The following is a 144,179-nucleotide window of genomic DNA, read 5'->3' as shown; positions in this document are numbered from 1 at the left end:
CCAGGATGGTTCTGATTGCGTCCACGATATCTTGAAGTAGGAAGGAGAACAGCCAGAGGTCATGGTTCATATTGGTACCAACAATATAGGTAGGAAAACGGAGGGATTACTGCTGGTGACATGTGACAGTGAGAGTAGGAATAGAATGAGGTGGAGGATAAATGTGTGGCTGAGGGATTGGAGCAGGGGACAGGGATTCAGATTTCTGGATCATTGGGACCTCTTCTGAGGCAGGTGTGACCTGTACAAGAAGTACGGGTTGCACTTGAATCCAAGGTGGACCAATATCCTGGTGGGGAGGCTTGCAAAGGCTGTTGGGGAGAGTTTAAACTAGAATGGCTGGGGGGTTGGAATCGAATTGAAGTGATGGAGGAAAGGGAGGTTAGCTCATAAATAGAGAAAGCTTGGAGACAGTGTGAAAGGGAGGATAGGCAGGTGATAGAGAAGGGACGCGCTTAGACTGAAGGTTTGCGATGTGTCTATTTTAATGTGAGGAGGGTTATGAACAAAGCAGATGAACTTAGAGCGTGGATCAGCACTTGGAGTTATGATGTTGTGGCCATTACAGAGACTTGGATGGTGCTGGGGTGGGAATGGCTACTTCACGTGTCAGGCTTTAGATATTTCAGAAAGGATACGGAGGGAGGCAAAAGAGGTGGGGGCATGGGTATTGATCAGAGATAGTGTCACAGCTGCAGAAAAGGAGGCAGTCATGGAGAGATTGTCTACAGAGTCTCTGTGGATAAAAGTTAGGAATAGGAAGGGTCAATAACTCTACTGGGTGTTATTTATAGACACCCAATAGTAACAGGGACATAGAGGAGTGGACAGAGAGACAGATCCTGGAAAGGAGTAATAATAACAGGGTTGTTGTGGTGGGAGATTTTAATTTCCTAAATAATGATTGGAATCTCTCTAGAGTGAGGGGTTTAAATGGGGTAAAGTTTGTTAGGTGTGTTCAGGAAGGTTTCTTGACACAATATGTAGATAAGCCTACAAGGGAAAAGGCTGTACTTGATCTGGTATTGGGAAATGAACCTGGTCAGGTGTCAGATCCCTCAGTGGGAGAGCATTTTGGAGATCGTGATCACAATTCTATCTCCTTTACCATGGCATTGGAGAGGGATAGGAACATACAAGTTAGGGAAACATTTAATTGGAGTAAGGTGAATTATGAGGCTATCAGGCAGGAACTTGGAAGCATAAATTGGAAACAGATGTTCTCAGAGAAACATATGGAAGAAATGTGGCAAATATTCAGGAGATATTTGTGTGGGGTTCTGAGTAGGTATGTTCCAATGGGTCAGTGAGTCTTAATTCAGTGGTTTGTAAGTTGATGGGGAAGTTCCTGAGAGGCAGGATTTATCAACATTTGGAGAGGCATAATATGATTAGGAATACTCAGCATGGCTTTGTTAAAGGCAGGTCATGCCTTACGAGCCTGATTGAAGTTTTTGAGGATATGACTAAACACATTGATGAAGGTGAGCCATGGATGTAGTGTATATGAATTTTAGCAAGGTACCCCATGCAAGGCTTATTGAGAACGTAAGGAGGCATGGGATCCAAGGGGACATTGCTTTGTGGATCCAGGACTAGATTGCCCACAGAAGGCAAAGAGCGGTTGTAGATGGGTCATATTCTGCATGGCAGTCGGTCACCAGTGGGGTGCCTCAGGAATCTGTTCTGAAACCCCTACTCTTTGTGATTTTTATAAATGACCTGGATGAGGAAGTGGAGGGATGGGTAAGTAAATTTGCTGCTGACACAAAGGCTGGGGGTGTTGTGGATCGTGTGGAGGCCTGTCAGAGATTACAACGGGAAGTTGATAGGATGTAAAACTGGGCTGAGAAGTGGCAATGGAGTTAACCCAGATAAGTGTAAGGTGGTTCATTTTGGTAGGTCAAATATGATGGCAGAATATAGCATTGATCGTAAGACTCTCGACAGTGTGGAGGATCAGAGGGATCTTGGGGTCTGAGTCCATAGGACACTCAAAGCTGCTGCGCAGGTTGACTCTGTGGTTAAGAAAGTATACCATGCATTGGCCTTCATCAATTGTGGGATTGAGTTTAAGAGCTGAGAGGTAATGTTGCAACTATACAGGACCTGGTCAGACCCCGCTTGAAGTACTGTACTCAGTTCTTAGCCGGAAGGATGTGGAAGCCATAGAAAGGGTGCAGAGGAAATTTACAAGGATGTTGCCTGGATTAGGGAGTATTCCTTATGAGAATAGGTTGAGTGAACTTGGCCTTTTCTCCTTAGAGTAACAGAGGATGAGAGGTGACCTGATAGAGGTGTACACAATAATGAGAGGTATTGATTGTGTGGATAGTCAGAGGCTTTTCCCCAGGGCTGAAATGGCTAGCACAAGAGGTATAGTTTTAAAGTGCTTGGAAGCAGGTACAGAGGAGATGTCAGGGTAATTTTTTTTACGCAGAGAGTAATGAGTGCATGGAATGCGTTGCTGGTGGCGGTGGTGAAGGCGGAAACAATAGGGTCTTTTAAGAGACTCCTGGATTGCTACATGGATCTTAGAAAGTTAGAGGGTGTTGGGTAAAGCCTAGGCAGTTCTAAGGTAGGGATATGTTCGGCACAGCTTTATGGACCAAAGGGCCTGTATTGTGCTGTAGATGTTCTATGTTTCTAACCTACTAACTGCACGTGGAGGAAACGAGCACCCAGAGGAAACCCACATGATCATGGGGAGATCCCTTAAACACAAGCCAAGGAAAATTTATTCTGTGATCAAACAGAACTAATATAAACGAAACACAGAGCATAAAAACAGACCCTGAGAGTGCACCAACCATCAACAACTCATCTGACAAAATATCGTGGAAATCCTATTGATACTTCATCAACAAGGCCACGCTCGGGTTGGAGGAGCAACAACTGATATTCCATCTGGGAAGCTTCCACCATTCCCCAATCCTGTTTCCCTCTCACATCATCTCCTTACCTGCCCATGCTCCTCCTACTTTCCTTTCTTCTATGGTCTTCTTCCCTCTTGTGCAGCCCTTTATCTCTTTCTCCATTCTCTACTTCCCCCCTCCCCATCTAGCTTTTCACCTATCTTCCTCCCCTCCCCCATCTTCTTACTCTCACTTCTCATCTATTTTCCAGTCCTGATGAACGGTCTCGGCTGTAACGTCGACTGTTCACTCTTTTCCATAGACGCTGCCTGGCCTGCTGAGTTCCTCCAGCATTTTGTGTGTGTTGGTGAGATTTCCAGTATCTGCAGATTCTCTCGTGTTTGTGATAACTCCTCCCGTTCTCTCTCTCTATTCACACACACACAATCAGTCTGTTGCCGTTCCCTCCTTATTGCTTCCCATGACTGTCTCTCTTTGGCTCCTTCGCTATATTTTCGAAGTATATTTTCTTCCTGCCTGCTTCTTTCCTCTCAAAATCACTCTACATTTATTTCCAGTTTTTCTCCTCTCTACTCTGTCCCACTGCTCACACCAATTTCTGCTCATTCTTTTCCTATCCTTGTTTTTATTTACCTCTCACGTTTTCTCTATTTTATGGCTCCGTGTTTCATTCTCTCGTCTTAGTTCCTGTCTCTTTTTTCCCCTGTTTGTTTTATGATAATTCTCTTATTGCTTGGCCGGTGTATTTCTTTACCTCACTGTCGCATCCCTTTTCCGCTCCCGCTCACTTTCTGTTTGTTCCTATTCCTCTATTTCTTTCTTCCTTTCTATCCGGCAACCCAATTTTTTGTTCATTCCCGTCTACTCTTCTCCCACCCATACATGCACAGTGGTTTCCGTCCTTTTTTTTTGGTCCCTGCCTATTCCTTTCGCCCAACTCTCCGCAAGCGCCGGGATTACATCCAACTGACGCGCCTTCACGGCCACAAACTCACGCCTTGTGGACGCCAGCACTCGAGTCTCCGCACTCCCAGACTGAGCTCAAACGTGAATCAATTGTCAATACTGAGAGTTAGTTGGAATGTTATGAGGCAGCAGCAACTAAGTATGAATCTTTCTGTTTCGTCAACTGACTTCTTAAGTGTAACATTCAGCAGCTAGATAAAGAATAGTAATTACGTGTAGTGTAGTCGACGTGCTGTTACGGGGGAAGTGATTCCGAAGAAATCGCACACTGTTGGAAGCTGAAAGCAGTTAGTTTTATCATTGGGACCATTCCAGAGAAATTTTGCTTCAATCAGTAACCAGGCGGCAAAAGGTAAGCAACGAAAGAAACGAAGGAATAATTCTCGCCCCTTTTGTAACGATATTGGAGCAACCCCGCTGATATATTTTTTCTTAAATTGAAATAGAACTAGTTCTATGTGTTAAATAGAACTATTTCAAGTTTTGATTTACAGTATTTTCCAATCGTATTTCATTGCTTAAAAAAAGACCGTTGATCCGTGAATCAGTCCAGATTCAGGGGTTTCATTGCAAAGTCATTCTCAAGCCCGACCTCTCGCCTGGATTTTCCCTGTCACACGTTTTCCGCGATGTAACTCTTAATTACAATGAGTGTGTTACTGCGGAACAGCTGTGAACTGTGACAACAAAAAGTGCTGGGAATTGTGTGTGTGTGTGTGTGTGTGTGTGTGTGTGTGTGTGTGTGTGTGTGTGTGTGTGTGTGTGTGTGTGTGTGTGTGTGTGTGTGTGTGTGTGTGTGTGTGTGTGTGTGTGTGTGTGTGTGTGTGTTCTCCAAAGACTGCTGCTTTGCCAAAATCTCTCCACCTGAACTGTTACGGTTTATTTGCTCTCCATCTGTTGGTCTGCATCAATTCCAGGTTTATTTTAACCATTATCCTGTTTTTAAACTCGTATCATATTGGAAAATAGCATTTTCTGGGAATGTGTAAGTTGCACATTCTCTGACCTGAGGGCGCGAGGTGGAGTGGGAGAACTCGGAGCTCTCGCTCGTTGAAAGTGGACCTGCCCCACTATACCAGTTCGCCTACCCTAAGCTGCGCAGGGAGCAAACTGATAAGCAGTAAATGCTGGCATCTTCTGAACTGGTCATGACCCATCACATTCATGCCAAACTTTCCCCATCTACATTCATATTATTTGGACTCATGCCCATTCAAGCGCTTGCCTAAATGCTTCTTAAATGTAATGGTTATAGCTGATTAGTTCCCCTTTTCCAGTAGTTGTGCTCCTGATATCAATCTTTCCTCTCACATCTTTACAACTTCTCCCTCTCACTCCAACTCTATGCCCTCTTGTGTTTCACTCCCCTAGCGGGGGAGAAAACTCTGACAGCTACACCTCCCACAATTTTGAATGTCCGTCGTCTGTCTTTAAATATCAGCCCTTAGCCTCTTTTGCTCCAGGGAAAATAAACACTGTCTATCGCAACAAATATAGTCTCTCCATATCTAGCTTTCTCTATTCCAAGCCACTTCCTGGCGAATCTCTTTGCAGCTCAGTCACATGCTTCCGATACTGTGGTGGGCAGAACTGGACACCCCACTCCAATGCAAAGAACCAGTGCTTTGCACATTTCAACAAGAAATGGCCCAAATATTCACCATGGTGAGTGGTGATATTTCTGAGTTATTTCCTGGCGATTTCTGGTAAGTTATTTCTGCAAAGGTTGGCCAACATTAGAAAATTAATAATTTGTCAGCTGAGAAATGGTGGTGTATGGTAAACTCCTTGTGAAGCTTGTAAAGCTCCTTGTCCATTTTAACCTGATACCATAATACTTAGTGGGTTGAAGAGTCAAAGTTGAAGACCTCAGTGTCTTTCTCTCCTGGGTGTGCTCTTACCCTTGGTATGTCTGTACTGACAGTGGGACAGAGGGTGAAGAAGAAATCCAAAATATTTCAAAAATGAAAGACGGGTGTGTAAAAAGGGTCCAAAGTATCATTGAGGACTCAAGTCACACAATCACAATCTATTCCAGCTGGCACCATCCGGGAAATGGTAGCGCAGCATAAAAGCCAGGACCAATAGGCTCTGGGACAGCTTCTTCCACCCGGGCGTCAGACTGATTAATTCATGCTGATACAACTGTAGTTCTATGTTATATTGACTACCCTGTTCTACATATTATTTATTACAAATTACTATAAATGGCACATTGCACATTTAGACGGAGACATAATGTAAAGAATTATACTCATATATATGAAGGATGCAAGTAAAAGTCAATTCAATTCATTTCAATTTGGCAAAAGGAACTCTTCTAGGTAGCATCAGACCATATGGAAACGGGGTTGGACAGTGACTGTGGTGTGAGTAACATCAGTCCATATGAAAACGGGGTGGGGCAGTGACTGTGGTGTGAGTAACATCAGTCCATATGGAAACGGGGTTGGACACTGACTGTGGTGTGAGTAACATCAGTCCATATGAAAACGGGGTGGGGCAGTGACTGTGGTGTGAGTAACATCAGTCCATATGGAAACGGGGTTGGACACTGACTGTGGTGTGAGTAACATCAGTCCATATGGAAACGGGGTTGGACACTGACTGTGGTGTGAGTAACATCAGTCCATATGAAAACGGGGTTGGACACTGACTGTGGTGTGAGTAACATCAGTCCATATGAAAACGGGGTGGGGCAGTGACTGTGGTGTGAGTAACATCAGTCCATATGGAAACGGGGTGGGACAGTGACTGTTGTGTGAGTAACATCAGTCCATATGGAAACGGGATGGGACACTGACTGTGGTGTGAGTAACATCAGAACATATGAAAACGGGGTGGGACAGTGACTGTGGTGTGAGTAACATCAGTCCATATGGAAACGGGGTTGGACAGTGACAGTGGTGTAAGTAACATCAGTCCATATGGAAACGGGGTGGGACAGTAACTGTGGTGTAAGTAACATCAGTCCATATGGATATGGGGTGGGACAGTGACTGTTGTGCGAGTAACATCAGAACATATGAAAACGGGGTGGGACAGTGACTGTGGTGTGAGTAACATCAGTCCATATGGAAACGGGGTTGGACAATGACAGTGGTGTGAGTAATATCAGTCCATATGGAAACGGGGTTGGACAGTGACTGTGGTGTAAGTAACATCAGTCCATATGGAAACGGGGTTGGACAGTGACTGTGGTGTAAGCAACATCAGTCCATATGGAAACGCGGTTGGACAGTGACTGTTGTGTGAGTAACATCAGTCCATATGGAAACGGGGTTGGACACTGACTGTGGTATGAGTAACATCAGTCCATATGGAAACGGGGTTGGACAGTGACTGTGGTGTAAGTAACATCAGTCCATATGGAAACGGGATGGGACACTGACTGTGGTGTGAGTAACATCAGTCCATATGGAAACGGGATGGGACAGTGACTGTTGTGTGAGTAACATCAGTCCATATGAAAACGGGGTGGGACAGTGACTGTGGTTTGAGTAACATCAGTCCATATGGAAACGGGGTTGGACAATGACAGTGGTGTGAGTAACATCAGTCCATATGGAAACGGGGTGGGACAGTGACTGTGGTGTGAGTAACATCGGTCCATATGGAAACGGGGTTGGACAATGACAGTGGTGTGAGTAACATCAGTCCATATGGAAACGGGGTGGGACAGTGACTGTGGTGTGAGTAACATCGGTCCATATGGAAAAGGGGTTGGACAATGACAGTGGTGTGAGTAACATCAGTCCATATGGAAACGGGGTGGGACAGTGACTGTGGTGTAAGTAACATCAGTCCATATGGAAACGGGGTGGAACAGTGACTGTTGTGCGAGTAACATCAGAACATATGGAAACGGGGTGGGACAGTGACTGTGGTGTAAGTAACATCAGTCCATATGGAAACGGGGTGGGACAGTAACTGTTGTGCGAGTAACATCAGAACATATGGAAACGGGGTGGGTCAGTGACTGTGGTGTAAGTAACATCAGTCCATATGAAAACGGGGTTGGACAATGACAGTGGTGTGAGTAACATCAGTCCATATGGAAACGGGGTGGGACAGTGACTGTTGTGCGAGTAACATCAGAACATATGGAAACGGGGTGGGACAGTGACTGTGGTGTAAGTAACATCAGTCCATATGAAAACGGGGTTGGACAATGACAGTGGTGTGAGTAACATCAGTCCATATGAAAACGGGGTTGGACAATGACAGTGGTGTGAGTAACATCAGTCCATATGGAAACGGGGTGCGACAGTGACAGTGGTGTGAGTAACATCAGTCCATATGGAAACGGGGTGGGACAGTGACTGTGGTGTAAGTAACATCAGTCCATATGGAAACGGGGTGGAACAGTGACTGTGGTGTGAGTAACATCAGTCCATATGGAAACGGGGTGGAACAGTGACTGTGGTGTAAGTAACATCAGTCCATATGGAAACGGGGTGGAACAGTGACTGTGGTGTGAGTAACATCAGTCCATATGGAAACGGGGTGGAACAGTGACTGTGGTGTAAGTAACATCAGTCCATATGGAAACGGGGTTGGACAATGACAGTGGTGTGAGTAACATCAGACCATATGGAAACGGGGTGGGACACTGACTGTGTTGTCGTACTCTAAATACGAGGTGTGGAATATAAGTGTAAAGTGGCAGTGGATTGGAGCTGGAAGGTGTTGAGGGACCGTGGAGAGGAGTGGCTGATGTGGATGTAGTGGTGTCAGGTTTGATTCGTGGATGGAGATGTTGATCAGCCTGTCGACTTAGAGGAAGTAATTGTTTTTAAGTCTAGTGTTCCAAGTGTGGATGCTTCGTAGCTTCTTCCCAGATTGGAGTGGGACAGAGATAGTGGGCAGGGCGGGAGTAGGATTGGGTCTAAGGGCGAGACGGGAGTGGGACGGAGTCTGTGGGTGGGACGAGAGCGGGACGGAGTCTGTGGGCTGGACGGGAGTTTGACGGGGTCTGTGGGCGGGACGGGAATGGGACGAGTACTTTTGGCGGGACGGGTACTATGGGCGGGGCGGGACGGAGTCTGTGGGCCGGATGGGAATAGGACAGGAGTTTGTGGGTGTGATGGGAGCAGGACGGAGTCTATGGGAAGGACAAGAGTGTGACAGGGTCTGTGGGTGGGACGGGAATGGGACAGGGTGTGTGGGTGGGACGGGAATGGGACAGGGTGTGTGGGCGGGACGGAGTCTCTGAGCGGGACGGAGTCTATGGGCAGGACTGGAGCGGGAAAGAGTCTATGGGCGGGATGGGAGTGGGACAGAGTCTGGGGTGGGACGGGAGCGGGACAGAGTCTATGGGCAGGACTGGAGCGGGACAGAGTCTATGGGCGGGATGGGAGCGGGACAGAGTCTGTGGGCAGGACGGGTGGGATCCTTCATTATAGTGCTGGTCTTTTTTGGCAACTTTCTATATTTATGTCCTGGGTGGCGGTTAGGTGGCTGCCAGTGGTATGTGGGCGGTTTTAACTACCCATTGTAGAACTCTTCTGTCCGCTGCAGTGTAGTTTTTGTACCACACCGCAATACAGCGTGTTAGATGCTCTCACCTGTGTATCGGCAGAAGGCTGTGAGTATTGATGTGCACCGTCCAGCTCTCTTCATTCTCCTCACAAAGTAGAGAAGTTGATGAGTTTTCTTGACTGTGTAGGATGTGTCCTGGGGCCGTGAGAGTTTGTCTGATCTGTGCACTCCCAGGAGTTCGAAATTGCTCGCATTTTCCAGTTGATGTGAGTGGTGCATGTTTTGCTGAAATCGATAACAATTTTGTTTGCCCTGCTGATACTGAGGAAGAGGTTATTTGCCTCAACATCATCCATCGTCCACCTCTTCTCTATAGGCCATCTCACCGTTGTTGGTGATGAGCCTCACAGAGCCAACGGCCCACTTGACAATGTGGTCGCTCGGGGCTTTGGACATGCAGTTCGTGTGAGCAGAGTGCACAGCAGTGGAGGGCACCAGTACTGAATATGATGGCGAGGCAGGAGGGGTTGTACGTCCTAACTATCTGACACCCAGTTGCACACTGAGGAGTTAGAATTTGTTAACCAGGATCTGTGGGAGAATCATGCTAAATGTTGAACTGAAATCCAGAAACAGCATTCTGACATACAGTACTTTGCAAAAGTCTTGGGCATATGTATCTATAGACATCAAAAGATATATAGCTAGGGTGCCTAATGTCTTTCTAGTTACCAAATAACTCGTAATACTTCTGAGCTAATACAAAGCTAAGTACTCTTACTTCTGTTGCCCAACCATCTTCCTATTTTAACCAATATACAGCGCTGTTTAGGGTATATATATATATACCCTGGCTACATATATATGTGCCAAGACTTCTGCGTGGTACCAAAAATGGTGTCTGTGTTAACAAAGCATGTGGGGATAGCAGCCTGGTTGAGTGAAGTGTTGAAAATGTCCGTGAAGATGCCAGTAACCTGAAAACCCAGCCTGGCATGTTGTCTCAGCTGGTAGCCCTACCCTCAGCAGAGTCCTTCTCACTCCAGCTATTGTTACAGACAGCATCAGCTCAGCTGAAAGGGGTAGCTTTTGTGGCTGACATGCCTTGAAGCAGGCATAAAAATAGTTTAAGAGCATCAAGGAGGGAAGCTCCACTGGTGCAATCGATGCTGTTTTTCCACAATAGACAATAATTCCTTTGAAGCCCAGCTAGATGTGCTGGGGATCGTTATCAGAGAGGTGTTCTTGAATTTTTTTTTCTCCTTAGGCAGTTTTTGACCTCTTGCTGCCTATGATGAGGTTCTTTCTGGCTGCTCTGAGAGTTATTCCATCTCCGGACTTGAAGGCAGCGCCTCAGGCTTTGAACAGGGAGCACACCTTTGCGTTCAGCCAAGGCTTCTGGACGGGCCGTGCAATTCTGGTCCTCGTGGTACCATTGTGATCGGCACACGCTTATGAATGTAGCTGGTGACAAATGAGGCATAGTCCTCAAAGTTTGTGTCTTCACCATGTGTGGCAGCTTCCTTGAATAACTGACAGTCTGTTCAAAACTTTCCTGAAGTATAGAGATTTCCTTCTTAGTCCGTACAGCAATGGTCCTCGTGATTATGACTGGTTTCTCCATTTACAGCAGCAATCAGTATGCTGGGGTTAACATCATGGAGAAGTGGTCAGAGAGAGTAGGGTAGCTTGGTGTGGGGTAGCTTTGTAAGTACTGCATCTGTTCATTTAAACATGCTCCGGTCACCTAGTGGCAATTTGGTTGAGAAGTCCTGCAGGTTAACATGATTGAAGTCTCCTGCAATTATGAAGTGATCGAATGGATAGTGGTTGTGTAGAGAGCTGATGCTACTGTAAAGCTCTCCCAGTGAGTCCTTGGCAAATGGAACTGGGGGGGAGGGGATGTAGATGGTGATGATGAAGATTACATTTAATTGTAAGATGTTCAATTGCCAAAGGACAGTAACCGCTAACTATCAAAAAGTTTGTGCACCAGCCTTTGTTGATATACACAAAGGATCTGCCTCCTTTGGATTTGCCTGACAGGGAGTTACTATCTGTGTGAAGTAGTCATCTGATTTGGCTTCCACAGTCCTCTGTGTTCAAATTTCAAAATTCAAAGTAAAGTTCTTACTAATCTACGCATGTGTTGCCATAAACTACTCTGAGGTTCATTTTCTTTTGGGCATTAAAGGGAGAAAGGTAATAAAACAGAATTTAGGGAAAAAAAACGGACATAAAACAGAAACTGATAAACAACCAATGTGGAAATGAAGACAAACTGTGCAAATAAAAAAAACTGAGTTGTAAAAAACATGAATCGTAAGGAGTCCTTGAAGGTGCATCTGTAGGTTCTAGAAGCAAAGTGTTGTTCCTTCCTTGTAATGATGTGATGGCAACAAATTCCACAGATTCATCACCCTCTAAATTTCAAAGTAAATTTATTATCAAAGTACATACATGTTATCATATGCAATCCTGAGATTTATTTTCTTGTGGGTATACTCAATAAATCCATAATAGAATAATAACCATAATTGAATCAGTGAAATACCGCACCAACTCGAGAGCTCAACCAGAGTGCAAAAGCCAACAAACTGCAAATACAAAAAGGAGGAAAAATAATAATTAAATAAATAGGCAACAAATATCAAGGACATGAGATGAAGAGTCCTTGAAAATGAATCGGTAAGTTTTGGGAAAATTTCAGTGACAGGGCAAGTGAAGTTGAGTGACAATATCCCCTTTGGTTCAAGAGCCTGTTGGTTGAGGAGTAATAACTGTTCTTGAACCTGATGGTGTGAGTCCTGAGGCTGCTGTACCTCCTCCTGATGACAGCAGTGAAAAGAGACCATGTCGTAAGTAGTGGGGGTCTCTGATGCTGGATGCTGCTTTCCTGCAACGGTGATTCACACAGATATGCTCAATGACATGGAGAACATTACCCCCGAATGACTGGCCACATCCACTGCTTTTTGTAAGATTTTCCATTCAAGGGCATTGGCGATTCCATTCCAGGCTGTGATGCAGCCTTTACTCTCCTTTACACATCTGTAGAAGTTTGTCAAAGTTTTAGATATCATGCTGAATCTTCGCAAACTCCTAAGGAATTAGAGGCACAGTTGTGCTTTCTTCATAATTGCACTTGCATGCTGGGCTCAGGACAGGTCCTCCGAAAAGATATCAACAAGGTATTTACAATTGCTGACCCTCTCCACCTCTGATCGTCTGATGAGGGTTGACTCATAGCACTCTGGTATCTTCCTACTTGTGTCAATAATCAGCTCCTTGGTCTTGTTAACATTGAATATGAGGATATTGTTAAGACAATCTCCATCCTAGATAGCATCCTGTCAGACTGTCAGGAAGGGCAGACAGATGATAGAACATAATTGCAGCCAGTAGGGTGAGTTTTAGTGCATTAGGGATGCAGAATCAAAAAGAGTAGCAAGTATAACACTCAGTGTTATTGTAGTGTTCTCGTACAGGTGTAGGAACTCTGAACTAAACACCAAGGTAAACTGTAGTCAATGAGGCATGATTCCAGTAAGATTAACAGTTTACTGTTCATTCTTCCACATCAACGCATGGTGAAAACTGTTGATAAAACAATACAAAATATATACAGTATTTGTTTCCTTCTTGGCATCACATTTACATCATAAATACTTGTAAATGTAAAACTACAACAAACTATATTATATTAAAGTCTCATTAAAGTACAACATACAGTCAGAATCTACCTACGCCATCAACAGCTTTAAATACACTTCAACACAAGCTTTCCAGTAATGCTTTCAATAACACAAGAAAATTGGCCAGCAGTTGTGGGCGATTTGCTTGTCCCTGAGCAGGACTAAATCTCCAACTTGAAGATTCCTGCGAGGTTCTGTCCACTTCTGTCTGTGTTGCAACAAAGGTAGATATTCATGTCTCCAACGAGACCAGAACTGATTTGCGAAAGCCTGAACCTGTCTCCATTGCTTTGTGTACAAGTCCTTATCTGAGAAGACCCCTGGTGGAGGGGCAGCTCCTGTCTTCTGTGTAAGGAGCATCGATGGCGAGAGTATGAAGGGGTTTTCCGGGTCAGAAGACACAGGTAGGAGTGGTCGTGCATTTATAATGGCTGTGACCTCCGCCATTAGTGTGAACAGTACCTCGTGGGTCAGTCGGGTGCGTTGCTGCAGAAACATTGAATCAAGGATCCCTCTGGCGATACCGATCATCCACTTCCATGAGCCTCCCATGAGAGAGGCGTGTGGTGTGTTGAACTCCCAGTTGCAACCCTGCTCACTGAGGTACCTTTGCACCATCTTGTCCATCCCGAGCTCCTTGGACGCTCCAACAAAGTTTGTGCCGCAATCAGACCTTAACTATTTTGCAGGGCCTCTTAGTGCAAAGAAGCGCCTGAGAGCATTAATGCAGCTGGATGTATCCAAAGATTCGATTACCTCAATGTGTAATTACCTCTTGAACTCATGCAGCTGAACATGATGGCCTACCGTTTGCTCTCTGCTTGTCCTCCTCTGGTGCGTCTAGTGATGATAGTCCAGGGACCAAATACATTGAGCCCCACATACGTAAAAGGAGGGCAGGCATTGAGGGGTTCTGGTGGGAGGTCCGCCATACGTTGAGCTTCCAACTTGCCTCGCAGTTTCCTGCAGGTTACACATCTGTGGAGTACTGAATTGATCAGTGTTTAGCCTCCCAAGATCCACAGTCCCGCTGCCCTGATTGCTTCCTCTGACAGGTGACGGCCCTGATGCCTTACCTGTTCATGGTGATGGTGCGTGAGCAGTAAGGACACATGGCTGTCTTTGGGCAGGATTACTGGGCTCTTTCCTGCAGCTGAAAGGTGAGAGTGTATTAATCGGCCTCCAATGCAAATAAGACCGTTCTTCAGGATCAGGTTGAGTTTCCTCAAAGGGCTGTCCTTTGGTATTGGTTTATTAGCTTGGAGAGCCAAAAACTCCCTTGCAAAAGCTGCTCTTTGAGTTGCTTTAAGGATGACGTCCTTTGCCTGGGCCAATTCGTCCGCAGTGTGAGGTAAGTTACATTTGTGCCATCCCTTACATTTACCATTTCGGTATGAGCGTTTGTGGGATCTGGCCATGTGAATGAGGAACGCAAGTCCTCTCACTAAGGAATTCAAAGTGGAGAACCGCTGAAAGCGTTCAGTGGTACATATTGATTCTTCCAGGTAGGTGACACCGGTTTGTATTTGCAGCCGAATTTCCGAGTCTCTTTCGGGTTCGATCAGCTCAAATGTCTCACTCGTTTGAGTTCTTTCCGCTGGTGGAGCAAGTTTACTACCATGCTCAGTTTGAGCAAAGACTGACTGACCCAGTGTCTTCTCGGTTACTTTACTACCCTTGTTAAAGCCTTGTCATGCTTCCTTGATACACATGAAGCTGTGCAGGGTTGAAAATTTGAATGGCAGCCACTCTCTAGCACATTGATCTTGAGCGTGTTAACTGTCGGTTTGTGTACATTGCCAAGGCACACCTCTCCTATCACCACCCAGCCCAGATCCAGGCGTTGGGCAAAGGGGGCGTCGTGTGGTCCATTGACCTGCTGCCTGACCTTGTGCACCTGGAGAACGTCTCTTCCGAGTAGCAGGAGTATTTCTGCTTTTGGATCCAGTTCTGGGATGTGCTTGGCGATGTGGTGGAGATGCGGCTGGTGCCGCACAGCACTTGGCATTGGGATCTCAGTGCGGTTATTCAAAACTTCATTGCACTCCAAGAGCGGAGGGAGACAGATGACAACTTTACCATCCAGCGACTCGAGCTGGAAACCTTCTGCCTTTCTTCCATATGTTTCTACGCTGCCTGAGCAAGCTCTAAGGTAGTATGGGAACTGCTCACTCTCAATGTTGAACAAGTCAAAGAACTCTGGTCTGACTAGTGAGCGATTGCTCTGATCGTCCAGAATTACGTAGGCTTTGATGGTCTTGTCTTTGGCTCCCTTAGGGTACACCTTAGTGAGGCAGATCTTTGAGCAAGATTGGCTTGACTGACCTTGACCGCAAACTTCTGTGCAGCTTGAGCTGACAACAGTTGTCTTGGAGTGAGCCTCTCCCTCCCCACCGTCCTGTTGTGAGGATGAAGGAGCTTTGTCGGTTCACGGTAACGGGCCGGGATGCATGGCCCCTTCGTGATTAGTGTTGTTGCATTCCGAGCACTTCACAGGGATCGTACACTCTCTAGCGAGGAGAGAGGTAGAGGAACAGCATTTAAAACATATTCTTTTCTCCTTGAGAAGGGTCATTCTCTCGTCAAAGGTTTTTTCTAAACATTCTGCATTTTTGAGGGGGTGGGGTTTGTTGTGCAATGGACAATTCTTGCTTGGTTCATTGTTAGTTGTGGAGACTTCAGTTTTACGCACCGAGACAGGTTTATTGATGTTAAAATTATTCAAAGTGGATTTAACTGGCTTGGTGTGAATTGTACTGCTACCTTGACTCATGAAGTTAGGGTCGTTTCGCTTCTTCGCCTCCTTGCACACAAACCTAGTGAAATACTTAAAAGGAGGAATCCTTGTACTCTGAGCCAACAGACACCCACCTCTCCTGCAGCCCAAATGGAAGTTTATTCATGATTGGTGCAATTCCGTATGAAGTATCTAGATATGACAGGCCAGTAAATAGCCGTCTTCTTTAGCACCTTCAATCTCCATGAGTAGATCTCTGAGCTCTCTTAGCTTAGTGTGGTCCTTGGCTGACACCCAAGGAAAATTTTCCAGCCGTTGAAATAGTGCCGTTTCAATAAATTCAGGGACCGCATAGCACTCCCGAAGTCTCTCCCATGCTTTGCGTAAGGCTAGCTTGGGGTTGTTGATGTACACTGAACGTATGCGTCTCACCTGTTCACATGATTCTTTTCCCAGCCATTTTGTCATAAGATCCAACTCTTGGGTTGCTTCGAGCTGGAATCTGCCGGTTGCGTTGGTGAATGAGGAGTACCATGCACGGTAATTTTCAGGCTTATCGTCAAACTGGTATAGTCCTGAAGTGATGAGATCTCGCCGTGCTAGATACTGTGCCATAGGTTCAACTGCAAGAGGCACACTGGCTGGGGAAATATGTCGGCGGGTATATGACTTAGCGTGTACGTTCGTTATGGGATTTGCTGTTCTGACTTCAACCTCTGCCTCTTCTCTCGCCAAATCTGGTAAGTTTGGTGTCGAGAAGTATTTGTCGTCAGCCCTTTCATTCTTGAATTCGCCGCAAGTTTGCAAGCGTAAATTGTCTTGCTCATGAAATGGGACATTAGCAAATAAGTATGGAGAGAAAGAACGAACATTCAGTTCCATTTGAGATTGGACATATTCGTTAGTGCATTCCAATCTGGTCCTTTCTAAAGTAGATTTTACTTCATCTAGAACGTGCATTTCTTCAGCGCTTTCTAATATTTCTGCTTCCACCCTGGCAGCTTCGGCTTCTCAACGTAGCGCCAGCACTTCTAACTCTGCTTCTATCCTTACCTTTTCCAATTGGTTTTCAGCTTCTCTGACAGCCTCTTTCTTTTCTCTGGCAGCCCTTTCCATTTTCAGTTTTGCTTCCAGTTCAGCGTATAACGCTCACACCTTGGTGGTTTCTGCTTTAGCTCTTGCGTGGGCAGTCTTATTTGCTGATGCCCTACTGCTCCTGGCGCTGGATGGCAATGACTTGATGCTGGATCGTGATGCCATCATACCACTTGTCGAAACACCTGATAATGCCGCCTTTTCACTGTAGTGTTCTTGTACAGGTGTAGGAACTCTGAAATAAACACCGAGGTAAACCGTAGTCAATGAAGGCACAATCGCAGTAGGATTAACCATTTATATACACTCTTCCACATTAACGCATGGTGAAAACTGTTGGTAAAACAATACAAAATACCGTAGATTCCGGATTTTAAGCCGCTACTTTTTTCCCACATTTTGAACAGCTTTGAACTTTGCGGCCTTTAATCCGGAGCGGCTAATACATGATTTTTTTCATGCCGCCTCGTAAACATTTTGCCTCATAACAGTAGACCAATAAAATTGATGAGTAGTTCACAGAGGTCCAATGAAATTGTACGATAAATCAAGCGCACTTTCACAATTAAATTATTGTAAATCAGTCATTTGTACTCACCCTCATCAACATGGAAAACACTCGAAGCATTGTGCTGCCTTATGGCAGTTACTTAGTTTATAATATTTTCGCTTAGTAATTCATTTTCTAGTTAAAGTTAGAAGAGTTTTAACTATATTTGTTTTCTGTACTACATCGCGGGATGCTATGACGTCACACCCGGTTTCGCGGTGTCTTGTGGGAAAACGCTGGTTTGCGATGAAACGGGACGGAGGGAGGGAGCGCATTACGCGAGCGGCTTTGGATCTGAGCGAACGCTGCTTTTAAGTTAAAGGCGATCAATAACTTTTCCTGGTAGGCTGCAGTATATATATTTTTTACCAGTCGTTAGGAGATATTGGAATGTTGTTCAGTAAAGAAGTATACGCAACGTATATTTAAAAGTAGCCGCGTTACGGGCACGGTTCGAAAAAAAGCATTTGCAATATGTATTTGTTTTTGTTACCATATGGATTTAATTAAAAGTTAAAAAATCCTCACGTGTAATATCTTTCTGTGTAAATATCTCATATTACAACGTGGGACACCTGCGGCCGAAAATCCGGTGCGGCCTTTACAATTAAAAAATTGATTTTATTTCTAAAATTAGAGCCAGCGGCTTTTAATCAGGTGCGCTCTGTAGTCCGGAATCTACGGTATATATAGTTTTTGTTTCTTTCCTGGCATCACATTTACATCATAAATACTTGTAAAAGTAAAACTGCAACAAACTATATTACATTAAAGTCTCATTAAAGTACAACATACAGTCAGAATCTACCTACGCCATCAACAGCTTTAAATACACTTCAACACAAACTTCTCAGCAATGCTTTCAATAGCACAAGAAAATAAACTTTATCAACCGTCGTTACTTTTAACAGAATCAGTGTTAACATTTTTACTTCAGCATATCAATTGTCATATGAACTTACGGCGTCGCTTCTATGATGTTTCTAGTGCGTAGAATGAAAACTTTTCTCGCGCTGATCCTGCACACACAAGCCCCCTCCTTCCCATTTCTCCAAACTGGTAGTTTCCCTCAGGACGTGGCAAAACCGGGTGTGACGTCATCACATGCCACGATACAACACAGATAATGAATTTACTTTCAACAACCGTAAATTTAACTAGAAAATAATTACAAACTAATTACTAAAGCAAAAATGTAATAAAGCTGAACAAATGCCTTAAGGGCAACACAGTTATATCTCATTGCACAGAGTATAAGAAATAAGGTGGATGATCTTGTTGCACTATTACAGGTTGTCAGGTATGATGTTATGGCCATAACTGAATCGTGGCTGAAGGATGGTTGTAGATGGGAGATGAATGTTCAAGGTTACACGTTACATCAAAGTGATAGAAAGGTAGGCAGATAGGGTGGCATGGCTCTGCTGGTAAAGAATGGAATCAAATCAGTAGAAAGATGTGACATAGAATCTGAAGATGTTGAAGCTTTGTGGGTTGAGTTAAGAAACTGCAATGGTAAAAGGACCCTAATGGCAGTTATATAAAGGCCTCTCAACAGTAGTTGGGATGTGGATCACAGATTGCAACAGGAAATAGAAAAGGTGTGTCAAAGAGCAATATTATAATTGTCATGGGAGATTTGAACATGCAGGTTGATTGGGAAAATTAGGTTCGTAATGGATCTCAAGAGAGTGAGTTTATTGAATGCCTATGAGATGGCTTTTTAGAGCAGTTTGTCGTTGAGCCCACCCGGGGATCAGCTATGCTGGATTGAGTGTTTTGTAATGAACCAGAGGCAATTAGGGAGCTTAAGGTAAAAGAAACCTTAACAGCCAGTGATCACAATATGATTGAGTTCAACTTGAAATTTGATATGAAGAAAGTAAAGTCTGATGTGGCAGTATTTCAGTGGAGTAAGGGAAATTTCAGTGATATGAGAGAGGATTTGGCCAAAGTAAATTGGAAGGAGCTGCTAGCAGGGATGACAGCAGAGCAGCAGTGGTTTGAGTTTCTGGGGATAATGAGTAAGGTGCAAGATAGATGTATTCCAAAAACAAAGAAATACACAAATGTTAAAATATTACAACCGTGGCTGACAGGGGAAGTCAAGCTATTGTAAAAGCAAAAGAGAGGGAAAAAGCAAAAATTAAAAGGAAGATCAAGGATTGGGAAGCTTTTAAAACCCTATTGAGAGCAACTAAAAGAATCATTAGGAGGGAGAAGATGGAATATGAAAGGAAGCTAGCAAACAATATCAAAGTAAAAGCTTTTTCAAGTGCGTAAAAAATAAAAAAGATGAGAGCGGATATAGACATTAGAAAATGAGGCTGGAGAAATAATAATGGAGACAAGGAAATGGCAGATGAACTAAGTGAGTATTTTGCATCAGTCTTCACTGTGGAAGACACTAGCAGTGTGTCAGATGTTGAAGGGTGTGAGGGAAGAGAAATGCGTGCAGTTACTATTACAAGGGAGAAAGTGCTCAAAAAGCTGAAAGACATACAGTACACAAGTCACTCGGAGCACCCTAGGGTTCTGAAAGAGGTAGCGATAGAGATTGTGGTGGCATTAGTGATAATTTTTCAAAAATCATTGGACTCTGGCATAGTGCCAGAGGACTGGAAAATTGCAAATGTCACCCCACTCTTTAAGAAAGGAGGAAGGTAGCAGAAAGGAAATTATAGACCAGTTAGCCTAACCTCAAGATGATGGAATAAATGGGTTTGTTGCCAAGTTTGCAGATGATACGAAGATTGGTGGAGAGGCAGATAGTGTTGAGGGAACAGGCAGGCTACAGAACGACCTAGACAGACTAGGAGAATGCGCAAAAAAAAATTGATAAATGAAATACAGTGCTGGAAAGTGCATGGTAATGCACTTTGGTAATAGAAATAAATGTGCAGACTATTTTCTAAACAGGGAGAAAATACAAAAATCTGAGATATAAAGACACTTGGGAGTCCTTATGCAGAACAACCTAAAGGTTAACTTGTAGGTTGAGTTAGTGGTGAGGAAGGCAAGTGCAATTCATTCATTTCAAGAGGTCTAGAACACAAGAGCAGGGATGTGATGCTGAGGCTTTATAAAGCACTTGTGAGGCCTCACCTTGAGTATTGTGAACACTTCTGGGCTCTTCATCGAAGATGTACTGGCATTGGAAAGAGTTTAGAGGAGGTTTACAAGGATGATTACAGAGACTTGGATGGTGCAGGGGCAGGAATGGCTACTTCAAGGGCCAAGCTTTAGATGTTTCAGAAAGGACAGGGAGGGAGGCAAAAGAGGTGGGGGCATGGCACTGTAGATCAGAGATAGTGTCACGGCTGCAGAAAAGGAGGAAATCATGCAGGGGTTATCTACCGAGTCTCAGTGGGTAGGTTAGGAATAGGAAGGGGTCAATAACTCTACTTGGTGTAATTTATAGACTGCCCAATAATAACAGGGACATGGAGGAGCAAATAGGGAGACAGATTCTGGAAAGGAGTAATAATAACAGGGTTGTTGTTGTGGGAGATTTTAATTTCCCAAATATCAATTGGCATGTCCCTAGAGCAAGGGGTATAGATGAGGTAGAGTTTGTTAGGTGTGTTCAGGAAGGTTTTTTAACACAATATATAGATAAGCCTACAAGAGGAGAGACTGTACTTGATCTGGTGTTGGGAAATGAACCTGGTCAGGTGTTAGGTCTCTCAGTGGGAGAGCATTTTGGAGATAGTGATCACAATTCTATCTCCTTTACCATAGCATTGGAGAGGGATAGGAACAGACAAGATAGGGAAACGTTTAATTGGAATAAGGGGAAATACAAAGCTCTCAGGCAGGAACTTGGAAGCATAAATTGGAAACAGATGTTCTCAGAGAAACGTATGGAAGAAATGTGGCAAATGTTCAGGGGATATTTGCATGGAGTTCTGAGTAGATACATTCCAATGAGACAGGGAAAGGATGGTAGGGTACAAGACCGTGGTGTACAAAGGCTGTTGTAAATCTAGTCAAGAAGAAAAGAAGAGCTTATGAAAGGTTCAAAAAACTAGATAATGATAGAGATCTAGAAGATGATAAGGCTAGCAGGAAGAAGCTTAAGACTGAAATTAGGAAAACAGAAGGGGCCATGACAGGCCTTGGCAGTCAGGATTAAGGAAAACCCCAAGGCATTCTACAAGTATGTGAAGAGCAAGAGGATAAGACGTGAAAGAATAGGACCAATCAAATGTGACAATGGAAAAGTGTGTATAGAACCGGAGAAAATAGCGGAAGTACTTAATGAATACTTTGCTTCATTATTCACTACAGAAAAGGATATTGGCGATTGTAGTGATGACTTACAGCAGACTGAAAAGCTTGAGCATGTAGATATTAAGAAAGAGGATGTGCTAGAGCTTTTGGAATCATTAAGTTGCATAAGTCACTGGGACCGGATGAGATGTACCCCAGGCTACTGTGGGAGGCGAGAGAGGAGATTACTGAGCCTCTGGCAATGATCTTTGCATCATCAATGAGGACAGCAGAGGTTCCCAAGGATTGGAGGGTTGCGAATGTTGTTCCTTTATTCAAGAAAGGGAATAGAGATAGCCCAGGAAATTATAGATCAGTGAGTCTTACTTCAGTGGTTGGTAAGTTGATGGAGAAGATCCTGAGAGGCAGGATTTATGAACATTTGGAGAGGCATAATATGATTAGGAATAGTCAGCACAGCTTTGTTAAAGGCAGGTCATGCCTTACAAGCCTGGTTGAATTTTTTGAGGATGTGACTAAGCACATTGGTGAAGGTAGAGACATAGATGTAGTGTATATGGATTTTATCAAGGCATTTGATAAGGTACCCCATGCAAGGCTTATTGAGAAAGTAAGGAGGCATGGGATCCAAGAGGACATTGCTTTGTGGATCCAGAACTGGCTTGCTCACAGAAGGTCATAGACGGGTCATATTCTGCATGGATGCCGGTGTCCAGTGGTGTGCCTCAGGGATCTTATTTTGTGATTTTTATAAATGACCTGGATGAGGAAGTGGAGGGATGGGTTAGTAAATTTGCTTGTAATATTTAGGGCAATCAGCTTGTGTTTGTCTAGGGGAAAATCTGTCCACCCGCCAAACCATATCTCCTGTTAGCATAGATGATGTGTAATGCACACTGGTACAAACTCGCACACAAAATATCAGACCACACACGCAATATCAGACCGCACACCATGTATGTTTTACAGATTACACTTTATAATTCTTACTGGAACTAGGTAATTAATAGCGATACATTATGAAAAAAAAAGGGCCTCAAGACTTATCAGAGTTCAATCAGTTCATGCACAACCATTGGAGATCAGTTATCGAAGCCTCCTGACTACCATTCGGTCTTCTCCACTCTCCTCGACCCGCTGCCTGGGACCAACCTCAGTGGTCGACCAGAGCGCGTCCACCATGTTCTTCCTCTTCAGTTCTCCTCCCCAAAAGCCCGCCACTCACTCCAGGTTCCCACACATACAGATAGAACAACATCACTTCCATTGGTCTGTTCCTCCGTTATCAATAGTTATAACCCAAACATTTCAACTAAACAGAACATTACCTCATCAGTTACATACAAAGAAGCCATTTCATTATAACACTACAGAGAAGCCATTTTATATATGCAGTTAACAGTTAACATTGCAGTTAATAATCTGAGAACCCTGCATTCTCTCCCCACCGAATTAAGTCATGCCCTCATGACGTTCAGATAATCTGCCAGCCCCTCCTGCAGAACACACAGCCCAATCCAAGTGCAGAAAACCATGGCATAACTCCCCAAAACAGTGAAGATCACACCCTGTTCCCCAGGTGCCAGACAGGCCAACCGATCTGGGGGGTGCCTACTTCTCTGAGGCCTGCGCACTCCCTCTTCTAACTACTCCACCTTAGACCATACGGGAGCCTCATGGGAACTATGAGGCGAACCTCCTGCGAGTGGTCACCCAAACCCCTCCACCCTCTATCTCTTGCTCGGGCCCCACATGCTCCCCACCAATGCCCTGTGGTACCCCCAACTGCCCATCACTAGCCCCCCTTACCCGTCGAACCCAGTGAGGTAAGGACCAGGAGCCTCCTCCTCCTCCATGGGGGCATCAGCGAATGGCAGCATGTACCAATCATCTGATTCATCATCCTCCAAGTCAGTATCCCTCACAGGGACTGGGCCCAGACCGACTCTCCTGGGGTGAGCTCTTCCTCCACCCTGCGTGGACACAGAGTCCTGGTAGTAGGTGCAGCCAGCATCTCAGGCTCCTGCTCTACCTGTACATCTTGCCCCAGGGGCAACAGGTGATTCCGATGGAGAATCTTGACGGGCGCCCTCCCATCCATGGGCCTCACCCGGAAAACTGGTAGATTTGGCACCTGACTCTCTACTACATAGGGCGTGCCCGCCCAGTGATCAGCCAGTTTGTGTTTCCCAGGTAGTTCCAAGTTCCTTATGAGGGCTCCATCTCCTGGCAGGTGTTGGGAGAACTTCACCTTCTGGTCATACCTCTTCTTATTTCCCTGATTCTGCTTGGTGGCCGCCTCCCTAGCCAGCTCATAAGCTCTTTCTAGTTCTTTCTTCATATCAGACACATACTTCAATTAGGGCTTCAGTGTTACTTCACCTGCATCCGTCCCGAAACAGAGGTCAATGGGCAACCTTGCCTCGTGCCCAAACATCAAATAATAGGGCGAGTATCCAGTAGCTTCATTGCATGTACAGTTGTAACAGTGAAACAGATGCTCAATATGTTGACTCCATCGGCTCTTTTCTGCTCATCTCCAGAGTCCCGAGCATGTCTAGCAGGGTCTGATTAAACCTCTCTGGCTGCGGATAATAGGGAGTAGTCCCTGATTTTTCAACCCTCAACATACCCAATAGCTCGTAGATGAGCTTACTCTCAAAGTCTCATCCCTGGTCACTATGTATCCACTGGGGAAAGCCATAATGCACAAAATATTTCTCCTATAGCACTTTCGCCACTGTAGTTGCCCTTTGATCCTTGGTAGGGAACGCTTGAGCATACCTGGTGTAGAGGTCCGTGATGACTAAGACATTCACCGTATTGCTGGCATCGGGTTCTATTGCCAAGAAATCCATACGCACCAGATCCAACGGCCCCGCACTCTGCAAGTGTGACAACGGAGCAGCCTGCACAGGCAGCGTCTTCCGGCGTATGCAACGAATGCACGACTTTCACCTCAGACTTCATTCGGAGCCAGTAAATCCTGTCTTTGAGAAATCCATAGGTCTTCTCCACACCCAAATGTCCAGAATCATTGTGCAGGGACTTCAACGCAAACATCTTCCAGCTTCAACATCTTCTCCACCAGCCTACATTTCCACTCTGGCGGCACAGGAGAGTCCCCAAAGTTAAAGACCTCGGCAGTCAGCTTTCCTGTTTTCCAATCCTCACCCCCTAGTGGGCCTCACAGGGGCGCTAGACATTATTGTCACCAGGAACAAATGTGCCAATGGCATCCCTCTCTTAAAGGTGATTTCTCTCTTCGTAGTGTTCCTGACACTCACAGCTATCTGCCTCACCTGTACTATCGAGGGCCTCTGCACTTCAGACCCCCAAACAGTTCTCACTCGCCCTCTCCTGGCAGGCACCCATGAGCATCCGCACCACAGGGGTGTTGGTTCCCACCAGAATTGAAGCACCCCCCGTCCCAGCCGGGTCCAGACAAACCAGTGTGAATGTCTCCAAAACTTTGGACACTCCCACATATGCTTCTGAAAACTCCAGTCTCACTGACAAATACCCGTCATACGGATAATCCCTAGCACCGATGCCCCAAATCTGCAGTGCACGGAATGGGATCAATGGCAAATGCTTTAAGTACTGGTTATAAAATGAATGGTATAGTAGCGTGACATGCGACCCAGTGTCGAGTATGGCTTTAGCATAGATTCCCTCTATCCGTAGCGTCACGCTAATCCCACTAATCCTTCTGGAATCGAGTCTTTTGATTTCAGGGCTTCCTTGGTACATTGCTGGGAATGTATTCCCCTACAGTCATAGTCACCAACCTTTTTAAGCCCTAAATCCCCTACCTCAGCCTTAGTGAAAGGTAAGATCGACCTACTAAGTCGATTAGTCACATGCATGCACACCAGGGCAGAAAAAAAACAGAAGTAAAACCCCACAACCCGGAAGTGGAAATAATGTATGTACACCAGGGGTCACCCTCCCTTTTTTGCACTGCAAACCGGTTTAATATTGACAATATTCTTGTGGACCGGCCAATGGTGGGGGGGGGGGGGAGGGGGGGTGGTGTTAAACACGACCGGAATACAGCGATACTCGAAGCAGGTTCCTTATATCCAGTCTATTCCACAATTTAGTTTACGTGGCTGTCAGCACTTAGCTTCTGTCCTGCTTGCTCATGTTTTTTCTCCTGAAAAAACTCAGTGGGTTTGTCTTTAAGTGCGGGGTGCTTAGACTCAAGGTGCTGAAGCAGTTTTGAGGGCTTCATTGCCTCATTAGACAGCCTCCGGGCCCGAACTCCGGCCTCCCGCCTGCCTGCCGTCAGACGCCTTGGCCAGGTACAGCTGGTCGTGGGAGGACAACGTAAGGGCCAGAGGTCCCCGTACCGGGGCCGCGGCGGTCGCAGTCCGGAGAGAGCAACCGACTGAGCAAGGAGTGCCACAGGGTGTGCACCGGCCCCCCCTTGTAGGTAGGTAGGATCTATCGGCCGACAAAAGTTTGTCTTGACGGATGACTTTCAGTAGATCGCAGCAAGGTAGCTGCTCTGCTACTTGTGAAACCCTGAGCCTGAATTACGTCGTCTGCGAATTGGCACTGGGTTCCCCCAAACATTCGGTGTGATAAGCAAGTTTAGAGGTGGCACTCATCTGTCCGTACTCCAGGCCAGTACCAGCAGCACTTCCCGCTGGCCTCGCGAAGCCAACCAGTGATCCCTGGTGTGAGGGTACCACTGCATTTAGGCGACTGATGACCTCGCGTGCGATCAAGTTCAACAGTGGGCATGACAGAGAATGAGGAAAAGTGCAGCTGACTCATATCATTTCATATCGACAAATCACATCGTTTCCTCGTGGCCCGGTGGTTGGGGACCACTGAAGTACACTGCAGTGCGTGGCGGGAAAGCTACACACATGCGCACCGGGCAGAAAGAACGGAACTAAAACCCCACAACCCGGAAACAATCTCTCAACAGTATTTGTGTATTTATTTTTCTTTTTTTTTCAGGATCTACTGGGTAAGTCTCAAAGATCGACCAGTCGATTGCGATCGACGGGTTGGTGACCACTACCCTAGAGACACCAGGCCGTTCCCTCGCTGGGTCCCCTCTAAGTTCCCCGACACCTCTCCCTTCTTGGATACCCAGGGACTTGCCCTCCTAGAGGCTTCCGGCCGCTCACATTCCTGCCAGAGGTGGCCCTCCTCCCCACAGTTATAGCACACCCCCTGCCTCTCACAGTCTCTCCACAAGTGCCCCTCTTTCCCACAGATATAGCACACGCTACCAGCTGCCACTCTTCTTGCAGACCCCCTGCCACTCACAGCATCCTGCGCTGTCCTTCCTCTGGGGGGCGAAGCCCTCCCTACCAACCCTTCAGCCCTCAGTTCAGTCACCACCTCCTTTATCAGTTGCCGGGTGGAGCCAGCTCCTCTCCCATCCCCACCGCGGGCTACAACTGAGGATCTCACCCTGCTGACAGAGTCCTCCCACCACCACAACACACGCTCATCCCCCCTCACATCTCTGATCAGTTGAACGAATGTCGGAGGAGGACGCGTTTTATAAGACCGCTGGAGACTCCAAGCAATCTTGTCCTCAGCCTGGGCACCCCGAAGTTCCTGACCCATCCTTAAACTGATCCACCTGTTCAGCCCGAATGACCCCTGGTGCTACAATCCATTAAGCTGTCTCTCTAGCCGAAAAAGGTCCGCAGAGAGCTTCTCGCCCTCCACCTGAAAGTAACACTTCATCCGACATGCTCGTCTCCACCCCCCTCAGCACACACGCATTGCTCTCTGCCACCTTCACAGCCGCACACCATCGCCGAAAAGCAGATGCTGCCATCCCAGCTGTATTTTATTTAAGCAGAGTGGTCCCACAGCATCCACAGAGTTCTATCCCGGGACAAGCCCTCCACAAATGTAACGCCCAGGGCTGTCGGCTTGTGTTTGTCTAGGGGAAAATCCGTCCACCTGCCAAACCGTGTCTTCCATTTGCATAGATGCTGTGTAATGCACACTGGTACAAACTCACACACACAATATCAGGCAGCACACAATGTACGTTTTACAGATTACACTTTATAAATCTTACTGGAAGTAGGTGATTAATAAAGATACAATATGAAAAAAAGAAAAGGGCCCCAAAACTTATCAGAGTTCAATCAGTTCGTGCACAACCATTGGAGATCAGTTATCGAAGCCTCCTGACTACCATTCGATCTTCACCACTCTCCTCAACCCGCTGCCTGGGACCAACCTCAGTGGTCGACCAGAGCGCGTCCACCATGTTCTTCCTCTTCAGTTCTCCTCCCCAAAAGCCCGCCACTCACTCCAGGTTCCCACACCTACGGATAGAACAACATCACTTCCATTGGTCTGTTCCTCCGTTATCAATAGTTATAACCCAAACATTTCAACTAAACAGAACATTACCTGATCAGTTACATACAAAGAAGCCATTTCATTATAACGCTACAGAGAAGCCATTTTATATATGCAGTTAACAGTTAACGTTACAGTTGATAATCTGAGAACCCTGCATGCTGATGACACAAAGGTTGGGTGTGTTGTGGATAGTGTGGAGGGTTGTCAGAGGTGACAGCGGGACATTGATAGGATGCAAAACTGGGCTAAGAAGTGGCAGATGAAGTTCAACCCAGATAATTGTGAGGTGGTTCATTTTGGCAGGTCAAATATGATAGTAGAATATAGTATTAATGGTAAGACAGTGTGGAAGATTAGCGGGATCTTGGGGTCTGACTCCATAGGACACTCAAAGCTGCTACACAGGTTGACTCTGTAGTTAAAAAGGCATACAGTACATTGGCCTTTATCAATCGTGGAATTGAATTTAGGAGCTGAGAGGTTGCAGCTATATAGGACCCTGGTCTGACCCCACTTGGAGTACTGTGCTCAATTCTGGTCACCCCACTACAGGAAGGACGTGGAAGCCATAGAAATGGTGCAGAGGAGATTTACAAGGATGTTGCCTGGATTGGGGAGCATGCCTTATGAGAACAGGTTGAGTGAACTCGGCCTTTTCTCCTTGGAGCAACGGAGGATGAGAGGTGACCTGATAGAGGTATACAAGATAATGAGAGGCATTGATCATGTAGATAGTCAGAGGCTTTTCCCCAGGGCTGAAATGGCTAGCACGGGAGAGTATCGTTTTAAGGTGCTTGGAAGTAGGTACAGAGGAGATGTCAGGGGTAAGTTTTTTACGCAGAGAGTGGTGAGTTCATGGAATGGGCTGCCGGCAGCAGTGGTGGAGGTGGAAACAATATGGTCTTTTAAGAGACTCCTGGATGGCTACATGGACCTTAGAAAAATAGAGGGCTATGGGTAAAGCCTAGGTAATTCTAAGGTAGGGACATGTTTGGCACAGCTTTGTGGGCCGAAGGGCCTGTACGTTTTCTATGATTCCAAGAATGAAAGGGTTAACATACGAGGAACACTTGATATCTGTGGGTTTGTACTCACTGGAATTTAGAAGTATGAGCTGGGATCTCATTGAAATCTTTTGAATGTTAAAAGGCCTAGACAGAATAGATGTCAAAAGGATGTTTCCCATGGTGGGAGAGTCTAGGACAAGAGAGCACAGCCCTTCTTCAGCCAGAGGGTGGAATTTGTTGCCACAGGGAGATATGGAGGCCAGGTTGCTGGGTGTATTTAAGGCAGAGCTTTATAGGTTCTTGACTGGACACGGCATCAGATGTTACTGGGAGAAGGCTGGGGTGGGACTGAGGAGGGAAAAAAGGATCAGCCATGATCAAATGGCGGAGCAGACTCAATGGGCCAAATGGCCCAATACTGTTCCTATGTGTTATGGTCTTGTATGCTGATTTGTCACCTCCTTCAGCTAAAAAAATGCCACTTATCCCAGTTTTAAAGGAATGTCTCTTTATTTTGAGGCTTTGCCCTCAGATCAGAGACTGTCTGACTAAAGAAACATCCTTTCCACATCTACCATATCTGGACACTACAGTATCCAGTAAATTTCAATCATATCCCCACCTGCCCACACCTCCATCCTTCTAAACTTCAGGCCTAGAGCCATTAAAAGATTCTCAATGCATTAACTCCTGGATTCACTCATGTAAACCTCCCCCAGTGGGTTTCCATCATTGTGAGAAAGCACTTGTTTTGAGGTGAGTCAGCATGAGATTTAAAATGTGTATAGGGCTTTTCAGGGTTTTTTGCAGGCTTCAGTCATCGTGATTTATTAGGCCATTGGCAAAGGCTAATTAAAAAGAAGTTGGTTTAAGCAGAGTAGCCATTGCGTTAGTGCAGCAGTGTTATAGTGGTAGGTCTGTGGCTTTGGCAAGTAGAAGTTAAGGTTAAGGTGTGTTTCTGGTGAGTTAATTTCGTTTTTTCCTTGATTAGTGTATAACTAATGAAATGAGAATGATTCCAGGATCAGTGGTGTGTTCTTGATGTCAGATGTGGGAACACTGGGAGATGTCCCGACTCCCTGATAACTGCATCTGCATGAGGTGCATCAAGTGCAGCTCATTGTAGGCTGCGTGAATGAACCGAAGCTACAACCAGATGACCTACAACCTACGGGAGACTGAGAAAGAGACAGGTAAGATCTACAATGAAGTACTTGTGTATTTAATATTTCAGTAATATTTGAGTAATTCAGTAATAGTGCAAATATATTGTTTGATTAAGAATTCTTGTTTGTTTAAATAATTCAGTATGGGTTATATGCAAAAATATGTGAATTGCGTATGTTACAATGCTACCACGTCATATGTGTGTGCCTTGCTTCAAATAAAAACAAAACTAAGACCAGTTCTCCTGGGTTTCCATCTTCCTCTTGCAATTAGTTTTGGACTTGCAAAACATAATAGTGCTGTTGAGGAAATTTTAAACAATTACCTATCTGTTGCATTGCAGCAAGAAGGTACAGGGTTTTCTAAAAGCCCAGTGAGATGCTCAAGTTAAAAAATAGCAGTACAGCAAACACGAGGAAATCTGCAGATGCTGGAAATTCAAGCAACACACAAAATGCTGGTGGAACGCAGCAGGTCAGGCAGCATCTATAGGGAGAAGCGCTGTCGACATTTCGGGCCGAGACCCTTCGTCAGGACGAGCAGTCTGGATGCTGCCTGTCCTGTTGTGTTCCACCAGCATTCTGTGTGAATAGCAGTACAGCGCATGTTCTTTGGAAGAGGAGACATGGTCAAGTCAAAAAGGAGGCAGAAAACAGAAAAACCATGGGTTTGTAAAATGATATTAATAATAAATTATAAGAAACAGAAATGGCTGGCTACATCTGAAAGATTGATGCATTCGGTTGCGTAATGGATAATGGGATTTTGTATACGAAGTAAACTGAGTCTCAAAAAGCAAATGGAATAGCCAGTGAGAAGCAGGTGCCAAATTTACTGTGTGCATTGGATTTAAAAGCATACAGTTTACTTAGAACAAGTTTATTGCTCCAATCAAACCAGCCAAAATTAGCTTTACTGATATTGTGGAAGTAATAAAGGGACCTTTAGAAGCAAAGCAAAGAATGTTGAACGCTTCAGGTTTCATAAGTGGAATCAAAAGGAAAGGAGTCTATTTTGGCTTATGTGACTGAATTGAAGAGATTGTCCGAGCATTGTCAGTTCAGTCATGGGCTAAATGATGTACTGAGAGATCATTTAGTTTGTGGAATCTTATAAGATTGCATTCAGAAAGAGCTCCTAATTGAAACACAACTTACATTTAAAAGAACAGTTGTTTCAATGGAAACAACAGACAGATGAGTTGCAGGCAGGAATGAAAGTGAGCATGAACAAAATTGCAACATCTGCATAGAAACCAACCTGGCCAAATCAATTGTGTTATTCTTGTGCCAGGGACTAACATACACTAGACGACTACAGGTTTAAAGACCATGTTGGGCAGACAAAACTTAAATAGACTGCACAGGGAAGAGAAAAAGATAAAATGAGAAGTTGCAGCTTCAAAAAGAGCACTAATCTGCACGCCGTTGATGAAAAATTCTGATAATGATGAGAACGACACAGGGCTGAGCAGCCTTGAGATTTAAAGTATTAAAACAAACAATAGACAAGCAATATGGCTTACACTAGAATGAATGACAAATGAATTGAAATGGAATTGGAAACTGGGTCATTCCACAAAATGAGTTTGAATAGCATTTCAAACATACTTAACTGAAGCCTGCAGGTGTCCAACTAAGAACTGTGCTGGAGAAAAGGGAACTCCTGTGGGAATGACATTTGTAACTGTGAAATGCAACAATCAACAAGCCACATTGGGCTTGTATGTGGTGAAAACATGCGGACCAGCACTGGCAGTCTCAAGTGGCTGAGACAACTCCGACTGGATTGGAGATCCATCCACCATCTGCATGTCACATTCCATGTAGTAGAGTTAACTGAAAGGGAATTAAGAAAGGTACTGGATGAAGCCACGGCAGTGTTCAAGGATGGGTAAAATAGTGTTAAATGAAAATGCTGCACCGAAGTTTTGCAAAGCCTGTCCGGTTCTTTATACCCCCATATTGCATGAGGCAGGTAGATGGGTGAGTGTCAGGAGATGGAAAGGGAAGAAGCACTATAGAAGAAGTTTTGCCTAGCGAAGCAGCCATCATCGGGGCTTGAGAAGGGGAGGATTTGCGGGCTTTTTCAGTTTTTAAACGACCAACCAATTGGGAGCGGAGGAGCTGAAGAGAGCCGGTCAGCTAGCGCACGATAAAAGAAGTTTCGTCTAGCGAAGCAGCCATCATGGTAGCGGACTGGACTGAGTCAGAGTGGGATGGCTTTTGTTCAACAGTCTTTGACGTGTACAGGCAGAGGTGAGGGTCAGTTCCAGTAAGTTGTTGTTTCTTTTCCTCATTCGATTTATTTTTTAAACTAGTAAGTTTAGAGAGAATGCCAGACAGGATGTTGGAATGCTCCTCTTGCAGGATGTGGGAAGTCAGGGAGACCTCTGGTGTCCCTGACAACGACACCTGCAGGAAGTGCATCCAGCTGCAGCTCCCAAGAAACCACGTTAGGGAACTGGAGTAGGAGCTGGATGACCTCTGGATCATTCGGGAGAATGAGGAGTTTATAAATACTAGTTTCAGGGAGGTAGCTACGCCAAAGGAACAGCGCACAGGTAATTGGATTACCGTCAGGCGAGGGAAGGGGAAAGGTCAGGCAGAGCAGGGTTCCCCTGTGGCCATTCCCCTCAACAACAAGTATACTGATTTGGATACTGTTGGGGGGGATGACTTACCTGGGACAAGCTGCGGCAGCCGGATCTCTGGCACTGAGTCTGGTTCTGCAGTGCAGAAGGGAGGGGGGAAGAAGAGGAGAGCGGTAGTGATAGTGGACTCAATAGTTAGAGGTACAGACGGGAGGTTTTGTGGTCATGACAGAGACTCCCGGATGGTTTGTTGCCTCCTGGGTGCCAGGGTCAAGGATGTCTCTGATCACGTTCACAGCATTCTGAGGTGGGAGGGTGAGCAGCCAGATGTCACGGTACACATCAGTACCAATGATGTAGGAAGAAAGAGTGAGGAGGTGCTGAAGAGTGAGTACAGAGAGTTTGGTAGGAAGTTAAAAAGCAGGACCTCAAGGGTAGTAATCTCAGGATTGCTACCTGTGCAATGTGCCAGTGAGGGTAAAAGTAGGATGCTCAGGAGGATGAACGGGTGGTTGAGGAACTGGAGCAGGGTTTCAGCTTTTTGAATCATTGGGACCTCTTCTGGGGCAGGTGGGACCTGTACAAGAGAGACGGATTGCACCTGAACTGCAGGGGGACCAATATACTTGCAGGGAGGTTTGCTAGTGCTGTTGGGGAGGGTTTAAACTAGATTTGCAGGGGGATGGGAACCAGAGTGTCAGAGCAGATAGTGGACCAGGGATGAAAATAAATAATGTTAAAAGTTCATGCAAAGTCACAAATAGAAGGGTTGTGTGTGGTGGTAATAATCTTCTGAGGTGTGTCTATTTCAATGCGAGGAGTATTGTGGAGAAGGCTGAAGAGCTGAGGGCGTGGATTGACATGTGGAATTATGACATTATAGCCATTAGTGAAACTTAGCTACAGGAGGGGCAGGACTGGCAGCTTAATGTTCCAGGGTTCCAATGTTTCAGACATGATAGAGGCAGAGGGATGAAGGGTGGGGGTGGGGGGGGGGTGGAGCGGCATTGCTAGTCAGGGAAAATGTTACAGCAGTGCTCAGGCAGGACAGTTTAGGGGGCTTGTCTACTGAGGCCATATGGGTGGAGCTGAGAAACAGGAAAGGTATGACCACATTAATGGGGTTGCATTATAGACCACCCAATAGTCAGCGAGAACTGGAGGAGCAAATCTGCAGAGAGATAACAGACAACTGCAGGAAACAAAGTTGTGATAGTAGGGGATTTTAATTTTCCACATATTGTTGATTGGGACTCACATACTGTTAAAGGTCTAGATGGGTTAGAGTTTGTAAAATGTGTTCAGGAAAGTTTTCTAAATCAATATATAGAGGTACCAACTAGAGAGGATGCAATATTAGATCTCCTATTAGGAAACGAGTTAGGACAGGTGACGGAAGTGTGTGTAGGGGAACACTTAGGATCTAGTGATCATAACACCATTAGTTTTAACTTGATCATGGATAAAGACAGATCTGGTCCTCGGGTTGAGGTACTAAACTGGAAAAAGGCCAAATTTGAAGAAATGAGAAAGGATCTAAAAAGCATGGATTGGGACAGGTTGTTCTCTAGCAAGGATGTGATTGATAAGTGGGAGGCCTTCAAAGGAGAAATTTGAGAGTGAAGAGTTTGCATGTTCATATCAGGATTAAAGGCAAAGAGAATAAGAATAAGGAACCTTGGTTTTTGAGGGATATTGGAAATCTGATAAAGAAGAAGAGAGAGATGTATGACAGGTATAGGCAACAAGGAGCAAATAAGGTGCTTGAGGAGTATAAAAAGTGCAAGAAAATACTTAAGAAGGAAATCAGGAGGGCTAAAGGAAGATAAGGTTGCTTTGGCAGTCAAGGTGAAGGATAATCCAAAAAGCTTCTACAGATATATTAAGAGGAAAAGGATAGTAAGGGATAAAATAGGTCCTTTTGAAGATTAGAGTGGTTGGCTATATATGGAACCAAAAGAAATGAGGGAGATCTTAAATGGTTTTTTTTTTTGCTTTTGTATTTACTAAGGAAACTGGCAAGGAGTCTGTGGAAATAAGGCAAACAAGTAGTGAGGTCATGGAACCTGTACAGATTAAAGTGCTTACTGTCTTGAGGCAAATCAGAGTAGATAAATCCCCAGGACCTGACACGGTATTCCCTCAGACCTTAAAATAGTGTTGAAATTGCAGGGGCCCTGGCAGATATATTTAAAATGTCAGAATCCACGGGTGAGATGCCAGAGGATTGGAGGATAGCTCATGTAGTTCCATTGTTTAAAAAAGGCTCTAAAAATAATCCAGGAAATTATAGGCCGGTAAATTTGACATCAGTCATAGGTAAATTATTGGAAGGAGCACTACGAGATAGGATCTACAAGTATTTGGATAGACAGGGACTTATTAGGGAGAGTCAACGTGGCTTTGTGTGTGGTAGGTCATGTTTAACCAATCTATTAGAGTTTTTCCAGGAAATTACCAGGAAAGTAGATGAAGCGAAGGCAGTGGATGTTGTCTACATGGACTTCAGTAAGGCCTTTAAGAAGGTTCTGCATGGGAAGTTAGTTAGGAAGATTCAGTTGCTAGGTATACATGGAGAGGTAGTAAATTGGATTAGACATTGGCTCAATGGGAGAAGTCAGAGAGTATAGTGGAGGACTGCTTCTCTGAGTGGAGGCCTGTGACTAGTGGGGTGCCACAGGGATCAGTGTTGGGTCCATTGTTATTTGTCATCTATATCAATGATCTGGATCATAATGTGGAAAATTGGATAGGCAAATTTGCTGATGATACAAAGATTGGAGGTGTAGTGGACAGTGAGGAAGGTTTTCAAAGCTTGCAGAGGGATTTGGACCAGCTGGAAAAATGGGCTGAAAAATGGCAGATGGAGTTTAATACAGACAAGTGTGAGGTATTGCACTTTGGAAGGACAAACCAAGGTAGAACATACAAGGTAAATGGTAGGGCACTGAGGAGTGCAGTAGAACAGAGGGATCTAGGAATACAGATGCATAATTTCCTAAAAGTGGCGTCACAGGTAGATAGGGTCGTAAAGAGAGCTTTTGGTACATTGGCCTTTATAAATCAAAGTATTGAGTCTAAGAGTTGAAATGTTAATGTGAGGTTGTGTATAAGGCATTGGTAAGGCCAAACTTGGAGTACTGTGTACAGTTTTGGTCACCAAATTACAGGAAGGATATTAATAAGGTTGAAAGAGTGAAGAGAAGGTTTACAAGGATGTTGCCGGGACTTGAGAAACTGAGTTACAGAGAAAGGTTGAATAGGTTAGGACTTTATTTATGGAGCATAGAAGAATGAGGGGAGATTTGATAGAGGTGTATAAAATTATAATGGGTATAGACAGAGTGAATGCAAGCAGGCTTTTTCCACTGAGGGTAGGGGAGATAAAAAACCAAAGGACATGGGTTAAGGGTGAAAAGGGTAATATTTAAAGAGAACATTAGGGGAGCTTCTTCACACAGAGAGTGGTGGGAGTGTGGAATGAGCTGCCAGATGAAGTGGTAAATGCGAGCTCACTTTTAACATTTAAGAAAAACTTGGACAGGTACATGGGTGAGAGGTGTATGGAGGGATATGGTCCAGGTGCAGGTCAGTGGGACTAGGCAGAAAAATGGTTTGGCACAGCCAAGAAGGGCCAGAAGGCCTGTTTCTGTGCTGTAATGTTCTGTGGTTCTATGGTTCTAAGCAGAGAGTGCCAAGTACTCCTGTGGCTGTTCCCGTCAATAACAAGTATACTGCTTCGGATACTATTTGTGGGGAGGGGGTGGGGGGGAATGACCGAGCAGGAGCAGCTACAGCTGCCAATTTCTGACACTGTGTCTTGTTCTATGGCTCTTTAGGGAAGCTTGGGATTGGGAAGAAAAGGAGTGCATGGTGATAGGCAATTCAATAGTTAGAGGAGCAGACAGGAGATTCTGTGGATGTGAAAGAGACACCCAGCTGATATGTTGCCTCCCAGGTGCCAGGGTTAAAGACAACTCGGATCGGGTCGACTGTATTCTGAAGGGGGAGGGGAGCAGCCGGAGTGGCTGGAAAAGGGATGAAGTCCTGAAGAAAGAATCTGGGGAGTTTGGTAGGAAGCTAAAAAGCAGGACCTGAAGGAGAGTAATCTCTGGATTGCTGTCTGTGACGCACATCAGTGGGAGTGATAGGATGATTTGGTAGATGAATGTATGGCTGAGAATTTGGTGCAAAGGGCAGGATTTCAGATTTGTGAATCACTGGGATCTCTTCTGGGGAAGGTGTAACCTGTACAAAAGGACTGGTTACACCTGAACTTAAGGGAAGCCAATATCCTTGTGGGAAGGTCTGATAGAACTGTTGGGGAACGTTTCAACTAATCTGTCAGGGAGACGGAACCAGAGTGATAGGTCAGAGAATGGAGTAGTTGGTGTAAAGGTAGATGCATCATTCAGAGAGACTGTGTGGAAGGATAGGCAGTGGAAAAGGAAAAATTGCAATCAGTGGCTTGGATTGAAGTGTGTCTCTTTTAATACAAGAAGTATCAGCAATAAGGGGGATGAACCTAGACCATAGGTCAGTACATGAAACTATGACTTGTAACAATTACTGAGAAATGGCTATCACAAGGGCAGGCATGGATGCTGGATTTTCCAGGGTTTAGATGTTTCAAAAAGAGCAAGGAGGGAGGTAAAAGAGATGGGGAGTGGCATTGCTAATGAGAGATAGTATTGCAGCTACAGAAAGGGTGGACACATGGATGAATTGTCTACTGTGTCAGTGTGAAACTGGATGGAGCAATCACTTTATTCCATAGGCCCCCAGTAGTAACCAGGACCAGAAGAACAAATCACGTGGCAGATTTTGGAAAGGTGCAAAAGTAAAATGGTTATTATCATGGGGGATGTCTTCCCTAATATTGACTGGCAACTAGCTCAGTGCACAAGTTTTGGATGAGAAGGAATTTGTTACAGGATTTCTGACTGGAGGAGAGGCCATTTTGGATTTGGTGTAGGTTTAGTGTCAGATCTCTCAGTGGGAGAGCATTTTGGAGACAGTGGCCACACTTCCCTGACCCTTACTATATGGACAGGGATTGGAGGAAATGATATGGGAAGGGAAATTGTAATGATATTAGACAGGAAGTGGGGAGCATAAGTTGGGAACAGATGTACTCGAGGAAATGTACAATGGAAAGTGGAGATTGTTTATGAAGCACTTGCTGAGAGTTCTGGATAGGTTAATCCCATTGGGGTAGGCACAGAATGGTAGGGTGAAGGAACCATGGTTGACAACAGATGTGGTCAAGAGGAAGAAAGAAGTTTACTTAAGGTTTTAGGAAGCAAGGATCAGGCAGGGCTTTAGAGAGTTACAAGGTAGCCAGGAAGAAGCTGAAGAATGGAGTTGGTATGAGAGAGCCTTGGCGAAGAGGATGAAGGAACGCCCCCGGGGCATTTCACACATTGTATGTGCAGAATACCGGGATGACCAGAGTGAGGTCAGGAGCAGTCAGGGATAGTAGGGGAAGTGTGCTTGGAGCTGGAACAAGTCAGTGATGTCCTTAATGAACACTTGCTTCAATATTCACCATGACGATCATGAGGACGGTGTAAAATGGGTTGATACACTTAAACATTTTGATGCTAAGGAAGAGGATGCACTAGAATTTTGAAAGCATTAGGGCAGCTAAGTCCCCGCTCGTGGGTAGAATATTCCCCAGGTTACTACTGGAAGTGAGGGAAGAGATTCTTGTGCCTTTGGCAATTATCCTTGCAGCTACACTGGCTATATGAGTAGTACCAGGTGATTGGAGCGTGGCAAATGCTATTCCTTTGTTCAAGAAAGGGAGCAGGGATAACCCTGGGAATTATAGATCAGTGAGTCTTACTTCAGCAGCAGGTAAGTTATTGGAGAAGATTTTTAGAGATAGGATTTATGAGTATTTGGAGAAGCATAGTCTGGTTACTGACAGTTAGGGGAAGATTATGCCTTACGAACTTAAATGAATTCTGTGTGGATGTGCAAGCACATTGATGAAGATAGAACAGCGGATGTGGTCTATATGGATTTTAGTGAGGTGATTGATGAGGTTTCGCACAGTAGACTCATTGAGAAAGTCAGGAAACAAGGGATCCAGGGAATCCTGGCTGTGTGGATACAGAATCTCCTTGCCCATTGAAGGTAAAGTGTGGTAGTCAATGGAAAGTATTCTGCCTGGAGTTTGGTGATCAGTGGTGTTCTGCAGCAAGCAGTTCTGGGACCTGTGTTCTTTGTGATTATTATAAATGAGAAAGGAATGAGAAAGGATGAGAAAGTGGAACAGTGGGTTAGTAAGTTTGCTGATGATACAAAAGCTGCTGGAGTTGTGGATTGTGTGGAGGGTTGTTGTAGTTTGTATTGGGACATTTGACAGGATGCAGAGCTAGGCTGAGAAGTGGCAGATGAAGTTCAAACCAGAAAAGTATGAAGTGATTCATGTTGGAAGGTCAAATTTGAAGGCAGAATTTAGGGTTAGTGACAGGATTCTTAGCCGTGCGGAGGAACAAAAGGATTTTGGGTTACACATCCATAGATTCCACAAAGTTGCCACACAAATTGATAGGGTTGTGAGGAAGGCATGGGGTATATTGGCCTTCGTTAGTTGGGGGATTCAGTTCAAGATCCATGAGATAATGTGCAGCTCTATAAAACCCTGGATGATTGTCTGAAGGTTGTGAAGAAGACGTGTAGGATATCGGCCTTCATTCGCTCAAAAACTTCTTTAGTTGTACTGCAGAGAGCATTCTGACAGGCTGCATCACTGTCTGGTATGGAGGGGCTGCGGCACAGGACCGAAAGAAGCTGTAGAAGGTTGTAAATCTAGTCAGCTCCATCTTGGGCACTAGCCAACAAAGAATCCAGGACATCTGTAGGGAGCAGTGTCTCAGAAAGGCAGCATCGATTATTAAGGACCTCCAGCACCCAGGGCATGTCCTTTTCTCACTGTCACCATCAGGTAGGAGGTACAGAAGCCTGAAGGCACACACTCAGTGATTCAGGAACAGCTTCTTCTCCTCTGTCATCCGATTCCTAAATGGGCATTGAAGGTTTGGACACTACCTCTTTTTTAATATACAGTATTTCTGTTTTTGCACATTTTTTCATCTATTCAATATATGTAATTGACTTACTTGTTTATTTATTATTATTGTTTTATTTTATTTATTATTTTTTTTTCTCTTTGCAAGATTACGTATTGCATTGGATTGCTGCTGCTAAGTTAACAAATTTCACGTCACATGCTGGTGATAATAAACCTGATCCTGATTCTGATTAGTTGGGGGATTGAGTTCAGATCCACGAGATAATGTGCAACTCTATAAAACCCTGGATTATTGTGTTCCATTCTGGTTGCCTCATTATAGTAAGGATGTGGAAGTTTTGAGGAGGGTGCAAATCAGATTTACCAGGATTCTGCCCTTACTAGAGCGTTAAAGTGATCTTAGTTTATAAGTTTGCCACAACATTGTGGACTGAAACTGTGATGTAATGTTTTATTTTCCTTGAGACCATCTCCAGGGCAAGCAAATTTTTTGTTAAGATGGCAGGCAAAAATAGCTCCTAGATTCCAAATTCAGTCTGACTAAAAGCAATACATCCTTGCTTTTATATTCTAGTCCTCTCAAGATAAATGAATGCTAATATTGCATTGCCTTCCTTACTCAACATCCACAATTCACTGAAGTGAAACTCTATGATAGGATTTTAATGTTTTAAGTAAAATTTATTATCAAACTACATACATGTCACCACATACAACCCTGAGACACATTTTCCTGCGGGCATACCCAGCAAATCTATAGAATAGTATATAACAGGATCAATGAAAGATCAACCAGAGTCAAGAGAACAACAAACTGCGCAAATGCAAATATAAATAAATAGCAATAAATAATGAGAGCATGAAATAATCCTTAAACTAAACCTCAAGATTATCACCTCAGCGACACAACCACTACATGGTGATACCTTTAGTTAAACATTCTGCAACTTATTCCCTGGAAAACTCACTTTGTAGTCCATTCCTTGATAATCATACCCAGTAACCCATCAGTTTCTGTCTCAGAATAGATCCCTTTTGCTTGCCTTCTAAGCCATTTATAGAATCGTGTATTACTATTGCTGAAAATGGCCCAGTCCTTCCAGAGAGAGAGCAATGAAACTCCATTTTCAACCTCCAGACCTTGATCTGTTGATAGTTTTTCATGTATTGATAATTTCTTGAGTGAATGCAAATTTCTGTTCCTTACCTCAAAACACACATCTGTCTCATAGTTAGCTATTGCTGCAGATTCACTTTTCTATCTTCTTGGCAAACTAGTATCCCTCAATAAAATTACTTCCCTGATATGTTCTTTCCAAACTGAAAAGCTCACATAATAAACTTCATCAAATGCTTTTCAAAGTGCTAGGAATTAGCTGTATGAACCAACGCTGCCTCAAAAGAGTCAAACACTTAAATAATTTTTGGCTTCCAGTTTGAACACAATGTTCATAGTTCAGTTCGGGCACAGTTCAACAGAGTTTCTTCATCATTGAAACTGACTTGTTTACTATTGTGCTGTTGCAGGCACTGAGTCCATGATGACAGACAAGAGAAGCTTGTTTAACTCTACTGCCATTTTTAATGTGACAAGCACAATAACATATTGAGCACAATGACCCAGGGACAAAACTACTGAGTCACATACAGACAGAGGAGATGCTTATTACACAGTCCAGGTACAGTCAGGATGACCTACAACTGTCTAACCTACCGCCTGGGGATCTGTAGAGTGTCAATAACCCCCTCAGGGGAGGCTCTGGTTGGTGAGACAAGAGACAGGGCAACAGAGTGTCACTTTCTTCCTTCATCCTTGCTGGGTTGGTGGTGGCCGAGGGCTGATACGATGCAGCACGACTGCCTTCTGCTGCTCAGGCAATTGCACCTGATATACCATGTCAGGGATGCAGTCGAAAACCTCTCCTGGCCCTTCCTGTGGCTTAGAGCATAGTCCCTTCTTCAAGATGGAGCCCAAACTCTGAGCATAGTCCCTTCTTCAAGATGGAGCCCAAACTCTGAGCATAGTCCCTTCTTCAAGATGGAGCCCAAACTCTGAGCATAGTCCCTTCTTCAAGATGAAGCAGTAAACCCAAACTCTGTCCCCCACTGCAAAGTTCTGTCCCTGTTTGCAAGCATCATAAGCCCATTTTTGGCAGCTGCTGGCTGCACTTTCGTTCTGCCGAGCTGCATCATGCTGCCCCCTTGAGGTGCTGCAGGTACCCCAACCCGGCCTCCCCAGGAGAGGGCCAAACACCAGATGCACACCTCCTGGCCGAACGTGACCACAGGTGCTCTCCTGATCTGCGCTCTGGGCTTTCCCACAGTACTAGGGGTAGGGGACGAGGATGGCAGGCTGCAGAGCCAGGACGTGGTTAAAGTGCTGCAACAGCCCTTCACTTTGTGGGCGAAGGGAGTGGTCCATGTTTTCGTGTTTCCCATCCACTGGCAGACCTCACCAGCACCTCAACATTTCGCTCCTGGTCACTGTGGAGTTCCTCAGATGAAGCAAGATAGCAGAAGAACTCATCCACGAGTCTCCCAGTGGTGATGACACTCAGGGATGAGACTACATACACCTCTGGCCTCTTTGTGAGGTAACCCATGGCCACGAGAACACAGCAGCTCTCGGTGCCGGGAAAAGGGCTCAGGGTGTCTACCCCTGCGTGCTCCATTAGGACACCCACCAGGTACTGCTGCATTACCACCCCAGACCATGGGTCCGGCCCCTCCTGGAACGTGGAAGAATCGCAGCAGTGCACGATCAGCTCCACGTGCTGCCTGTACCCAGGCCAGTAGAAGCTTTTGTGCAGTTTGTCCAACGTCTTTGCAACTCCAAAATGGCCAGCCCCCACCAGCCTGTGCACCCACTATAGCAACGTGACGTGGAGCCCCCAGGGACCACCAGCTTCAGGAGAAGTTTGTCACCATCAGACAACTGCCACCACTAGAACAGCAACCTGTCGCACACTTCCAGCATTCCCCACTGGGCGCATAGGGCTCTGGTGTCTGGATCCAGGGCAGAGACCTCCCCCATCCCTGGCCGTCATCCCACACTCAGCTATTCCCTCACCCCGGGCCAACACGGGACCGCTCACCTGCTGGCTGCGCAGCTGCTGGTGGTCCATGAAGCACCACCACCGCTGCTCGCCCCTGGCTCTGCTCCTCGAGGCAGTGACACAGGGACAGCTCTGGCTTCTGGGATGGTGCAGTCTCTGAAAATCGTACTAGAGAGCCTCCAAGCACTGTGCCAGCTGCTCTCTGGGACTGCGGAAGTTCAACAGCCAGGTCCATGTGTAGCAGGAACCACTGGCCAAAGAGCTGGGGGCAGAATTAGCGGAGGGCCTAGACCACAGTCAAGAGCTCCTGGCGGGTGGTACAATTGTTCTATTCAGGGCTGAAGTACGCCACAACAGTGTGGTCCCGTGGTCCTTGGTCCCCCTCCTGTGTCGACACTGCACCAAGCCCCCTGTCTGCGTCAACAATGAAGAGACACGCTGGATCGGGCAATGCCGGAACTGGGGCCAGGGTGAGCACAGCTTGGAGCTGGTTGGTGATGGCAGCACAGGTGTGAGTCCAGGCAAAGGGCTTCTGCTTCTTGACGAGCTGGTGCAGGGGACTGGCAATGGTGGCAAAGTCCTTAACAAACTGGTGGTAGTATGATGCCAGCCCTTGGAATCTGCGAAGCTCGGAGACATTGTGGCTGGTTGGGCCATTCCCTGACTGCTGCCACTTTCTCAGGGTCCAGCACCACTCCTTCCACACTCTCTACGTGCCCCAGGAACTTCTTCTGGCTGCCCAGCAGGTAGCATTTTGTGGGGTTGAGGTGCACGTTTGCCTGGCAGATGATAGCAAAGACCTCTTCCAGGTTCCACAGAGCTCCATCAAAAACAGTGGCATGCACCAGAAGATTGTCAAAGTAGATGACACAGTGACTCCACGGATTGAGTCAGCACCCTCTCTGCCAGTCTGTTGAATGTGGCCGGAGCGTACTTAGGCCAAATGGGTTTTCCTGGAAGTGCCACAGCCCTTAACCAATGGCCAGGCCTCCAGGGCCAGTTAGACCTGCCAGTAGCCACCGTGGTGATCGAGAGAGCTAAACCAGGTCGACCTGCTGTACAGTCAATTCAGGGCAGCGGGTTGGAGTCCTTCTGGGTCACAGCATTGAGACGGTGGTAGTCTACGCAGAACTGCCATGACCCGTCTTTCTTCCTGACCAACACCGCTGGGGTTGCCCATGGGCTGTCAGGAGAGGGCTCGATGATGCCAGCTGCTACCATCTCTTTGATCCGCTGCTCTGCTGCCAGGTGATGGGGCCCACAGGCAGTTGGGCTGGGCATCCCTGGTGTTGGACCAGCTCCGTGTGTCTGCCATCCTTGGCCCTGACTGGAAAGATGTGGAGGTGCTGGTCCAGGAGGTCTTTCAGCCACCGCCACCAGTCCGGATCCATGTCCACACTCCTCCACTGCTACAGCTCTCGCACTGCCCAGACGGTCTCTCTGCATAGCATCGCAGTGGTGCTGCCAATGTCATCGCACTGAGCCAATGCAGTTGCTGATGACAGGTGGGCTGTGCTGGGGTGACCAGTGGCGGTTGTTGGCGCACCCGCCAGGTCCGCTTCCTGCAGTTGCCCTGCCGGAGAGTCATGGCTTCAGTGCCGAGGTAGAGTGTTGCCCCAGGCCAGTGATGCAGGACTCCCGATGTCAGCTCGTGCTCCACTATGATTTTCCCCACTGCGATGGGCAGCCATCTCTTCCCCTTCATCGCCACACAGTCGACAGTGACCATAGCCAGCTGGACCAGCGTGAGTGCCTTTACAAAGGTGTGGAGGGAAATGGGAGGGAATTGGGGTAGCCATGCCGAGTGCAGTGGCGGGGATCTGCTACAAATGCCTCCAGGCTTTCTACAAGTTGGTGCCAAGCTTTTCCCTCATTACTTCCTTCGGCGGCCTCTACTCAAAACGCTGCTCCAGCAGCACTATGTGGCCCTGTAGTCATGCTGCGTAGTCGGTGTTAGGTCGATAAGGGTCCACAGGCATCCCCCTCCAGGGTAAGGTACACTGCCGTCTCTGTGGGGCTCCACCCATTGTGCCATGTGGTAAATTTGACTTGCACCAGATAAGGCTCTATCCGGCTGGTACCGTTGTGTCTGGGAAGCTTCAGGGTGGCATGAATTGCTGAGGCCCTCTGGTGGCATTGGTGATGCCTGCTGCATTGCCCATCCTCCCCTGGGTGTAGCATTTTGAGCGTGGGCCATGAGGGAGTCTAGTGATGTGCTCCACCCTGTCCCCCAGATCGGGGAGCCTGGGTACACTTGCTCTATCCGGGATCCCTCGGAAGACACCATGCCCTATTCCCAGGTTCTTCCGCCAGGTCAGCCTCCCATCTTTGGGAACCCAGCCCAGGCTTGCGTGAGAGGCATACCACTCAGTCCCTTGACTTATTCCGCAGGTTTTAAGGCACTCTGTCGGACATTGAAGCTCTTCAATCTCACCATCAATTTCTAATCACACTCTTAACACCAATGTGGTGAGCATTTGGTTCATGATGACAGATGGGTAAAGCTCGTTCAACTGAACAGGCATTCTTTTTTGCGACAAGCACAAAAACAGCAGTGAACTGCACCCTGGGGTTCTGAAAGAGGTAGTGGTAGAGATTGTGGAGGCATTAGGAATGATCTTTCAAAAATCATTGCACTCTGGCATGGTGCCAGAGGACTGAAAAATTGCAAATGTCACTTCACTCTTTAAGAGGAAGGCAGCAGAAAGGACATTATAGACCAGTTAGTCTGATCTCAGTGGCTGGGAAGATTTTAGAGTCAATTGTTAAGGATGAGGTGATGGAGTTCTTGGTGACACAGGACAAGACAGGACAAAGTTAGCATGGTTTCCTTCAGGGAAAATTCTGCCTCACGAACTCTTTTGGAATTCCTTGAGGAGATTACAAGTAGGATAGATAAAGGGGATCAGTGGATGTTGTATATTTGGACTTTCAGAAGGCCTTTGACAAGATGTCACACATGAGGCTGCTTACCAGGTTAAAAGCTCATGGTGTTACAGGAAAGTTACTGTAACACTTAACCAACAGGCTGGTATATGTCTAGGGGGAAAGGAGATCCAGCCACACACCAACCCCACCTCCCGTACACGCAGGTGCTGTGAGAATCAAGTTTATGCCTCGTGCCCGCACACAGTATCAAATTCACACCAGATACCGTTATGAAATACACTTTAAAGAGTTTACTAAAACTAAAAGAGTACTAGGCAATACAATATATATGAAAGGAAAGAAAAAAAACAAAAGGCGCCAACTTATCAAAGTTCAGTCAGTTTAGTGCACATCATTGGAGCTCAGCCATCGAACCATCCGACCCCTCGTCGCTTGCCTCCGACCTCCACGTCTTCGCACCTGGGACCACCCCCGGTGGTCAACCAAGCAGTGCAGTGCACGTCCACCTTCCTCGGCGTCTTCCTCTTGACTCTCCTCAAAAGACCGTGAAACCCCCCCCCCCCCAAGTTCCCAGCCTCACAAGACAAAATAACATTCCCCATTGGTTAACAAATGAATATAATCCCCATATCAGCAAGTCTAAAGCTAAACAACTGCGAGAGAAACACTTATCAGACAAAGAAGCATTCCTACTCTTAACAAACCAAAGAAGCCATTTTGAGTAACATACACAGGACATTGTACATTACCAACATGGTTAAAGGTTTGGCTGATCGGTAGGATGCAGTGAGTAGGAATAAAAGGATCCTTGTCTGGTAGGCTGCCAGTGACTAGTGGTGTTCCACAGGGGTTGGTGTTGGGACCACTTCTTTTTATGCTGTATATCAATGATTTAGATGATGGAACAGATGAATTTGTTGTCAGGTTTGCAGATGATACGAAGATTAATGGAGGGCAGGTAGTGTTGAGGAAACAGGTAGACTGCAGAAGGACTTAAACAAATTTAGAATGGGCAAGAAAGTGGCAAATGAAATATAATATTGGAAAATGCATGGTCATGCACTGTGGTAGTTGAAATAAATGTGCAGACTGCTTTCTGAACAGGGAAAAATCCAAAAACCTGAGATGCAAAGGCAGAACACCCTAAAGGTTAACTTGCAGGATGAGTTGGTGGTGAGGAAGGCAAATGCAGTGTTAGCATTCCTTTCAAAGAGGTCTAGAATACAAGAGCAGAGATGTGATTCTGAGGCTTTATAAGGCACTGTTGAGGCCTCAACTTGAGTATTGTGAACCGTTTTGGGCCCCTCATCTTAGAAAAGATGTGCTGGCATTGGAGAGGATCCAGAGGAGATTCACAAGGATGATTCCAGGAATGAAAAGGTTATCATATGAGGAAGGTTTGATGGCTCTGGGTCTGTACTCGCTGGAATTTGGAAGGATGAGGGGGGATCTCATTGAGACCTTTCAAATGTGAAAGGGCTAGGCAGAGTAGATGTGGAAAGGATATTTCCCATGGTGGTGAGTCTAGAACAAGAGGGCACAGCCTCAGGATAGAGGGATGTTCATTTGTAATGAAGATGCAGAGAAATTCCTTTAGCCAGAGGGTGGTGAATTTGTAGAAGTTGTTCCCACAGGCAGTTGTGGAGGCCAGGTCATTGGGTGTATTTAAGGAAGTGATTGCTAGGTTCTTGTTTGAGCATGGCATCAAAGGTTGTAGGGCTAAAGATAGGAGAAAAGGATTAGCCATGATTGAATGGTGGAGCAGACTCGATGGGCCAAATGGCCTAATTCTGCTCCTATAATTTATGGTCTAAAACAGTCCTGGTGCTATGACCTGTGGAGAGAACCCACTCAGTGACACACAGATGGGAGCTGACTATCAAACACCTTGGTTACATTCAGGATGACCCACAAACATGCAAATGAATAACTGTATAACCTGAGCTATAATGTAACAACAAATGAACTTGAACATCCCTCCATAATCCCACAAACCATATTAACAGAAGAACAGTAAGTAGCACTGGCCACTAGGATTGCTGGGCAAGTTGTCAAACCACGCCCCTGGAGCACCACAATACTGAATCAACTCTATCAAAGTACGAGTGCTTTTCTTCAGTCTTCCCTTGCATAGAAAGATCAGGATCAGTGTGTACCAGAATTCTTTAGTCGCTTTTCACTTCCTCCTTACTTTTTCACATGATTTTTAGAAGTTAATTACTTCTCAACCTTATATTATGATATAGTGGATATAAAAGGAATCTGCCTCACAATAATGAATAGGTAAAACAGGTCTGGCAGTAATATTTTTGAAAGACTAGGATAATATGCATGCAAGTTCAACAAAAGAATCAATCTGCTTAGAGTTGCAGAGAAGGAATGGAAAGTTAATCAGTTGCAGCATCACCAAACCAATAAACAAAATCTTAAATCTGATATCTTGAAAGCAATTGCATTGTCATGATTGAGATTGCTTTGCAGTTACCCTAATTTGAACGGGGGAAAACAGTGTGAAACGCAGTCAGTTATTGGAACTCCTGAAGAATTTGTAGCGTTCGAGAAATAATCTGCACGCTGCCTTTTGAATTTGAGGAAAAATCTACTTTGTAAAGGATATGGAAGAAAATAACAGTGAAGAAAGTCAGCTGTAGGAAGGCTATTGCTAGCGTTGTAACCATATAACAATTACAGCACGGAAACAGACCATCTCGGCCCTTCTAGTCCATGCCGAACGCTTACTCTCACTTAGTCCCACTGACCTGCACTCAGCCCATAACTCTCCATTCCTTTCCTGTCCATATACCTATCCAATTTTACTTTAAATGACAATACCGAACCTGCCTCTACCACTTCTACTGGAAGCTCGTTCCACACAGCTACCACTCTCTGAGTAAAGAAATTCCCCCTCATGTTACCCTTAAACTTTTGCCCCATAACTCTCAACTCATGTCCTCTTGTTTGAATCTCCCCTACTCTCAATGGAAAAAGCCTATCCACGTCAACTCTATCTATCCCTCTCATAATTTTAAATACCTCTATCAAGTCCCCCCTCAACCTTTTACGCTCCAAAGAGTAAAGACCTAACTTGTTCAATCTTTCCCTGTAACTTAGGTGCTAAAACCCAGGTAACATTCTAGTAAATCTTCTCTGTACTCTCTATTTTGCTGACATCTTTCCTATATTTCGGTGACCAGAACTGTACACAATACTCCAAATACTCTTGTAAAACATTCTATCAAAGTAGATTGGAAACAACAACAAGCAGATGCTGCAGCAAGTGAGAATGGGAGGTATTCGGGAGAAATATTTTGGATACACACTTTGGTGAGAACATTCAAGATCTGAGCTTTCTGGCTGACCTAGGAAACATAAGCAAATTAGGTAAAGGATTATAATAAATAACACTTTGATAAACTGATGAAGATCCACTTAGTAACAAGAGAAAATCTGCAGATGCTGGAAATCCAAGCAACACACAAAATGCTGGAGGAACTCAGCAGGTCAGGCAGCATGTAGGAAAAGAGTACAGTTGGTGTTTCAGGCCGAAACCTTTTGGCAGGACCTGAAGCTGCCTGGCTTGTTGAGTTCCTCCAGCATTTTGTGTGTGTTGCTCAGATTTCCAGCATCTGCAGATTTTCTCTTGTTTGTGATAAGGTCCACTCAGTAATAGGAAGGAGGACACAATGCATAAGAAAAAATAATATTTATTACAGACACTAATTGTAAACATTTCTAATGTGGAAACCCAGTAAACACTGAGTGAGTGTGATGGGGTTGAAAGACCTTGATGAAAGTCCAGCTGTGGAGTGCAGGCAAATGGGGTGAAATTCCAGCTGTGGAGTGTAGGCAAATGGGGTGAAATTCCAGCTGTGGAGTGCTGGCAAATGGGGTGAAATTCCAGCTGTGGAGTACAGGAAAAGGGGGTGAAATTCCAGCTGGGGAATGCAGGAAAAGGGGGTGAAATTCCAGCTGGGAAGTGCAGGAAAAGGGGGTGAAATTCCAGCTGTGGAGTACAGGAAAAGGGGGTGAAATTCCAGCTGGGGAGTGCAGGAAAAGGGGGTGAAATTCCAGCTGGGGAGTGCAGGAAAAGGGGGTGAAATTCCAGCTGGGGAGTGCAGGCAAATGGGGTGAAATTCCAGCTGTGGAGAACAGGAAAAGGGGGTGAAATTCCAGCTGGGGAGTGCAGGAAAAGGGGGTGAAATTCCAGCTGGGGAGTGCAGGAAAAGGGGGTGAAATTCCAGCTGGGGAGTACAGGAAAAGGGGGTGAAATTCCAGCTGGGGAGTACAGGAAAAGGGGGTGAAATTCCAGCTGGGGAGTGCAGGAAAAGGGGGTGAAATTTCAGTTGTGGAGTACAGGAAAAGGGGGTGAAATTCCAGCTGCGGAGTGCAGGAAAAGGGGGTGAAATTCCAGCTGTGGAATGCAGGAAAAGGGGGTGAAATTCCAGCTGGGGAGTGCAGGAAAAGGGGGTGAAATTCCAGCTGCGGATTGCAGGAAAATGGGATGAAATTCCAGCTGGGGAGTGCAGGAAAAGGGGGTTAAATTCCAGCTGTGGAGTGCAGGAAATGGGGGTGAAATTCCAGCTGCGGAGTGCAGGAAAAGGGGGTGAAATTCCAGCTGTGGAGTGCAGGAAAAGGGGGTGAAATTCCAGCTGGGAAGTGCAGGAAAAGGGGGTGAAATTCCAGCTGCGGAGTGCAGGAAAAGGGGATGAAATTCCAGCTGCGGAGTGCAGGAAAAGGGGGTGAAATTCCAGCTGTGGAATGCAGGAGAAGGGGGTGAAATTACAGCTGTGGAATGCAGGAGAAGGGGGTGAAATTCCAGCTGGGGAGTGCAGGAAAAGGGGGTGAAATTCCAGCTGGGGAGTGCAGGAGAAGCGGGTAAAATTCCAGCTGTGGAATGCAGGAGAAGCGGGTAAAATTCCAGCTGTGGAATGCAGGAGAAGGGGGTGAAATTCCAGCTGGGGAGTGCAGGAAAAGGGGGTGAAATTCCAGCTGTGGAGTGCAGGAGAAGGGGGTGAATTTCCAGCTGGGGAGTGCAGGAAAAGGGGGTGAAATTCCAGCTGGGGAGTGCAGGAAAAGGGGGTGAAATTCCAGCTGGGGAGTGCAGGAAAAGGGGGTGAAATTCCAGCTGGGGAGTGCAGGCAAATGGGGTGAAATTCCAGCTGTGGAGAACAGGAAAAGGGGGTGAAATTCCAGCTGGGGAGTGCAGGAAAAGGGGGTGAAATTCCAGCTGGGGAGTGCAGGAAAAGGGGGTGAAATTCCAGCTGGGGAGTGCAGGCAAATGGGGTGAAATTCCAGCTGTTGAGAACAGGAAAAGGGGGTGAAATTCCAGCTGGGGAGTGCAGGAAAAGGGGGTGAAATTCCAGCTGGGGAATGCAGGAAAAGAGGGTGAAATTCCAGCTGGGCAGTGCAGGAGAAGCGGGTAAAATTCCAGCTGGGGAGTGCAGGAGAAGGGGGTGAAATTCCAGCTGTGGAGTGCAGGCAAATGGGGTGAAATTCCAGCTGGGAAGTGCAGGAAAAGGGGGTGAAATTCCAGCTGGGGAGTGCAGGAAAAGGGGGTGAAATTCCAGCTGGGGAGTGCAGGAGAAGGGGGTGAAATTCCAGCTGGGCAGTGCAGGAGAAGCGGGTAAAATTCCAGCTGGGGAGTGCAGGAGAAGGGGGTGAAATTCCAGCTGAGGAGTGCAGGAGAAGGGGGTGAAATTCCAGCTGTGGAATGCAGGAAAAGGGGGTGAAATTCCAGCTGGGGAGTGCAGGAAAAGGGGGTGAAATTCCAGCTGGGAAGTACAGGAGAAGGGGGTGAAATTCCAGCTGTGGAGTACAAGAAAAGGGGGTGAAATTCCAGCTGTGGAGTGCAGGAAAAGGGGGTGAAATTCCAGCTGGGGAGTGCAGGAAAATGCGGTGAAATTCCAGCTGGGAAGTACAGGAGAAGGGGGTGAAATTCCAGCTGTGGAGTGCAGGAAAAGGGGGTGAAATTCCAGCTGTGGAGTGCAGGAAAAGGGGGTGAAATTCCAGCTGGGAAGTGCAGGAAAAGGGGGTGAAATTCCAACTGGGAAGTACAGGAGAAGGGGGTGAAATTCCAGCTGTGGAGTGCAGGAAAAGGGGGTGAAATTCCAGATGTGGAGTGCAGGAAAAGGGGGTGAAATATGTCAGGGATGGGGTAAGAAGGGGAGGAGGGGCATTAACAGAAATTAGAGAAGTCAATGTTCATGCCATCAGGTTGGAGGCTACCCAGCCAGTATATAAGGTGTTGTTCCTCCAACCTGAGTGTGGCTTCATCTTGACAGTAGAGGAGGCCATGGATAGACATATCAGAATGGGAATGGGACGTGGAATTAAAATGTGTGGCCACTGGGAGATCCTGCTTTCTCTGGCGGACAGAGCGTAGGTGTTCAGCGAAACGGTCTCCCAGTCTGCGTCAGGTCTCACCAATATATAAAAGGCCACACCGGGAGCACCGGACGCAGTATACCACACCAGCCGACTCACAGGTGAAGTATCGCCTCACCTGGTAGGACTGTCTGGGGCCCTGAATGGTGGTGAGGGAGGAAGTGTAAGGGCAGGTGTAGCACTTACAAGGATAAGTGCCAGGAGGGAGATCGGTCGGAAGGGATGGGGGGGATGAGTGGACAAGGGAGTCGTGTAGGGAGTGATCCCTGCAGAAAGCAGAAAGGGGGGGGGAGGGAAAGATGTGCTGGGTAGTGGGATCCCGTTGGAGGTGGCGGAAGTTATGGAGAATTATATGTTGGACCTGGAGGCTGGTGGGGTGGTAGGTAAGGACAAGGGGAACTCTATCCCGAGTTGGGTGGCGGGTGGATGGGGTGAGGGCAGATGTGCGGGAAATGGGAGAGATGCGTTTGAGAGCAGTGTTGATGGTGGAAGAAGGGAAGCCCTTTGTTTAAAAAAGGAAGCCATCTCCTTCGTCCTGGAATGAAAAGCCTCATCCTGAGAGCAGATGCGGTGGAGACGAAGGAATTGTGAGAAGGGGATGGCATTTTTGCAAGAGACAGGGTGGGAAGAGGAATAGTCCAGGTAGCTGTGAGAGTCAGTAGGCTTATAGTAGATATCAGTAGATAAGCCATCTCCAGAGATGGAGACAAAAAGATCAAGAAAGGGTAGGGAGGTGTTGGAAATGGACCAGGTAAATTTGAGGGCAGGGTGAAAGTTGGAGCAAAGTCAATGAAGTCAACGAGCTCAGCATGCGTGCAGAAGGCAGCACCAATGCAGTTATCAATGTAGTGAAGGAAAAGAGGGGAACGGAAGCGAAGGAAAAGAGGGGGATGGAAGCAAAGGAAAAGAGGGGGACGGAAGCGAAGGAAAAGAGGGGGATGGAAGCAAAGGAAAAGAGGGGGATGGAAGTGTATACAGATTCCATTGATGGGAGATGGGTTTCTATGACGTGCACAATTCTCTGCAGGTCCCTACGGTCACATGCAGAACAGTTTCAATACCAAGACACGACGAATCCAGATAGAATGCTTTCTATGGTGCATGGATGAAAATTGTTGTGTCAACCAGGACATGCCAAACTTCTTTAGCCTCCTGAAGAAGTAGAGGTGTTGGTGAGCTTTCTTGGCTGTGTCATCTACATGGTTTGACCTGGACAGGATGATTAATGTTCACTCCTTTGTACTTGAAGCTCTCAATCCTTCATATATCAATACAGTTGCTATAGACTTCCTGAAGTCAATAACCAGCTCTTTTGTACAGCTGAGGCTGAGGGAAAGGTTGTTGTTATGATCACATGTCATTAAGCTATTATCAACTTCCCGTACTCTAACTCATCACAATTTGAGATGCAGCCCACTACAGTGCTATCATCTGCAAACTAGTAAATAGAATTGCAGCAGAATCAGGCCACACAGTCATAAGTGTACAAAGAGTAGAATAGTGGGTTGAGGATGCAATCTTGTGGAGCTCCGGTGTTTAGAATAATCATGGTGGAGGTGTTGCTACCTATCCTTACCAATCACAGTGTGTTGGTCAGGAAGTTGAAGATCCTCTTGCAGAGAGTGACTCCCAGAATCTAGTGTTTGGTAGTGATTTTGCTTAGAATTACAGTATTGAAAGTAGAACTGGAGTCAATTTGCAATATTCTAATGCAGGTGCCTCTACTGTCCAGATGCTACAGAGATAACTGCCCACTGTAACCTGTTTCAGCAGTGGGTCTGGAAGGTTGGAGTTAATGTGTGTCCTGTCCAGTCTTTGGAAGCACTTGATGATGGTGCATGATAGAACTTGCAGGTGGTAGTCGTTAGGACTTTTTATCTTGTTTTTCTCAGATGCCAGGGTCATAGTTGTCTTCCAAAAGCAGGTGGGAACCACAGGTTGAATCAGGAAAAGATTAAAAACTACTTCAAATACCTCCACCAGATGACCTACATAGGATTTAAGAACACAGGCAGGGGCACCATCAGAGCTAGGTACTTTCCATGACTTCATTCTCCAGAGGACCAATCTTATATCCTTTATGGTGACTGTGGGTTTAGGGGAACTGGAGGCTGTTAGAGGGATGATGACATTCCAATCTCTTTGTTACTGTTAGATTAATTTCACAGTAATCCTTCAAATATTTCACAATGGTTTTCAGGGATATTTCAGATTTAGTTAACAGAGGTTCTTGGGAGCCTCCCTTTCTTTCCCAGTACAATATGCTCCAAGATGCAACTATACCGAGGGATAAATGACAATGAGGAACAATTGTTTCCACCCTTGATCTCCAAGTCTGGCTGGTAATTTGGTTTAATTCCTACTTCTCCTTATTCAGTTCTACAATTCCGCCTCTGAGCCCTTGACCTACTAATGATATGGAACTCCTGCCAGAGGTATTCTCTGATTGTATCAGTTCTTCTTCTGCTCCTGCCACTGTTTTACCAGCCTTCTCAACTCACACACCACTGTGATCACAATAGTCAATATCACTAATTAGGTCCACATGTGAAGTTATGTATATGTATCCATGGATGGACCTGAACATTCAGGACCCATTTCCACCTTCCTCCACATGGATAATTCCATTTAGATTTTCATTAGTTTTGTTTTCATATACTCTACATCAATGCATCTAATATGTTCTTGCTATTTGTAGACAAATTCTATTGCCTCTTGGAAAACCTCAGTCCAGTCTGCAGTGAAATGTGGAGCAGGAATAGGTCAAAGTGTGGTGGCCACATTGTTGTAGTTCCTTATCTGCTCCCCACCTTGATTGAGTCATTGGATTGTTCATTTGGCAGACCATGAACTACAATGACTAGGTTGGTAGGGATGTTTTTAACCCACTGCTCTACTCTCTCTACATCCATGACTGTGTGGCTGGACACAGCTCAAATGCCTTCTATAAATTTGCTGATGATACAACCATTGTTGTCAGAATTTCAGATGGTGCCATGAAAGCATACAGGGGTAAGATACATCAGCTAATTGAGTGGTGTCACTGCAACAACTTTGCACTCGATGTCAGTATGACCAAAGAATTGACTGTGGACTTCAGGAAGAGCAAGATGAGGGGACACGCACCAGTCCTCATTGAAGGTTCAGAAGTGGAGAAGGTGAACAATTTCAAGTTCCTGGATGTCAACATCTCTGAGGCTCTAACCTGGACCCAACATATCGATACAGCTACAAAGAAGGCATGACAGTGGCTATATCTCATTAGGAGTTTGAGGGGATATAGTATGTCACCAAAAATACTCCCAAATTTCTACAGTTGTACTGTGGAGAGCATTCTAACTGGCTGCATTGCTGTATGGTATGAACGGGGATGGAGGAGGCTACTACACAGGATCAAAGTAAGCTGCAGAGTCAGTTCCATCATGGGTTCAAGCCTCCATAGTATCCAGGACATCTTCAAAGTGATGCCTCAAAAAGGTGTCCATCATCAAGGAAACCCCCACCCCCCCAACTATCACCCAGGTTATACCTTGTCCTAATTGTTACCATCAGGAAGGAGGTACAGAAGCCTGAAGGCATGCACTCAATTAACATGAAAGTGGATTGGGAAAACCAGGTCAGTACTGGAACTCAAGAGAGAGAATTTGTAGAATGGCTGAGGGATGGCTTTTTAGAACAGCTTGTTATTGAGCCCACTAGGGGATAGATAGCCTGTGCTGGATTGGGTGTTGTGCAGTGATCCAGAGGTGACAAGAGAGCTAAAGGTTAAGAAACCCTTAGGGAACAGTAATCACAATATGACGGAGTTCACATTGAAATTTGAGAGGGGGAAAATAAAATCCAATGTGTCAGTATTTCAGTGAAATAAAGGAAATTCCAATGGCATGAGAGGGGAACTGGCCGCAGTGGACTGGAAAGGAACATTTGCAGGAAGGACAGCAGAGCAGCATTGGCTGGAGTTTCTGCGAATAATGAGGAAAGTGCAAGACAGATATATTCCAAATAAGAAGAAATTCTCAAATGGAAGAAGGACACTACCATGGCTGACAAGAGAAGTCAGAGTCAAAGTAAAAGCAAAAGAGAGGGCATACAAGGAAGCCAAAGCTAGTGGGAAGATAAAGGATTGGGGAGCTTTTAAAAGCTTGCAGAAGAAAACTAAGAAGGTCATTAGGAAGGAAAAGATGGATCATGAAAGAAAGCTAGCGACTAATATCAAAGAAGATATTTTAATATATATAAAGGATAAAAGAGAATTAAGGGTAGATTTAGGGCGAATACAAAATGACAGTGGAGATGTTGTAATGAGAGATGCAGAGGTGGCAGAAGAACTGAATGCGTATTTTGCATCAGTCTTCACAGTGGAAAATATTTGTAGTATACCAGACATTCAAGAGTGTCAGGGAAGTGAAGTTTGTGCAGTGTAAATTAAAATTGAGAAGGTGCTCAAGAAGCTTAATGGTCTGAGGGTGGATAAATCTCCTGGACCTGATGGAATGCACCCTTGGATTTCTGAAAGCAGCTGGAGAGATTGCAGAGGCATTGACGATGATCAAGAATCCAGAGATTTTGGCATTGTATCGGATGACTGGAAAATTGTAAATGTTACTCCGCTACTTAAGAAGGGTGGGAGGCAGCAGAAAGGTAGCTATAGAGCTGTTAGCCTGACATCAGTGGTTGGGAAGTTGTTGGAATTGATTGTTAGGGATGAGATTAGAGTACCTGGACACACATGGCAAGATAGGCCAAAGCCAGCATGGAAGGAAAATCCTGCCTAGCAAACCTACTGCAATTCTTTGAGGAAATTACAAGCAGGGTAGACAAAGGAGATGCAGTAGACGTGATGTACTTGGATTTTCAGAAGGCCTTTGACAAGGTGCTGCACATGAGGTTGCTTAGCAAGGTAAAAGCCCATGGAATTACAGGGAAGTTACTAACATGGGTGAAGCATTGGCTGGTTGGCAGAAAACAGAGAATGGGAATAAAGGGATCCTATTCTGGCTGGCTGCCGGTTACCAGTGGAGTTCCACTGGGGTCAGTGTTGGGACCACTGCTTTTTACGAGGTATGTCAATGATTTACTATGGTATTAACAGATTTGTGGCTAAATTTGCCGATATTACAAAAATAGTTGGGGGAGTGGGTAGTGTTGAAGAAACAGAGAACCTGCAGAGAGACTTAGTTTAGGGGAATGGGCAAAGAAGTGGCAAATGAAATGCAATGTTGGAAAGTGTATGGTCATGGACTTTGGTGGACGAAATAAATGGGCAAACTATTATTTAGATGGGGAGAGAATTCAAAATGAAGAGATGCAAAGGGACTTGGGAGTCCTTGTGCAGAATTCTCTAAAGGTTAACCTCCAGGTTCAGTCAGTTGTGAAGAAGACGAATGCAATTTTGGCATTCATTTCTAGAGGTGTAGAATATAAGAGCAGGGATGTGATGTTGAGGCTTTATAAGGCACTCGTGAGACCACACTTGGAGTATTGTGTGCAGTTTTGGGCTCCTGATTTTAAAAAGGATACACTAACATTGGAGAGGGGATTCACGAGAATCATTCCAGGAATGAAAGGGTTACTATATGAGGAAAGCCTGGCAGCTCTTGGGCTGTATTCCATGGAGTTCAGGAGAATGAGGGGGGGTCTCATAGAAGCACTCTGGATGTTAAAAGGCCTGAACAGATTAGATATGGCAAAGTTATTTCCCCTGCTAGGGGATTCCAGGACAAGAGGGCACAACTTCAGGATTGAAGGATATCCTTTTAGAACTGAGATATGGAGAAACTACTTTAGTCAGAGGATGGTAAATCTGTGGAATTTGTTGCCACGAGCAGCTGTAGAGGCCGTCATTAGGTGTATTTAAATCAGAGATAGATAGGTTCTTGATTTGCCAGGGCATCAAATGGTATGGGGTGAAAGTAGGGGAGTGGGGATGTCTGGAAGAATTGGATCAGTGCATGATTGAATGGTGGAGCAGGCTCAATGGGCCAAATGGCCTTCTTCTGCTCCTATATCTTATGGTATTATTCAGGAACAGTTTTTTCTTCTCTACCATCTGATTTCTGAATGGACATTGAACCCTGGAACACAACCTCACTGTTTTTTTTTATTTTTATTTTTGCACTACTTATTTAATTTTAATTATTTTATACTTGCTGTAATTCATGTTTGCTTCTATATTATGTATTGCATTGAACTGCTGCTGCTAAGACAAGAAATTTCGCAACACATGCTGATGATAATAAATCTGATTCTGATGTCACTTAAAACCACGTTTTGTCCCTCATTCACCCTATATTTGCCCATTATGATATCTCTTGGCTGATGTTGTGATGTAATGTGTCAGCTACTGGGGTCCATTTTACAGGGGCTTCGTTATTCAGAATCAGGTTTATTATCACTGACATACACTCAGTGGCTACTTTGTTAGGTACACCTGTATACCTACTTGTTAATGCAAGTATGTCATCAGCCAATCATGTAGCAGCAACTCAATACAAAAAAGCATTCAAACATGGTCAATAGGTTCAGTTATTGTCCAGACTAATCATTAGAATGGGAAAGAAATATGATCTAAGTGACTTTGACCATAGAATGATTGTTGGTGCCAGATGGGGTAGTCTCAGTATCACAAAAACTGCTGACCTCCTGGGATTTTCACACATAACTGCAAACTCTAGAGACACGTTGTTAATGAGAGACATCCGAAGAGAATGGTCAGACAAGTTCAAGCTGACAGCAAGGCAACCGTATCTCAAATAACCATGCTTTACAACAGCGGCATGCAGAAGAGCACTTCTGAATGCACAACCCCTCAAATCTTCAAGTGAATGAGGTACAACAGCAGAAGACCATGAACATGTACTTAGTGGCCACTTGACTAGGTACAGCAGTTGTGTTGTGAAATGCTTCAAAGGCAAAATATTCAATGAGGAGTTATGATACATTGTAAAACCACATTCTGACATTCTTTGGTGAGTTATTTCTTCAGAACAGACCCAGTGGTCTCTTCCTCAATGACACCGAGCCAAATCCAATCTCACCTATTGCATGGGTAGGTGGGTTGCTTAGCAATATCCAATTTCTCTGTGATTTTCCAACATGTCAACACGCTGAGGAATACGTAACAATACCCAATATACAATGAGCTGTACACGTATTACAAACCTGAGCACATGACTTGCCAGAGTGAAGTTTCCTAACATAACAAACAGGAGTTGCTCCTATATCCACATCCTCAACTGTTCATTAGATTCCTAGGACTCTAGGAGCTTTCAATTGCAAAATATTTGTGCTAATCATGGATAAAAGACAGCTTGTACATCTTGTTCTGTGAAGTTCTCCCACAGGTCAATCTGTCATTCATCTCATTAATAACGCTCTCAGCAGTCGGACGCTATGTCTGTTGTTTGCCTGAGCAAATTTAATTGAGTATCTCTCTCTGCTACATCCAGGGTATTAAATTTGGCCACATCTGTGCATACCCTGATCCCATTAGTTCTATATTATCTCTTTACCTCTCATTAACCCCTGTTCTGAATTCACTGTGACTAAATTGTTTACAGAGCAATTACCCAAGGAGTGGCTAGGTGCTTGAGCTGTACCAATCAGAGTTGTAGCAGTCAGATTGAAAACAATCTGATCATGCTTCTACCCCAGACTGCCCTGTAGCTGCTAACTGACCCAGTATTCTCTAGCTCTCGTGGTAAGATGGTACTAATGTTGCTCAGGGATTGCAAGGTGTTGGAATTATAACAGCAGGTGATTTCAATACTGGTCCTGCATTTTTATGCAACACACACAAAAAGCTGGTGGAACACAGCAGGCCAGGCAGCATCTATAGGAAGAAGCAATGTCAACGTTTCGGGCCAAGACCCTTCGTCAGGACTAACTGAAATAAAAGATAGTAAGAGATTTGAAAGTAGGAGGGGGAGGGGGAAATCCGAAATGATAGGAGAAGACCGGAGGGGGTGGGGTGAAGCCAGGAGCTGGAAAGGTGATTGGCAAAAGGGATACAGAGATGGAGAAGGGAAAGGATCATGGGACAGGAGGCCTAGGGAGAAAGAACTGGGGAGGGGAGCACCAGAGGGAGATGGAGAATAGGCAAAGAGTGATGGGCAGAGAGAGAGGAAAAAAAGGGGGGAAATAAATAAATCAGGGATGGGGTAAGAAGGGGAGGAGGGGCATTAACGGAAGTTAGAGAAGTCAATGTTCATGCCATCAGGTTGGAGGCTACCCAGCCAGTATATAAGATGTTGTTCCTCCAACCTGAGTGTGGCTTCATCTTGACAGTAGAGGAGGCCGTAGATAGACATATCAGAATGGGAATAAGACGTGGAATTAAAATGTGTGGCCACTGGGAGATCCTGCTTTCTCTGGCGGACAGAGCGTAGGTGTTCAGCGAAACGTTCTCCCAGTCTGCATCAGGTCTCACCAATATATAAAAGGCCACACCGGGAGCACCGGACGCAGTATACCACACCAGCCAACTCACAGGTGAAGTGTCGTCTTACCTGGAAGGACTGTCTGGGGCCCTGAATGGTGGTGAGGGAGGAAGTGTAAGGGCAGGTGTATCACTCGTTCTGCTTACAAAGATAAGTGCCAGGAGGGAGATCGGTGGGAAGGGATGGGGGGGACGAATGGATAAGGGAGTTGCATAGGGAGCGATCCCTGAGAAAAGCAGAAAGATGGGGGGAGGGAAAGATGTGCTTGGTAGTGGGATCCCGTTGGAGGTGATGGAAGTTACAGAGAATTATACGTTGGACCTGGAGGCTGGTGGGGTGGTAGGTGAAGACAAGGGGAACCCTATTCCGGTGGGGTGGCGGGCAAATGGGGTGAGGGCAGATGTGCGGGAAATGGGAGAGATGCGTTTGAGAGCAGAGTTGATAGTAGAGGAAGGGAAGCCCCTTTCTTCAAAAAAAAAGACATCTCCTTCGTCCTGGAATGAAAAGCCTCATCCTGAGAGCAGATGCGGCGGAGACAGAGGAATTGTGAGAAGGGGATAGCCTTTTTGCAAGAGACAGGGTGGGAAGAGGAATAGTCCAGGTAGCTGTGAGAGTCTGTAGGCTTATAGTAGATATCAGTAGATAAGCAGTCTCCAGAGATGGAGACAGAAAGATCAAGAAAGGGGGGGAGGTGTCGGAAATGGACCAGGTAAACTTGAGGGCAGGGTGAAAGTTGGAGGCAAAGTTAATGAAGTCAACGAGCTCAGCATGCGTGCAGAAGGCAACACCAATGCAGTCATCAATGTAGCGAAGGAAAAGAGGGGGACGGATACCTGTATAGGCTTGGAACATGGACTGTTCCACAAAGCCAACAAAAAGGCAGGCAAAGCTGGGACCCATACGGGTGCCCATGGCTACACCCTTGGTTTGGAGGAAGTGGGAGGAGCCAAAGGAGAAATTATTGAGAGTAAGAACTAATTCCACTAGACAGAGGAGAGTGGTGGTAGAGGGGAACTGGTATTGAATTATTTCAGTTAGTCCTGACGAAGGGTCTCGGCCCGAAACGTCAACATTGCTTCTCCCTATAGATGCTGCCTGGCCTGCTGTGTTCTACCAGCATTTTGTGTGTGTTGCTTGAATTTCCAGCATCTGCAGATTTCCTCGTGTTTGCCTGTATTTTTATAACTCATTTCTCCCTCATACGTTTCATGGAGCCAGCCACACAGAAACAGACAGAATTTCATTCACTTTCACATAACAGACTATACTATAGCCAAATTTGTTCCAGCCCCTTCCATGTTCCATGTTGTATTATTTACCCCTCTGTTCAGTAATACCTCCCACATAGTAACATGTATCTGGCATGTGCGTTTGACACACTGCAGTCTGAATTGTTCAGTGATGTTGTTTCTTCCGTTCATTCGGATAACGAGGTGGCATCGATATAGGCCCTGAGGGCTGCACTCCACAGGAGTATGATACAAGCAGATATGAAATTGCTTCTAGAACAAATCTGACAAAGAAAGGGGAAGGTACTTCACCATCCCAAATCCACTTGCAATGAGAGTTAAATGTTTTTTAACTGGGTCCAATACTTACACTGGGTACTCTCAGTACTTATCAAATTACATTTAATTATTGCATTTTCCCTGCAATAATTACTTTGAACAGTGCTGCCCTGAAGGCTGAAATCCATCCTTGACAGGTATATACTTAAGCATTGACTTGTCTCCGGCTGATGACATGTCAGCTTCAACTTGAGCACTCCCCTGATCTCAGTTTTTGGGTCTCTGCCAGTCAGTGACCTTGCCTTTCAAACTGTGCATGTGCACTGCCAGTTCCCTCACAAGCTGAGTGAAATGACCCTCAACTTTGCAACTCTCCGCCCTGCTAACAATGACATCATATAACTGGAAATAATTTAGACCGTAGACCACAAGACATAGGAGCACACTTAGACCATTTGGTCCATTGAGTCTGCTCTGCCATTCCATCATGGCTCATTTATTAATCTGCTCAATCCCATTCTCCTGTCTTTACCTGCAACCTTTGATGCCTTTTCATCAAGAACCTATAACATCGGCTTTACATATACAGAATAATTAGGTACACACATCCATCCCTGGAACAGAATTCCGCAGCTCCAGCTAAAGAAATACCTCCCCTTTTGTTCTAAAAGGATATCCTTACATTTTGAGGTGTACCTTCTGGCCCCATGCTCTCCCACCATAGGAAACAGGTTCCACATCAACAACAAGGGACCCTGAACTGCTCACAATACTCCAAGTGCAGTCTGACCAATGTTTTAAAAAGCCTCAGCATTACATCTTTGCTTTTACATTATATTTCCCTCAAAAGGAATGATAACGTTGCATTTGCTGGCAAGTTAACCTTTAGGGAATCCTGCACGAGGACTACCAAGACCATTTGCACCTCTAAAAATTCTGAAATAACTCCGTGTTTAGAAAATAGTCTAATCACAGAAAGTTATACAATTGTCTTCAGCAAATTTCTATCTGTTGAAGATCTACAGTCATTTTGTTTTACTACATTTCAGGGTTGCTCGAAGCACCAAGATTTATTTTCCATCTTGGTTGCCCATAATAGGACCATAAGATATAAAAGCAGAATTAGTCCATTTGGTCATGTCTGCTCTGCCATTTCATCATGGCTGATCCAATTTTCCTCTCAGCCTCAGTCTCCCTTCTCCCCGGATCCCTTCATGCCCTAACCAATCAAGAAACTACCAAATTCTGCCTTCAATATACATAACAAGTTGGCCTGCACAGCTGTCTGTGACAAAGAATTCCACAGATTCACCACTCTATAGCTGAAGAAATTCCTCCTCAACTCTATTCTACAAGGACGCCCCTCTATTCTGAGGCTGTGTACTCTGGTCTTAGACTTTTCCACCATAGGAGACATACTCTCCACATCCACTCTATCAAGATCTTCCAGCATTTGATAGGCTTCATTGAGGTCACCCTTTATTCTTCATAGCCATCAAATGTTCTTCATATGACAAGCCATTCAATCTGGAATAATTTTCATTAACCTTCTTTGAACCGTCTCAGGTTTCTAAGATAAGGGGCCCAAAAATGCTCACAATACTCCAAGAGAGGCCTCGCCAGTGCTTTATAAAGTGTCAGTGTTACATCCTTGCTTTTATATTCTAATCCTCTTGAAAGGAATGCTTACATTGCATTTGCCTTCCTCACCACAGACTCAGCCTGCAAATTAATCTTTAGGGAATCCTGCACAAGGACTCCAAAGTCCTTTTGCTTCTCAGTTTTTTAGTATTTTCTCTCCATTTAGAAAATTGTCAACCCTTCCATTTCTTCTACTAAAGTACAAACCATACACATTCCAAGATTGTATTCCATCTGCCATTTCTTTGCTCTTTCTCCTAATCTGTCTAAGGCCTCCTGTACCCTCTCTACTTTCTAAAAAATACCTGTCCCTCCACTATCTGCAAAATTTGTAACAAAGCCATTAATTCCATTATCCAAATCATTGACATATAATGTAAAATGAATCCGTCCCAACACAGGCCCCTGTGGAACACCACTAGTCACAGTCAGAGTCAGTATTCCCATTCTTTGCTCCTGCCAATCAGCCATTTCTTTAGCCATGCTAGAATCTTTCCTCTAATACCATGGGCTCATAGCTTGTAATGTAGCCTCATGTGTGGTACCTTGTCAAAGGCCTTCTGAAAATCCAAGTACACAACATCAACCAATTCTCCTTTGACTATCCTGCTTGTTATTTCTTCAAATAAGTCCAACAGATTTGTCACGCAAGATTTTCCCCTGAAGAAACAATATTGACCACAGCCTATTTTATCAAGTGCCCTGAGACCTCATCCTTAATGATTGACTCCAATGTCTTCCCAGCTACTGAGGTCAAACTAACTGGCCTAGGGTTTCCTTTCTTCTGCCTCTCTCCCTTCCAAAATGTGGTCATATCTTACCTTCAGGAACTGCTCCAATACTAGTGGCATCCAACAAAAAGTCAATCCATTTCTAAGATGGATTGCAAGCTTGTTTCTGATTCTGACCTTCTGTTTTAATTTACAATTTATGCAACTCCCCCATGAATCAATTGTTAATTTCCCAATCTAATTATGATCTATCAGCCCTTACATTTTTTAACTGGAAGATTATTTTCTCCACCATTTTCTTATAATTGTATTGTCAATGAATGAATTCATTTTTGATATCCAAAAATTTCAGTTTTGGTGCTAAAGTAATTATACTGTCTCTTGAGTTATTTTATTGGGTGTAGGCGTTACTGCTAAGGCAAGCATTGATTTCCCATATTTGAGAGCTTGTTGTGCTATCTCCTTGAAATACTACAGGTTTTTGGTGGACGTGTTTCCACTTTGTTATCAGGTAATTAATATTAGGTCTTTAGTGATGAAAAAATAATAATGTATTTGCAAGTCCAGATGAAATATGACTTTGCTGAGGGAGAGAAAGAACCTGCTAATGGTGGTATTTCTAAGTGTCTGCTCTCTAAGTGCCTTGATGATAAAGATCACAAGTTTTGCTTCAGCTAGTAACTGAAATGCATTTTGCAGTTGGTACAGAACACAACCACAGTATTTTTAATGGTGGAAGAAGTGAATCTTTATAGCAGTGAACAAGGATGCCAGTAAAGCAGATCATTTTAGATGAGACAGGTGCGTGGTCATTAGTGCAGCACTGTTGTAGCATGCAGGGTCATAGTTCAGAGTTCAATTCCAGCATTCTCTGTAAGGAGTTTCTATGTCCTCCCCATGGAATGTATGGGTTTTCCCTGGGTGCTCTGGTTTCCTCCCACAGACCAAAGATGTACCTAGTAGTAAGTTAATTGGTCACTGTAAATTGCCGCATGATTAGGCCAGGGTTAAATTGGAGGTTGCTGCATGGCATGGCTCGAAGGACCAGAAGGACTACTGTATCTCTAAATTTTATTCTAGACAGTCTTAGTATTGGACAGAGTCCAGAGGAAGCCCACAAGAATTATCCTGGGAATGAAAAGGTTCAAACATGATGAGCGTTGGATGGCTCTAAGCCATACTCACTGGAGTTTAGAAGGATCAGGGGGATCTCATTGAAATCTTATGAATATTGAATAGCCCAGATACAGTGGACATAGAGAGGATGTTTCCAGTAGTGGAGGTGTCCAGCAACAGGGAGCACAGCCTCAGAACACAATGATCTCCAATCTGAATTTCCAGAACATTTCTCATCAAGCTGGAGCCTGCATACGATGCTCCTTTGGTCAACATCTGGATATCTCATGAAACTACCTTTTTCATTTTTTTATGTCTTTTACATTTATTTCTCATCTTGAATGTGGTTGAAGCCATATTTTGCTGTTTGGAGATCATTTGGGTGCATCAGTGCTCTGCAGTCTCCGAGAGGAATCAGGAGGCAGAGGCAGTATGCAGAAACCTCATGGTGAGAAGGCTGCATGATGGCGTGTGAGCTGAGGTTTGACCCCATATTGCCAATTAAAGCCCCCATTGTTTGCTGATGAAATTGACAAGGGTAATTGCTCACTGTCCTATGTGCTTTCATGGTTCACAAAGACAGTACCAGCAAGTAGATTGCACTGTAGGTGTGAATGTCATGTGCTTCTCTGTGCACTTACCAATATGCTGTTTCTCCTGGCTTTCTCACACAGATTTCTTGGTGTGGTATCTGAAAGTGAAGATGCATAGACTATGCATCGATGAGTGTAACTGGTAGTATTTCTGATGTTGAATACAGCATAGGTGTCAGGAAATGTTGAGAAGTCTGGAGCTAAACATGGAGAAGCAGTAAAGATTTAGTTGTGAATGATAACATTATAAATTCAATAATAAACTGCAAAATGACAAGCCACAAGGCGCCACAATACAGAGAGAACAGATACTTAACTTGAGAAGGCAACAAGGTAACTGAAGGCTAGCTGGAACAACTGGTTGAGACTGGCTAGTTCGCTGGGTGAACAAGGACCGTAGATGAGAGCTGGGTTTAAAGTGGGCTGCAGGTGATGAATGGCTGGTGTCTCCTGTTAGCTAGGTAGAGACTGGGAGGTGCCTTCCTGTGCAGCCATGAAAGAATACCACCCCCCCCCCACTCCTACGGCTGGCACCCAATAGCCCAGGGTAATCCAGATGGGTCCAGTGGAACACCTCAAAGAGCCATGGATCCAAGATAAAACTGGTTAGTGCCCAAGACCTCTCCTTTGGACCATACTCTTCCCAATTGACCAGGTACACACACTGTCCACAATGATGTGAATCCACCAGCCAGTGAATTGAGTATACTGGGCCACCTTCCACCATAAATGGTTCCAGAGGTGGACTGAGTGGACAGCCTGCTTGAGGCTGGACATGTGGAAGGTTGGTGTAACCTGAGGGACAGTAACTGGGTTGATTCAATGGGTAACTTAAAGGGACCAATGAAGTGAGGAGAGAGCTTGTGGGAGGGGTGGATTTCAGGTGGACATGGTTCCCAGGCCAGAGTAGTCTGGCTGAGGCAGTTAGCCTGCCAGCAATAGGCACAGTTGGCAAGTAGGATTGCATTCGATGCCCTCTTCCAAGCATTCTGGCATCAATGAAGCAGGGCCCTGGCACATGGGACCGCCACTCTTTTCTCCTCCACATGGAACAATGGGGGTTGGTAGCGATGAAGCGATGGGACAGTTCAGCTCTCCTCCACACCTCAGTGAGTTTGTTCTCTGGCTAATAGTACCAGAGTAGGCACTCCTTCCATGTGGAGGGGTTAGAGGTGGTGAAGCATCACAGAAATTTCTCCATTTGCTGACTGGCTACTTCTGATTGACTGCTGGTCTGTGGATAATAGCCAGTGGACAAACTCACCAAGGTGCAGAGGGTGAGCAGAGGCTTGCTGGAAGTGGGAGACGAATAGTGGGTCCCAGTCTGACACAGTCCTGAGGTAAACCGTGGAGGAGAACTACGTGTTGGAGGACCAGGACTGCCATCTCAGTGGCTGATGGATGTTTGGGGAGGGCAATGAAGTGGTGACATTGTAGACTCAATGCATCACTGTCATGATCACCGTGGCAAACTTGAGATGAAATCCTTTTCCATGTGGGACCAATAGCATCTGGGGATCGATAGGGCCGCAGAAGCCCAGAGGATCACTGTTTGGAGGAACTGGACTGGCACATTGAGGGCAGGCAGCCACGAACTGAGATACATTTGCAATCATGGTGGCCCACCAGAACCGGCGTCACAGAAAATCCAGCATCCATTGTGTGCCTGGATGGCCGGACAGGGGTGAGGACCAGGCCCAATGGAATGCCGCAGAGTGCTTGGCCACAAACACATATATGCAGCTGTTACATGTATTACCTGAGCAGCCCTGTGGTGCACCTGTGCTGAGGGAGATTGTGGAAGAGATGCTGCTAATCCAAACTGTGGTCTACAAGTGAGGAAATCAAGGATTCAATTGCACAAGGAGTTATTGAGGCCAAAGTCTTGAAGCTTATTGATTAGTTTTCATGATATGATAGTATTGAATGCTGAGCTGTAGTCAATAAAGAGAATCCTGATAAAGAGAATACTGTATTCATCTTCACTGTGCAGATGTTCCAGGATTGAGTAAAAAGCCCATAAAGTGACGTCTGCTGTTGACCTGTTGTGACAGTGGGTAAATTGGACTGGGTCCAAGTTGCTTCTCAGGCAGGAGTTGGTATGGTTCATCACCAACCTCTCAAAACACTTTATCAGAGTGTAAGTGCTGATGAACGATAATCGTTGAGGTAGGTTATCACGTTCTTCACCCGGGTTGCATTATGTGTACAATGTACTGTGTATGTTAATCAAAATGGCTTCTTTGTTTTGTTAAGAGTAGGAATGCTTCTTTGTATGATAAGTGCTTTCCCTCGCAGTTGTTTAGCTTTAGACTTGCTGATATCTGGATTGTATTCATTTGTTGACCAATGGGGAATGTTATTTTGTCTTGTGGGTCTGGGAGCGGGGGTTTTGCGGTCTTTTCAGGAGAGACCTGAAGAAGACGCCGAGGAAGGTGGACGTGCGCTGCACTGCTCAGTTGACCACCCGGGTGGTCCCAGGTGCGAGGACGTGGAGGTCAGAGGAAAGTGACGAGGGGTCGAATGGCTCAATGGTTGAGCTCCAATGATGTGTACTAAACTGACTGAACTTTGATAAGTTGGCACCTTTTACTTTATTTTCTTTTCCTTCATATATATTGTATTGCATAGTACTCTTTTAGTTTTAGTAAAATCTTTAAAGTGTATTCCATAACGGTATCTGGTGTGAGTTTGATATGGTGTGTGTGCGCGCAGCATAAACTTGATTCTCACAGCACCTGCGTGTACGGGAGGTGGGGTTGGTGAGTGGCTGGATCTCCTTTTCCCCTAGACATATACCAGCCTGATGGGTAAGTGTTACATATGTTAGCCACAACGCTACCGTGCCACTCCAGTCTATAAAGGACTGGTTGTGCTGGATAGATTACAGAGGAGATTCACCAAGAATAAAGCAATTTAGTTATGGAGTGGGATTGGATTCTGCAAAGCAAAGGAGGCTGAGGGTTGGCCTAATAGAGACATCATAACATCATAAGAGAAAAAGGGAATGTAGGTAGTCATATTTTTTCCTAGTGATAAGGGTATCAAAAGAAAGAGGGTAGAGTTTAGACAAATGAGTTTTAAAGGGGATTTGAGGAGAAAGTTTCTTTTATACAGACAGTGAGAGCGTCTTGAACATGTGGTCAGAGAAGATTATGAAGACTCATACCATGACTGTGCAAGCATGTGGACATCAGCAAGTTGGACCAGCGGGAAGATTTAAAAAGAAGACAGCTTTATAGAGTGGGGGTCACAGTTGAGGTAGACAGAGTAGTTGGGCTTTGGCTCAATGGAGCTTCAGAGGTGATAACGAGTTAAGGTGAAGTATGTGACCTGTGTAGAATAGAAACAGGAAGTATGTCTGCAAGCCGGTGCTCTGTACCGGGGGTCAGAGGTGGGATGTCCGGGACAGCCATATCTGCGCCAGGTGCGTCAAGCTGCAGGTCCTAAGGGACCGCATTAGGGAACTGGAGTTGCAGCTTGATGACCTTCATCTGGTCAGGGAAAGTGAGGAGATGATAGAGAGGAGCCATAGGCAAGTAGTTACACCAGGGCCTCGGGAGACAGAAAAGTGGGTAACAGTCAGGAAAGGGAAGGGCAGGAGACAGATGCTTAGAGAGTACCCCTGTGGTTATCCCCTTAACATTAAGTACTCCTGTCTGAGTACTGTTGGGGGGGAGGACAGCCTACCTGGGGGAAGCAACAGTGGCCGTGCCTCTGGCACAGAGTTTGGCCCTGTGACTCAGAAGGGTAGGGAAAGGAAGAAGGTAGCAGTAATAGGGGACTCTATAGTTAGAGGATCAGGTAGGCGATTCTGTGGACTCAGGAAAGAAACACGGATGGTGGCTTGCCTCCCAGGTGCCAGGGTCCGGGATGTTTCTGATTGCATCCAAGATATCCTAAAGTGGGAAGGTGAGCACCCAGAGGTCATGGTACATGTTGGTACCAACAACATAGGTAGGAAAAGGGAGGAGGTCCTGAAAGCAGACTACAGGGAATTAGGAAGGAAGTTGAGAAGCAGGACCTCAAAGGTAGTAATCTCGGGATTACTGCTTATGGCACCCGACAGTGAGTATAAGAATAGTGTGAGGTGGAAGATAAATGCGTGGCTGAGGAATTGGAGCAGAGGGCAAGGATTCAGATTTCTGGATCATTGGGAACTCTTTTGGGGCAGGCGTGACCTGTGCAAAAAGGACGGGTTGCACTTGAAACCAATATCCTGGCAGGGAGATTTGCTAAGGATATTGCAGAAAGTTTAAACTAGAATTGCTGGGGGGGGGGGGCTGGAAACCAAACTGAAGTGATGGAGGAAAGGGAGGCTAGCTCACAAATAGAGAAACCTTGGAGGCAGTGCGAGAGGGATCATAGGCAGGTGATAGAGAAGGGACGTGCTCAGATCAATAGTTTGAGAAGTGTCACGGCTGCAGAAAAGGAGGAAGTCATGGAGGGAAGGTCTACTGAGTCTCTGTGGGTGGAAGTTTGAAACAGGAAGGGGTCAATGGTTCTACTGGTTGTTTTTTATAGACCACCCAATAGTAACAGGGACATCGAGGAGCAGATAAGGAGACAGATTCTGGAAAGGTGTAATAATGACAGGGTTGTCGTGGTGGGAGATTTTAATTTACCAAATCATGATTGGCATCTCGCTAGAGCAAGGGGTTTAGATGGGGTGGAATTTGTTAGGTATGTTCAGGAAGATTTCCTGACACAATATGTTGTTAAGTCTAGGAGAGGAGAAGCTGTACTTGATCTGGTGTTGGGAAATGAACCTGGTCAGGTGTCAGGTCTCTCCGTGGTAGAACATTTTGAAGATAGTGATCACAATTCTATCTCCTTTACCATAGCATTGGAGAGGGATAGGAACAGACAAGTTAGGGAAGTGTTTAATTGGGGTAAGGGGAAATATGAAGCTATTAGGCAGGAACTTGGAAGTATAAATTGAGAACAGATGTTCTCATGGAAATATACGGCAAAAATGTGGCAAATGTTCAGAGGATATTTGTGTTGCTTTCTGCATAGGTACCTTCCAATGAGACAGGGAAAGGGTGGTAGGGTACAGGAACCATGGTGTACAATGAGACGGAAAGGGTGGTAGAGTACAGGAACCATGGTGTACAATGAGACGGAAAGGGTGGTAGGGTACAGGAACCATGGTGTACAATGAGACGGAAAGGGTGGTAGGGTACAGGAACCATGGTGTACAATGAGACGGAAAGGGTGGTAGGGTACAGGAACCATGGTGTACAATGAGACAGGGAAAGAATGGTAGGGTACAGGAACCATGGTGTACAATGAGACGGAAAGGGTGGTAGGGTACAGGAACCATGGTGTACAATAAGACAGGGAAAGGGTGGTAGGGTACAGGAACCATGGTGTACAATGAGACGGAAAGGGTGGTAGGGTACAGGAACCATGGTGTACAATGAGACAGGGAAAGGGTGGTAGGGTACAGGAACCATGGTGTACAATAAGACAGGGAAAGGATGGTAGGGTACAGGAACCATGGTGTACAATGAGACAGGGAAAGAATGGTAGGGTACAGGAACCACGGTGTACAATGAGACAGGGAAAGGATGGTAGGGTACAGGAACCATGGTGTACAATGAGACGGAAAGGGTGGTAGGGTACAGGAACCATGGTGTACAATGAGACAGGGAAAGGGTGGTAGGGTACAGGAACCATGGTGTACAATAAGACAGGGAAAGGATGGTAGGGTACAGGAACCATGGTGTACAATGAGACAGGGAAAGAATGGTAGGGTACAGGAACCACGGTGTACAATGAGACAGGGAAAGGATGGTAGGGTACAGGAACCATGGTGTACAATGAGACGGAAAGGGTGGTAGGGTACAGGAACCATGGTGTACAATGAGACAGGGAAAGGATGGTAGGGTACAGGAACCATGGTGTACAATGAGACGGAAAGGGTGGTAGGGTACAGGAACCATGGTGTACAATGAGACAGGGAAAGGGTGGTAGGGTACAGGAACCATGGTGTACAATGAGACAAGGAAAGGATGGTAGGGTACAGGAACCATGGTGTACAATGGCTGTTGAAAATCTAGTCAAGAAGAAAAGAAAGCTCACGAAAGATTCAAAAAACTAGGTAATGATAGAGATCTAGAAGATTATAAGGTTAGCAGGAAGGAGCTTAAGAATGAAATTAGGAGAGCCAGAAGGGGCCATGAGAAGGCCTTGGCAAGCAGGATTAAAGAAAACGCCAAGGCATTCCACAAGTATGTGAAGAGCAAGAGGATAAGACGTGAGAGAATAGGACCTATCAAGTGTGACAGTGAAAAAGTGTGTATTGAACCAGAGGAGATAGCAGAGGTACTTAATGAATACTTTACTTCAGTATTCACTATGGAAAAGAATCTTGGTGATTGTAGGGATGACTTACAGTGGATTGAAAAGCTCGAGCATATAGACATTAAGAAAGATGATGTGCTGGAGCTTTTGGAAAGCATCAAGTTGGATAAGTTGCCAGGACCAAATGAGATGTACCCCAGGCTACTGTGGGAGGCAAGGGAGGAGATTGCTGAGCCTTTGGCAATGATCTTTGCATCATCAATGGGGATGGGAGAGGTTCCAGAGGATTGGAGGGTTGTGGATGTTATTCCCTTATTCAAGAAAGAGAGTAGAGATAGCCCAGGAAACTATAGACCAGCGAGTCTTACTTCAGTGGTTGGTTAGCTGATGGAAAAGATCCTGAGAGGCAGGATTTATGAACATTTGGAGAGGTATAATATGATTAGGAATAGTCAGCATGGCTTTGTCAAAGGCAGATCATGCCTTATGAGCCTGATTAAATTTTTTAAGGATGTGACTAAAAATGTCACATCCACAGACACACACATGGGGAGAGAGACAGACAGACACAGAGAGGGGGAGAGAGACATGGGGAGAGAGGGGTACAGAGAGAGAGAGAGAGACAGATACAGTGGGGGAGAGAGAGATAGACACAGAGGGAGAAAGACAAAGGCAGGGAGAGATTACTACCTTTGAGGTCCTGCTTCTCAACTGCCTTCCTAACTCCCTGTAGTCTGTTTTCTTAGAATTGTGTCCATTTTGTGTTCAACCAAACTATTGATTCCTTGGAACTTACAGCAATTGTGTGGTTTACACAGTTTCATAATGGTCATTAAGAACAATGACATTTACATATTATATTCATAACTGCAGGATAATATGTCTCATAGTGTAAGATTCCAGTGCATACTAACTCAGTCTTGTAGCTCACAATCAGAATCAGGTTTAAGATCACCGGCCATGTCATGAAAGTTATTAACTCAGCGGCAGCAGTACAACGTGATACATGATAAATCTGGAAACAATAAGTAAATCAATTGCAGTAAGTATATATAGGTATATTAATTAGTTAAATTTAAAATAGTGCATAAACAAATAATATTTTTTAAATTTCAGGATTCAAAAGATCATAATATTTTTGTGGCAACTTTGTGTATATCTTGAAATATGTGTGAAATCACGAGGTGCTACAGTTTCTATGATGTGTTTCCATTTTTATGGCTTAATTTCTGTCATATCTTGTTTTGTTTTGGCTTTGGCTTTGGTGTATTGTTTTGGATATGGTGCTAACGTTCACATGAACGTATATAGTTCTGCAACCATAAATTCATAACCAGTCAATCAGTTGTGGGTTTATTTAGCTTTGCACTGTGATGCGTAGCTGCTGTATCAAAATTCAGAAGAGTATCACAGTCACCCACAATCATATCACATCGTGACAGATGCACAAGAAAAGCATGGAAATTGGAATTGGCAATTTCTGCAGTCGCTTCTGATTTGATGAGTTCTGGCTCTCTGGCTCTGTTGTATGAAAAGTATTGAGCTTTTTTCATGATGTTTTCCCTCAGCTATACTTTGTGCTTTGTGGAAGCCACTACCTTCACAGTGAAAGTGCAATCTTTGGTTCTGCATATCTCCCTGACGCTTGCCACTGCTCTCTCCTGATGGTTTCAAGAAAATCCCCCAGCTCTCATCATTATTTTCACTATACACATGTTTTTTTGAGATCATTCTGCATCAACTGTTCTATTCTCTGACAGTGACAGTAATCCTGTTAATACAAACCACTTGCACTGTTCGATGTCTTTTTCAAGACCTTCCTGTCAAACATGATTTGACATGTATTCTTCAAAGATTTGCATTTTCAGTACCTTCTCAAGATTAGGAACTTCGCATTTTTCAGCAAGCTGTGACCAGTACAATATTTATCAACTGGAAATGCTCAGCATCTGTGAGAGGAGAAACAGAGTTCAAAGAGTAACTGCCACTCCATAAACTTTCACAACCAGCACATAATTCTCCGCAAACCTCCACCATCTTCAGCGGGATCCCACCACCAAACACATGTTTGCTTCCCGGCCCAACTCTCCACTTTCCACGGGGACTACTCTCTCCATGACTCCCTTGTACTTTCAGCCCACACAAGCCAATTCACCTCTTCTGTCACCACCATTCAAGACACAAACAGTCCTTACAGGTGAAGCAACACTTCATTTGCAAGTCTGTTGGGGTCCCCTGCTGTATCCAGTGTGGCCTCTTCTATATCGATGAGACCCAAGATAAACTGGAGGACCGTTTTGCCAAGCACCTTTGCTCCATCCACAATAAGGAGCATTTCTTAGTGGCCAGCTATTTTAATTCCACTCCTCATTCCCATTCCAACATGTGGGCCCATGGCCTCCTCTACTGCCTCAATGAAAACATTCTCAGGTTGGAGCAACATCTCATATTCCATCTGGGTAGCCTCCAACCTTACAGCATGAACAGTTTCCAGTAATTTCTCCTCTCTCCCCCTGTTCTGGCTCCCCCCCCCCCTTACTGCTTCTCTTCTCACCAGCCCATCGCCTCCCTTTGGTGCCCACCCTCCTTCCCTTTCTCCCGTGGTCCAGTCTCACCTCCTATCAGATTGCTTCTTCTTCTGCTATTTACTTTTTCCACCTATGAACTCCCAGCCTCCCCTTTCATTCTCCTCCTCCACCCACTTACCTTCTCCCTCACCTGGCTCCACATGCATCTGCCAGCTTGTAGCCAACCACACCCCCCCATATCCATCTCCTTATTCTGGCTTCCGGTCCTGATGAAAGGACGAAGCGTCTCAGACTGATACGTCAACTGTTTATTAATTTCCATGGATGCTGCCTGGCCTGCTGAGTTCCTCCAGCACTTAGTGTGTGTTGCTCTGGATTTCCAGAACCTGCAGAGTCTCTTGCGTTTACAACAGTTCATGTCAAAGTCTGTTGGAACTTAAAAAGAGACAAATGAGGCTTGTTCAGCAGCAGGGAGGGTGAGGGATGGAGCATGTTTCAGACATGGTGAAGACGGGGTGACCTTGGGGATAAGATATTATCAAGGTATCTGGTTAGGGAGTGAGCACGAGCAGTTGGGGTACAGAAAAAAAGAACATTGGCAAAAAAAAATGTAGGAGTTGCATACTGCAGAACTGCAGGATGTGACTGGAAGATCAGGCTGAATATGTCTTCCACTCATTGTGCTACAGCACAGAAACAGGCACTTTGACCTATCCAGTCCTGCCTAGTCCCATTGACCTGTTCTTGCACCATTGCCCATTATCCTCAGTAGCCCTCCTCTCCATGTACTTCTCTTTAATGCTGAAATCAAATCCACATCCACCACTGACTCTGGCAACTTGCTCTGCACTTACACCACTCCCAGAGTGAAGGCGTTGAACTCGACAGGTCAGGACACATTTGTGACTTGAGAAATAAATTTAACAGTTTGGTCAAAGATCTTTATGCATGTCCTCCTGTTCTGCACTTTCTTTGCTGCACCTGTACTGAAGTGTTGATTGGAGTACTTTCAGCTCTTCTGTCCGCCACACTACAGGAAAGATTTGGCAGCAATTGAGAGCGTGCAGAAGAGATTCACGGGGGTCTGGTGATTTATAAGGAGATACAAAAAAAGATAGGTTATTCTTATTGGAACATAGGAAGCTGAGGTTTATAACATTTTGAGGATCTTCAACCTGAAACATTGACTCTGTTTCTTCTCCCACAAATAAAGCCTGACCTATTGAGTATTTCCAGAATTTTTGTGTTTATACCACACTTGCAGTTTTTTGCAAGAATGACCCGAAATGGCTTCCCAAAATGCATCACTCCACTCTAGACAAGATTAAATTCCATATGCTAATGCTCCACCCAATTTTACATTTGATTTATACTCTGCTGTAACCTTAGATGACCACATCCACATCACTAACTTTCATGTCATCTACAGACTTACTTATCAATTGCCCTACTTTCAACTTGTAGGGCACTTCCTATAAGTTCTTCCTACATTCTTACAATTCATACAAGTACTTCCTACATTCACACCCAATTCATACTTAGTTTTCATATGCTGGTTCTTCAATTTTATTTATTACAAGTAGCATTATTAACACATTCTGCAAATTTAGATAATTAATAGACTTGCTCACAAGTATCAATCATGTCTCTTCACAAATTTAACTAGCCATTTCTATCTTCTACTCTGGACCTCTGTCATTACTCTGGAGTTTTTGACAGTTTTCCAGGCACTACAGTTGCAGGAACATCAGAGGAAGTACAGTAGTTCACAAACACGGATTACCAGCCCCATCTCAAGGGCAATTAAGGGTAGATGGGCTTTTCTAGTGAGATCCTTGTTTAGTGAATTACTGTAAAAAAATGCAGAGGATGATGTTTACAGCATTTCTGCTGTCTTTCAGACAAAGGAATTCTGCAAAAGATACTTGCTGACAATTGAAGTTCATACAATCTGACCCTATAATGAGAGGAATGCACAGTTCTCAGCAAAAAGTAAAAAATAAAATCTACCATTCAATTTATTAAATCACTATAATGGAATATTACACTACAGGTGGTTTAATCCACCTCTATACTGCAGGCACATGTTGTTTTACATCTATTAATTGGTGTGAAGTATGTAACTACCAGATATTTTGTGCTTGTTATACTAATCATGAATCCTACATGAGACAACTTGCCAGGATATCAAAGACATTCTTCACAAACATCTTATGCATATTTATAAATTACTGGATGCAGATTATTGTTGCAGGAGTTAGTACTTTATTAGAAGAGAACAACCAAATGCCATTTTTTTATTTCACACATTGTGCAGGTGTACTAGCTCAGCTCCGGGAACTGACAACTAATGTCCCGACAACCACTGAAACCACCAGCAGTACTCGTCATGGACTTGTCTCATTCACTTTATAATCCCCATGACAGCAGATTATGCAAAGATCTTGAGGGTGTTGGCCTTGTTCAACACACACAAAATGCTGGAAATGCTGACATCTGTGACCTTCTACACCTGCCTATACTCCTCTTACCACTCTTCACGGCTGAACGGTCCTTCTAAGTGAGGCAAGATTTCTGTCAGGGTCACTTGTTGTACCAGTGCTCCAGGTGCAGTTCCTCCACACTGTGAAAGCTGATATGGATCAGGGTTCATTTCACTGAGCTCTTCACTTTGTCAGGGTCACTTGTTGTACCCAGTCCTCCTGGTGAAAGCAGATACAGACTGGGGGGTCATTCCATTGCGCCTCTTCACACAGTCCATTGCAGCAGCCTGGATCTCCTAGTCAGTATCCAGTTCAATGTGACTTCCCATTCCCACACCGACACAGCCTCCTCAATGCCATGATGAGGCCATACTCATGCTGGAGGAACAACACCTCAGATTCTGCCTGGTTTGGCCTCAATCTGACGGCATGAACATCGATTTCTGTAACTTCTTCATTTGATCTGCCAGCATCAAAGCAGTTTCCAGTATATCATACAAACACTGCTTTAGAAAAAAACATTGATTTGCTTAAATGCCTCCAGCGTTTGTGTGTGTTGCTTTAATTACCTGAACCTATTTCAAGATTAAAGATTGCTTAATGGTATTTCCAGTACACAAGTGTAAAGGAGGATGAAATAATTGTTACTCCAGATCCAATGCAGCATAAAAAAACACAATAAGATAAAAACACGATAAATGCTGTATAAATGCTTAAGATAGCTTACATACATAGATTGATTGTATGTACATGAAGTGACTGTACATAAGGAGTCCATGATGGTGGGTAGGCTGGTGCCAGTGTGGCTTTGGGCAGCTCTGACTACCTGCCGTAGAGCATTCCTGTCCGCTACAGTGCAGCTTTCATACCACGCAGTGACACAGCTTGCTAGCACGCTCGCTACTAAACACCCATAGAAGGTCATGAATACTGATGTGCATTGTCCAGCTCTCTTCAGCCTCCTCAGAAAGTAGAGGTATTGGTGAGCTTTCCTAATAGTGTATGATGTGTTCTGATTAGAGGTCTTGCAAGATGTGCACCCCCAGCAGTTTGGAAATGCTTGCAGTTTTCACTGCTGTGCCATTGATAAATGGGAATGAGTGGAGCAAGTTCTCCTGAAGTGGTTGAAGCTGTTGCTTGTAATATTTTCTTGGTTTCACTAGGGGAGAAACTAACTATTATATCTATCCATCCATTTCCTTTCATAACTGATTAATCACTTTCATAAACACTAATCTTTTCAATCATATCTATAATATTTCTTGTTCTAAAGAAAATAATTTTAACAGTAACTTGCTTTCAGATCCATAATTGGAATTGTCACAGTATTTCTTAGAACCATATCTGACACACAAACTACTTTTGACAGTTATATTAAAAGAAGTCAAATTATTCCAAAGGTAACTTTAAATTCAGGTTTGCAGCTGTTTATAACAGCTGGCGGACTGCATTAAGAAAGAGAAACAGTCATTTTACGGTCTATGAAATACTATTAATGTGCTATCATTGTCACAATGTAAGAAATATGGCAGCTACTCCCAGATCAAGATTTTGGAAAGAGAAATGTGATGATGACCAATGAATGTGTTTTGATGTTGCTTTTTGTAGGTAAGTACCATATTTTCTAGTATTTTGGGGATCTCCCCGGCTTAGCAAGTAACGCTACTGGCTCTTGCATATCCAGTTGAGATGATGCACATGGTTGCCATTTCATAAGCTAGCTGAAAGATGGCACCTTCTCTGGAGGTTTTTAGATTGCTTCCTGGCCAACAACCTTACACCAAGTGAGCTAAAATGAGACTGAAGCAAGCCTTGTGATCAAAGACATTAAACCCATCAATAATCTCTTCCATTCACCAATACAGCATCTATGCCAAGATAAGGAAGAACATTTGCACATTGTTTCTACATGTAGCTTTAAGCCCAAGATTCCTTACATGCTGCTTTACAGAGAACGGTAAAAACCTCTGCGGGAATCATCGGGTCCCTCCTTCCTACTTGTGTCATTTACCGTGAATGTTGCAGACAAATGGCCAAAAGCATTGTTGAGGATCCCCACCACCTATCCCACAATCCTTTTGACCCACTACAATCCGGAAGGAGGTACAGGAGCATCAGGACTAGGACTACCAGACTGGGTAATAGCTTCTTCCCTCAGGCTGTGAGATTAATGAATACCCTGCCACCACCGAGGTCTTGTCAATAGAACAGGGAGCTGTTTACTGTACTGTTTACTCTTTACTGTATACCTGTACTGTGTTTTACTGTATGCATTCTGAATTATATTTTTATTAATTAATTTATAGTATAATATTTTGTTTTTGTGCAGTGTGTGATATAAGTTGTGTGGATGCACTGTGGTCCGAGGAACGTTGTTTCCGTTATATATGTACAGTCAGATGACAATAAACTTGAACTTGAAGTTCAGTGGAGCCTGGTTCAGGCTCAGAAAGAAGGTGAGGAGGGAGGAGATGGTGACGTGGAAATGAGGTTGGATGGAGAACTGTGGCTTTAGTCTTCATTTAGCAGAAGCAGTGTGAAAATCCAATATACAGCAGGGCTGAAGGGCTAGAAATGATGGTGGATTGTGTTACTACCAACGTAGGTGATGTAGGTGAGAAACGGGAAAGGCCAAGGATAGACCCTGGTGGGAAATTACAGAATGGGAGCTGGAAGAGAAGCTGTGGCAGGTGATTCTCTGGCTTTCAGTGCATAAGAAAGGAGTTTCTCTTTCTTCCCACGTGATGAGACAATTTCATAGGTTAAATAAAAATAAATTGTTTCCACCAGCGAGAAGATTAGGGCAGAGCACACAAATGTAAAATAAATGGCGAATGGTCTAGGGAGGACATAAGGAGACACTATAAGGACTCCTTAATTTCATTCAGCAAAATTCATCCAGACTGTTAAGGGTTAACTTTGCCATGTATGTTATGCGCTACATTCCATGTTATTACATTTTGGGGTGGGGTTTTTTCTGATATAGAACCATAGAACATTACAGCACAGAAACAAGCCTTTTGGCCCTTCTTAGCTGTGCCAAACCATTTTTCTGCCTAGTCCCACTGACCTGCACCCGGCCCAAATCCCTCCATACCCCTCTCATCCATGTACCTGTCCAAGTTTTTCTTAAATCTTAAAAGTGATCCCGCATTTACCACTTCATCTGGCAGCTCATTCCACACTCCCACCACTCTCTGTGCGAAGAAGCCCCCCCTAATGCTCCCTTTAAACTTTTACCCCTTCACCCTTAACCCATGTCCTCTGGTTTTTTTTTTCTCCTCTAGCCTCAGTGGAAAAAGCCTGCTTGCATTCACTCTATCTGTACCCAATATAATTTTATATACCTCGATCCAGTCTCCCCTCGTTCTTCTACGCTCCAGGGAATAAAGTCCTAACCTATTCAATCTTTCTCTGTAACTCAGTTTCTCAAGTCCAGGCAACATCCTTGTAAACCTTCTCTGCACTCTTTCAACATTATTAATATCCTTCCTGTAATTCGGTGACCAAAACTGCACACAATACTCCAAATTTTCCAAGATGGCAGCACGGCGCCACTTGCAGCGGCCACTCCGGAGCTGATTATCTGTTATTTGTGAAGCGGGGTGCTGTGCGCAATCATAATCGATTGAAAACGGATGTGGGAGCACGGAGGAACATCGGGAAATCTCCAGTAAGACCTTCTTCGTTGCTGCTGCTGCTGTGAGGTCCGGGACTCTGCTGAGAAGAACAGGCCCCCAGTCCTCGGGGTCATATTGCCAGTGGCCGTTGGCGGGGGCGTCCTAATACGCTCGGCAGAGGATGGTGCTCGGAGAAGCTGTGCCAGAGGGGATGGTCGTCGGCTTGGAGGTTCGACGGACTCGGAGTCCGCTGCGGACAGGTCGCTTTCGGTGTGTGCTGCGACTGCGAGGCTGAGTCGGACGGCGCCGTGGAAGTCCATAGTGGGGGTATTCCCTTCTGCCGCCGGCATGGGATGACGAGTCTGTCAGGACCCTGGGGACTTGTGGAAACTGTGTGGTGATTTCTTTCGAACTTATAGTTGTTTAACATCTTTGGACTATTTTTACTGTGCCCATGGTCTGTTTTTTTTATCAATTATGCTATTGTTTGCACTGTTGTAACTATATGTTGTAACTATGTGGTTTTGTGCAGGTCTTGTAGCTTTAGTTTTTGGTCTTGTTTGTCTGGTGGATTTGGAGCTCCTTTCCGGGGAACACGCTAAGACGGTAGCGCGGTATTAGTACGCAGCAGCCTCTCCAGACTCTGGATTGTGGATTGCCAAATGTTATGTGGATTTTCTAGTGTAGTTTGTTTTGTGATATCTTTCTGGAGGAACGTTGTCTCATTTTTTAACTGCATTGCACTTGTGGTTTCTAAATGACAACAAACTGAATCTGAATCTGAATCTGAAATTCAGCCTCACCAATGCCTTATACAACCTCATCATAACCTTTCAACTCTTATAATCAATACTTTGATTTATAAAGGCCAATGTACCAAAAGCTCTCTTTACTACCCTATCTACCTGTGATGCCACTTTTAGGGAATTTTGTATCTGTTTTCCTAGATCCCTCTGTTCTACTGCACTCCTCAGTGCCCTACCATTTACAAACGTACCTTGCATGTTCTATCTTGGTTTTCCCTTCCAAAGTGCAATACCTCACACTTGTCTGTATTAAACTCCATCCAGCTGTATATACGGCATTGTCGTTAAGATGTTGGAAAAGATTTGTAGCTTGGGTTGAGGATGTTGTTGTTGAGTGGCTTGCCGAGCTGGCTTGTTAGCTTGCAGATGTTTCATTACACAGCTAGGCAACATCATCAGTGGAATGAAATGTTGGTGATCTACATTGGTTGTCTTTTATGTGACCTGTGATTAGTCCATTTGTGTGATGTTACCACTTGTTTACAGTAGAATAGAGTGTATGTTAGAAGTAGTTACACTCTTGTCAATTTTTGTCAACACTGCTACAACACAGCACACTGCAGTGATCTGAAATGAACCGCCTGAAAACATAATTAAACCATTATTACCTTTGTCCATTAGAAGACAGTTGTATACACACACAAAAATGACTAAAGGGAAAAGGATGAAAAATTAGATGGGTCTTTCAAAGAACCAGTCCAGCATGATGAGCAGAAATGGTTCATTGCATTATATGTGGGTATGTTACTTTAAGAAATATAGATGGTTTGATGTTATTAATTGCCAGAACTATACATTATATCAGCTTACAAAGAGAAAGGTGACTATAGACACCAGGCCCATTAATAACCCTTGCTATTGATTAAATGATCCAGCATCATGCATCAAATGTCCCGAGTTTAGGTAACTAATAAGCCTAACCTGTTTTATCTTACTTATTTAATTTTACTTTACATGCTCATAAAGAACCAAAAATGATATTTGTATCAGGGCAGCATCTACTCATCCAACCAATTACTGTACTATTTCTCTACTTTCATATTGATTCATGGCCAAGTAAATGGCATCAGAGGCTAGGGTTACATGAAAAAAGATTGGCTATTTTAATGTTGTAAATCAATAAATGTTATCATTTAACATGTTTTTACTATTTTATCTTACTTTGAATCAGTTTTCGTAAGTAAACCTACCCTGTGATAATGAATCATCCACTTATTGTAAACGCCTATTTGAACATTACATAATCATACCTCACATCACCAGAAGACAACTTGTAGTCATGCCTTATCTTATAGTAACTTAAACAACTAAAAGGTGCTTCAATATTTGCAGTTATTTTTAAGGCTGTAATAGAGATGAGATGTTTTTTGAGAAGTTTATAAAGATTAATCTATGAAATCAATCAGTTTCTTAATGGCAGCTCCAATTCTTGTTATGTTTTTAATGCTCATGCAGACAGTTCGGTTGAATTGATGTATAGATGCCTGTCTCTTTTACTTGGCCTCCAGAACTTGATGCAATATGTTTCCTTAACACCAAAGAACAAAATTACCATAAGAAATTCTAAACATGTTGGAAATCTACTCTCTGGGTTGATATACACCATCAATCTTTGTCTCTTATCCCACTAGGGAAAGAGGAAGATGAGGAATGTGGTAGTCCTAGGGGGTTCCATAGTGAGGGGAACAGACAGGAGGTTCTGTCAGCCTGATAGAGATACCCGCATGGTGTGTTGCCACCCAGGTGCCAGGGTACTGGATGGCTTGGAGCAGGTGCTGAGTCTTCTGAAGGGAGAGGGTGAACAGCCAGATGGCTTGGTACATGTTGGTACCTATGACATAGGTAGGAAAAGGGAGGAGGTCCTGAAGAGAGAATTCGGGGAGTTCGTAGGAAACTGAAAAGCAGGACCTCTAGGGTAGTAATCTCAGGACTGCTGCCTGTGCCACATGCTAGCAAGTGCAAGAATGGCATAGTCAGGCTGTGTGTATAATGTGTAGCTGAGAGACTGGAGGAGGGGACAGGGCTTCAGATTCCTGGATCATTGGGCCCTCTTCTGGGGGAAGCAAGACCTGTAATAAAAAGGATTGTTTACGCTTGAACCCAAAGGGGTCCAATATCCTTGCTGGCACATTTAATAGAGCTGTCAGGGAGGGTTTAAACTAATTGGCAGGGGGATGGGAACTGGAGTGATAGGGTTGTGGAAGGGGAAAATAGAAATAAATCAAATATAGAAAGAACAGGCAGAAGATGAGGCTTAATGACAGCCAGTAGCATGAGTTACAGGGCAATAGAGGTGTGGTGCAGTTAAAACAGAAAGCAACAAATACTGGACTGAAAGTGTTGTATTTGAATGCACACAGCATAAGGAATAAAATGGATGATTTTGAAATTCAGCTACAGACTGGCAAATATGATGTTGTGGCCATCTCTGAAACTTGGCTAAAGGATGGTTGCCATTGGGGGCTAAACATTCAAGGATATGTATCGGAAAGATAGGTTAGTAGGCAGGGGGGTGGTGTGGTTCTGTGTGTAAGAAATAATATTAAATCATAAGAAAGAGATGACATAGGATTGGAAGGTGTAGAGTCTCTATGGGTTGAGTTAAGAAATGGCAAGGGTAAAAGGACCCTAATGGCAGTTGTATACAGGCCTCCACGGAGCAACATGGATTTGGATTACAAATTAACAGCAGGTGATAGAAAAGGCCTATCAGAAGGACAATGTCATGATAATCATTGGGGATTTTAACATGAAAGTGGATTGGGAAAACCAGGTCAGTACTGGACCTCAGGAGAGAGAATTTGTGGAATGTCTAAGGGATGGCTTTCTGGAACAGATTGTTGTTGAGCCCACTAGGGGATCGGCTGTGCTGGACTGGGTGTTGTGCAATGATCCGGAGGTGACAAGAGAGTTTAAGGTTAAGAAACCCTTAGGGAACAGTGATCACAGTATGATCGAGTTCACGTTGAAATGTGAGAGGGAAAAAATAAAACCAATCTGTCAGTAATTCAGTAGGATAAAGGAAATTAAAATGGCATGAGAGGGGAACTGGCCAAGGTTGACTGGAAAGGGACATTTGCAGGAAGGACAGCAGAGCAGCATTGGCTGGAGCTTCTGTGAAAAATGAGGGAAGTACAAGACAGATATATTCCAAATAAGAAGAAATTTTTGAAGGGAAGAAGGACACTACCACGGCTGACAAGTGAAGTCAAAGTAAAAGCAAAAAAGCCAGAGCTAGTTGGAAGATAGAGGATTGGGGTTTGGGCACCTTTTAAAAACTTGCAGAAGGAAATTAAGAAGGTCACTCAGAAGGAAAAGATGAATTATGAGAGGAAGCTGGTGACTAATATCAAAGAAGATACTAAAAGCTTTTTTAGTATATAAAGGGTAAAAGAGAGTTGAGGGAAGATATAGGACTAATACAAAATGACAGTGGAGATATTGTAATGAGAGATGCAGAGATGGCAGAGGAACTGAATGCGTATTTTGTATCAGTCTTCACAGTGGAAGATGTCTGCAGTAAACCAGAAATTCAAGACTGTCAGGGAAGTGAAGTTTGTGCAGTGAAAATTACTACTAAGAAGGTGCTCAGGAAGCTGAATGGTCTGAGGGTGGATGTATCTCCTGGACCTGATGGAATGAACCCTCGGGTTCTGAAGGAAGCAGATGGAGAGATTGCAGAGGCGTTAACTATGATCTTTCAAGAATCGCTAGATTCTAGCATTGTACCGGATGACTGGAAAATTGCAAATGTTACTCGGCTATTTAAGAAGGATGCGAGGCAACAGAAAGGAAACTATAGATCTGTTAGCCTGACATCAGTGGTTGGGAAGTTGCTGGAATCGATTGTTAGGGATGAGATTATAGAGTACCTGGAGGCACATGACAAGATAGGCCAAGGCCAGCATGGTTTCCTGAAAGGAAAATCCTGCCTGACAAACCTACTGCAATTCTTTGAGAAAATTACAAGGAGGGTAGACAAATGAGATGCAGTAGATGTGGTTTACTTGGATTTTCAGAAGGCCTTTGACAAGGTGCTGCACAAGAGGCTGCTTTGCAAGATATGAGCCCATGGAATTACAGGGAAGTTACTAGCATGGGTGGAGCATTGGCCGGTTGGCAGAAAACAGAGAGTGGGAATAAAGGGATCCTATTCAGGCTGGCTGCCGGTTACCAGTGGAGTTCCACTGGGGTCAGTGTTGGGTCTGCTGCTTTTTATGATGTACGTCAATGATCTGGACATGTGGATTAATGGATTTGTGGCTAAATTTGCCGATGATACAAAGATAGGTGGAAGAGCGGGTAGTGTTGAGGAAGCAGAGAACCTGCAGAGAGACTTAGATAGTTTAGGGGAATGGGTAAAGAAGTGGCAAATGAAATACAATGTTGGAAAGTGTATGGTGATGCACTTTGGTGGAAGAAATAAACGGGCAGACTATTATTTAGATGTGGAGAGAATTCAAAATGCAGAGATGCAAAGGGACTTGGGAGTCCTTGTGCAAGATACCCTAAAAGTTAACCTCCAGGTTGAGTCAGTTGTGAAGAAGGCGAATGCAATGTTGGCATTAATTTCTAGAGGTGTAGAATATAAGAGCAGGGATGTGATGTTGAGGCTCTATAAGGCACTCGTGAGACCACATTTAGAGTATTGTGTGCAGTTTTGGGCTGCTTACTTTAGAAGGGACGTACTAACATTAAAGAGGGTTCAGAGAAGATTCACGAGAATGATTCCAGGAATGAAAGGGTTACCATATGAGGAACATTTGGCAGCTCTTGGGCTGTATTCCCTGGAGTTCAGGAGAATGAGAGGGGAGCTCATTGAAACATTCCGAATGTTAAAAGGCCTGAACAGATTAGATATGGCAAAGTTATTTCCCCATGGTAGGGGATTCTAGGACAAGAGGCCATGACTTCAGGATAGAAGTATGTCCATTTAGAACTGAGATGCGGAGAAATTACTTTAGTTAGAGTGTGGTAAATCTGTGGAATCTCACCTTGCAGGAAGTTATTTTGTGCAATCCCTGCCACAGCTGTCAAGCGTCCATCTGTGATTCCAGTTTCTCCTTTGTACTCACAGTGGCCTTCCTGAAGTCATACCTGGAACTTCTTACATGAATCTGCATCACTGGTCACCTCTGACCGGTCAAGACAGGTCAGTCACTTGGCATTCAGGATGATGTAATAAATTGGACTAGAACATTGGCTTTGTGGGAGAAGCCGGAGAGTGGTTGTAGAGGGGGGTTGTGACTCATGGTGTACCGCAGGGACTGGTGCTGAGTCCTTTATTGTTAGTCATCTGTATCAACAATCTGGTGATAAAATGGTAAACAGGATCAGCAAATTTGCAGATGACACCAAGATTAGGAACTGTGAGGACAGAACTGTATTGGACAGCAAGGAAGGCTGTCATGGCTTGCAGAGGGATCTGCATCAGCTAGAAAATTGGCAGATGGAATTTAGTGCAGACAAGTGCAATGTTTTGCACTTTGACCAACCAGGTAGGACCAACCAGGGTAGACCTTATCCACTGAACTGAAGAGTGTGGTAGAACAAAGGGATCTAGGTATACAGGTCTATAATTCATTGAAAGTGGTATCACAAGTAGACAGGGTCATAAAGAAAGCTTTTGGCACATTGGCCTTCATAAATCAAAGTACTGAGTACAAGAGATGGGATGTTGAAGTTGTATAAGACATTGGTGAATTTAATTAGGAGTATTGTGTGAAATTTTGGTCACCTACCTACAGGGAAGATGGAAACAAGGTTGAAAAAATACAGAGAAAATTGACAAGGATGTTGCCGGGTCTGGAGGACCTGAGGTGTAAGGTTAGAACTGTTTTCCTTAGAACGTAGCAGATTGAGGGGAGACTTGATAGAGGTATACAATATTATGAGGGGTATAGAAAGGTAAATGCAAGCAGGCTTTTTCCACTAAGGTTGGGTCAGACTACAACCTGTGGTCATAGGTTAAGGGTGAGAGGTGAGAAGTTTAAGGGAAACATGAGAAGAAGCTTCTTACTTGAGGGTTATGAGAGTGTGAAACGAGCTGCCAGCACAAGTGGTGCATGCGAGCTCAGTTTCAACACTTGAGAAGTTTGGATAGATAGATACATGTATGGTAGGGGTTTGGAGGGCTATGGTCTCTGTGCAGGTAGTTTAAATGGCTCAGCGTGGACTAGATGGGCCAAAGTGCCTGTTTCTATGCCATACTTCTCTATGATTCTATGATAATTTAAACCATTTATCCCCTCCCTCTTAAATTGTGCAGTTTATATTCTACAACATATTTGCTCATCATTGGTTAAATTACTAAAATGTTCTTGTGAATTATGAAATTATTTGTTTTATTACTTATATGACAAAGCCTAGAAACCTATTTGTTATTGAATTGTTCTACTTTATAGCAATAAATGATTGTTTCTGAGTGGCAACCAGTAACTCGTGGGTGGGGGGATGAGGGGAGGTGAGAAAGCTGTCTGGAGCAGTGCTTGGACTCCAGCTGTTTACAATGTGCAGTATGTCAAACATTTGACTGGGATAACCAAATGTTACATCTCCAAGTCTGCAAATGACATGAAGTTTAGAAAGGCAGGGTAAAGGATACTTTTGGGGCTGGGAAGAACGTGAGCTGCGAAAAGGGTGCAAGAAGGCTCCACCATGATTCCGACAAGCTTTGTGAGCAAACAAATCTGTGACTAATACAACTGAAAGTTGTTATCTTGTTTGGTTATTCATATATTTCATGGACAAGTCTGTAACCACAAAGACATTTTCAATCTCCCCAAAGCAGAAGTGCTGGATGTGTCAAGCTTTGTTCCTCAGGTCTGAATCCTTCCCAGTCCACGAGGAACTGCTAGACACCCCAAACAGTTCATAAATCCAGAATTATTTTTATGGTGAAGACCTGTTCCCCACTGATACTCACATGTTTTAATTTGAAAATATGGAAGGTGGGATTGATCTTAGACCACAACACCATAAGATATTGGAGCAGAATTAGGCCATTTGGCCCATCAAGTCTGCTATTCCACTTCATCATGGCTGATCTAATTTTCCTCTCAACCCAATCTCCTGCCTTCTCCCTGTATCTCTTCATGCCCAACCAATCAAGAATCTATCAACCTCTGCCTTAACTATACATAATGACCTGGCCTCCACAGCTGCCTGTAGCAAAGAATTCCACAGATTCATTCTCTGGCTAAAGAAATTCCTTCTCATCGCCGTTCTAAAAAGACACCCCTTTATTTTGAAGCTGTGTTTTCTAGTCTTAGACTCTCCCATCCCATCAAGGCATTTCACCATTTGATAGATTTCAATTAGGTCACCCCTCATTCTTGTGAATTCTAGTCAATACAGGCCCAAAGCTATCAAGTGCACTCCATTTATTCCTGGAATCATTTTTGTGAACCTCCTTTGAACCCTCTCCAGTTTCAGCACATCCTCCCTAAGATAAGGGGCCCAAAACTGCTCACCATACTCCAAGTGAGGCCTCACCAGTGCTTCATGAAATCTCAATATTACATCCATTCTTTCATATTCTAATCCTCTTGAAATGAATGCTAATATCGCATTTGCCTTCATCACCACAGACAACCTGGAAATTAACCTTTAGGGAATCCTGTACAAGGACTCCAAAGTCCCTTGCACCTCAGATTCTTCATATTTTCTCTCCATTTAGAAAATATTCAATCCTTTCATTTTTTCCACTAAAGTGCATGACCACACACTTCCCAACATTGTATTCCATCTGCCATTTCATTACCCATTCTGCAAATCTATTTAAGTCGTTCTGTAGCCTCTCTACTTCCTCAAAACTACCTGTCCCTCCACCTATCTTCATGTCACCTGCAAACTTTGCAACAAAGTCATCAATTCCAAATCATTGACATATAACATATAAAGTCCCACACAGACCACTGTGAAACACCAATAGTCATCGGTAGCCAACCAGAAAAAGCACCCTTCATTCCTACTCTTTATGTCCTGCCAATCAGCCACTGCTTTATCAATGCTAGAATCTTTCCTGTAATACCATGGGCTCATAGCTTGTTCAACAGCCTTATGTGTGACACCTTGTCAAAGGTCTTCTGAAATTTCAAGGACACAACATGAACCAATTCACCTTTGTCTACCCTGCATGTTATTTCTTCAAAGAATTCCAATAGATTTGTTAGGCAAGATTTTCCCCTGAAGAAACCATGCTGACTACAGTCTACTTTATCATGTGCTTCCAAGTACCTTGCGACCTCATAATTAACAATCGACTCCAACATCTTCCCAATCACTGACGTCAGACTAGGTAGCCTATAATTTCCTTTCTTCTGCCTCTCTTCCTTCTTGAAGAGTGGAGTGATATTTGCAATTTTCCAGTCTTCTGGAACCATCCCAGAATCTAGTGAATCGTGAAAGATGATTACTAATGCCTCCACAATCTGTTCAATCTGTTCACCTCCTTCAGAACTCTGGGGCATAGACCATCTCATCCATGTGACTCCTCTGCCTTCAGACCATTTCCCTAGTAATGGTAACCTCACACACTTCATGACCACTGATTTCCACAAGACTGATGCAAAATACTTATTCAGTTCATCCACCATTTCCTTGTCCCCCATTACTACCTCTCCAGCATTATTTTCCAGCGGTCCAATATCCACTCTTGCTTCTCCTTTACACTTTACGTAACTGAAGAAACTTTTGGTATCTTCTTTAATATGATAAGCTAGCTTACTTCAGTATGTCAGTTTTACCTTCTTGATTACATTTTTGGTTGCGTCTGTTGGTTTTTAAAAACTTCCCAATCCTCTAATTTCCCACTAATTTTTTCTCTATTATCTGCCCTCCCTTGGCTTTTATGTTGGCTTTGACTTCTCTCGTCAGCCACGGTTGTGTCATCTTGCCTTTAGAATACACCTTCCTCTTTGGGATGTAGATATCCTGTTCCTTCCAAATTGCTTCCAGAAATTCCAGCCTTTGCTGCTCAGCCTTCAACCCTGCCAGTGTTCTTTCACAATCAGTTCTGGCCAACAGCAGCCTTGACTCTCATTGGCTCATTGTTCAGCTAATTTACATGGGCTCAACAGGACCCTGAGCAGGAGACATGCTGGTCATCATCCAAGGTCGGGAAGTGCAACTATAATGTGTTGAGCCCGGGCTCAGGCTAGCCCTCTTTGACCTCTTGAGGTAGTCCCATTCCTGTTTCACCAGGCAATTATTGAAGTGGATGGACTGACTGATCTGAGCTTCTAATTCCATTACCAGCTCTCCCAAGGCAAGGACATCCTTTAGTTCCCCTTGGAGTCCGTGGCAGAACAGAGTTACCAAGGCCTCCCCATTCCAACCATGCTCTTTGGCCAAGGTCCAAAACTCCACTACTTGAAACTCGAAGATAACTGCCTGAATACAGTCCAGTACACCAATTCAAAGCATTCCTGTAAGCACTTCTGTACCTCCCTTGTCCATACCTTCTTGGTCCTCACTACTGGTGCTGCAGTCTTCAGACTCTGCCTATACTCAGGGAATAGCAGTACAGCCAGGAGATCAGACTTTCTGAAGTGAAGGCGATTGATAGCACAGCAAGCACTCTTGATGGTTGTGTAACAGTGGTTCAGTGTGTTGGTTCCTCTGGTACTATGTTGATATGTTTCTTGACCAACCTCTCCGAGCACTTCATCACAGTGGATATAGGTACTACTGGACTATAGTCTTTGAGGTAGGTTATTACATTTTTCTTGGGCACTGGTATGATTAAAGCCTGCTTGAAGCCGGTGGTTACCTCAGACTGCCAATGTGAGAGATTAAAGATATCAGTAAACATGCCAGCCAGCTGATTACCTCAGGTCCTCAGTATCCAGCCTGGTATATCTTCTAGGCCAATGATTTTCACGGGTTCATCCTCATGAAGGATGTTTTCAAGTCAGAGGTGAATGGTGATGCAGATTCATATAAGAAGTTCCAGGTATGACTTCAGGAAGGCCACTGTGAGTACAAAGGAGAAACTGGAATCACAGATGGACGCTTGACAGCTGTGGCAGTGATTGGGCAAAATAACTTCCTGCAAGGTGAGATTGATTAACATAAATAGCAATGGTCCCTCACTCCCAGATGAGCTCAATGCATTCTGTGTACACTTTAATTGGAGAGATGCACGCTTGCATATAATCCTGTAATTTCAGTCTCTAAGGCCAACATTTCGGCAAGTTTCAAGAGCTGAATCCTTGACAAGTGTCTAAACTAGATGACATATCTGGACTAGTACTATAGACCTATGCAGACCAACTTGCTGCAGGATTTACGAACATGTTCAACTTCTTATTTCTGAGTCTGACATTCCCACCTTGTTCAAAAGAGCATCTACTGTACAAAAAGAGCGTGGTGACCTGCCTCACTGACTACCATCTAGAGTCAGTTACATCAAGCATAATGAAGTGCTTGTGAGGTTGGTTATGACGCAAATCAAATCCTGCCTCAGAGGTGACCTAGGTCTATTACAATTTGCCTCCCACCACAGCAGGTCAACAATCAATGCAATTTTTCTGGCTCCCCACTCTGCTCTGGGCCATCTGGACCATGGGAATGTGTATATCAGGCTGCTGTTCATCAACCATAGCTCGGTTTTCAACACAATTATCTCACCCAAACTCATCATCAAGCTTCAAGTCCGCCCTTTGCCACTGGGTCCTCATCTTACACATCAGCAGACCTTAATCAGTGAGGACTGGTAACAACATCTCCTCCTCTTTGAACATCACCAGTTGGAGCATTCTGTGCAGATCTGGTCACCACACTATATGAAAGATGTGATGGGCACAGAAATAATTCACAAGGAATTTGCCTGGACTGGAGAGCTTGGGAGATATAAGTTATAAGGCCTGAGGCCCTGGTAAGGCTTGAGTTATATGTAAGGTCGTGACTGTTTTCCCTGGAGAAAAGGAGGCTTATAAGTTTATAAGGGACATAGATAAGGTTATTGTTACAGCCTTCATCCCAACACAAGGGAGTCTAAAACTAGAAGGCACAAGTTAAGGTGAGAGGGGAGAGATTTAAAGAGGACGTGAGAGTTCAGTTTGAATGGTGGCTGTATGGAATGAGATGTCAGATGAAGTGGAAGGAGTACAAATGCAACATATAAAAAGCATTTGGACAGGTGCATGGATTGAAGGACCAAACACAGGCAAACACGATTAGCTTAGATAGGAATGTTGTTAAGCATAGACAAGTTAAGCTGAAGGACCTGCTTCTGTGAATCAATTCAGAGTTACATTGCAGGCTAGCACCTGCAAATGACACTGAAGCTTCCTCAAAAGTTTCCAAAGTCTCTAGCTACTGTTTTAAGATGGTCACCAACTCCCGCTTCACATAATCTCCTGTTTTGTATGCTGGGTCTGCCATGGGTTCGGAGCCCACCCTCGTACCTATATACTGATGCAACACTGATTTGTTGTGGCAGCTAGAAATAACTAAAATAGCAAAGACTAACATGTGGACCAAGTACAGAGCTACACAGACTTTGCACCTAGAAATTGGTATACAGTACCTCAGGCTTCCTAACACAAAGATGGACAAAATAATTATGAACTTCACAGCTGTGTGTTTAAGAGGATTTTGCTGCATGTAGCCCAGATGGCAGATCAGTCCTGTTGTACAAAAAGAGTTTAGTGGAGAGTCAGCACAGACAAGATAGGGCAAATGGGTCTATTCTATGAGTCTATGATGTAGAGATGGTCAAAGAACAAAGTAGTCATTGGTATCTCTATTTACATGCAGTTTAAAAATGGTTTCCTCACATTCAGTTACATGTATTAGTTCCAGGAAAAGCACTTTAAGGAAGCATATCTATTTCAGTGGAGGACTCAAATTCCAGCCACAAATTAGCTCTGAAAAATTAGCATCTTAATCTTTTAAAATATAGAAGAAATTTGTCATAATTGAATTGAAACAGACATGGTTTCCACAGATCTTGAAAGAGTAGATGTAAGGGTGGTTTTTCTCCCAGCTTGGGGTCCAGTCACATGGTTTGCAATCAAAAAACAAGGAAGCAACCATTCAGCACAGAGATAAGAAGAAACTTCTTCAACAGATAGTGTATCCTCACTTTATTCTTCCCGAGAGAGCTATGGAGGTTCAGGTGTACTGGGAATTCTAGCTACTGATATTGCAAAGTAATCAGAATATATAGGTTTAGTGAGGCAAACTACCGCTGAGGTGTGAGAGCAGTCATGATCTTACTGAATACTGGGCAGGCACAATCAGCAGAATGACCTACTCCTGGTTTTGTTCACATATTCTTATGTTCATATGAGGCACGTTCATGTACTTCATTCTCCACTGCACCTGAATGATACTGTTGGCCCCTGAATGACAACATGAGCTCCAAAGTCTCTTAGTTTTGCTTCCACAGCTACCCTACTGGCTGACGTACTGTATATGGAGATTCACCAAAGTTCCTCAAATAAATTTGAATTTTTCCCCCAGCACTCGAAGACTAATACTAATATTGTTCAGAACAGAGATGTCTGAAGAGAAGATGTGATTCTTGTCTGCAGTTATTGAATGATTTATTACAAACAGCCTTTATTCAATTCCATTCATACAGGGGATTAGTTAGAGATGTATTAATACCCTATTGAATTCAAAGTTGAGCTGATGTCTAACAAGCAAATATTTCAAGGAAATGTTCCTGTTCTGAATTGATTTAATGACCTTTATTCTTAGCAAATAAATATAGATACATCTGAGCCAACACCTTATTTCATTGCATTTCCTTCCTATTAACTGTTGAACCATGTGAATCTTCACCAGTCAGAAGCCTTAGATGAACCAAGAGATCTGAAAATGACTGAAGGCCAGATCATAAAGCCATAAAACATGGGAGCAGAATTAGGCCATTCAGCCCATCAAGTATGCTTTGCCATTCCATCATGGCTGATCCCAGATCCCACTCAACCCCATACACCTACCTTCTCTCTTGCTTTGATGCCTTGACCGATCAGGAAACTATCAACTTCCACCTTAAATATACCCACAGTCTGTGGCAGATCATTCAGAATCAGAATCAAGTTTATTATCACCGGCATGTGACGGGAAATTTGTTAACTTAGCAGCTGCAGTTCAATGCAATACATAATATAGAAGAGAAAAAAATTTAAATAATAATAGTAAATAAATCAATTACAGTATATATATACTGAATAGATTTTAAAAATTCTCCTCATATGTTAACCCCTTCATTACTGGATTCATCCTTGTGAACCTCCTCTGGACTCTCTCGAATGACCGCACATTCTTTCTGAGATAAGGGGCAGTGAAATGTTGACAAAACTTCAAATGCAGCCTGACTAGTGTCTTATAAAGCCTCAGCATTATCTCCTTGCTTTAAAATTCTATTCCCCTTGAAAAAAAATGCCAGTATTGCATTTGCCTTCTTTACCACAGATTTAGCCTGTAAATTAACCTTCTGGAAGTCTTCATGAGGACTCCCAAGTCCCTCTGCACCTCTGATGTTTGAATTTTCTCCCCACTTAGATAATAGTCCACACTACTCTCTGAACAGGTGTCCTGGGTCACCTGGACGAGTGCTCTTGGAACAACCCACGTCAAACTCATTAGTGGAAAAGACACCTTGCAGCTTCAACATCTTCTCTATCAACTCACTCTTCCAACCCGCAGGAACCAGGGAGTCCCTGAAGTTGAATGACTCAGTGGTCAACTTTCCCCTTTTTTCCAATAGTTTCTTCCTGGTGTACAATGTCCTGTGTATGTTACTCAAAATGGCTTCTTTGTTTTGTTAAGAGTAGGAATGCTTCTTTGTCTGATAAGTGTTTCTCTTGCAGTTGTTTAGCTTTAGACTTGCTGATATGGGGATTATATTCATTTGTTAACCAATGGGGAATGTTATTTTGTCTTGTGAGGCTGGGAACTTGGGGGGGGGGGTTTTCGCGGTCTTTTGAGGAGAGTCAAGAGGAAGACGCCGAGGAAGGTGGACGTGCGCTGCACTGCTTGGTTGACCACCGGGGGTGGTCCCAGGTGCGAAGACGTGGAGGTCGGAGGCAAGCGATGAGGGGTCGAATGGTTCGATGGTTGAGCTCCAACGATGTGCACTAAACTGACTGAACTTTGATAAGTTGGCGCCTTTTGTTTTTTTTCTTTCCTTTCATATATATTGTATTGCCTAGTACTCTTTTAGTTTTAGTAAACTCTTTAAAGTGTATTTCATAACGGTATCTGGTGTGAATTTGATACTGTGTGCGGGCGCGAGGCATAAACTTGATTCTCACAGCACCTGCGTGTACGGGAGGTGGGGTTGGTGTGTGGCTGGATCTCCTTTTCCCCTAGACATATACCAGCCTGTTGGGTAAGTGTTACACTGGCTTATCTCCCAGGGACAGTAGACATTTACCATCACCAGGAACAGGTGCGCCAGAGACATACCCCACTTGACGGTAACCTCCCTCTTCGTAGTGTTCCTGACAATCACTGCTATCCGGCTCACCTGTACAACCAAGGGCTTCTGGAGTTCAGGCCTCACCTGTACCCCAGCAGGAAATCCCAACTCCCCCTCATGGTCTTCTGCAGCAGGCCGTGCCACAGTCCACACCAAGTCTAGCTCCTCTGCCAATGAGCAGCTCTTTGATGGGATAGATCTGCAGTACTTGAAGTTCTTAATGTCCAGCATTGTCTTGTGATTGATTGTAAAAAAGACAAAAACACATTTAGCTGGTCCCAGAGACACTGCTGCATCTGTGCACACCTCCATCTTACCAGAAGTACAAACTCTGTACACTCAAAATTTCACTTTTAAAGGCTTCCCATTTACCAAGCACACTTTTGCCAGAAAATAACCTGTTTCAATCCATACTTAGCAGACCCTTTATCATACCATCAAAATCTCAATTTGAGGTCCAGACCTATCCTCCTTGGTAATTATCTTGAAACTATTAGTGTTGTGATAACTAGACCCAAAGTGTTCTCCCACACAGACTTCTGCATTTGGCCTGTCTCATTCCTTAATAGGAGATCCGCTATTGCACTCCTTCTATTTGGCATGATATACACTGATTAGGGAAATTTTTCTGAACGCATTTGACAAACTCGATCCCATCCAGTCCTTATTACAGTATAGAAGCCCCAGTTGATACTGTGTGTGAAAAGTTAAAATCATCTGCTTTATGTTTCTTGCAACTGTGTGCAATCTCTCTAGAGTTTGCTTCTCTAAACTCAGCTGACTATTGGATGGTCTATGATATAATTATAAAATAATATAATATAAATTAAAAGATCACCCTTTTCTTATTCCTCAGTTCCACTCATCTACCTTCAGTAGACAAGCTGTCACTAATGGCTCCAATGTCATAACTCCCCATGCTGATCCATACTCTAGATTCTTAATCTCCTACAAAGCTCCTTGCATTGAAGTACACAGAACTCAGGACATTAGCCACAGCGTGCTAAACCTTTTGCTTTTTGACTTTGTATGCAAGCTTAACAACATCTTTCCCCACAACCACTCCTGTTCTGAAAGAAATAATTTAAATTATTCGGGCACTGTTTGCTCTGGGAGTACTTCCTCCTGAACCATCTCACCATCTTCATTTACATCATTGTTCCATACAGAGCTTTAATTTATGACTTTTGCCCTCCCTTTCACAAAAATATCCTACCGCATTTACACAGTGAAATCCTGAAGGATTCCTGAGAAATGTGACAGTGGATGCCTCCACTGCTATTTTTACTGCTCTTATCTGGAAACTGGATGAAGAATAGTGACTCTAAAAACATGAAACAAGATTTTGATTTTTAGCAGTTTCTGCTGTCTAATTGGTAAGTTGTCTTGATCTGACATTTCTAATCTCTGAAATTTGAGTCAATTAACTCCAAATCTTTTGTAAAAGTCAACTAACGTAATAAGGTGTGAGAGAAGAAGTCTGACATTATAGACAGGAATTACACAAGTATTAATGTGTACATACAAAGAGAAACTGATGGAAGTATTGATGTATTAATGTGATGTACTATGTCTTGATAATTGATGTCATTAGCTCTGTTGTTTTCTTACTCAAGGCAGAATCACAATGAATGAGGAACTGGATCAAAATGGTACAGCTGAGAAGGAAAATTATTCATTCTTAATAAATGGATCAACCTCATATTTTTATCTTCAAAACAACATTACGTATCTTCCATTTTATCAGCACACAACTTCAGTAGCCACAATCTTCATAATCTCGTACCTTCTAATCTTCCTGCTCTGCATGTTGGGTAATAGTTTGGTATGTTTTATTGTGGTGAGAAATCGACACATGTGGACAGTAACCAACCTCTTCATCCTTAACCTTGCTATTAGTGACCTCCTCGTTGGAATATTCTGCATGCCTACCACTCTTGTGGACAACATTCTTACAGGTAAGTGCAGAGACAAACATTCTTTTTCAATGACTTTATTGTATGCATCATCCAAAGCTTTCAGGGAAGAATATGGATGTTATGAATGAGATCAACCCTCTAGCATGATTCAGAAAATAAATACTGTGTTAGTTCAACTTTTGGAATGAAACTCCATAATGTCTGCTTTATTTATTCTTAAGCAAGAAAATAAGTGAAATTCAGTGAAACATTACACAAGAGGCTCTGCATTCACTGGAAAGCCTGAGCAGCACACAAAAAGTGCTGGAGGAACACAACAAGTCAGGCAGTGTCTGTGGAGCAGAATCTGGGGCGTGTCAGTAATCTGGACCTGATGAAGGGTCTCGGCCCAAACTGCCTTCCATAAATGCTGCCTGGCTTGCCGAGTTCCTCCAGTATGTTGAGTGTGTTACAATCAGCAAGTAGAAACAGTTTGTCTGGCTGCTGATCGATTACAGCAATGGGAAAGAGCAACATAACTATCTGATTCTGGGATAAATGTAAACTTCAATCATTGAAGCAATGTTATCAAATGGACTCCATACGTTAATGGGAATCCAAAAGCAAAACACCAAGATGGGGTTTACACAAAAATAAAAGCTAAAAATGTTGCTAAAACATCAGCAAGTCAGACATAATTCAGAGAGAGAGAAAAAACAAGTAGGCATTTCAGCTCAAATTATCCCCATCTTTCTGATCTGAAATGCTTACTCACTTTTTCTCTCCAATGATGTGGCCTGATCAACTGAATGTTTCTGTTACTTTATTTTAATTTTACACTTGTATGTATGATTTCAAACTATATATTTCCAGAGAAACCCAGGGTAATTTGCTAACAGGTAAATTGATAACTGGTTATGGTCTAATATAAACAAATGTTAGGAACAGGCTTTATGAAAATGTCCAATAATAATTCTTTTAGGTAGGCATGTTTATTTTCGATCATATGCTGCTTAAACAAAAGAACCGGAGTGGCAAACAAGCTACAGAGAGCAGTAATGTTAATTTGTGTGGACTCTGAGCGATTATCATTGCTCTGCTTTGAAATGCACTGTGGCATCTTAATGTTTGTCTCTTACGAACTACAGGGTTCTGTATCTGTTCTTCTGACTGGGGAACTATTACCAGGGGAGCACACACAGATCATTTGCAGGGTCCTTTGTTACTTGTGAATGGTTGAGAATGTAGGTGGTATAATTAACAGGTCTGTAAGCAACTCCAAATTAGTGAAGAAGCTTGTTTAAGGATACAATAAGATCAGCTCGACAATGATGGAGTGGGAGGATGAATAAAATCCAAACAAGTGTGACATGATACTCCAGAGGAAGTCAATACAGAGTAATATAGAGTAAATGAGAGGGACCTTGGGGCACTCTTGTACAGCGAGACCCCGGCGTGAATTTCTTTGCTTCTCTAAAGGTGTGACAAATGGGAATATTGCAGTGTAAAAGCATTCTTTATGCTTGTCTTTATAAGTCAAGGTATTGTGTAAAATTGCCCAAAATAATGGGTTAAAACCACATAATGTACAGCAGACAGTTCTGTTTGTCAGACTACAAGAAGGCTGTGCTAGCAATAGAGAGAAGAGATTCACCAGGATATTTTCTTTGGTTATAAGAATATTCTCACTGGAACACTGAAGGATGATTGGTGACTTTATAGAGGTTTATAACATTTCAAAGAGCAGAAATAGTTTTGATAGAAGCTTTATTCCCAGAGAGAGCTATCTAGAACTAGAGCTGTGAGAATATGCCCTTTCCAAGGTATATTACCTCACGGATTTAAGATGAGAAGGAAGAAATTGAAAACAGATTTGAGGGGTAGGATTTTCCAAATAGAAGAGTGGTGATTATCCAGAATGAACTGTAAAAGGAGGAGGTGGAGACAGTGTTAAGAGGCATTTTGACCTGCACTTGGAGAGGAAAGGTGTAGATGAATACAGGGCAACAGTAGTGTAAATAGGTATCACAGTCAGCAAGACCAAGGTGGGCTAGAAAATCCTGTTTCTGTGCTGTACTATTCTATAAAACCTCAGGAAGTTAATTCTTGTAGTCCTGCACAAAACCCTGAACTATCTCTCTCAGAGGCTAGATTATTTCTGGATTGAATTGTGATATTTCATTTGAACCCAGATGACTGATGCAGAGTTAACCTGTTGAATTAAATCTTAAGTATTACGGAATGAACCAAACCCCACCAGTTTCAGAGGTTTAGACACTCTAACTCTCCAGAATATGGAGAGCTAGCAGGGCCCCTTAAAAATTCAGGCTGCCCCGCTAACTGGCAACCATGATTTGGTCAACACACACAAAATGCTGGTGGAATGCAGCAGGCCAGGCAGCATCTATAGGAAGAAGTACAGACGACGTTTTGGGCCGAGACCCTTCGTCAGGACTAACTGAAAGAAAAGATAGTAAAAGATTTGAAAGTAGGAGGGGGAGGGGGAAATCTGAAATGATAGGACTAGGTAGGAGGGGGAGGGATGAAACTAAGAGCTGGAAAGGTGATTGGCAAAAGGGATACAGAGATGGAGAAGGAAGAGGATCATGGGATGGGAGGCCTAGGGAGAAAGAAAGGGGGAGGGGAGCACCAGAGAGAGATGGAGAACAGGCAAAGAGTGATTGTGAGAGGGGCAGAGAGAGAAAAAAAAAAGAGAGGAAAAAAGGGGGGAATAAATAAATAAATAAGGGATGGGGTAAGATGGGCATTAACAGAAGTTAGAGAAATCAATGTTCATGCCATCAGGTTGGAGGCTACCCAGACGGAATATAAGGTGTGGTTCTTCCAATTTGAGTGGGCTTCATCTTGACAGTAGAGGAGGCCATGGATAGACATATCAGAATGGGAATGGGACGTGGAATTAAAATGTGTGGCCACTGGGAGATCCTGCTTTCTCTGGCAGACAGAGTGTAGGTGTTCAGAAGTTACAGAGAATTATACGTTGAACCTGGAGGCTGGTGGGGTGATAGGTGAGGACAAGGGGAACCCTATTCCTAGTGGGGGAGGTGGGGAGGATGGGGTGAGAGCAGATGTGCGTGAAATGGAAGAGATGCGTTTGAGAGCAGAGTTAGTGGAGGAAGGGAAGCCCCTTTCTTTAAAAAAGGAAGACATTTCCTTTGTTCTGGAACGAAAAGCCTCATCCTGAGAGCAGGTCCAACAAATAATTCTCCGTAACTTCCACCACCTCCAACGGGATCCCACTACCAAACACTTCTTTCCCTCCCCCCCTTTCTGCTTTCCGCAGGGATCGCTCCCTACGTGACTCCCTTGTCCATTCATTCCCCCACCCCCATCCCTTCCCACCAATTTCCCTCTTGGCACTTATCCTTGTAAGTGGAACAAGTGCTACACCTGCCCTTACACTTCCTCCCTCACCACCATTCAGGGCCCCAGACAGTCCTTCCAGGTGAGGCAACACGTCACCTGTGAGTCGGCTGGTGTGGTGTACTGTGTCCAGTGCTCCCGGTGTGGCCTTTTATATATTGGTGAGTCCCAACGCAGACTAGGAGACCGTTTCACTGAACACCTACGCTCTGTCCGCCAGAGAAAGCAGGATCTCCCAGTGGCCACACATTTTAATTCCACATCCCATTCCCATTCTGATATGTCTATCCATGGCCTCCTCTACTGACAAGATGAAGCCACACTCAGGTTGGAGGAATAACACCTTATATTCCATCTGGGTAGCATCCAACCTGATGGTGTGAACATTGATTTCTCTAACTTCAGTCAATGCCCCTCCTCTCCTTCTTACCCCATCCTTTATTTATTTATTTATTTATTCCCCCCTTTTTTTCTCTCTCTGCCCCTCTCACAGTCACTCCTTGCCTGCTCTCCATCTCCCTCTGATGCTCCCCTCCCCCTTTCTTTCTCCCTAGGCTTCCCGTCCCATGATCCTTTCCCTTCTCCAGCTCTGTATCCTTTTTGCCAGTCAACTTTCCAGCTCTTAGCTTCACCCCTCCCCTTCCTGTCTTCTCCTATCATTTTGGATTCCCCCCTCCTCCTACAACTTTAAAATCTCTTACTATCTTTTATTTCAGTTAGTCCTGACGAAGGGTATCGGCCCAAAATGTTGACAGTGCTTCTCCCTATAGATGTTGCCTGGCCTGCTGTGTTCCACCAGCATTTTGTGTGTGTTGCTTGAATTTCCAGCATCTGCAGATTTCCACGTGTTTGCATTTTAAAATCATGATTTGGTGTCCGGATTTGATATTTAAAGAGAACCTGAACTGAGGTTTGGTGCTTAATCACCAGCACAGTTTTGGGTTCTCATCTAATGTCTAGTTCAGAAACCTGTCTTCATTTCAGTCTTGTATCATGCCTTGAATCTAGTCTTGGATACTGCAGCACTTGGGTCCAAACCGTCTTCACCTAGGTCTCTCGTCACAGTAGAAATGAGCCAGCGGGGTATCAGAGCCTTTCATCAGCTTTGGCCAGACACTGCAAGAAAATGTCCAGACTTTCCTGGGAGTTATACACCCTCCCGGTCACTGTGTGCCAACAATCACAGCAAGGAAGCCAGAGTCAGTCAAGTGAGGCTGTAGGTCCATCTTCCGATCCCAGAGAGATTCAGCGGTGACCCTGGCTTTTTTATTCAATGTTTGTTGGTGATCAAACTCCAGCCAGCCCGGTTCCCTACAGAGCTCTGAAATGTGGCTTTCAAGATCTCTCCCTGACTGGGAAAGCCCTAGCCTGGCCATTGCACATTGGGAGCGAAGATCAGAGATTTGCTCGGATCTGGAAGAATTCATGGCCGACATGAAGAGTGTGTACCATCACCCCACCAGAGCTAACAGAGCCTCTGGCCGTAAGATGAAGATACATTGGGGCAGTCAGTCAGCAGCTGACTATGTCATTGAGTTTCAGACTTTGGCCCAAGAGAGTGGTTGGAATGGGGAGGCCTTGGTCACTCTGTACCGGAGTGGACTCTGAGGTGAACTGAAGAATGCCCTTGCCTCGGGGAAGCCAGTAGAGGCTCAGATTGATTAGTCCACCCACCTTTATAATCAGCTGGTGGAGCGAGCGTGGGACTACCTCAAAAAGGTCGAAGAGGGCTAGCCTGAGCCTGGCATCATCAGCTTAGGCAATGACCAGCCCATCTCATGCTCAGGATCCTGCTCAAATCGGTTGCATAGGAATCTCTACTGGCACCAGAATCCAGGGTGCTGCTGTTTCTACAGGGAAGCAGGTCACCTGTGGGCTGAATGTCCGAAGCTTCACCTGTCCGGAGACCCTCTGGTGTCGGGAAGACTGTAATGGTAGCAGCCACTATACCCAACCTCAGGGATTTTGGTGTCACTCTGAGGGCAGAGATCTCCTCGGGTAAGAGCTATTGAGAGGTGAATGCTTTTTTGGACTGTGGGTCAGCTGGAAATTTCCTGGACTTGGGGGCCACCCAACAGCTCAGCATACCACTGCAGGTGTGGAGTCAACACGTGCCCACGACTGTCTTAGACGGCTGTCCACTTGTCTCCGGGCAGACATTGATCTTGTGGATGAGGATAGAGGACCATGTGAAGGATATTAGTCTCTATATCACTGAGTCTCCTCACATACCCCTGATCCTTGGGCACCCTTTGCTGTTCCAGCATAACCCTTCCATGAACTGGAAGGAAGGGAGGATCGCTGCATGGTCCAGTCATTGCAATAAGGTACATTTTCAGCTTGGTGTTCCAACTCCCCCACTCTCCTGAGACCAGCAGCTGACAAGGGGGCAGGCTTCTGTCCAGGGTAACCTGGAGCCTTCAGGAAACCTAGTCCTGCCTTCCAGAGCAGACAGTCCAGCTCCAACCAACAGGTTCATGCGTGTCCGGACCCTGTGCAGTCAGGGGGTACACTGGAACCAGAGAGAGAGGGTCTCTAGGTCAGAAGTAAGCCAAGGAGGTGCCCAAGCAGTCTGGAACTCTGGTGGCTAATCCAACGGGGGTTTCAGTTGCCAGGTCCCATATAAGGGGACGGCTCCAGAATGGAGACACTTGGAGCACAAGGATCATTTGTCACACGTCACTGCTGATGTCTGAGGATATGGTTGAGGATTCGGATTTTAATTTACCCTCTGTTTTCACTAAAGACTCTTATGAAGCTAAGGAGGAGACACTGGGGTCTGTTAAATCACCTGCGCTATCTAAGGAGCCTCAGGAGTCATCCTCAGAGGAAGGTAGGGGGGTAATTGCAGCACCCAAGCTGGCAGAAGTCCCTTCCATTTACAGGATTTGCAAGAGGTCATCAGCAAGCGAAAAGCCTCGACTCTTCCAGTACACTGGCCCAACAACTATGCTGCAGATAGACTATCTAGTACTTCTCCTCTGCGGGGTCAATTATGCGCACTCACAGGCCTGGGGAGAGATGCTATGGAGGAATATATAAAGGAGGCTCCTACCCTGGAGTTCATTTGGCCCTCCACCTCACCAGCTAGTGCTGGCTTCTTCTTCATACAGGAAAAGGACTGGAGCTTGCTGATATGCATTGATTATAGAGGGCTGAATCACGTAATGGCCAAAAATTGTTACCCTCTTCCACTCATGAGCACTGCCTTCAAGATTCTCCAAGGGTGAAGTATATTATCGAAGCTAGAGTTGCAGTTCGCGTACAATCTGGCCCGCATAAAGGAGGGTGACAAGTGGAAGACGGCATTCAACACACCAACAAGACACTATGAGTATCTAGTCATGTCCTTCGGCCTCACAAACACACCAGCAGTTTTCCAAGGCTTTAGAAATGACGTGATATTCTTCGGGATGCTCTCCGTAGGTATGCTTTCATCTGAAGGAGCGTGTTGTTCACGTCAGAGATACCGTAAAGAAGCTTCTTGATCATGGACTTTACATCATTGGAGAAGTCCAAATTTCTTGTACTGCCATTTCATTTTTGGGTTCTAGATTGAGCAATGAGGAAGGGTTAGTTAGCAATCTTGTCGTGCGAGGCCCCTTGGGTAAGAGTGACCATAATATGGTGGAATTCTTCATTAAGATGGAGAGTGACATAGTTAATTCAGAAACAAAGGTTCTGAACTTAAAGAAGGGTAACTTTGAAGGTATGAGACGTGAATTAGCTAAGATAGACTGGCAAATGATACTTAAAGGGTTGACGGTGGATATGCAATGGCAAGCATTTAAAGATCGGATGAATGAACTACACCAATTGTTCATCCCAGTTTGGCAAAAGAATAAACCAGGGAAGGTAGTGCACCCGTGGCTGACAAGGGAAATTAGGGATAATATCAAGTCCAAAGAAGAAACATAGAAATTAGCAAAAAAAAAGCGGCACACCTGAGGACTGGGAGAAATTCAGAGACCAGTAGAGGAGGACAAAGGGCTTAATTAGGAAAGGGAAAAAAGATTATGAGAGAAAGCTGGCAGGGAACATAAAAACTGACTGTAAAAGCTTTTATAGATATGTGAAAAGAAAAAGATTGGTCAAGACAAATGTAGGTCCTTTACAGTCAGAAACAAGTGAATTGATCATAGGGAACAAAGACATGGCAGACCACTTGAATAACTACTTTGGTTCTGTCTTCACTAAGGAGGACATAAATAATCTTCCGGAAATAGTAAGGGACCGAGGGTCTAGTGAGATGGAGGAACTGAGGGACATACATGTTAGTAGAGAAGTGGTGTTAGGTAAATTGAAGAGATTAAAGGCAGATAAATTCCCAGGGCCAGATGGTCTGCATCCCAGAGTGCTTACGGAAGTAGCCCAAGAAATAGTGGATGCATTAGTGATAATTTTTCAAAACTCCTTAGATTCTGGATTAGTTCCTGAGGATTGGAGGGTGGCTAATGTAACCCCACTTTTTAAAAAAGGAGGGAGAGAGAAACCGGGGAATTATAGACTGGTTAGTCTGACATTGGTGGTGGGGAAAATGCTAGAGTTGGTTATCAAAGATGTGATAACAGCACATTTGGAACGAGGTGAAATCATCGGACAAAGTCAGCATGGATTTGTGAAACAAAAATCATGTCTGACAAATCTTATAGAATTTTTTAAAGAAGTAACTAGTAGAGTGGATAGGGGAGAGCCAGTGGATGTGGTATATTTAGATTTTCAAAAGGCTTTTGACAAGGTCCCACACTGGAGATTAGTGTGCAAACTTAAAGCACACGGTATTGGGTGTATGGTATTGATGTGGATAGAGAATTGGTTGGCAGACAGGAAGCAAAGAGTGGGAGTAAACAGGACCTTTTCAGAATGGCAGGCAGTGACTAGTGGGGTACCTCAAGGCTCAGTGCTGGGACCCCAGTTGTTTACAATATATATTAATGACTTAGACAAGGGAATTAAATGCAGCATCTCCAAGTTTGTAGATGACACGAAGCTGGGTGGCGGTGTTAGCTGTGAGGAGGATGCTAAGAGGATGCAGGGTGACTTGGATAGGTTAGGTGAGTGGGTAAATTCATGGCAGATGCAACTTAATGTGGGTAAATGTGAGGTTATCCACTTTGGTTGCAAGAACAGGAAAACAGATTATTATCTGAATGGTGGCCGATTAGGAAAAGGGGGAGATGCAACGAGACCTGGGTGTCATTGTACACCAGTCATTGAAGGTGGGCATGCAGGTACAGCAGGCGGTGAAAAAGGCAAATGGTATGTTGGCATTCAAAGCAAAAGGATTTGAGTACAGGAGCAGGGAGGTTCTACTGCAGTTGTACAAGGCCTTGGTGAGACTGCACCTAGAATATTGTGTGTGGTTTTGGTCCCCTAATCTGACGAAAGACATTCTTGCCATAGAGGGAGTACAAAGAAGGTTCACCAGATTGATTCCTGGGATGGCAGGACTTTCATATGAAGAAAGACTGGATCGACTAGGCTTATACTCACTAGAATTTAGAAGATTGAGGGGGGATCTTATTGCAACGTATAAAATTCTAAAGGGATTGGACAGGCTAGATGCAGGAAGATTGTTTCCGATGTTGGGGAAGTCCAGAACGAGGGGTCACAGTTTAAGGATAAAGGGGAAGCCTTTTAGGACTGAGATGAGGAAAAACTTCACACAGAGAGTGGTGAATCTGTGGAATTCTCTGCCACAGGAAACAGTTGAGGCTGGTTCATTGGCTATATTTAAGAGGAAGTTAGATATGGCCCTTGTGGCTAAAGGGATCAGGGGGTATAGAGAGAAAGCAGGTGCAGGGTTCTGAGTTGGATGATCAGCCATGATCATACTGAATGGCAGTGCAGGCTCGAAGGGCCGAATGGCCTACTCCTGCACCTATTTTCTATGTTTCTATGTTCCATCATCTCTAATCGCAGTCTCAGGATGGACACAGGCAGTCAGAGATTGGCCACAACCATCCAGTGTGAAACAGGTCCAACAATTCCTGAAGTTTGCCAACTTTTACCAAAAGTTTATCAGGAACTTCGGCTCAGTGGCAGCATGGCTGACGGCACTAACCAAGAGATCCACGGGCCTTTTGTTTGGACTACCCTTTTGTTTTTGCAGAACTCAAACAGTGGTTCACGACAGCTCCCATTTTGGTCTCACCTAAGCCTGACCTTACCTTCATCAGGTTCGATATTGTCATTTAAAAAAAATTTGGATAGGTATATGGACAGGAAAGGTTATGGGCTGAGTGCAGGTCGGTGGGACTAGGTGAGAGTAAGCGTTCGGCATGGACTAGAAGGGCTGAGATGGCCTGTTTCCGTGCATAAATTGTTACATGGTTATACAGTTACATCATGGAGGTGGATGCCTTGCCTTGGAGTGGGTGCAGTTTTGTCTCGATGAACACTTTCAGGCAATAACTGCATCCAGGCGACTATCCCCAGCAGAGCTGAACTAAGACATCAGAAATAGAGAGCTGCTCATGATCAAGTTGGCTCTGGATGAATGGTGTCACAGGCTTGAATCATTTTAGTGTTTGGACAGTCCACAAGAACGTGGCTTGTATTCAGGAGGCCAAAAGACTGAATTGCAGGCAAGCCAGGTGGTCTCTTTTCTTTAACTACTTTAATTTCATCTTGACCTATTGACCAGGGTAAAAGGACCAGAAACCAAATGACTTGTCCCACCCATCAGTTCAACAAACCCGAACAAAGGGAGCAGCCTACACCACTTTGCCCCAAAGCAGATTGATAGCACCAGTTTGTTGAGGACTGACACACTTGTTTGCAAGGCCCGGAGCAAGGGGAGATTCCTCAGAACAGCTCTTTGGGTCGGCTGTTCATTCCTAGCTCTGTCTGGTCTTAGGTTCTTCAATGAGGATATGCATCAAGAAGGACAGCTCACCCAGGGGTTGCCTAGACCCTCGAGTTCATTAAGAGGAAATACTTGTTGTGCCACAACCATAGATTCAGCAGAGCAGCAGATCCAGCAATTGCGCTTGTGAATATGCACATGCCAGCTAATTATTATTTCATTGTAGTAGTATTTAAATTCCATTCGTTCCGTCATAGTGCTTGTCAAGACTTGAACCCAGGACATAGCTACGCTTCGCTGCCTGCATTCCATCGTGCCTGAGAAATTGGACTGTCGAGTCAACTGAGTCTGAAGACCAGCGACATTAGTTTTATTTTTAGTGGTTCTTTTCAGCCGCAGTGTAGGCTTCGTTTTCAATTGTGCATTTTAATTGACAGCCCTGTTTGGCCTAGTGTTTATTGTTTTCTTTTCCTTTTAACACTGTTTGCATTAAAGTCTGTGAACTATCGACCTGCTTCAGTGTCTCACACTCCACACTTGGGCCATGTCTGCACCTGGTGACAGGCGGCCTGGAATGGCGAGAAAGGTCCGTCAATACAGACAGGCATGTCAAGTGTTCACCCAGAACACCCACCCTCAAGGGCTCCTTTACCCTCTGCATCCCCATGGGCTCACTTTGTCACGGGTCTTCCTCCTTCCAAAGGGAAGACCGTTATCATGGTAATTATGGATCATTTTTCGAAGGACTGCAAATTCAATGCTTTGGACAGATTACCATCTTTTGCAGAGACAGCCCAGGTCTTCAGGATCCATGGTTTTCCAACGGATATTGTGCCAGATCGTGTTCTGCAATTCATGTCATGCTTTTGGAGGACATTCTGTAAGCTGACTGAGGCAACAGTGAGTCTTTCCTCTGAGATTCCTCTGCAATCCATCAGCGAGACGGAATGAGTGAACCAAGATATGGAATGTTCCCTCAAATGTCTGGCCTCTTAAAGACCGGACGAGTGGTGCGACCATTTGATGTGGTCAGAGGTTGCCCACAACTCTTTACAGCATTCAGCACATGGGATATCTCCTTTTGAATACCAATTTGGGTATTCTCCACCACTCTTTCCTGAGCAGGAATTTGTGGCTGGGGTTCCTGTGGCTGAATATCTCATCCAATACTGCAAGGACTAATGGATCAGGCAAGGGAGATTTTGTTAGCCTCTACCTGGAAGGTTGAAATAAAGGCTAACCACAAGAGCCTGGGCAACAGGTCTGGCTGTCGACTCTCTGGGCGGAGTCTTGGAAATTGGCACCCAAGTTCATTGGACCTTTTACCTTCTCAAGAAGGTAAACCCGATGGCTTACACCTTGCAACTCCCCGAGACTCTCAAGATCAATCGGACTTTCCAGTTTCCAAGTTAAAGCCTGTGAACACCAGCCCATTAGCCCCAACACCATCAGCCCTGCTGCCACCCAGGTTTGTCGATGAGGAAGAGGTCTTCACCGTCAGAAGAATTTTGGATTCACAGACTGTTTGGGGTGTTCAGCAGTTCTTTGTAGACTGGGAAGGATTTGGACCCACAGAACGGTGCTGTGTTCCTAAAAGGGACATCTTGGATGTGGCTCTCGTACAGCACTATAATCATTATCTCTCCAAGCAGCCAGGGCTGTCAGGAGTCGGCCATAGGGGAAGCAATCCTGTAATGACACACACCCAACTGCAGCAGCTTCTGGGATTTAAACGCTCTAACCCTCCGGAATATGGATGGCTGGCATGGCCCCTTTAAAGATTCAGGCTGCCCTGCTAATTGGCAGCCATTTTTTGGCACCAGAATTTAATATTTAAAGAGCACCTGAACTAAGGGTCAGTCGTCAAACATCAGCTCAGTTTTGGAATATTGTCTTGTGTCTAGTTTAGAACGCTGTCTTCGTTTCAGTCCTGTTCTGTGTCTCAATTCTAGTCTCAGATACTCCAGTACTTGGGTCGGAACCATCCTCACCTAGGTGTCTTGTCACAATAAGGCTTACTAATCAGAAATGTGATTGTGCTGTGTGGTTTAATAAATAGTAGATGTCTGGCTTAGCTTGGTAAATATATTGCTGTTACAAGAGAGATGATGTGGTCAGGAATTTCCACTATTTCCTGGTTTATTTATGAGAAATGGCATTCCGACTGGGAACTGAAGAGAAAAATCTAATTTTTTATGTTTCCTTTTCATATTACGTAAACCAAAATATCAGTGTTACAGAACAGTAGAGCTCTTGATGAAATCAATTCCTTTATGGGAGAGCTCCCCAGCATTGTCGCAAAGTCCACAGGAATTAAAAGCTGAGAGGTGTTCAACTGCGTACTGCACCACCAGCTTTACTTTCACATTCTGTGCCCTGATCGACAAAGGCTAGCATGCAATTTGCCACCTTTACCCTACCCCGCCCCAGCCCCACCTGGTTGCCACTTTCAGAGAACTAGGGACTTGGTCTCTCTGATTAGCAATGTTCTATTGAACCCTGCCGCTGCTGCTGCTGAGGCCGTCTAGGTTCACAAGCCTGGGTGTACGACATGGAGAGCAAGCTGTTGCCCATGTAGCAAGCTCCCCCTCCCCATGCATCTGATCAACCCAAGCAAGGGCAGTGACCGATACAGTTTGGTTCCAGCAGCGTCACAGGAGTTCCAATCAACATTAGACTCAATAAAGGACTGCCTTAGGGAGTCCAGCTCCAGATTTTTCCTTCAAGTTTTACTTTCAAAACCTTCCCCATGAGTGAGTATAGCTGCAAGGCTGCAGAGGTTATAGATCAGAGATTTTCCTCTTCTCCTAGATGAGGTGCCAACCACAGCTGATGAACCCCATCTACCTGGTGTCTAGTTTTAAAGTTCCAGTAACCTGTATTTGCCCCTTCTCTTGTCAGTAGAAACGGTCCCTCTGACTAATCATGAACCTATCAACTTCCACTTTAAATATACCCCATAGCTTTTGTCAAAGCTGGAGACCAATCTCCGCCTCAGCCCAGATCACCAGCAGGCCTGTTCACCATGATGTCTGACTGGCAACTGAAAGTCAATATGGGCAAGCAATTAAAATTAACACGAGTGAATCTGCAGATGCTGGAAATAAATAAATAACCCTCCTGATGAAGGGTTTCGGCCCGAAACGTCGTTATTACCTCCTCCCATAGATGCTGTCTGGCCTGCTGAGTTCTGCCAGCATTTTGTGTTTTTTAAGCAATTAAAATTGCCTGTTTTCATTGCATCATCGTCACTGAGGCCTGACATGGTCATTCTGTCCAAAACATTAAAGCAGGTGACGTGGTAGAACTGACAGTTCTGACAGTTCTTGGGAAGACCAGACTGAGGAGGCATTCAAACGCAAGAAGACCATATACCAGGAACTCGTAGAGCAGTGGCACAGGATCTGTCAGAAGATTATCAGCTCAAAATCCTTGCTAAAAACTTAAATCTATAAATCTCTGCCAGTACTGTAGTGGCAAGGGAAAACTTATGTATGTAGAAGCACAGTTGAGCTCTCCGATGTATGCTACTTACAAGTTGTTATTTTGCATTTTCAGAGCAAAGTGATCTGGAATGGAGCACCAGACCCAGAGCTGATGACTCAGAAATTAAAAGTCCTTTCCTACAAGGAGGAAAAATGCTTAGATATTATTCAGTCTGAAAACCTTGAGGATGAACTATGCTGAACAAATTTATTCCTCAACTAGTAAAAATAAAAGTTAATTATTTGAAATTTTTCATTATTTGCAGGACCTTGTTAAACACAAATTAGCTGCTGTGTTTCCATATAATTGTACACTGAGTTTCCAAGTTCTTTTGCTATTACAGCAGAGGCAAGAGTTGGAGAACGAAAAATGGCTGTTTCCACTTTGTCCAGAACAATGATCAACAAATTACATCCATTTTGCTAATAACCAAACACGAACATTGATGAGAAAAGGGTGGGGTGGGATTGTTTATATTGAACTAATAGGTTGCAGTGTCTGTGCAAAACTCACAAATATGAACAGGAAGGTGTTTGAATAAAAGCACATTTTTGTAACTACTCCAAAGGAGAATAAAGCTTGGAGTGAAGGACTGACCAGTTTACTCACCCTAACATGATTACATGGCACTTGGCACAATTCCTAGAACTTCACACAATCTACCAATTACTGATGAACAGTGGAGCAAGATTATGGAATATTAATGACAAATACACAGGAGGGAAACTGTAAATGTCATTGGAATATATCACACGTTTTACCTTAAAAATGAGCAGAGAGAAGGATGAAAAGAATGAATGTAGAATTAATACTACTACTGTTTAGGGTAATGGAATTCCATGGAATCATTCTCCTTTTCACTGTAAAATAAGACTGCATCCTATGCTGATCTGTATTTAGAATCAATGATGATCTTTGGTTGTTTCAAAGCTTATCATCTGTCCACCTACTTCCCAGTGCAGATGTTCAACACACAACAAACTGTTTTACTCTGTTTTACAGGGTGGCCCTTCGGAAACTTTGTGTGCAAGATGAGTGGCTTGGTTCAAGGAATCTCTGTGTCTGCCTCTGTTTTTACTCTTGTTGCAATAGCTGTGGACAGGTAAGATGGACAGAGAGAATTTACAAACACTTGACAGAGACTGGCCATCATGGAGTCATTGGTACAATGTCAGTTTGGATCCTAAAGAAAGACAATTTTCATTGTGTTTGCATTTTCATAGCATGACAATGACCCACAGATCTTTCCAGCCAATGAAATCTCTTTAACCTTTGGTCACTGTTGTAATATGGGAAACATATTATTCCCTTCTCCCCAAAAGTAATTTTGCTCTGTTAAGGAAAAAATATGTTGACTCAGACAATTCTTTTGCCTCTTCATGACTGCTGTAACATGAACAGCATGTTCACCGGAGAGACATTGAAGAGTGGATATAGAAGTGTTTTATTCTGCCAAAACAAGCAATAGGCATCATGTTGAGACACTCTTGTAAGAAGAGTGTCTCTTATTTCTGGTAAGATGGTGGTACTTGCAAACACAGCGGCCACTTGGGGGCCAACTAAAGATACGTTTTTCATTGTAATTTTTTTTATCATCAGAAGACAATTTTACTCCAAGAACATTGGGTACAGCAGGGCTCCTCCATCAGTGAGGTGCTCGTAGCTGGACTGGTGTGAGTGGTGGGGCCAGCTGAGGTGTTGAAGGATCTGGTCAGGATATCGGAAGAGCCATTCGGGATATGGAGGAGCCTGTTGGGATATCGGAAGAGACAGTCGGGGTATTGGAGGAGCCATTCGGGGTATCGGAGGAGCCCGTTGTGATATTGGAAGTGCCAGTCGGGATATGGAGGAGCCCTTTTTGATATTGGATGAGCCATTTTGGATATGGAGGAGCCTGCCGATGTGTCGGAGGAGCCAGTTTGGTTATGGGGGAGCTGACCTGGCTGCAGACCATGCTGCTGCTGCCCACTACTTAGGAGCATCGAGGTTGGGGTAGAATAGCTGTGGGAGATTGTCTTGGATGTTTCACTTGTGATCACAAGACTCTGTTGGACTGTGATAATGTATATTGACTCAGGTTTGTTACCAGAAGACCATAAGATATAGGAGCAGAATAAAGCCATTTGGCCCATCAAGTTTGCTCCACCATTTCATCATGGCTGATCCAACTTTCCTCCCAGCCCCAATCTCCTTCCTTCTCTCCGTATCTCTTCAAGCCCTGACCAATCAAGAATCTATCCTCTGCCTTAAATATACATAAAGACTTGGCCTCCACAGCTGCTTGTGGCAACAAATTCCACAGATTAAGAAATTCCTCGTCATCTCCATTCTAAAAATACACCTATATTCTGGTCTTAGACACACCCACCACAGGAAACATCCTCTCCACATCCTCTCTATCAAGGCCTTTCGCCATTCATTAGGTTTCAGTGAGGTCACCCCTCATTCTTGTGAACTCTAGTGAATGCAAGCCCAGAGTCATCAGACGCTTTTCATTTGGCAAGCCATTCAATCCTGGAATCGTTTTTGTGAACTTACTTTGGACTTTCTCCAGTTTCAGCACATCTTTTCTACAATAAGGGGTCCAAACTTGCTCACAATATGTGAGGTCTCACCTGTGCCTGGTGGTGGGACAGCTGATATGGGAGTTGTGTAGCCTCAGTTGTAGCGAGAACAGGCTCAAGCCTCAGGCTTGCCTACTGATGCAGACCAGGTGAGAGATGCAGAAGCACTACAGCATGTTTGAGCTCGGCTGGGGCACCTGTCAGTGCTGCCCTCCTGTGTTCGAGTGGTGGAATGACATGCTGGATTGTGTGTGTCTGGACACCGCTGCGAGCTCGTACCATCATTTGCTGGGCATTGTCGTTCAGGATTTTGGACTATATATGTTTGCTCTTCGAGTGCTTCTTTGTTCGACATTTTGAATTATATTACTCGCTATTTTTGAAGGTTTGCTTGTTATTTTGAATCATTTACACCTTGGCGCCAGAGGAACGGTATCTCATTCAGCTGTATCAATGTATGGTTTGAATGATAATTAAACTTGTTTGATTTGATTTGATATTACATGACATTTTTATTTGCTAAAGATCAAAGATAATAGTAGGACAATTCTATGGTTATAATGTATCTACAATGCTTCCTTTGAATTACATATAGCTTTTACACACCTCTTTCTTCACACCCAAAATGAATGTTAATCTCCACTGACTCTAGACTGCATTCACGCATATGCAGGCATCTGAATTCTAATTGTTCTGAGCTGCTTTTTAAATCCAATCTGCAATCCACATTCAGGTCTGAAGATTGGTTGCTGGTGAAATTAATATTTGCCAGATACCCCAACACCAGAATGCATCCTATAAATGACTACCTGAAAAAAAGCTGAGTCAAAATGCAGTGTCTTTGTCAACTGCTACATTGGAGCATCAGCACAATGCTTGGGTTCAAAACTGGGATTTAAATCCACAACCACAATATTATTGCTGATTGCTTCATTGATGTCTATGGGCCTTAAAATAAAAAATAAAAGCAATTTATTGTCTGCAAAATTGTGATGGTCTGACATTAGCAGGTACGTAAATGTATGTTTCCTTTCTTTATTTGATCTTAACTTCAAGCATGTATTTAAATGTCCAGATCATTATTCCAGAGCATCTCAAAAGGTCTGCAGAATCACCATAAGACCAGAAGGCATAGGAACAGAATTAGGCCATTTGGCCTATCGAGTCTGCTCTGACATTTCATCATGATTGATCCATTTCCCTCTCAGCCCCAATCTCCTGCCTTCTCCCTGTATCTCTTCATACCCTGGCTAATCAAGAATCTATCAACCTCTGCCATAAATATACCCAATGACTTGGCCTCTACATCCACCCATGGCCACAAATTCCACAGATTCACCACTCTCTGGCAAAAGAAATTCCTCCTCATCTCTATTCTAAATGGATTTCCCTCTGTTCTGAGGCTATGCCCTCTGGTCCTGGACTCCCTCACTATAGGAAAAATCCTATCTACTTCAACCCTATCAAAGCCTTTCAACATTCGATAGGTTTAAATGAGATACTCCTTTGTTCTTCTGAATTCCAGTGAGATCAGACCCAGAGCTATCAAACGTTCCTCGTAAGATAATCCTTTCATTCCTGGATTCATTCTTGCAAATGTCCTCTGAACCCTCTCCAAAGTCACCACATCCTTTTTAGATAAGGGGCCCCAGAACTGCTCACAATAGTCCAAGTGACACCTCACCAGCGCTTTATAAAGTCTCAACATTATATCCTTGATTTTATATTCTAGTCCTCTTGAAATGAATGCTAACATTTCATTTGCCTTCCTCACCACCAACTCAACCTACAAATGAACCTTTAGGGAATCCTGCATAGGAACTCCCTAGTGCCTTTGCACCTCAAATTTTTGAATTTTCTCTCCATTTAGAAAATAGTCTACATTTTTATTTTTGTGACCAAACTCATAATCATACACTTCCCAACTTTGTATTCCATCTGCCACTTCTTTGCTCATTTTCCTAATCTGTCTAAGCCTTTCTGCAGCCTCTATGCTTCCTCAACACTACCTGCCCCTCCACCTGCCTTTGTACCATCAGCAAACTTATCAATTTATTGCAGTTTAACATAAGAAGAATCAGTCCCAACACAGACCCCTATGGAATACCACAAATCACCGGTAGCAAAAAAGAAAAGGGTCCCTTTATTTCCATTCTTTGCTTCCTGCCAATTGGCCGCTGCTTTATCCATGCTAGGATCTCTCCTGTAGCACAATGGGCTCGTAGCTTGTTAAGCAGTCCTGTATGGCATCTTGTCAAAGGCCTTCTGAAAAACCAAGTACCTGTACACACATCAGAGTGTAGCTATCACAACATCTGGCCAATGCTTGAGGCTGATGTGCTCTTCTGGCTCTGAAGTTCAAATATCATTGGATCCTTCCAAATCCCCACTCAATTCCAGGCTGCTAATTACAGTAATTACCTATACTCAGATGACTCAAGAATGTGATTAGTGTTTTACACATAAGGACCAATGAATTTGTTGGTTTTCCTTAAAAAAAAAGAATGATCAGAACAGAGTGTATGCTGGGATTGTAAGAGTGCAGGATATTGTAGGTGGCAACATGTGGCCATCTTCCTACCATATTCCCCCATCACTTGCTGCTCTTACATTGACGCTGTGCTAATCAATGTTGCCATCTCTTACTCACAAGCTCCACCTACAATCTGGCAAGCTATGTGCTGCTGTATTGGTATTGAAATGGAATGAACAAAGTAATAGAGGTTTGACCAGAGGCCAATTGGACATCAGACATCAGAAGTTTGGAGAAGAAGGGATTTCAAATAGGTCCACTGCCCAAGGACAAAGCAGTTCTTGGCAGCATAATAGAGTTTTGACCAGTGGCCAGTCGGCATTTGGGATTGATTAGTAAAGGCAAGTTAATGGAAGGCAGGGGCAAGTAGAGCAGCCATCATCTGAGTGGACAGAGTGGTGATCTTAAGGTTTTAGCTCTTCGAGGCTTCAATGAGGAGAGGCTTCACTCAGAGAAAGCAGAAGAAAGAAAAGCTAAAGTCCATCTTTATATCTGCTCAGCCAGGACAGAAGAAATGTCAGGCAGGACAGTGCAATGCTCCTTTTTCAGGTTGTGGGAAGGCCTCCAGCATCCCTGATGACCACAGCTGTGAGGTGCATCCAGCTGCAGCTTCTAACAAATCGTGTTAAGGAGTTGGAGCGGGAAGTGAATGCACTCCAGTTCATTCAGGAAGTTGAGGGGATGATAGATAGGGCATATAGACAGATAGTTACACCCAAGGTACAGGGCACAGGAAACAGGGTGACTGGAAGGAAGGGGAAGGGGTTAAGGAGCCCAGTGCAGAGTACCCCTCAACAACAGGTAAATCACTCTGGATACTGTCGAGGCGGTGGGGTGGTGGGGGGTGATGACCTAACAATGTCGGGTCTCTGGCACTGTGTCTGCCTCTCTGACGCAGAGGAAAGGGGGCAGAGGAGGCATGCTGTGGTGACAGGGGATTTGTTAGTTAGGGGAATGGACAGGAGGTTCTGTGAGCAAGAATGAGATAACTGATGGTATATTGCCTCCCAGGTGCCAGGGCCTGGGACATCTCAGAATGAGTCCTCAGCATTCTTACGTGGGAGGGCAACAGCCAGAGGTCGTGATCCATGTAGGTACCAATGACATGGGGAGAACAAGGGACGAGGTTCTGCAAAGGGACTTCAGGGAGTTAGGTGCTAAGTTAAAGGACAGGACCTCCAGGGTTGTGATCTCAGGATTGCTACCCATGTCACGTGCTAGTGAGGCCAGAGCTAGGAATGTTATACAGTTTAATACTTGGCTAAGGAGTTGGTGTCGGAGGGAGGTATAAGAATCTGGATCATTGGGCTCTCTTCCAGGGAAGGTGGGACCCATACAGAAGGGACCGTTTACACATGAACTGAAGGGAGACTAATATCTCAGTGGGAAGGTTTGTTAATGTGGCATGGGAGGTTAAACTAGAGTTGCAGGGGGATGGGAATCAAAGTACCAGAACAGTTCATGGAGAGGTCGTGGATGTAGATGTTGGTAAGACCATATAACCACATAACCATATAACAATTACAGCACAGAAACAGGCTATCTCAGCCCTTCTAGTCCGTGCCTAATGCTTACTCTCACCTAGTCCCACCTACCTGCACTCAGCCCATAACCCTCCATTCCTTTTCTGTCCATATACCTATCCAATTTTACTTTAAATGACAATATCGAACCTACCTCTACCACTTCTACTGGAAGCTCGTTCCACCCAGCTACCACTCTCTGAGTAAAGAAATTCCCCCTTATGTTACCCCTAAACTTTCGCCACCTACCTCTCAACTCATGTCTTCTTGTTTGAATCTCCCCTACTCTCAATGGAAAAAGCCTATAAAAAGTCAACTCTATCTATCCCCCTCATAATTTTAAATACCTCTATCAAGTCCCCCCTCAACCTTCTACACTCCAAAGAATAAAGACCTAACTTGTTCAATCTTTCCCTGTAACTTAGGTGCTGAAATCCAGGTAACATTCTAGTAAATCTCCTTTGTACTCTCTCTATTTTGTTGACATCTTTCCTATAATTCGGTGACCAGAACTGTACACAATACTCCAAATTTAGTCTCACCAATGCCTTGAACAATTTTAACATTACATCCCAACTCCTATACTCAATGCTCTGCTTTATAAAGGCCAGCATACCAAAAGCTTTCTTCACCACCTTATCCATATGAGATTCCACCTTTAGGGAACTATGCACCATTATTCCTAGATCATTCTGTTCTACTGCATTCCTCAATGCCCTATCATTTACCATGTATGTCCTATTTTGATTCCTCACATGGTAGTTCTTCCTCTTCCTCATACGGGGGTTCATATCCATTGGGGAAGGGTCCTTCCTTTCCTTTCCGGAGGACTGCACCATACAGGCGATATTCATATATCCATTGTCAACAATAGTTGACCATCCCCAGAAAGTACAGGACCTCTTTCTTTGTTTTAGGTGGTGGTATCCAAAGGATGGCTTGGATCCGGTCTGGTCCTGTCTCCCAAGTTCCATCCTTCAGGGTAAACCCAAGATACTGTACTTGGGGCTGACAAAATTGTAGCTTAGTTCAGGACACTTTGTGACCCCGAGCGGCTAAGAATTGAAGCAGAGCCAAGGAGTCTTTCACACAGTCTGTCAGGGTGGATGATGCACTAAAAGGTCATCGGCATATTGTATCAATATAGAATTTCCCTCCATGTGGCACTCACCCAAGTCATGTTTAATAGCAGCGGCGTACACAGCTGGACTTTCAGTATATCCCTGGGGCAGCCCAGTCCAGGTGTACTGCTGCCCCTTGTAGGTGAAAGCAAACAGGTGCTGGCTGTCTGGGTGGAGGGGAATAGAAAAGAAGGCGGAACACAAGTCGACAACAGTGTAGACAATGGCATCAAATGGAATAGATGAAAGAGCCATGTTAATGTCAGGTACCACTGGGGCTATGGGAATTACAATATTGTTTACAGCCCTTAGATCTTGCACAAAGTGCCACTCATTAGGCCGTCCTACCTTGGGTATAGACAGTATCAATGTGTTACAGGGGCTGACAGTAGATCTGAGAACCCCGTGTTGTAGCAGAGAGTCTATGACAGGGGCTATACCTTCTTCTGCCTCAGGGGCCAAACGGGGTCTGACGCATGGTAACACAGCATTCTTCTTTAGCTTGACACAGTGGTCTTTTGCAGTGAGTACTCGGCCCACGTGTGTCTTGTGGAGGGCCCACAGGTCAGCATCTACTGTTTCCAATGCTGAAGGACCTGTAGAACCTAACGGCTCAGGCAGTTGCTGTCATTGGAACTCAGTTAGGGGGTCTTCCAACTGATGGGAAATTACCGGCAGATATACTCTTCCTTCATCAGGCCTGTACCACTCAAAATCCCCAATACAGTCGATAATGGGGGAAGATTGTAACTGCTTGATCACAGGGCCCATCTGCTTTGCCTGATAGGGGGTCCGCATGGCAAAAGTCACATGAAGTATGGAGTCAAGGCGAAACAGGGATTGTTACTCCGCAGACAGGCGTACCGGGACACCCAATCCTTCTTTCCCAAAGTAGAGATAAGGTTCTAGGTGTATTTTACTTTCCTGCCCCTCACGAGTGTGCGTCTTTTCCCGATATTCAGGGTTATCTTCCGTTGTATACCACGCCATGCAGTGCAAGCGGGAGTGATACTGTACCACTTGCAATAGGCCCCGCAAAGCTTCAGTGTGAGCCGATGGCATCAGTTTGTTAAGTTGTTGCCTTAGGCAGCACATCTTAACAGTATAGGGGTTACCCCTGAGCTGCCAGCAGTATAATATTGGCTCGGATTTAGCTTCAGAAGTAAGGAGCAGGGACTGGTGTGTCTGGGGTGAGGGTACGTCCACATACATGCCCTGAGGGGTGCAGTAAATAGTGGTTCCTATTCTAAGGGTTACCATGGGTTGCGCTTCGGAGTCTTGGGAAAGTGACATAACCACTCCCTGCACCACCACCTCCCCTGCGCCCCCCTATTCTGATGGAAAAGGGTGATTGTAAGTAAAGAAGGGACTTTCCCTTTCATTTGACTCGGCAGCCTGCGTAGGTTCTCTATAAGGGATGCTTCAACACTCCCTAGTCCAATGCCCCTTCATCCCACACTTTCAACATCATATCCCGGGACTTATCCCTTCTCTGTCCCCTTCTCTGTCCCCTTCTACTTTTTCTTTCATTTCCTTCTCCCCGGTCCTGCCTGTAGAACTGTGCTTTATGTGCCTTAGGGCCATCTCGTGGCCCAACAAAAAGTCCCTCCCTATCCATGTTTACCAGTGTGGTAACTATCTCAGGCCAGGACATAGTCTGTCAGTTCAAATTTCACATTTTAAAAGTCTGGGCCTGCTGTGGCAGCATGCAATTGAGGAGGGTCTGAATGGCCAGTGGTCCATTTCCTTCCAACAGGACCCCGACATACTCTTCACAAGTATTCCTGAATTGGACTATAAAATCAGGGGCTCCCTCATCCTTTCTCTGCAGACATCTAGAAACTTCTCCTCAATCCACGTGCCGCTGTGCTGCCCTCATAATGGCTTCTTTTCCTCTGTGTTGCAACCAGTGTGCAAGAGATTCATTGCCCTCCTGATCATCATTAGGTCGCCAATCCCCATTTTTCCCAAGTGGGGCCTGCACTGTATCCTTCAACGCAGCCCAGGAACTACCACAGGCACACTTCAGGAGGGTTTACAAATCACCTGGGAGAGGTTTATAAATCTCACACATTTGTTCCAGCCAATGAAGAAATGCAGCAGGTCTTTTTACTGGGTTAGGTGCCTCTGCTACCATGGCCCACGCCTCTGCAGTGTCCATGGCTTTAATATTGCTGTCTCCCCAATAATTATTTTTGGAGCTTGCTGAACTGGGTGAAAGGAAGAATCGAGAAGGACAGGAGAGGATGAGTGATGTCAGGTTTGGCTTCTAGTTCACATAGCAGTTCCTAATCGTTCTTCAACCTGACCTCCCCCCACTGCCCCCTCTTGTGGTTCAGGAGTTTGTTCCTCCACTGAGGCGGGCGACGCTGCTTGTCCTGGTGCACGATTATTCTGCTAATGCCAGGCAGTGACCATTTCTATTCCCTCATCCATCATTCCGTCTGGTCCTATTTTGGGACCATAATCTCTCCTAGCCTGGGACACACATTTGGGGTATCTGGGGCTATAGCAGTACAGGAGCAGGCATGGTGGGATCAGGTGGTGGAGTGGTAGGTGTCGCAGGTGCCCTGATTTTTAGGAGAACCCTGTGTTTCAGAAGACTTCTTCCTTTTTTGTTTCAGAGGTTGGTGTCTTTTGCTACCTCCATCCATTTTCCAAAGCACCCCATCATGTATTCAAAATCCCAATTTGGGTTTCCATTTCCATTCACCACCTCATCCCAGCAGGTTTGTATTAATGGAATTTTAAAACATCCCCCGTACGGACAGTCTCCCTGTGACCACCCACAGAGATCACTGCTAAAGGTTACTGCATATCGGTCGTCCCCGGTTTCCCAGATCACCATATCGGCAGTTGATCCCGGAGGCACCAGAGGGTCTCTTACCTTCTACTGAGTCTTCTTCACAATTCTCATTCGCTTCTCCATTTTCTTACTTACTTTCAAGGCCCCTTTCGATCTTGCTTGTTGGGACGGGGTTGCAGGAGCAGCAGAAGCCATTTGACTGCTAGAATTTCCCATTGTTTGCAAAAGAGCACAGTTACACCACACGTTTTCTGGTAATCTATTTACAGCACTCACCGGTGTCAGAAGTTCATCAGCAGTCCCTTCGTTCCTTTATCTTCAGTGCGGTAGCTACCTTTTCTTACTTTTTAGTCCCCGTTACAGCTAGGACCTCTATTGTCAGCCCCACTTTCAGCTAGGGCATCAGAAAAATTACAGCCGTTCCCCCTTACAGCTGGGATGCCGGTGCCTTTCCTAACTTGGAAATTTCCCTCATTCCACTCGGGTTCTTTTTTTTAAAATCCTGCTAAATTGCTTGTTCCACTAATTCCCTTCCAACTTGAAGGGTGGTAGAGCACTATGAGGATTCCATCCTCATCGCCAGATTGTTGTGGAAAAGGTATTATTCAGACACGAAGGGAGATCGCCTTAGAAATGCTTCATTGTAACATGATATCATGGAGAGCTCATCCTCCTGAAAGCGGAGTTCAGAGACTCTGTCTGACAATGGATCACGCTTTTATTTATATCCCAAGCATACGAGAGAAAAACACATAAATCAGAAGGAGGAACTTCAATGGCAGTTCTGCTGAGTAGCAAAGTTGCAGGATATGTTCATAGAACCATAGAACACTACGGCACAGTACAGGCCCTTCAGCCCTCGATGTTGTGCCGACCCATATAATCCTTAAAAAAAAGTACTAAACCCACACTTACCCATAACCCTCCATTTTTCTTTCATCCATGTGCCTGTCCAAGAAGGCTCTTAAGTACCCCTAATGTTTTAGCCTCCACCACCATCCCTGGCAAGTCATTCCAGGCACTCACAACCCTCTGTGTAAAAACCTTACCCCTGATGTCTCCCCTAAACTTCCCTCCCTTAATTTTGTACATATGCTCTCTGGTGTTTGCTATTGGTGCCCTGGGAAACAGGTACTGACTATCCACCCTATCTATGCCTCTCATAATCTTGTAGACCTCTATCAAGTCCCCTCTCATTCTTCTATGCTCCAAAGAGAAAAGTCCCAGCTCTGCTAACCTTGCCTCATATGACTTGTTCTCCAATCCAGGCAACATCCTGGTAAATCTCCTCTGCACATCCTTCCTATAATGAGGTGACCAGAATTGAACACAATACTCTAAGTGCGGTCTCACCAGAGATTTGTAGAGTTGCAATTTGACCTTCCTACTCTTGAACTCAATCCCCCTGTTAATGAAGCCTAGCATCCCATAGGCCTTCTTAACTACCCTATTAATCTGTGTAGTGACCTTGAGGGATGTATGGATTTGAACCCCAAGGTCCCTTTGTTCATCCACACTCTTAAGTAACTGACCATTAACCCTGTACTCAGTCTTCTGGTTTGTCCTTCCAAAATGCATCACCTCACACTTGTCCGGATTGAACTCCATCTGCCATTTTTCTGCCCACCTCTGCAGCCTGTCTATATCATCTTGTAACCTTCGACAACCTACAGCTCCATCCACAACTCCTCCAATCTTCGTGTCATCCTCAAACTTACTCACCCATCCTTCCACCTCTACATCCAGGTCATTTATAAAAATCACAAATAGCAGGGGTCCAGGGACAGATCCCAGCGGCACTCCACTAGTCACCGACCTCCAGGCAGAATACTTTCCTTCCACAACTACCCTCTGCTTTCTTCCTTTAAGCCAATTTTTTATCCAGACAACCAAGGTTCCACTTATCCCATGCCTCATGACATTCTGGATGAGTCTCTCATGAGGGACCTTGTCAAATGCTTTGCTGAAGTCCATGTAGACCACATCCACTGCCCTACCCTCATCAATTTCTTTTGTTACCTCTTCAAAAAACTCAATCAGGCTCGTGAGGCACGATCTTCCCTTCACAAAGCCATGTTGACTATCCAGGAGTAGACTGTACTTCTCCAAATGCTCGTAGATCCTATCCTTAAGAATCCTTTCCAGTAGTTTGCAGACCACCAACATAAGACTCACCGGTCTATAGTTCCCAGGTTTCTCCCTACTACCTTTTTTAAACAAGGGAACTACGTTTGCCATTCTCCAGTCCTCCGGCACTTCCCCTGCAGCCAAAGAGGATTCAAAGATCATAGCTACTGCTCCTGCGATCTCTTCTCTCAATTCCCACAACAACCTGGGGTGTATCATATCCGTCCCTGGGGATTTAGCAATTTTAATGTTTTTAAGAAGATCCAACACTTCTTCTTCCTTAATCTCCACATTGTCCAGTACACAGGCCTGCTCTACTTCGACCTCATCCTGATCAAGATCCTTTTCACTTGTGAATACTGAAGCAAAGTATTCATTTAGGACCTCCCCAACCTCCTCCGCCTCCAGGCACATGTTGCCCTCTTTATCCTTTAGCGGTCCCACCTTCGTTCTCGTCATCCTCCTATTCTTCACATACGCAAAGAACGCCTTGGGGTTCTCCTTAATCCTACATGCCAAGGCCTTCTCATGCCCCCTTCGAGCTCTCCTAAGTCCTTTCTTTAGCTCCTTCCTGGCTACCCTATATTTCTCATAAGCCCCTCCTACTTCCTGCTTCTTATATCTAACATTTGCTTCCTTCTTCCTCTCGACGAGTTGCCTCACATGTTCCGTCAGCCACAGTTCTCTTTTCCTACCATTTTTTCCTTGCCTCAGTGGGACAAACTATCCTGAACCCAGCTCAAGTGGTCCCTAAACTTCTCCCACATTACTTCTGTACTTTCCCCTTTGAACATCTGTTTCCAATTTACTCTCGCTAGTTCCTGCCTCATCCCTTCAAAGTTAGCCCTTCCCCAGTTAAGCACTTTACCATTTTGTCTGATTTTATTCCTTTCCATAGCTATGCTGAAGCTAAGGGAGTTGTGTTCACTCTCACCAAAATGCTCCCCCACCAAGAGGTCTGTCACCTGACCAGGTTCAATACCCAGAACTAGATCCAGTATAGCCTCTCCTCTCGTCGGCCCGTCCACATACTGTGTCAGGAATCCTTCTTGAACACACCTGACAAATTCAGCCCCGTCTATCCCCCTTGCACTCAGGAGGTGCCAGTCAATATGAGGGAAGTTGAAATCACCCGTAACTACTACCCTGTATTTCCTGCTCCAAATCTGCCTGCTTATCTGCTCCTCGGTTTCCCGAGGGCTATTTGGGGGCCTATAGACTACTCCCAGCACAGTGATTGAACCCTTCCTATTTCTGACTTCCACCCTTTCTATAGCCGTGATACTATCCCTGACCAGCAATGCCACTCCCCCCACTTTTCTACCTCCCATCCTATTCCTTTTAAAACACCTGAACCCCAGGACCTGCATCATCCAATTCTGTCCTTCGTCCGACCGTGTTTCAGTAACAGCCACAACATCGTAGTTCCACGTACTAATCCATGCTCTAAGTTCATCCTCCTTGTTCCTAATACTCCTAGCATTGAAATAGACACATTTCAACCCCTTTAACTGGCTACAATTATGTTCTGTCCCCTGCCTGTCCTTCCTCATCAACTCAGAACTCTTAGCATCATGCCCTTGTCCTTCTACCTTAACTCCTGCACTCACATTCTGATTCCCAACCCCCTGCCAAACTAGTTTAAACCATCCCCCCACACAAAATACTGGTGGAACACATCAGGCCAGGTGGCATCTATAGGGAGAAGCACTGTCGACGTTTCGGGCCGAGACCGAAACGTCGACAGTGCTTCTCCCTATAGATGCCGCCTGGCCTGCTGTGTTCCACCAGTATTTTGTGTGTGTTGTTTGATTTCCAGCATCTGCCGATTTCCTCATGTTTGCTCTTTAAACCGTCCCCAACAGCTCTATCAAACCTGCCTGCCAGGATATTGGTCCCCCTGAGATTCAAGTGCAACCCGTCCTTTTTGTACAGGTCACACCCGCCCCAAAAGAGGTCCAAATGATACGGAAATCTGAATCCCTGCCCCCTGCTCCAATTTCTCAGCCACGCATTTACCCTCCACCTCATTCTATTCCTATTCTCACTGTCGTGTGGCACAGGCAGTAATCCCGAGATAGCTACCTTTGAGGTCTTGCTTTTCAACTTCCTTCATAACTCCCTGTAGTCTTCTTGAGCAGTTACACATTTACTTCAGTGTTAATTTCTCAGGAGTATATCAGACAGGCTAAAAGAGTATATCAGACATGTGATGATTCTTGGAACTACAAATACAAACATAGTTGTTTTAATCAGCCTGACTGAAAGGCACATTGTCAGCAGTACAGAGTACATTAGTCACAGTAGACTTTGATTTTACATATGAAGATCATTAACCCTTCCTTGCTCAATACAGTGTCAGCTCTGGGTGTTTTCTTCCACAGTTCAAGTACAGAACACTGCTGTGAAGAAAAAAAACTCTAATACCCCTTAGTATCTAGCAAGTAACAAAATTTCTTCCACAGAGAGTCTAAGACCAGAGGACACAGCCTCAGAATAGAGGGGCATCCTTTTAGAATGGAGATGAGGAGGAATTTCTTTAGCCAGAGAGTGGCGAATCTGTGGAATTCTTTGACACAAGCAGCTGTGAGGACACATCTTTATGTATATTTAAGGCAGAAGCTGATAGATTCTTGATTGGTCAGTGGACAAAGAGATACGGGAAAAACACAGGAGATTGGAGCTGAGCAGAAAATTGGATCAGCCATGATGAAATGGTGGAGCAGACTCAATGGAACAAATGGCCTAATTCTGCTCCTTTATCAAGAATGCATATAATTCAAATTGTGTGCAGTCTTCACTCATTCTCACATATTTACCACTGAGGAACTACAGAAAAGGTTCAGTGGATGGTAGCAGGAAGAGCAGGCTGGTTGTGCAAGGAGGGATTGTGTAACCTGGAGCTGTGTTCTTTAGTGTTTAGAAGACTAAGTACATATAGTTCTCCTTGAAACTTACAAGATTCTAACAAGGCTTAACAGGCTAGATGCATGGAGGATGTTTCCTTTGGCTACAACCCATGGCTCTCTCTACAATTATGAATGAACTCTTCTTTAACGGACAACATGGTAGCGTCATGGTTAGCAAACACTTTCCAGTACCAGCGATCCGGGTTCGATTCTCACCACTGCCTCTAATTCTCTCTGTGTCTGCGTGGGTTTCCTCTAGGTGCTCCAGTTTCCTCCCAAATATGTACCATAAGACATAGGAACAGAATGAGGCCATTTGGCCCATCAAGTCTGCTCTGCCATTCAATCATGGCTGATCCTTTATTTTCTCCTCCTCAACCCCATTTCTCAGCCTTCTCCCCATAACCTTTGATGCCATGTCCAATCAAGAACCTATCAATCTCTGCCTTAAATACACCCAACGACCTGGCCTCCACAGTTGCCTGTGGCAACAAATTCCACAAATTCACTACCCTTTAGCTAAAGACGTATCTCTGCATCTCTGTTTTGAATGGATGCTCCTCTACCCTGAGGCTGTGCCCTCTTGTCCTAGACTCTCTCACTATGGGAAATATCCTTTTCACATCCACTCTGTCTAGACCTTTCAACATTCAAAAGGTTTCAATGAGGTCCCCCCTCATCCTTTTAAATTCCAGCAAGTTTAGACTCAGAGCCATCAAACATTCCTGGTATGATAACTCTTTCATCCCTGGAATCACCCTTGTGAACCACCTCTGGGCCCTCTCCAATGCCACCACATCTTTTCTAAGGTGAGAAGCCCAAACCTGTTCACAATATTCAAGGTGAGGCCTCACCAGTGCCTTACAAAGGACTCAGCATCACATCCATGCTCTTGTATTCTAGACCTCTTGAAATAAATGTTAACATTACATTTGCCTTCCTCACTACCAAATCAACTTGCAAGTTAATCTTTAGGCTGTTCTACACAAGAATTCCTAAGTCTCTCTGCATCTCAGATTCCTGGGTTTTCTCCCCATTTAGAAAATAGTCTGCACATTTATTTTTACTACCAAAGTGCATGACCATGCATTTTGCAACATTGTATTTCATTTGCCACTTTCTTGCCCATTCCCCTAATCTGTCTGAGTCTTTCTGCAGCCTCTGTTTCCTCATCACTACCTGCGCTTCTACTAATCTTTTTTATCATCTGCAAACCTGGCAACATAGTCATCTATTCCATCATCTACATCACTGATACACAGCTTAAAAAGAAGTGGTCCCAACACCAACCCCTGCAGAACACCACTAGTCACTGGCAGCCTACCAGATAAGGATCACTTTATTCTCACTTGCTGCCTTCTTCCAATCAACCAATGCTTTAACCCATGTCTGTAGCTTTCCTGTAATACCACAGGCCCTTAACTTGGTAAGCTGCATCACGTGGGACACCTTGTCCAAGGCCTTCTGAAAGTCCAACTACACAACATCCACTGTGTCCTCTTTATCTATCCTACTTGTAATTTCCTCAAAGAATTCCAAAAGGTTTGTCAGGCAAGATTTTCCTTTAAGGAAACCATGTTGACTTTGTCCTATCTTGTCCTGTGTCACCAAGTACTCCAACACATCATCCTTAACAATTTGCTCTAACATCTTCCCAACCACTGAGGTCAGTCTATATGGTCAATAATTTCCTTTCTGCTGCCTTCCTCCTTTCTTTAAGAGTGGATTGGCATTTACAATTTTCCAGTCCTCTGGCACCATGCCAGAGTCCAAAGATTTTTGAATGATCATTGCCAATGCCACCACAATCTCTAATGCTACCTCTTTCAGAACCCAAGGTGCAGTTCATCTGGTCCGGGTGACTTATATACTTTTAGGTCTTTTAGCTTTTTGAGCACATTCTCCCTTGTAATAATAACTGCACCCACTTCTCTTTCGTCACACACTACAACATCAGGCATACTGCTAGTGTCTTCCACAGTGAAGATTGATCTAAAATACTCATTTTGTTTATCGGCCATCTCCTTGTCTCCCATTATTACTTCTCCTGCCTCATTTTCTAGCTGTCCAATGTCCACTCTCATCCCTCTTATTTTTTACATACTTGAAAAAACTTTTACTATCCACTTCGATATTATTTGCTAGCTTGCTTTCATATTTCATCTTTTCCCTCGTAATGATTCTTTTAGTTGCTCTCTGTAGGTTTTTAAAAACTTTCCAATTCTCTATCTTCCCACTAATTTTTGCTTTGTTGTATGTCCTCCCTTTTGTTTTTACATTAGCTTTGACTTCCCTTGTCTGCCATAGTTGTACTATTTTGCCATTTGAGTATTTCCTCATTTTTGGAATACACGTGTCCTGCACCTTCCTCATTTTTCCCAGAAGAAGATGCCACTGCTGCTCTGCTAGCATTTCTGCCAGCAGCTCCTTCCAATTTACTTTGGCCAGCTCCTCTCTCATATGAGTGTAATTTCCTTTACTCCACTGAAATACTGTTACGTCAGATGTTACTTTCTCCCTATCAAATTTCAAGTTGAACTCAATCATATTGTGATCACTGGTTCCAAAAGGTTCTTTTATCTTAAGCTCCCTAATCACGTGTGGTTCATTACATTACACCCAATCCAGTATAGCTCATCTCCCAGCAGGCTCAACGACAAACTGCTGTAAAAAGCTATCTCTTAGGCATTCAACAAACTCACTCTCTTGAGATCCATTACCAACTTGATTTTCCCAATCAACCTGCTTGTTAAAATTTCCCATGACTACCATAACATTGCCCTTCTGACTCGCCTTTTCTATTTCCTGTTGTAACCTGTGGTCCACTTCCCAGACACTGTGGGAGGCCTGTCTATAACTGCCATCAGGGTCCTTTTACCCCTGCAGTTTCTTAATTCAAACCACAATCCTATGTCACATCTTTCTACTGATTTGATGTCATTCTTTACCAGTGGAACCATACCACCCCTTCTGCCTATTTTCGTATCCCTCCATACCAACGATACCTTGGACATTCAACTCCCAACTACAACCATCCTTCAGCCACAATTCAGTGATGGCCACAACATCATGCCTGACAATCCGTAATAGAGCAACAAAATCAGCCACATTATTTCTTATACTCTTCGTATTGAGATACAACACCTTGAGTACCGTATCTGCTACCCTTTTTGATTTTGCATCCCTAATGTACTGCCCTGTACTGCAACAATGTCCCATCACCTGCCTGCCCTTTCTGACAGTCTGACTGCGTGCTATCCTTACTTTTTTACCATCCATCATATCCTGAGTCCCATCACTCTGGTTCCCACCCTCCTACCAAATTAGTTTAAATCCTCCCCAACAGCTCTAACAATGGTCCCCCTTGGGTTCAGGTGCAACCATCACTTTTGAACAGGCCATACTTCCCGCAGAAGAGATTCTAATGATCAAAGAATCTGAAGTCCTGCTCACTCACCAGCTTCTCAGCCACGCATTTATCTGCCAAATTGTCCTGTTTCTACCCTCACTGGCGCTTGGCACAGGCAGAAATCCAGAAATTACTATCTGAGAGGTCCATCTTCTCAGCTTTCTACCTAGCTCTCTAAAATCTCTTTTGCTTTTCCTTCCTATATCATCGGTACCAATATGTACCAAGACATCTGGCTGCTCTCCCTCCCTCTCCAAAATATTGTGGGTGTGATCTGAGATGCCTCTGACCATGGCACCTGGGAGACAACAGACCTCCGGGTGTCCCATTCACATCCACAGAATCTCCTGTCTGTTCTCCTCACTATCGAGTCCCCTATCACTATCGCTACCAGTCCCATGCTCGGTGCCTGAAACCTGGTCGCCATGGCAATCCCCCGGGCAGTCAACCCCCACAAATGTATCAAAAGTGGTACACTTATTTTTGAGGGGAATGGCCACAGGGGTGCTCTGTGCTAACTGCCTATTCACATTTCCATTCCTCCTGGCAGTCTCCCAGCTATTCACCTCCTGCAACTTAGGGGTGACTACTTCCCTGTAACTCATGCTAGTCTGTAGGTTAACTAGTCTTTGTAAATTTTCTCATGATCAGGCTAGGATAAAACTGGGGGATTGCTGGGCTGTGCAGCTCAAAGGGTGGGAATGGCCTGGTCTGCGAGGTATGTCAATAATGAAGAACAAAGAAGGCTACACTGTGAGCATTAAAGGCATACCTCAAAGTGATGTGGAGGCAGCATATTGAAGCTGGAGTATAGGGCCTCTTTCATACTGAACAGCACAAACAACATGCAACAGCAGAGTAATGCAACCTCATAATCATGAACAGTTCAAAGCTCTGATTTGACCACATCTGCCATGAATGGAGGTGGACAATTAAAAATTGAAATGGAGGAGGAAGCTCAACAAAACATCCCCATCTTCTGTGATGCTGGAGCCCAGCACTTGAGAGCTAAGAAAAGGACTAAAGCATTCACAACTTTACAAATAGTGACGGAACCAATTCAAGTTTCTTCTGAAGTCCTCACGATCACAGAAGCCAGCTCAGTTAACTCCATGTGAGATGAAGTAAAGCCTGAGAGAACTACATATAACAAAGACTGCAGGGCCAGGCAACGTACCAGTACCAAAGCCATGGGTTCAGAATCAGCCATGGTCCAATTTCATCTGTTCAAGTACATTTACAACACGTCAACCTGACACTGTGTGAAGTTGCTCAGGTACGTCCTGTTCACCAAAAAATCAGTTACAAATCCAGTCTGGTTCATGGTGCCCTAATCAGCCAACTCTCAATCATCATCAGCTACTGTTAACAGCATCACCATCTGCCACTTAATCACCAATAACACACTCACTGAAGCCTGGCTTGGATCTCAATAGGATCACTCACTCAAGTCCTCATCATAGCGTTGGTCTGAACATGGACTTAGGAGCCAAATTCTAGAAGCAAGATTTGAAAGTAACTGCCCTTGATATCAAAGCAGGATTTGACTGAGTGAGCCTCAAGGAACTCTGGTAAAACTGAATCACAAAGGAAGGTAATTGTGGTTAAAAAGGAGCTAGTTCTTTCCTGGCATATCTGATGAATAAACTTTTCTTGGGATTCTAGCCAGATACAGGTATCCATTATAACTGATGTTTCAATGACAAACTCTGCCATCTTCTTGCATTCTTTGCATCATCCCTGAAGAAGATGCAGAGTTTATCATTGAAACATTGGTTATAGTCGATACCTGTACCTGGCTGGAAGTCTGAGAAGAGTTTGTAGTTGTGGTTGTTGGAGGTCAATCATTCCTGCCCCAAGACATCTCTACAGGTGGTTCTCAGGGCACTGTCCTAACCCCAACCATCTCCAGCTGCTTTGTTAATGACATTCTGTTCTATATTAAAACAGAACTGTGAACTTCTGTGTCAATTGCACAATGATCATTTCCATTTGCTACATACCCAAGCATGTGAAGCAGCCGATATCTGCATGCTTGGACAACATTCAGGGATGGGCTGATAATGGCCGTAACATCAGAGTCATAAAGCAGTACAGCCTGAATACAGGCCTCTGGGTCCTACAGGTCCATGCCACCCAGCTAGTACATCTTAAATAATACTATTTACCTGCCTCAATCACTCTCTCGTGCACTTCTCCATACTCACCACCCTCTGCATAAGAATGTTACAGTTCAGATCCCTTTTAATTTTACCCCTTCTCACCTCCAAATTATGGCCCCTGGTTATGGGTTCCCCTACCCTGGGGAAAAGACTTTATACCTCTCAATAATTATAAACACTTGTATAAGGTTGCCCATCTTTTCCTTACACTCCAAAGAGTAAAGGCCTAGCTTGGTCAACCTCTCTCAGAAAAATAGAACTGAACTCAGAGTTGCATTGGCAACCCGCCTCCTGAATGTGTAAGCACTCTGGAACAAGCGCAGTAGCTCCACTGGTTAGTATGCAAAGCATATTCATAAATAAGATGGATAAAAATGTTAGGAGTGTTAGTGTTCTGTACTTGGAAAATGGTTGCACAGATTATCCAAAACATATAACAGATAGCGATCACTTATGATTGCAGGCAGTAAAAATCAAATAAATTATTTGGCTAGTTCTTGTCTTTGGGGTTCTTTTGGCTACTGGTCCTCTGGCCCAGCAGCACAGCTATTGTAGCATCTGATACATGGAGCCTAGCTGGCTTCTTTTGGAACTTCAAGGCAGTACATGGGGTTAGCAATGCTTGAAATGAGCCTTCCGATCAGGACTCGGGTACCTTCTGCACTTGCCGGGATGCATACAGGTCCAACAATTCTCAAGATGCTCAACACCATCCATGACAAAGCAATATCCCATTAACCACCTATAAATATTCATTCCCTCCACCATGGGGGCACAGGAGACGAAGTATGTATCATCTAATAATGTACTGCAATTACTCACCTTCCAAAGCAACTACCTCTATCTTCATGAAATGCGAAGATTGACTCTCCCTTCAAGTCATGCACTTCCTATTTATTTAGACCATAAGACAGTGGTGCACAATTAGGACTTTCAGCCCATCAAGTCTGCTCCATCATTCCATCTTGGCTGATCTATTTCCTTCTCAACAGCATTCTCCTCCTTTCTCTCCATAACCTTTCACAAACCGACTTATCAAAAATCTATCAGCCTCTGCTTTAAATAAACTCAATGACTTGGCCTCCAGAGCTGCCTATGGCAAAGAATTTCTTAGATTCACCACCCTCTGACTTAAGAAATTCCCCCTCATCTCCGTTCTAAAAATATGTCCCTCTATTCTTTGGTTGTGCCCTATCATCCTAGACTACGGGAAACAGCTTCTCCACCTTGACTCTACTACACCTTTTCAACATTCAATATTATTCAGAGATACAAAGCAGAATAGGTCCTTCTGGCCTAACAAGCTGCACTGCCCAGCAACCCACCTATTTAACCTGAACCTGATAACAGGACGATTTACAATAGCCAATTAACCAGTATGTCTTTGGACTGTGGGGGAAACAGGAGCTGGAAAGTATCTCTGGTATTTCAGCACAGTTGGGTCCGCATCTTGGAACTCCCACCCAGCGACATTGTGGGAACGCCATCATTTGAAGGGCTGCAACTTTTCAAGAATGAACTGCAGCTCAGCACCATCTTCTCAAGGAGCAACCAAAGATGAGAGATAAATGCTGGCACAGTCCCTGAAAAACAACATCAAAGTTGTTCAATACTGTGACGAGGAAACTTTTCTTTACTTAGAGACTGATGAACATTTGGAATTCTGCACCCCGGATGCTACACTGCCAATGGGTTCTTTCAAAGAGATTGAATTTAAGGGAATCAACAGATGTGGAAATAGTGCTGAAAAATGATTGCAAGGTAAAAGGTTTGTCAGGTTCTAGATGAATGACAGAATGGCCTTGAACTCCCAAACAGTTTACTCTTACTTCCAGTACTTATGTTCCTAATATTACTCTTAAATCAAGCCATTAAACAGAATTTGCATCTTAAACCACTGTGGGTCATATTCATTCAGCTCTGGAGATGCCCAATTGCCTGGAAATATGCGACAGGGAATTAAAAGTGACAGCAGATCGATAATAGATATGAGTTTGGGAATAGACAAATGTTTCCTTACCTGATGCCCACTCGTGATCAGAAAGCTCCAATATTTTTATTTCCACTTGCATTCCTTTCCTTCTAAGTGTGTACATCCTTAAATGTAACAGGTGTAACCATTCACAGCTACTGTCATCACACTATGAAAGTTTACTCCTGCTCTCTCTCCCCTTTCTCCCCTTCTCTCTCTTTCTCTACCTCTCTCTCCCCCTCTCTCATTACCTTTCTCTCTCTCTCCTCTTCTCTTGCTCTCTCTCTCTCCTTGCTCTCCTTTCTCTCCTCTCATTCCCTCTTCTCTCTCATTACCTTTCTCTCTCTCCTCTTCTCTTGTTCTCTCTCCTTTCTCCCCCCCCTCTCACTCTCCCTCTCTCTGCCTCTCCCCCTCTCTCTCATTACCTTTCTCTCTCTCCTCTTCTCTCTTGTTCTCTCTCCTTTCTCCCCCCCTCTCTGTCTCTCCCCCTCTCTCATTACCTTTCTCTCTCTCCTCTTCTCTTGCTCTCTCTCTCCTTGCTCTCCTTTCTCTCCTCTCATTCACTTTTCTCTCTCCCTCTCTCTCTCATTACCTTTCTCTCTCTCTTCCCCTTCTCTCTTTCTCTCTCTCCTTTCTGCTCTCTCTCTCTCCCTCCCTTCCTCTTCCCACTATGTGTTTTTCACAGAGTTTCTGCAGATATTATAATCACACTCCTCAAATGTGATTAAAACATGGAATCTTGGAAATCTCTCTAAGTCTTTCTAAGACCATTTGTCAGAGAAAGGACATTATGGGTTATCTTGATACTAGAAAAGTCAGATCAAAGAAGCAATTTAGAAAGCTTATGTAAATGATTTTCAGGAGCTTGGGTGTGGGATTCACTGTAGGATTTGCAAGTTTCCCTGAATAACCATATACAAACATTGATATTGTGCTGTTTAGCACTGTGTTCCCTCCAGATGTATGGCAAAGTGCCAGCACACAGCACAGCACCACAATCTACGCAGTCATCTCTCAGCAGCTGTGAAATATTGCAAAGATCACAGCAACAGGTTCAAAGCACACTGAGACCGGGTAGCTGAGGCATGTTAAATTTCCAGGAAATAGTACTGATGGGGCCTAGTTATTCTGTAAGCAAATAAGAATCATGATTTTTTTAGACCTGTGAACTTGAAAATCTTACTGGAGATAATATTTTTATATTGTATGTTATGCCAGTGTCACATTATTTTGGGAAAAATTACTAGGAAAAACAAAAAGACAGAGGGACAAATTTTTCCAAAAGACACTAATGCAGAGTGTAATTTGTGTAAAAATGTTCAGCTCTAGGTGAACACAATTTTAGACAGCAAAGCATTATTTTCTGGAGAGTAGTGTGAATTAATATTTAATCCTCACTCTTTCAGGCAATTCACAAATACACCTGACATTGAAAGATGTAAGAACATGATGTGGCGACCAGTTCTGTAACTGGTATGGTTTTAAACGCCACTCAAAAACTAAAGCCATTGCAAAATGAGGTGAGGTGGTACATCTCTGGCTCTCAGTAGTTCAGCCCGCACACACAGGAAATTTGAGGAGATTTTTAAGAGATTGAAAATGTTATTGACTTGCAATGGAGCTTTAACAAAAGCTAGCACACATATGATTCAAAAGAATACAGAAGCAAAAGCTCATCAAACGATTCATGTTTCATCAAACGACTCACATTTCCAAAATGTGTACTTCTCTCTACATCTGCATAGATTCAAATTCTGGACTTTACTATAAACAGGAGGACGATTCTCTATTAACTGTTGAGAATGACAACATACAAGACATGCTAAAGTCTGCACAGGTTCCAGTGATCAATGACCATGTTGGGTTTTGGCAAGTGAGTCTTCACAAGCACACATCACATCTGAAAGCATTTTGTGTTCCTTTTGGATGACCTGATTGGAAATCTTCTACCATCAAGTTCCTAGCAGAGGTAGTCCAAAAAAAATTCATGAATCAGGCAGCATGCAAAGATGAAAATTTGGAGGTGATCTGTACAAATAACAACATTTTTACATCAATACAGTAATAATATATGATATATGTGGCTTTATGCCTATTGTGGGCTGCTCCAGGGTTCAGATCTGAGGACTCGATGTGTTTCGGAATGTTGTTGTTCACTTCAATTCTTTGTATGATTTGTGTTTTTTTTTCTTTCTCTTGCACATCAAGTATTGGTCTTTTAGTTTTGTTTTTCTTTCGTGTTTCTTGCTTTGTGTCTACCTGTGAGCAAACAAATCTCAAGCTTATACAAGTTATACATTCTTGAATGATAAATGCACTTTCAATCTGGTGGTGTTAAAGTGAAACTCTGCAGATAAGATGTCACTGGATTGGAGGCTTGTCACAAACCAACAAAAGTTTGATGTACTAACTCAAGCATCTTTAGCAGAGTTTCAGCAGCCTTAGGGAGTGGAATAATGCACACTTTCCCCACCTCTGACAAATGCAATGAATCACAGAATTATCACAACTTATGAGATGCAAGGACAGCATTTATTACTCTCAAAATGGTGAGAAGCCTTATGAACTGCAATGGTATAACTGAAAAAGTCATTCCTACAAAGTATCTGACCAGGCATTTCCAGAATTGAGATCCACATGCCTCAGAATGGTGCAAGTCCTGATGAGCTCCAAGGTACTTAATGCCTTGTTCTTCCTAGTGGTTGATATGAATTCAGAAATTGCTGTCAAAGATGTCTTCACCTTGACAATTGTTGTGATACCTTTTCAGTCTGGCAGACTTTGTGTCAGTCAGTGGTGGAGGGAATAAAAATGTAGGGTTGCAAAATGAGTCCAGAACAAGTGAGTTATTTATTATGGGCAGTGCTGAGTTATTTAGTGTCAATGAAACTGGTGTCGCCTAAGGAATTGAACAGAATTTCACTATGTACTGCAAGGTACTGTATGTACTTGAACCACTCAGTCACCCTGTTCAACAACACTCCACAGGGCCCGCCATTCACTGCAGCCTGGTTTCATTTCCCAATATACATCTCTTCATTCTTGTGTGAGTTCAATTTTATCTGCCAGCAACTTGAAATCAAATATTGCCATCATTCCACTTCCTGGCTCAATTATCTGAGGGAAAAGTCACTCTTGGTGTAACTCATTTCAATTTGACCTGAACATATTAATGATGCAATGGCCAGTCTGTTGCATTTATGATGAAATCATTATCATTATTAGTAATAAAGTAAAAACCGTAGAGTTATGGAATTGTTATAGCATAGAAGGAGGTTTTTTGGTCCATCTGTTCAATACCACTTCCCACAAGTGCCCATCCCTTTGAAAGTTCTGTTTGACTGTTTCCAGCACTTTTATAGGTGGTGAATTCCAAAACATCTGTACGAAAAGCAGTATTTTACTGACTATCCTCCCCCCAAATGTCCCGCAGTGTTTGAATCTGTAATCCTGAAACAAATCATTTTCAAATATTCAATACCAATATTATCAGTTTCTCCAATCCATCACCTTCCCTGTTCACTAAAGCAGAAACGTCAAGAGGTGGACCTACAGGCCATTCATCACAGGACTGTCACTCCCTGCTGGGCCTCTTCAGTCACAATCGACGCTGCAGACTACCATGGTTAAATTTTTCAAGGGCGCAACTCCATGGTCTCTTGAGACTGACGGAAGCCTATACCTATACCTTGTTCACCGTTCTGGTCAATCTTGTTCCACAGAATCCTCTGTTCTAAGGACAATAGAGACCTGGTCGTTATGATCATTCACAATGGAAATTGATGGATTTCCAGATATTAAGGGAATCAAGAATATCAAGACATTGCAGGAAAATTTAGATTGATCTTGATAACTTATGCGGAAAAGGCTGGATATCCTACCATTGTACCTAATTCAGATATTCCCATATGCACAAATTAACAAAGAACTTCTATCAGTCTTGTTCAACTGTGCTAAAATATCCCCTTGACATTAGTGATGGGGTACCTCTGCAGTGTTATATAATGCTCTTCACTTTTTGTAGGAATCCAACAGTCAGCTGAGAAGTTGCTTTGCCAATTCAATACATCCCATATGACTGTGAAAATATGTACAGCAACTATATACATTGTGGAAATAATTAAATTAGCATTTGCTTTATATAATTCTTTTACAGATTCAGATGTATTGTTTATCCTTTCAAACAAAAACTGAACATGACTGTTGCAACCATCATCATTGCTGTGATATGGCTTCTTGCAATCTCCATCATGTGTCCTTCTGCAGTCATGCTGAAGGTGACCAAGTTGCCTGACAACGTAAGGATCGTCCACAGCAGCAAGACTACATACGCTTGCTATCAGTGTTACGAGGCATGGCCAAGTCAAAAAATGAGAAAAATTTACACGACCATTTTGTTTTCCAACATTTACTTGGCTCCTTTGTCCCTTCTTGTGATTATGTATGCAAGGATGGGGATGACTCTTTATAAAATTAGCGCACCTGTTGGAGAAGCAGTTCAACAGGAAAATCGCAACGCGGTGTCTCAAAAGAAGCGGCGAGTCATCAAGATGTTAGGAATAGTAGCTCTGATGTTCACCCTGTCATGGCTGCCACTCTGGGCCGTAACAATGTTGACTGACTACACCAACCTTTCGTATAACAAATTCAGAATAATCAATTTCTACATTTATCCCTTTGCCCACTGGCTGGCATTCTGCAACAGCAGCGTCAACCCCATCATTTACGGTTACTTCAACAAGAACTTTCGCCGAAGCTTTCAAGCTGCCTTTCAGTTTCAGATGTGCTCTTCAAACGTCAAGCAGAGAGACACCAACACACATCCAATTTCTAACAAGTTCATTTTAACGGCCCAGAATAAGATCGGACAGGACCCTGCAACAAGTAACTCGGAAGTAATAGATGACTGCAGCACCAGTCGGGCAGTGAAAAACGTCAGTAAATGGAATGTAAACCTGATTCTTGAAGAGTTGGACAATAGAATAAATTACAGTGATCACAATGTTTCATTGTAAAGCACAGAACAGTTATTATTCAGAAGTTATGTTTTTCAATCACACTGAACAAAGTAAGCCCGGCCAAGCAAAAAATACGAGTATTAATTTATATCACTACTAGATTTATAAAGATCTCACTGTTAGTGCAATCTGCTGATTAAAAGATTCATTTGAGGCCTTTTTCAAACAGAAGCTGGTCTACAATCAGCGGATTCCAGAAGTATAGGCAAAGTGGCCAGATGGTATCTTTTTCCAAGGGCTGAAAAGTCTAATACCAGAGGATGTGTATTTAAGGTGAGGGGGAATAACTTCAAACGAGATCTGAGGAGCAAGTTTTTATATACAGAATGTGGTGGGTGCCTGGAATGCACTGCCTAGGCACATGAATGGGAGGAAAATGGAAAAATATGGACAGTGATTACCCACACTGATGAGCCCCTTCTCCCATATTCAACCCTCCTCCTTCTCCTGGGCACTGCACTCTGGTCTTCTGCCTGCTCTGGATCTTTTTATTACTAATTGCTGACAAGATATCAACCAGCTTGAGTTTAACACTTGTCTCTCCAATTCTGACCTCTGTCCTTCTGAAAATGTTGCTCTCCACTGTCTTCACACTAATCCTAACCTTACCATCAAACCTGCAGATGCCATCGTAGTCTGAGGATCTGAGCTTGGCCGGGCAACAACTCTCAGACACCTTCTCTTACTTACCCTTTGAACAGGACCTCAGTAAGCAGCACCAGGCCCTTGTCTCCTGTACCATCACCCACCTTATTAACCTCCCATCCACTGCCACCAACTCACAGTTCCTCTACTCCATACCTCCCCTTTCTACCTCCTACCCAAGATCCATAAACCTGTCTGTCCAGGTAGACTCATTGTTCTGACCCAGTCCTGAAGAAGGGTCTCAGCCCAAAGCATCGACTACTAACTCTGAGTACATAGCCTCCTGAATCGCTCAGGCATTTTGTGTGTGTTGCTTTGGATTTCCAGCATTTGCAGATTTTCTCATGTTTAGATATGGGCATAATGGGGGCAGAGGCCAATTGGTTTAATTTAAACTGTGCTAGTTTAATTGGTTCAGTACAACACTGAGGGCTGAAGAGCTGGTTCCTGTGCTGTTCTGTTTTGATGGAGTCAGACAGCACAGAAACAGGCCCTTTGGTCCAGTTCATGGTTACCATGGAGTCAGACTGCACAGAAACAGGCCCTTTGGTCCAGTTCACAGTATCCATGGAGTCAGACAGCACAGAAACAGGCCCTTTGGTCCAGTTCACAGTATCCATGGAGTCAGACAGCACAGAAACAGGCCCTTTGGTCCAGTTCATGGTTACCATGGAGTCAGACTGCACAGAAACAGGCCCTTTGGTCCAGTTCACAGTATCCATGGAGTCAGACGGCACAGAAACAGGCCCTTTGGTCCAGTTCATGGTTACCATGGAATCAGACTGCACAGAAACAGGCCCTTTGGTCCAGTTCACGGTTACCATGGAGTCAGACGGCACAGAAACAGGCCCTTTGGTCCAGTTCACGGTTACCATGGAGTCAGACTGCACAGAAACAGGCCCTTTGGTCCAGTTCACGGTTACCATGGAGTCAGACGGCACAGAAACAGGCCCTTTGGTCCAGTTCACAGTATCCATGGAGTCAGACAGTACAGAAACAGGCATTTTGGTCCTCGATCATGACCCCACTTAAGGAGCACCAGGCCATTGTCTTCCACACCATCACCTACCTTATCAGCTCTGGGGATCTCCCATCCACTGCCAGCAACCTCATTGTTCCCACAACCCACACTTCCCGTTTCTACCCCCTACCCAAGATCCACAAACCTGCCTGTCCAGGTAGACCTATTGTCTCAGCTTGCTCCTGCCCCACCGAACTCATTTTTGCATACCTTGACACTGTCTTATACCCCCTTGTTCAATCCCTTCCCACCTATGTTCGTGACACTTCTCATGCTTTGAATTTTTTCAATGATTTTGTTCCCTGGCCCCCACCACCTTATTTTCACCATGGACGTCCAGTCCCTAAATACATCCATCCCCCACCAGGAAGGTCTCAAAGCTCTCTGCTTTGTTTTGGATTCCAGACCTAACCAGTTCCCCTCTACCACCGCTCTCCTCCATCTAGTGGAATTTGTTCTTACTCTTAATAATTTCTCCTTTGGCTCCTCCCACTTCCTCCAAACCAAAGGTGTAGCCATGGGCACCTGTATGGGTCCCAGCTATGCCTGCCTTTTTGTTGGCTTTGTGGAACAGTCCATATTCCAAGCCTATGCTGGTATCCGTCCCCTACTTTTCCTTCGCTACATCGACGACTGCATTGGCGCTGCCTCCTGCACGCATGCTGAGCTCGTCGACTTCATTAACTTTGTCTCCAACTTTCACCCTGCCCTCAAATTTACCTGGTCCATTTCTGACACCTCCTTCCCCTTTCTTGATCTTTCTGACTCCATCTCTGGAGACGGCCTATCTACTAATATCTACTATAAGCCTACAGAGTCTCACAGCTACCTGGACTATTCCTCTTCCCACCCTGTCTCTTGCAAAAATGCCATCCCCTTCTCGCAATTCCTCCATCTCCACTGCATCTGCTCTCAGGATGAGGCTTTTCATTCCAGGATGAAGGAGATGTCTTCCTTTTTTAAAGAAAGGGGCTTCCCTTCCTCTACTATCAACGCTGCTCTCAAACGCATCTCTCCCATTTCACGCACCTCTGCTCTCACCCCATCCACCCGCCACCCCACTCGGGATAGGGTTCCACTTGTCCTCACCTATCACCCCACCAGCCTTCGGGTCCACAGGGATCCTATGCGACTCCCTTGTCCACTCATCCCCCCCATCCCTTCCCACCGATCTCCCTCCTGGCACTTATCCTTGTAAGCGGAACAAGTGCTACACCTGCCCTTACATTTCCTTCCTTACCACCATTCAGGGCCCCAGACAGTCCTTCCAGGTGAGGCGACACTTCACCTGTGAGTCTGCTGGTGTGGTATCCTGCGTCCGGTGCTCCCGGTGTGGCCTTTTATATATTGGTGAGACCCAACGCAGACTGGGAGACCATTTCACTGAACACCTACGCTCTATCCGCCAGAGAAAGCAGGATCTCCTTGTGGCCACACATTTTAATTCCACGTCTCATTTCCATTCTGATATGTCAATCCACGGCCTCCTCTACTGTCAAGATGAAGCCACACTCAGGTTGGAGGAACAACACCTTATATACCATCTGGGTAGCCTCCAACCTGATGGCATGAACATTGACTTCTCTAACTTCCATTAATGTCCCCCTCCTCTTCTTACCCCATCCCATGATCCCCTTCTTCTCCAGCTGTGTATCCCTTTTGCCAATCAACTTTCCAGACCATAGCTTCATTCCTCCCCTTCCTGTCTTCTCCTATCATTTTGGATCACCCCTACCACTCCCACTTTTCAATCTCTTACTATCTCTTCTTTCAGTTAGTCCTGACAAAGGGTCTTGGCCCGAAATGTCATCTGTACTTCTTCCCATAGATGCTGCCTGGCCTGCAGCATTCCACCAGCATTTTGTGTGTGTTGCTTGAATTTCCAGCATCTGCAGATTTCCTCGTGTTTGCCTTTGGTCCAGTTCATGGTTTTCATGGATGCAGACAGCACATAAACAAGCCCTTTGGTCCAGTTCATCCATGTTGAGCAGAAATCTTTCTGAGTGAGTATTTGAAAACATTTCTATCCATGAACCTTCCAAAGTGTTTTAAATGTTGAATCTGCCAGCCCTTTCGGCAGGACATTGCATCGCTCCACCATCACAAGTGTAAAATACTTGCTCATCAGCTTCCCTTTGAGTCCTCCTCCCTTCACTTTAAACCTGTGCTCTCTAGCTTTAGACTCACATACTCATGGAAAAAAATACCGGGACTATCGATTCTATCTATGTCATTCATAACTTTATAAATCTCAGGATCGGGGCTTCCCAACCAGGGACCATACCATTGAGCAAGAGGTTCATGGACCCCTGGTTGGTAAGCCCTGCTCGATATGATCATCCCTCATTCTCCTTTGCACAAGAGAAAACAGTCTTAGCCTCTTCAAACTCTCCTTATAACTCAAGCTCTCCAGTCCCAGTCACATCCTTGTGAAATTTTTCCTCACCCTCTCTAT

At 44.4% G+C, this 144,179-nt stretch overlaps 1 protein-coding gene across 1 annotated transcript; it reads left to right on the top strand.

Annotated features, from left to right (window-relative positions):
• The first annotated feature begins 29,847 nt into the window (after positions 1-29,847).
• Positions 29,848-140,104, top strand: LOC140713949 (neuropeptide FF receptor 2-like). Its single transcript, XM_073024646.1, has 4 exons — positions 29,848-30,187; positions 97,955-98,296; positions 112,917-113,016; positions 139,197-140,104. Exons 1-4 carry the CDS (start codon positions 30,130-30,132, stop codon positions 140,053-140,055), a joined length of 1,359 nt encoding a protein of 452 aa, XP_072880747.1. The 5' UTR covers positions 29,848-30,129; the 3' UTR covers positions 140,056-140,104.
• Positions 140,105-144,179: the final 4,075 nt, after the last annotated feature.

Source organism: Hemitrygon akajei, chromosome 2 (assembly GCF_048418815.1).
Source record: "Hemitrygon akajei chromosome 2, sHemAka1.3, whole genome shotgun sequence".
NCBI classification, from domain to species: domain Eukaryota; kingdom Metazoa; phylum Chordata; class Chondrichthyes; order Myliobatiformes; family Dasyatidae; genus Hemitrygon; species Hemitrygon akajei.
The sequence above is the reverse complement of the archived record's forward strand: the minus strand, read 5'-3'. Positions and strand labels throughout refer to the sequence as shown.

What these genes read in the sequence shown, in the direction of transcription:
- LOC140713949 (XM_073024646.1), top strand. Translation starts at nt 30,130, where the DNA reads ATGAACCGAAGCTACAACCAGATGACCTACAACCTACGGGAGACTGAG. An exon ending in GGAGACTGAGAAAGAGACAG is followed by an intron (nt 30,188 to 97,954) that starts GTAAGATCTACA and finishes TTCTTACTCAAG; the next exon opens with GCAGAATCACAATGAATGAG. An exon ending in TGTGGACAACATTCTTACAG is followed by an intron (nt 98,297 to 112,916) that starts GTAAGTGCAGAG and finishes TCTGTTTTACAG; the next exon opens with GGTGGCCCTTCGGAAACTTT.